The sequence below is a fragment of the Cornus florida genome, unplaced genomic scaffold (genome assembly GCF_030987335.1).
Source record: "Cornus florida cultivar Cherokee Brave unplaced genomic scaffold, ASM3098733v1 CherokeeBrave_3.0.0_Hap2_Chr01, whole genome shotgun sequence".
NCBI lineage: Eukaryota > Viridiplantae > Streptophyta > Magnoliopsida > Cornales > Cornaceae > Cornus > Cornus florida.
In genome coordinates this window covers 104,757,125-104,901,009 of record NW_026775571.1, presented here as the reverse complement: position 1 = coordinate 104,901,009, position 143,885 = coordinate 104,757,125, and the positions used below count along the sequence as shown (strand labels likewise).

At 34.6% G+C, this 143,885-nt stretch overlaps 11 protein-coding genes across 25 annotated transcripts; 5 read left to right on the top strand and 6 right to left on the bottom strand.

Annotated features, from left to right (window-relative positions):
• Positions 1-19,509: 19,509 nt before the first annotated feature.
• On the top strand, positions 19,510-21,789 carry LOC132311612 (F-box/kelch-repeat protein At1g30090-like). 2 transcript variants are annotated; one of them, XM_059809620.1, is made up of 2 exons: positions 19,510-19,687; positions 19,867-21,789. In XM_059809620.1, the coding sequence occupies exon 2, from the start codon at positions 20,409-20,411 to the stop codon at positions 21,624-21,626; it is 1,218 nt and encodes a 405-aa protein (XP_059665603.1). In that variant the 5' UTR covers positions 19,510-19,687; positions 19,867-20,408; the 3' UTR covers positions 21,627-21,789. The 2 variants fall into 2 exon arrangements, with proteins under 2 accessions (XP_059665603.1, XP_059665597.1); XM_059809614.1 differs by having other exon boundaries at positions 19,778-21,789.
• A 3,670-nt stretch (positions 21,790-25,459) lies between these two features.
• On the top strand, positions 25,460-26,054 carry LOC132311602 (outer envelope membrane protein 7). The gene has a single exon (XM_059809605.1). It carries the CDS (start codon positions 25,549-25,551, stop codon positions 25,789-25,791), a length of 243 nt encoding a protein of 80 aa, XP_059665588.1. The 5' UTR covers positions 25,460-25,548; the 3' UTR covers positions 25,792-26,054.
• Positions 26,055-30,930: 4,876 nt separating this feature from the next.
• On the bottom strand, positions 30,931-46,422 carry LOC132311596 (cullin-4). The gene is made up of 17 exons (XM_059809594.1): positions 45,988-46,422; positions 44,182-44,297; positions 43,755-44,101; positions 37,441-37,621; positions 37,135-37,257; positions 36,733-37,020; positions 35,785-35,910; positions 35,492-35,593; positions 35,342-35,395; positions 32,931-33,037; positions 32,755-32,815; positions 32,538-32,669; positions 32,273-32,410; positions 32,091-32,171; positions 31,773-31,853; positions 31,570-31,650; positions 30,931-31,275 (listed from the first exon to the last, which is right to left on the bottom strand). The coding sequence occupies exons 1-17, from the start codon at positions 46,331-46,333 to the stop codon at positions 31,162-31,164; spliced, it is 2,478 nt and encodes an 825-aa protein (XP_059665577.1). The 5' UTR covers positions 46,334-46,422; the 3' UTR covers positions 30,931-31,161.
• Positions 46,423-62,742: 16,320 nt separating this feature from the next.
• On the top strand, positions 62,743-63,275 carry LOC132312855 (VQ motif-containing protein 10-like). The gene has a single exon (XM_059811435.1). It carries the CDS (start codon positions 62,863-62,865, stop codon positions 63,178-63,180), a length of 318 nt encoding a protein of 105 aa, XP_059667418.1. The 5' UTR covers positions 62,743-62,862; the 3' UTR covers positions 63,181-63,275.
• A 13,344-nt stretch (positions 63,276-76,619) lies between these two features.
• Positions 76,620-78,731, top strand: LOC132312773 (glucan endo-1,3-beta-glucosidase 11-like). Its single transcript, XM_059811312.1, has 3 exons — positions 76,620-76,751; positions 76,862-77,907; positions 78,170-78,731. The coding sequence occupies exons 1-3, from the start codon at positions 76,685-76,687 to the stop codon at positions 78,257-78,259; spliced, it is 1,203 nt and encodes a 400-aa protein (XP_059667295.1). The 5' UTR covers positions 76,620-76,684; the 3' UTR covers positions 78,260-78,731.
• A 3,534-nt stretch (positions 78,732-82,265) lies between these two features.
• Positions 82,266-90,714, top strand: LOC132311585 (uncharacterized). 2 transcript variants are annotated; one of them, XR_009483068.1, is made up of 5 exons: positions 82,266-82,437; positions 82,540-82,727; positions 82,847-83,009; positions 87,567-87,665; positions 90,580-90,714. XR_009483068.1 is itself a non-coding variant. In XM_059809576.1 (4 exons), exons 1-4 carry the CDS (start codon positions 82,360-82,362, stop codon positions 84,174-84,176), a joined length of 699 nt encoding a protein of 232 aa, XP_059665559.1. In that variant the 5' UTR covers positions 82,266-82,359; the 3' UTR covers positions 84,177-84,375. The 2 variants fall into 2 exon arrangements, 1 of the variants encoding a protein (XP_059665559.1); XM_059809576.1 differs by lacking the exons at positions 87,567-87,665; positions 90,580-90,714 and adding an exon at positions 83,907-84,375.
• On the bottom strand, positions 85,343-92,833 carry LOC132311514 (dammarenediol II synthase-like). Of its 3 annotated transcripts, none has more exons than XM_059809451.1 (19): positions 92,763-92,833; positions 91,055-91,293; positions 90,604-90,789; positions 90,350-90,439; positions 90,065-90,262; positions 89,671-89,755; positions 88,281-88,447; positions 87,922-88,110; positions 87,708-87,821; positions 87,405-87,524; positions 87,205-87,327; positions 87,012-87,110; positions 86,839-86,898; positions 86,658-86,704; positions 86,422-86,565; positions 86,130-86,307; positions 85,945-86,025; positions 85,750-85,833; positions 85,343-85,620 (listed from the first exon to the last, which is right to left on the bottom strand). In XM_059809451.1, the coding sequence occupies exons 2-19, from the start codon at positions 91,259-91,261 to the stop codon at positions 85,498-85,500; spliced, it is 2,295 nt and encodes a 764-aa protein (XP_059665434.1). In that variant the 5' UTR covers positions 91,262-91,293; positions 92,763-92,833; the 3' UTR covers positions 85,343-85,497. The 3 variants fall into 3 exon arrangements, with proteins under 3 accessions (XP_059665434.1, XP_059665425.1, XP_059665419.1); XM_059809442.1 differs by lacking the exon at positions 92,763-92,833 and adding an exon at positions 91,946-92,078 and having other exon boundaries at positions 91,055-91,298; XM_059809436.1 differs by lacking the exon at positions 92,763-92,833 and adding an exon at positions 91,946-92,078.
• Positions 92,834-100,023: 7,190 nt separating this feature from the next.
• Positions 100,024-110,157, bottom strand: LOC132311534 (dammarenediol II synthase-like). Of its 3 annotated transcripts, none has more exons than XM_059809468.1 (18): positions 109,704-110,157; positions 109,280-109,465; positions 109,087-109,176; positions 108,800-108,997; positions 108,588-108,672; positions 108,308-108,474; positions 107,962-108,150; positions 107,756-107,869; positions 107,380-107,499; positions 107,164-107,286; positions 106,972-107,070; positions 106,797-106,856; positions 106,617-106,663; positions 106,373-106,516; positions 106,108-106,285; positions 105,912-105,992; positions 105,717-105,800; positions 100,024-100,293 (listed from the first exon to the last, which is right to left on the bottom strand). In XM_059809468.1, exons 1-18 carry the CDS (start codon positions 109,908-109,910, stop codon positions 100,171-100,173), a joined length of 2,295 nt encoding a protein of 764 aa, XP_059665451.1. In that variant the 5' UTR covers positions 109,911-110,157; the 3' UTR covers positions 100,024-100,170. The 3 variants fall into 3 exon arrangements, with proteins under 3 accessions (XP_059665451.1, XP_059665460.1, XP_059665443.1); XM_059809460.1 differs by lacking the exon at positions 100,024-100,293 and adding an exon at positions 105,208-105,613; XM_059809477.1 differs by lacking the exons at positions 100,024-100,293; positions 105,717-105,800 and adding an exon at positions 100,351-100,479.
• On the bottom strand, positions 100,518-101,273 carry LOC132274099 (dammarenediol II synthase-like; the record flags this gene model as incomplete). The annotated part of the gene is made up of 4 exons (XM_059775300.1): positions 100,518-100,526; positions 100,591-100,671; positions 100,855-101,032; positions 101,143-101,273. Coding segments are annotated over 4 exons (399 nt in total), but the record flags the coding sequence as incomplete, so codon positions are not given.
• A 1,975-nt stretch (positions 110,158-112,132) lies between the features above and the next one.
• On the bottom strand, positions 112,133-125,663 carry LOC132311549 (beta-amyrin synthase 2-like). 7 transcript variants are annotated; one of them, XR_009483061.1, is made up of 20 exons: positions 121,359-122,508; positions 121,014-121,255; positions 120,158-120,343; positions 118,366-118,455; positions 118,068-118,265; positions 117,035-117,110; positions 116,681-116,847; positions 116,360-116,548; positions 115,293-115,406; positions 115,079-115,198; positions 114,869-114,991; positions 114,689-114,787; positions 114,502-114,558; positions 114,316-114,362; positions 114,079-114,222; positions 113,772-113,949; positions 113,496-113,576; positions 113,110-113,193; positions 112,463-112,842; positions 112,133-112,366 (listed from the first exon to the last, which is right to left on the bottom strand). XR_009483061.1 is itself a non-coding variant. In XM_059809496.1 (20 exons), the coding sequence occupies exons 3-20, from the start codon at positions 121,209-121,211 to the stop codon at positions 112,729-112,731; spliced, it is 2,265 nt and encodes a 754-aa protein (XP_059665479.1). In that variant the 5' UTR covers positions 121,212-121,255; positions 121,359-121,424; positions 125,236-125,663; the 3' UTR covers positions 112,133-112,728. The 7 variants fall into 7 exon arrangements, 6 of the variants coding, with proteins under 6 accessions (XP_059665479.1, XP_059665489.1, XP_059665497.1 ...); XM_059809496.1 differs by adding an exon at positions 125,236-125,663 and having other exon boundaries at positions 112,133-112,842; positions 121,359-121,424; XM_059809506.1 differs by adding an exon at positions 124,540-124,708 and having other exon boundaries at positions 112,133-112,842; positions 121,359-121,424.
• A 1,207-nt stretch (positions 125,664-126,870) lies between these two features.
• LOC132311572 (beta-amyrin synthase 2-like) lies at positions 126,871-134,123 on the bottom strand. 3 transcript variants are annotated; one of them, XM_059809564.1, is made up of 18 exons: positions 133,922-134,123; positions 132,662-132,850; positions 131,748-131,837; positions 131,422-131,619; positions 131,022-131,097; positions 130,576-130,742; positions 130,255-130,443; positions 129,651-129,764; positions 129,433-129,552; positions 129,205-129,327; positions 129,023-129,121; positions 128,854-128,910; positions 128,662-128,708; positions 128,425-128,568; positions 128,116-128,293; positions 127,847-127,927; positions 127,481-127,564; positions 126,871-127,288 (listed from the first exon to the last, which is right to left on the bottom strand). In XM_059809564.1, the coding sequence occupies exons 1-18, from the start codon at positions 134,117-134,119 to the stop codon at positions 127,166-127,168; spliced, it is 2,277 nt and encodes a 758-aa protein (XP_059665547.1). In that variant the 5' UTR covers positions 134,120-134,123; the 3' UTR covers positions 126,871-127,165. The 3 variants fall into 3 exon arrangements, with proteins under 3 accessions (XP_059665547.1, XP_059665530.1, XP_059665538.1); XM_059809547.1 differs by lacking the exons at positions 132,662-132,850; positions 133,922-134,123 and adding an exon at positions 131,913-132,595; XM_059809555.1 differs by lacking the exons at positions 132,662-132,850; positions 133,922-134,123 and adding an exon at positions 132,413-132,595.
• Between the last annotated feature and the right edge of the window lie 9,762 nt (positions 134,124-143,885).

Sequence of the window (143,885 nt, the reverse complement as noted above, 5' to 3'; positions counted from 1 at the left end):
TTGAGGGACACCAGAAAAAGATAGATGAAAGTGATGACCAGTGAATATATAGTTCCCCACCTTTTTTTTCCAAGGAAAGATATCGGGATTGGGATACGGATCAAGTATGTTTGTTTTTAGTCTCTTCATGCGTAGATAAGATTATGCATACTTGATTATATTGTAGAGTCTAATACTACTTTTATATATATATATATGATTGAAGTTGTCAGAAGATACGAAAGAGGATATTAAAATAATAGGGGTTTTATCACAAAACATAATACATATGCATACTTTCTTAAGATATTGAATATGGATGATAAGTGACAAACGATATTTGTTCAAAATAAATATTATCTAAAATAAGATATATATAATTGTTAAAAATAATAATAATAATAATAATAATAATAATAAGGTGAGATATATCATATATGATATTCACATCTTTAACAGTTAGTTCCATTAACAAACCTACTTTTGGAAGATATTTTCCAAAAATATCTTACTCTGCTGGGGGAAAGTGATTGTTAGGCGTCCCAAAAAAAATGGCGTTTGTACATCTGTTCATATCGTCATTTTAAGAGATACATAGCAAATCTCTTTTATGGGGATTGTATCCTTTCTAAACAAAGTACATTCCCTCTCTAAACTAATAATAATTGTTGTTATTGGTTTTTTTTTTTTTAATTAATTTTTTTATATAACAAGAAACACAGATTAACCTTCACACATTTTTTGGTCCAGACTCAAACTCGGATGGGAGGTTATTGGCATGATCCAATTCCCCTCATGCACATTTTATAACTACTATGTTACGTGTAATTAATAAATTTAAATAGTTTATTTGTAACTGTTGAATCAATTATATATTTAAATTATATCATATTTTACAGCTTAACTTTTTAAAATATATAATTAATAACATGGTATTAGAGCAGACTAGTAAGTTTTGTGTTCAAACTTTACCGTCATCCTAATTTAAAATTGAACAAGGTTGACATTGATATATTGAAAAAGAAAAAAAATGATAACTTTAATTAGAAGAGAAAAAGAGAGGGCATTATTAAATATTTATCATGTTTGATTCATTAGTAAATGGGAAAATAAAAGAAAGAAAACTATTTAAATAAATTTACTAACATAAAAATGATAGTTTTTCTTTCCCTTTCCTCCCATTTTTGGGAGGATTACAAAATCAATACTTTATGCCTAATTTGTATTCTTCAAAACCCCTCAATTTCCTTTATTTTCCTTTAAAAAACTATTCCAAACCCAGTTTTTCATTTCTCTCCGTCACCTTTCTTTTCTTTTCTTTTCCTTCAACCACCAACCAAACTCTGCCTTAATCACATTCAACATTTCTGTTTAATTATTAAAAAAGTAATACTTCTTAGTTTAATCTCGCCAATAGCGTAAGCAATGGCGACTACTTCCCTGGTGCACATTTTCTTACTATTATTTAATTCATTAAAGCTTGGTAGTTTATATCTGTGTTGATCAATGAGAGACCAGAGTTCGTTGATTTTACAAACCTTTAATAAAGCATTTGAATAAAAATGTGCAGAAATCAACTCAAACACTATAATGGCTTTCTAAAAATTAAGGGCTTTTAAGCAAAACTAAATAAAAATTGAAAACAATGCACCTCTTTTAAGAGGAAGATAAGAAAATAGATTTGTAAATATCCCTTCCTCTGAAATTATTTTTTTTCTTTTTGAGAATCTAACTTTTTAAGAAAATGAGTTTTAGTTTTTTTTTAAATTGTATTGATAGTGAAAATTATCAAATCTATTCATAGTGAGTCCACTTGAATGTGATATTTTACTTTATATAAGTTGGGACAGGAAAAAAAAAATGAACATTAATTTTGGGACAGAAAGTAATAATAATCAATAGCCACCCAAAAATAAATTTTAAAAGTTCAAGGGGTAAATTACTCAACTTTTTCTCTTCCGGGTACAAATTATGGGTGGGGAGGGGATGGTTCGAAAGAAGGAAGACACAAAAGTAATATCTACAAGTAGACACGAAACCACAATAGGACCAGTGGGGGTGGATGCCCCTAGTGGATTTTTTTATTTTTGCATTTTATACTTTAATTTTTTAAAAATTTAAGAATATGCCCCACTAAAATTACAATTTGCCCCCACTAGAATTCTTTTGTTGCATTTTATACTTTAAATTTTTGAGAATTTATGAAGATGCCCCACTGTAATTCTTTTTCTTTTTTCTTTTTTCTTTTTTTTTTTTTTTTGCATTTTATACTTCAAAATTTTGAAAATATAAAAAAATGATCACATTGAAATTACAAAAATTAAAAATTCGGCCCTCTTACAAAATTTTCTGGGTCCGTCATTATCTACATCCACAAATGTGATACCTCAGTTCATAAGGTGGTACTTACCAACATGAAGTGATACCTATGATCACAAGAGTGGTACACATCCACAAAAGTGATAACTCTGCAAGAATATTACTTACATGTACAAAAGTGATATTAAAAAATAGCAAGAGTAGTATTTTGGACAAGGAAATAGGTTTTTTCCATCTCCACTTCAGACTTTCAATAGAGTCCATGACTCAGAAAATGGTTGATTTTGAATCCATAACTCTATAGGCCTGGGATGTTAAGAATTATAGGAATACTTATCACTTATACAAGTTTAAATAATTAACGCCAGATGTTGGAATTTGTAATTATATGTATACATAAATAAGCTGTCACCCGTCCTCAGTCAAATATACGCTAGGTTTTGCCAGTAAACATAATATTAACTTACATCTACAACTGAGGACAATATTTTCTAACGTTTTGGATTCTTTCTGATTACTTTCTTACGAAGCTATCAATTAAACAATTGTATTATGATTGCTTATCAAACAGTTTGTTTGTCGTTTTAAGATCAATTAAAGGCGTAAGGTGACCCATTTACCAATTTACTGAACAGTTACGTTTTTCGAACGATTAAAATACGTAAGGCAATCCAGTTATCAGTTTCGTTTGTGTTCCCGATGATACGGTTAGAGTTGAATATCATTTTTTCTTCTAAACTATCAATCAAACCTGTGTATTTATCATCCAATCATTTTCATAACCCATCTGATTGGTTTGAAAGTTAAAAATGTTTTATCAATTTATGATCGGTTCACTGCATTGTAGTCACTCTCATAAATATTTGATAGGTTTGAAAGGAAAAACATCTACAACCCAGATCACGTTTGTTTACGGTGAAAAAAGGTTAGGGAAATTTTTTCTTTCAAGTGAAATTTCTAACTTTACTATAAAAAAAATAGGGCAATTAACACAAAAAAATCAATATTTATAACCTAAGAGGTGGGATTATGTTTTTCTAGAAAAATATAGACCTTCTTTAGAAAAGACATTACTTTATTAGAAGGTATAAAAAGATATAGAGCTTCTAATATGGTAATATCTTTTCTAAAAGGACATAGGAGTATTTGTTAAGAAAAATTGTGAGGGTTTAAGATAACTTTGTGAAAGGCTGTATATATTATGAACATACTCCTTTCAAATCTAAACACTAACCACCCCATACGCATTGCAAAAGGAATTTAACCTATCAATAAATAATTTTTAAAAATATTTTATATATTTTCAACAAAATTAATGTACCACTTTACGAATTGAAAATTCAGCAATAATTTTATGCATTTGATCCTGGTGCACACAACATGATATACAAAGTTACAAACTAAAATTTTCTGATTTTTATGTTCTTTAAATTTTTTTTGGTTGAATACTACCCTGAGCCTACAGCATGTGCTTTAAATTTAAATAGGCAAGTGGATTATCCATTAATTACGTGAAAAGTTAGGATAACTAGTGTTTGTGATCCACGTGAGGCACCAACAATCACATGTTTCGCACCAAAAATTTCTTTAAAAGTACGTATCACATGGAATGCCAATCATGAACAGATGAATTAGTTTAAGTATTAATAATTTGTTTTTTTATAATGATCAACAAGAAGTTGGTTATTGCTGTTGTTGACAGTTGGCACATGGAATACACTGCGATCCAATGAAAATATCCGGCAAATGAAAAGATTTCCTAATACTAATTAAGGATTGTTAATTGTGCAGTCATATAGAAGGTTAGTGAAGTGTGAACTATATAAAATTCGAAAAAGAAAAGGAGAAAGTATCACTCAGCGAAAAGGAAAAAGTAGAATAGTTACAAACTTGTAGGGATTTGCAATTTGAATAAAAAAAAAAAAAAAAAAAAGGAAAATAAATATAGTGGAAATATGATCATCGTTAAAGACAGAGTACCACATGCTTAGCACTTGGATATAATCAGTTTCATCCCCACAGAACATGGGATTGCTTGTCTGCCCCTCAAAAGATATGGAATAGTTAATCATCAATTAAGGACTAAAACAAGATTAGTTGATTAATTCAATATGTGTGTGTGTGTGGAATCAAGAAGTTGGTTGTATTGTCAGATTTTGGCAGTTGCACATGGAAAGAGCAATGCTAAAAATTGGACAAACTCCATAATAGATTAGTTACTACTACTAACAATGCTTAGTGTAGGCCTGAACAAGATTCATTTTATTTGAAAACTTATCAATGAACTAGATGCCTAAAGAAGCAGATGTAACCCACAATTTTCAATTATTACTTTAAAAAATTAGCATAATATAAAAAAATTAGAATAAATTATCACAATATATTTGGAATAAGATTTGCTTCTTGAATGGAGATAGAAGACTCAGAAGTAATATAGTAAACAAACTAGAAAAAATGGTTGTGATACAACAACAACAAAAGAAATTAGAATTCCCCCTTCTAACATAATAGATAGATATATACATACATACATATATATATATGTATATGTTTTTTACAAAAGGTTGATTAGTCTCACTACTCTCATATTAACTACATCCATGTGTGCATGTGTACACATGTGCCCACCCACATGCGATGATCCGAAGGCAGTAGATCTTCTAAGATTTTCTTACCTTGTTATCGTCTTCGAACTCTAAATTATTGAACAACTTTGATGATAAATTGGTAATTCGTGTGGGGTTTATCAAATTATATATATTTCTTGCATTTGAGTGCAACATTTTACTATAAACTTATAAAGTGAAATGATCAAGTTGCACATTTTTTTCTTTTTTGTGTTTGGCTGGTAAGATTAAGCAAATCTTTATTTAGGTACTAGTGGAAATTTTTCTCAAAAGCAACCTACCCTTTTTTGGTGAATAACGTATGGAAACTAGGATGCAAATCATGTGGTTGTCTTCTCTTTCTTCATGTGTGTGTGTGTGAGAGAAAGAGAGAGAGAGAGAGAGAATCTGCCTAACTCTAGCACCCAGTTAATTAAAATTTTTAAAGGTATAGGAAAAGTCTTGTTTCAATGTAATTAAAAAGGGTAGTTCCTCTTTTTCTTTTTTTGTATTTTGTTTATTGGGTTGGTTTCTCAGATTTCTCTAGAAGCATGTACTTTCAAAGAAGAGCTCTCAATCCCTTCTAGATAATTAAATTTGTGAGTCAAAAATGCATGAATCAGGTTTATATATGTAAGTCTTTTTCAAACATATTTTAGGAGACCCGAGTTAATTAGACCTTAGTAAAAAGTTTTCAAGGCCAGTAAGGGTAGGTTCCTCGTTTGTATTCATAGAAACGACTATTATATGTGTAGATATCTTTTAGTTTTTTGAATGTGTTTTGAAAATTGTAAACAAGCGAAAATGTAAAATAGATAGTGTGGGATACATGTGTATATATATATATACACACACACATTGATGGCACATGAAAGGCAGTGATTATGGGGAGTATGTGAGGTGGTTGGACAGTGCATCTTTCACACTAAAGGTCAATGAAATTAAGTCTTTAGACCAAACTCTTGTGTGGTATGATTAAATGGTCTGTTTTTCTAAGTTTATGAGTTTAATACTAATAACCCTTCACACTATAAAGTTTTCATTATATTTTAACATGTGTTTAAGCACACACTCACTTTGTCGGCTGAGTTCAAGTGCTACCTAATTTGTTGTAAAACGTTTTTAAGACAAGTCAAGGAAGTAACTCATAACATATATTACTAAAATTGCTTTTCTTTTTCCTGACTAAACTTCCACCTCTCTTGACATTAATAAAAGTATTAATGTATTTTACTTGTCCTGGTACATGAACCAGACAAGGATTATGGTTGATTGAACTGGTCTTTAGACTAGTGAGGTTTGCTTTTGAAATTTGGCAGAATTATTTGGTGCCCAAAGACCAAGGTTGTTCATATACACTGAATAATTAAATTGATATTGATGTTGAACTGATTTGTGATCATTTTAGATCTTAAGAGATTCATTGTGGAAATATGTCTTATTGATGTAAATTCTAGACCATGACAACATAGAAAGAAATTAACTCAAACTTTTTATGCAATTTTGTCCGAATTTTATTTGTTTAAACAAACTTTTAAAATTACAAGTAATTAAATGACTAATTTTATCAATTTTTCCATTAGGCAAGTTTTTCTAATTTATTTCAATTCGATTTAAACATCTTGCTTTTGAATTCCGATCGAAAGTATAAATTTACAAAATCAATTTTCATAAATTTTATCATATGTGTGAAAGTATGAGGTGTGTCCCACAGACACTCAACTTGTCAAGAAAAAATGCAAGTCGTATTCTTAGCCATCCTTTTAGATGTAATATATGGAGGGCTTCACAGTTGTATGAGACACCCGACAAGTCGGAAAAAAATTCAAGCAGCATTCTTAGGTGCATATAGTACAACTAAACATGTCTCATGCCAGAGGTAGCTAGACATGCAAAGGCCAAATATTATTTGACGTAATTTGTCCATGTAACATTAAGTATCAAGCAAATTGGCACTCTGATTTATCGTTATCCTACAAAGACAAGAATGGCCAAGTTGTTTCATAGGACCCCAACTTTCTGGGCCAACCAAGTTGTGCTTGCAATTGACACATACAGGTACGAGAGAGAGAGTTTTAAGGTCTGCAGCATACTTTAGCTGGCAGAGAACGACACAAACCACAAAATGTCACTTATTTTCATGCCCCTGTCCTCCACCAAAAACAAGATAATCCTATCCACTTTGTACCTTTTAATCAGGTCCATATGATATGATAGTTGCAATTTATAATGTGTAAAATTTTTCACAAATTTCAAAAAATTTCTAACCCAAAAAATAAAAATAAAATAACAAAATTCAGTTATGCTTTAATCCTAACAGGTGATCATAATCATTTCTGGTCCACGAAAATTTCTAAAGTTCATATGAAAGAAATTAGAATTTTTTATTCATAGACAAGAAGTCAATAATGTGATCAGCTAGCTAGCTATTGAGAAAGAGAGGAGAGAGATGTAGAAGTTTTAGGTATGGTTCATATCAAGCAAATAGAGCCGGATCAAATTATGAGAAAGAAAAGAAAAAGATATGATGTTGTATTTGGGAGTACCAAATAAATACTTTGAATTTAAGATTGAATGAAAATTTGGTAACTAAGCCATCGTGTTGGTACTCCCAAATATAACCTACTACTTTTTTGACACACTATGAGAGCCGAAGACTTTGCATGTATAGAAGACTTTGCATTCCATGGATGTGAAGTGTTCATAGAAATCTTTTGCCTGAATATCATTTTTCATTGAGAAGAACCATTAACATATAATAAGCCTAATAATTATGAATAATTTGACTGCTCATGAGACTGTGCTCTAATTGTTTGGGCCAAAGCCCATTCAGTAATTAACATAAAATAAGCCCATATGAAGCCATCATGAATATTTCCTTTTGGGCCTTTTGAATATGTTATTGAATAAAACCATTGTAGTCAGTTCATCTCACTAACCTAGACCGAAACATCAAATCACACATATTCTCAGGAACCCGTTCTGTCAGAATTCAGAGGGCCCATAAACAATAATATTCTCAATTCTAGAATTATTTATTGAATTTTAATTTTCTAATATAATTATTTGAATTTTATGTTAATTATTTTAAATTGGTACTTTGGAGTGGGACCCATTTTAATGCCTGCTCCTGAGTCCCTACTCCTGAATGCTTCGGAATTGATTCGTCTTCAGCTTCTTTTTTATTATTATTATTATTATTATTTTAAGACAAATCATTTTTCTACGATGATTTTGGAGTTTAGGTCCAAGTTTGCGGGGATAGCCTACTTAAAATAGTATTGCTACTCTCAAATTGAGACAAATATGGGCCAGGATTAATCCAATCCAGAAAATGGAGTTATAGGAGCTAAATTCGTGTTTCCTGGTTGGGTTTGGAGCAGCCCAACCCAACATGCGTCTTACTTGTGTGTTTTCCCATTGACCATGTTTTAAAATTGGAATAATTACATTTATCTCATGTATAAATTGTCTAAATAACAGTGACTTCCTCTCTAGTTCCAAATATAATACTGACCTCCTCTATATTTTGGGTGTAAATAACATTGACCTCCCTTTTTGTAAGAAAATAGATATTTACATTTTAAAATAATAAAAGTATAATAAGTATAATAATCATTTAACACGTTGGGATCAAAGTCAACATTGATAGGGGATGTCAGTGTTATATTTGAAACCATAAAGGAGGTGCTTACTATTTAGGCAGATTTGCAGGGGAGGTAAATATAATTATAATCACCCATTAGACCTAGTTTGGTACGTAGGAATGAAATGGAATGGGCACTTCATTTCAACCATTCCCTTATTTGGTATGACATTTAGAAAGAGATTAATCTTTCTCTTGAAATGAAAATCCAATCCACATCTAAATGGATGGAATAAAAATTCATTCCAAGGAATGAAATTCTTGGCCGCCGCCACCATAAGAACCGCCTTCCGCCACTACCTTCCATTGCCACCACCGTCGCTGCCTTTCGCCATCGCCACCATTGCCTTTATACACCATTACATGATATTGGGATTATCTATTTATCCCAACATTATTTCATATTTGCATGTTCTTTCAGGCCCCTACTTCACAAAGGGAAGTTAGGGATTCGAGCCTTCTTAAAGACAAAGTTCATGAGTGAATTGGTTTAACTTAAATAAAAAAAAAAAAAAAAAAATACCGAACAAACATTGACCTCCCCTGTCATAAGAAAATAAATATTTATATTTAAAAATAATAAAATTATAATAATTATAATAGTTAATTAACACATTTGGATTAAAATTAACACTATAGGAGAGGTTAGTGTTATATTTAAAACTATAAAGGATGTCTGTATTGTTTAGAAAAATTTAGAGAGAAAGTAAATATAATTATCCCTTCAAAATTACTCTTAAGACCTATTCTCAAATGAAGAATAATCTGTAAGACCTTTTTTTTTTTCAATCTCTACTTTCTATTTTTGGGTAGGTAAATCGCCAGTTGTAACGGGTGGAAGCTTGCCTATTTATCTAAAAACTCAAACTATTGGGTAGTACTGCATACCCACCCATTTATACCCAATCACTTTTCCATCCGATTCCGATGTGGGACAAATGACCCTTGTTACACTAGTCCACTTGGACACTCAACTTTCAAAGCGCAATATTCAACGAGGACAAGGCATCCATCCATCCATCCAAATGGTCTCGATTGTTCAAATCAAACGGCTATATATGATTTCCAATAAACATATTTCTTAGAATGAAGGGTTTACAATTTAGCATAGTCTCAACTTCTATGAAACATCATCATCTACATGGAGGAAAATTAGGCCCTGCTTGGAATGTATCTCCCAAAACAGTTCTCTATTTTGGGGGTCACAAAAAACAGTTCTTTAATTTTTTAGTCTACTTGGCACCTGTTTTACGAAAACTGTTTTCATAAAACTAAGTTCAATAAGTATCAGTTTTATGAGAACAACAAAATGTTGTTTTGGGAGTTTCCAAAACAAAGTGAAAACACAGAGAAGCAATGCAGAGACACTGTGCACTTAAAAAAAATGGAAGCGGCCTATCTCGGACATAACACACCTTTTACACCTCTTCCAAAACGAGCTCTGCAACACCTCTCTCCTCTCTACAGCTCTCGGCTTCTCTCTCCTCTCTACCACTTCTCTCTGCAAGATCGCTACACTTCTCTCCTCTAGATCCAACTCTTGCTCAGATTTTGTTCAGGTAAACACAAATCACACTCTTTTTTCTGTAGCAAGTTTTTGTGGTTATGGATTTTGTTTTCTTTATGAATTTGGTTATAAATTTGGTTGGTTGGATGAGTTTGCTTGCAGATTTGATTATGTATTTTGTTGGTTGTATGAGTTTTGTTGTGGATTTGATATTCAGTTTAGGGATTTGGGGTTTTCAGTTTAAGGATTTGGTTTTCAGTTTAGGGATTTGGGGTTTTCAGTTTAGGGATTTGGTTTTCAATTTAGGAATTTGGTTTTCAATTTAGGAATTTCAAGTCACTGATTTCTTGGTATGCTGCTGAATAGGGTTTCAGAATGCCTTATGATATGTTAGCTAATGTATGAATTCTTTATGCTCTTTGTTATCCTGCTATGTTTTCTGCTGACTTTGTACTTTCCAATTACTATTTTCAGTTTGTTGCTTTGTTACTTTAGTTCGCTTATGCTTTATGTTTGTTTCTACTATTACTCTTGTTAGCCTTTTGTTTGGTTTGTTTTCTGTATGGCTAGCTCAGCCCTGTTCTTGTAATTTTCTCATTTTAATGGAGCTTATTTACCACAAAAAATATTTCTAAATTTAATAATTACCTTGTGCATTCCTCTAACATCATTTGGTATAATTACTTTGTGCATTCCTCTAACATATTTCTAAACTCATGTTTTGGACGGGCCCATATATATATATATATAGTTCTCTTCCATTATGTAATGGCCAAAACTATGAAATATTCTCCTAACAGATTAAAGGTGACCTTATTGCCAGAATATTCAAGGGCCAAAAACTATGAAAATATTCTCCTGACAGATTCCTAGTTGCTAAAAAAATAATGGTTGTCCCAAGATGCAAGTACTATCATATTTGTTTGCTAAAAAAATAATGGTTGTCCCAAGACCTGATAAAATGGATGAAAATTGTGTCTCTCTCACGTTCTCTCTCTGTCTGACAGTCTCTACAGTGTGTATTATCTTACCTTTTTTTTTTTCTTAGTTATGTATTAATTTATTTCTATAAATCTGCTGAAACGATTGAAGTATATGATAATTAGGATTAGGAAAACAGAGAGAGCATTAGATTATTGATTAAATTTAAAAACTATATATAAATCTCTTAGTATCTTAAAACTTTAATAGCTACTTATCACTATAAAGAAAACAGAATTGGATTCTAGAATGTTTCAAAGGAATTCACAGTACCAAACACATATCTCATCACCAGTTTGCTTACCCTCTTCTTTATACTATACCTTTTTTTTTTTTTTTGCTCAGAGACAAGGAGAAAAAATAGATTTGTGTAAATTCTGCATCCCTGTCTACAATTTAAAACTTATGGAAGTTAGCGAACTAGAAATCAATTATTTCCAAGAATGCGTTGTATGCTAGTTAAGATCCACGTGCTATACTAAATACTGGTGTTTAAATTATACAAGGAAACAGACCAAAAAATAAACTAGTGACAAAGCCTTTTTCTATAAAACTTGAAAATAAAAAGACCCCATTGTTGCCTTTGCTTGAGGAATTTCTTAAGATTTGGAAGATCAAGCCCACTCTCTTAAACCTGAAGCTTGAATAGAGAGCTAGTTGGTGCTCCATCTGTGAAGATTAAAGGCAACACTGATATACACTCAAATCATGATTGAGAGACTAGATGATATAATAAGTTGTTTGAAAAATTCTTCAACTTCAGCAAAAGATCTAAAAGAAGGAACACCAAACATCATCAAGAGAAGAACTTTTAGGCCAAAAGCCTTCTGCAATTGGTTCATTCTCAACACTGAAGCAGGATCTCATTTCAACATTCTTCAATTTCACAATTTCCTCACAAGCATCAGTCACTTGATTTCAAAAGCATGTACAATAGTCAAAACTCTATTCATTGTGTATGCATGTAAGCTAAATTATATTGTCCTCTTAAACATTTTATGTTGCTTGTTTGGGTGGTTGTGGTGTGAGAAAGATATTGTAAACAGGGGGTTATTCTTGGTGATTTATTATAAACAAGGGAAGTGATTAGTGAAGAGTGTGTGTCCATGCTTCTTTGCCGTTTTGAGTGGTCTGTTAAGCAATCCATGTTGATTTTTCATGGAGGGTATGCTCTCTTTAAATATGTACTAAATGCTTGATCTTTTGGTTCAATATAACATCTCCATTAATGGAAAAAAAAAAAAAAAAAAAATTTATTTGAATATCAGGATATTGGATTCAATTTCTTTTATAGAAAGTTTTTTTTTTTTTTTTTTTTTTTTTTTAATGGATGCAATTTATGAATGAATTGGTCTTTTGATACACACATCTTATTAAATGTCTCTATCCCCCAATCCATGCATGATACACACGTCTTAATACTAAATATTGGTATACTGAATGCACTTAATTTATCTGATGATGGTGTATCACAAATGGGAGCCCTTAAAACTCATCTGATGAATCAAATGTGGGCATCATTCAGAGACAATGCTAAATGAAGTTACTTTTATTAAGTTAAGAATACTAATTAAAATGAATTTACCACCAACAATTATATATATATATATATATATACATTAATTGTTAATATCATAAATTAAAGAAATAAAAGAGTGTACAATAATATTTTTATTTCTTTTCTTAGTTCAAAAAATTATTTTCAAAAATTCATACAACTAAGTAATTTTATGAGTTTTTGTTTTCTGAAAACTGTTTTGTAAATTTTATTAACCAAGTAGGTTTGAAATCTGAAAAAACTGAAAATTATTCTTGAGAACTGCTCTCTGAAATGCAATTCAAGTAATGCCTTATATTCTTCGTGTCACTACTCATAGGCTCACACCATCTTTATGGGTCCCACCATAATTGGTGGGCTCGGCCAAGCATACAGAAAAGTTATTACATAAATTATCTAAAATCGAATAAATATGTTTGTGTTCAAATTCCTTAATTTGTTAGCATAAATAAATAAAAATAATAATCAAAATCACGAGTACTGACTAAGTCCAACGCGGAGGTTTGAAGCTCCCAATAATTGAATGCCAACTCAACTCTATCTCTCTTTCTCTCCCACCACGTGGCCACAGTTCTTGGACAAATTGAAGTTTCAGCATGCCCAAGTCATTGCGCATACCTACATTTGCACCTAATAAAGTAAACCAAAACAACAAAAAGTTGGGGGACTTCATCTTTCTTACACATGGTTCACTCAGGCTACCTCTAATACTCTAATTGTGCATTAGTGAAAATTGGAACACAATCAATACGAGTGAATTTACTCCAGATGCGGTTTACACCCTCATCACCACTGTTATCCAACATTTTGTTGGCCCAGAATGCGCTAATAGTGAAAGGAGTCGTGAACTTCTACAGAATCTAAGATGTCCATCTTTAACTCATTTCCGGTAATATAAAGATGTATTCTTGGCAAAGGTTCTTCAACTCAATGATGCAAAAAAAGAAAAGGGAGAAATCATTTTTCTACTCCATTGACTGTGGGCTTGAGGTCCAAGTTTGCGGGGATAGACTACTCAAAATAGTGTTGTTTATCAATTTGAGATAATATGGGCCAGAATCAATCCAATCCACAAAATTAAGTTATTAGGGCTAAATTCGTGTTTCGTGGTTGTGTTTGGACTGACCCAACAACATGTGTCTTACTTGTATTTTTTTTTTTCCATTTACTGGTTTTAAAATTGGGATAATTACACTTATAACAGTGACCTCCCCTGTAATAAAATTTAACTATTTTGCCTGCTTACTTGTCAAAAAAAAATTACAATATTTATTTAAAACTCGATAATACCTTTAAAAAACTTCAAAATGCTATTTTGTCCATAAAGAAATAGACATTTACATTAAAAAATAATAAAAATATGATGAGTATAATACTCAAGCTATCTTCTTGACTCTAAGATATATTTAAAAAAAAAAAAAAAAAAAAAAAAAAAAAAAAAAAAAAAAAATCTACTTTCTATTTTTGGGCAGGTAAATTGCCAATCCACTCGGATAATAAACTTTCAAAGCCCAATATTCATTCAACTAGGACAAATCAAATGGTCCCGATCGTTGAAATCAAATGGCTATATATGATTTCCAACTAATACCGGTAAACTTGGGACCCAAACTTGAGGCTGAGCTTTGTTTGACTTCTATCACGCCATGGTTGTGTTTGGACTGACCCAACAACATGTGTCTTACTTGTATTTTTTTTCCATTGATTGGTTTTAAAATTGGGATAATTACACTTATAATAGTGACCTTCCCTGTAATAAAATTTAACTATTTTGCTTGCTTGCTTTGTCAAAAAAAAAAAATTACAATATTTATTTAAAACTCGATAATACCTTTAAAAAACTTCAAAATGCTATTTTGTCCATAAAGAAATAGACAGTTACATTAAAAATAATAATAATAATATAATGAGTATAATACTCAAGCTATCTTCTTGACTCTAAGATATATTTTAAAAAAAAAATCTACTTTCTATTTTTGGGCAAGTAAATTGCCAATCCACTCGGATAACAAACTTTCAAAGCCCAATATTCATTCAACTAGGACAAATCAAATGGCCCCGATCGTTGAAATCAAATGGCTATATATGATTTCCAACTACTACCGGTAAACTTGGGACCCAAACTTGAGGCTGAGCTTTGTTTGACTTCTATCACGCCATGATATATATATATATACACACACACAGACACAAAGGACCAACTTGCAGTGGTGGGCTTTGGTGTTCCTGGACCTACACTCATATCACCAGCTAGCCTAAATGTGTGGATCCTGTTGTAGTGGTCTAACACCCCCTTTTGTTTTCAAGTCCATATCATATTCTCTCACTGTTTGATACGTAATTCCAAAATATTTCTGATAATGAGGGGTTAGACTAGTCTCAACTTCTATGAACACATCATCTACGTTAAGAAATTTTATATTCTTCATGTGGACTTCACCGGGGCTACTCACATCATCTTTCTGGGCCCCACCATAATTGGTGGACCTAAAGTAAATGAATAGAAAAAACCCTAAAAGCTACTGTACTGCATGAATCATGTGGGCCACACTTGTTGTGCAAGTTGAAGTTTGAGCAAATGCCCAAGTCATTGCCACCTAATAAAGTGGACCAAACATGGTTCACTCAATGAATGACTCAGGCTTCTAGCATGATTGAGCTATTAACTTGCTTTTAATTATCGAAAAAATTATATTATTATTAATTTGTTTTAGATAATAACATGATAATTAATTTTTTGATCAATTATAAAGTTGAAGAATTGGTGCAAATTCATGGGCCAGTTTGGGCTTGGCCAGTTTCGAGTCATTAGGCCCATGAGGGCACACCAGCCGGCCTAGGGTTTTAGTCTTGTAGCCCTATGTTCGGTAGGTGACAAATCATATGGGCCTGTAATCTTTTGAAGTGGATTCCTTGTTGGCCTTGCATTCAGCTCGTTCAGATTAGCATTGAGTGTCAAGGTTTACAATAAAAAAAATGGATTATTATTTTGGTGATTTACATATATATATATATATATATATATATATATAAAAGTATTCATCAACTGTATACTGTTCTTTCATAATCATAAATATGCCTTTTAGAAACCTTACAAGTAGGCCCCGAAACACCTCAATCTCTGGCCCTCTCCTTGTCTAAAAAGAACACCACCAAGGAAAAGGAAAGTGGAGGAGAAGCCCCATTTTCTCTGTTTTTTTTTTTAAAATGAAGTCTACCAAATTAAATTGAAGGAAAAATCTTCTTGATGATGGGAAAACAGTTGAAAGAAAAAGACAGAGCTCCCGGCCCATTTAATTTTAAAGAGTATATTCTCGAAAGAATCGTGACACGCATGCTAAAACAAACAATCAAAAATAGTCAAAATTTAACATGGACTTGCTCTGAGCTGCTTGATACAATCATGTGGGTTCAAGTTCGGTCCCACACGAGGTATATTCGATTGTTTGATTCACTTTGTGAATTACTCCGTATTTTTGTACTCAAAGTGAAATATGTCTCAGACCTGTAATTTTAATATTTATATCCTCAAACACCAAAAAAAAAAAAAAAAAAATCTTTCTTGCATTTGTTACACTGTGCAATGGGTGTTTCCAACCATCCACTACTGCGCGCCTATAATACACAAGGTCCATCTTGTTTGGAACCCAAAACTCCTTGCACAAAAAGGACATTTACCTTCCTATCAACCATGGAATTTTGGCTCCAAACCAGATTAAAAAGTTATGGAAACAAATAAACAGAACCGAAAAGGGTGGTGTTGGTGGAGGTAGGTCTATCATGGGATGTTCTAGATTAGGTTAAACTTGTACACTTCTTTCTTAGGAGTCATAATCCATAACCCTCATCCTCCCCACCAGCCAATCTGGACTCCTTAAATGGATATTGACTAAAGTGTAAAGCCACACCCAATTTCCAAGTTCTTTCTCGTGCATTAAGTGGTTTGTTCCAATATGGTTTTCATAATTTAATGTCACCATAGAAATAAAAACTAATTAAAAGGAAAATTCACAACAACCCATCTAATACTTATATACTTCTTTTGAATAGATTTCTTATAAGTAAATGATTATTTATGTATTTAAGAGAGATTGCTTTATTGTATTACTTTATATTAATTCTTAGTTGTCTCATGAGTTTAAAATTAAACGATCACATATATATGTAGAAATTTTTTAGTTGTTGGAACCAATACACCGTCTAAACTGAAACTGTTTTAATCCTTACTATATATGCCAAAGAAAGTATGCAGTCTATTGTTTAATTTTACAGCCGAATGAGAGGATTGAAGAATGTTTTCACATAAATTTATTTTAAACTGAGTTTTCGTATCTGATTCATCCGAATTCCAATCAAATTTATGTATTTGGACCATGAGCTTAATTTGCGTTAAATTGTTTACTTCGAATAATGTGGAAGCATATCAAGAGAATACCAAAATATTTCATCTTTCATTTTAACCATAGTTTGTTTGTATTTTTTTTTTTTTTTTTTTTTTGGGTCCATATATTAACCATAGTTGACTTGTCTGTTTATTTGACAATTTTTTTTTTTCATTATTTTGTTCAAATGTCAACTTCAATTAAACTCACATCTTAAAACATTTTTCTTTCTTTTGAAAATGAATATGAGTAATTTCTAATGATTTCCCATCACTCAACTAAAAATATCTTAAATAACCTTCAGAATAAGCAAAGCCCAGATTCATGAGTGGTCATAGCTGTGTTTAAAGAACTTTAAAGGAACTCTTTCTGATTGATGATGATAACCTTTCTTAAAAAATGGTCCTAAAATACTTGTGGCAACAAATAACACTTAGTGTGGTTGAAACACCAATGTAACGCTTATTTAATGACTTAAAATTAAAATTATTAAATAATACTGCATATACACTCGTATATATACTCAATATTCTTATCATTCAGATCCAATGCGGGACAAGAATGCACCTCTAACAAAAAGCCTATAAGAAATTCATTTTCTTGCTTTCATGCAAAAATAGGAGAAGGACTCGTGAGTAATGCATAAATGAGTAACTCGAGACTCCGTTAAGACAAATTTGAAATTATTTTCTAGTTAAAATTCTATCTTGAAAACAATCATACCCTAACATTTTTTAATTAATTTTTTTATTGTTACTAGAAATGTATCCATATAATCTTAATAGTTAATATATATTATGTAATGATGTAATCACTCTCTTTTCTTCATCCTATCAAAACAGCCAACTGCTATTTATACAATTTAATGACATGCAACACAAACTTGCTTGAAAAAGATGGAAAAAGAAAAGGAAATCCAACCTAAAAACACATGTCCCAATTGATTTTTCCTACTTCTCCTTTTCATTTGTTCTAAAAATGCCCTTTTTGGAGTTGTAGTTATGGAGTACTAAAGTGCTTTCAATTTATTAGCTTTTGCAGGCAGTCTGTTTGCACAAATCAGTAATCTTTTGTTGCAGAGATTCCGGTGACTGGAATTTTTGTTAGAACTCATTTTAGTATTTTTCAAAATTGTTTATATACAATAAAGAATTCCGTTCATATAAAATAAAGATAAAAATAACGGCGATAATATATGCAGGAGTATAAATAATAAAATAATTCTCATAAAAATTATATTCAAGATCTCTCAGGTAAGATTTAAATTTTTAATTTTAAATTCAAAACACCCCTCCAATATTTCCAAACATAATAATTATATTTTTAATCCTATAATTGAAAACTTAACCACCCACCGTTAATGGGAACAGGGACATAGCTTTCGACGTGTTCCTTAATAGCTGAGAGTTGAGACCACAAAAAAAAAACTTTTTGACATTGTGGCATGAAAACAATAATAGTGACTGGTCTGTCACTATAGCTAAATTGATGACCTGTCATACAATGTATGGTGTATTATACGGTGTATGTATCAGTGTTTTTAATAGTAATAATTTAATAAATTATCCAAAAAAGAGTATTCTTATTATTTATCCATTTCCTGGTCAATTACCTCAGCCTCAAATTAGGTGTTTTACCGGGTATTCATCCATATTTCATGAAAATCTTACGAACATGAATACAAGAGAAAAAGCCAAAAAAAACTAGCTTTAGGCACATTACTGGCGCGTCTCTTACACGCTCCAATTCTCCAGGAACAATTCTTAATCTGTGTGCCTTTTATTTATTTATTTATTTATTTTATTATTTTTATTTTTTTTCACAAATTAAGTGAGCTGCTCCAAATTTTCTAATTTGGGATCAAACATGAAATACCTAAATCACTTTTAAAACACACAATTTAAATTTAAAGAGTATCCTATACTCATTCTCATTTATATTTAAAAATTATTGAACAAGCTAAACTTTAGAGTGTTCCAAAGTTCCATTAGAAGTTGAATGATTAAATCATTAATTCTTAATTAATTGTGATAGGACATGACTTGGTGTTTCAAAGTTGGATTAAAATTAAATGATTAAATCACTAATTCTTGATTAATTGTGATAGGACATGACTTAAAAACATATTTTTAAATTATGTAACAAATTAATAGGCATTATTAATTTAAATAATATAATCTCTTCTCTAAGAGAATATTGAATGTTCAAATTATTATATTAGAGACAAATATTGATATAATAGGCAATAAAATAAATTAAAGATTCTAACACTAAATCTTATTGAATTTTAGTTAATTATTTATCGAGGAAAAAACCTTCTCCAACAATTTATAATAATACTTTACTTAAATAGTTAATCTGATACAACAATGAAACTATATTATGGCCCTCTCCCCACATTATGAGGGAAATTATTCCATCATGTGAAGGAAGTGTCCCCAATATATATATATATATATATTCGAAAGAAGGTTGTCTAATGTAGGCACGCACGCACTCTATAGGCGCGTGAGAAGTGTTTCCCTTTGAAACATGAAACAATGTTTGCCACAGAGATTTGAGGCCGGACAGATAAAAAAAAAAAACTATTTCTTTTGAAGAAGAATAGTCCGTCTTCCGGGTCATCATCAATCTTATACCCAAGAAACCAGAGCTGTAATCGCATAAAGTTGCCATCTTTCACACAACTTCTCATCTATTTTTATATCTGTAAGTTCATGTATCAGCTCTCTCTCTGTTTCTTATTTGTGATAATGAGTTTGATTTCTAAATTATAGCGCCACTCATGTTATGCTACAGGGTTTTTGAGGTATTGATTCATAGAGGCCATTCAAAACCCATGTTATCTGATCTATGAATTGGTCTTTTTCTTTTGTGGGTTTTTTCAGTTTTTGAACAATACAGATGAAAAGCTAGGCTGTTCTTGAGGTATTGCTATCTGGGGTTTTTGAAAACTGTCATAAAAGTTAGACTTGTGGAACCCCAAATTTAGTGTTTGGAGGCTGAGATGGAGGTGATAATTTGTTGATATATGGTATAGAGAGAGAGAACAGAAGAAAAAAAGTTTGTGTGTTTAAATTATATGTTGGTGGGTGGGTTTTCTAAATGGGTTATGTGTCTCCTTTGTGTGTTGTGATTTTTAAAATTGTCTATTATGAGATTATGTAGAAATTTCTGGAGAAGGATCTGGTGCTGGAGTTTACTTTTAGATTTGGGGATTCTTGTGTTTGCACAAAAACTTTGAAAGTATTAATCATGCAGAAATTTTAGAATAGATACCTTGCTTTGCATTAGGATCTGTGTGTTTCTTTGTGTTGGGGTTTCTAAATTTAGGCCCTTCTGGTGACATATCATTTTAAGAAAACCACATATTGGAACAAGGGTTTCTCTGTGTTTTTGAGGTTCTGTATATTGCCATTAATAGAGAAAGATGCAACGGATACGAGTTTCGTCCCATCAGTTGCCAGTGCACAAGTTAGGGGATTCCCAAATGACATTATCCCCAAAGTTTAGGTTTTCTTCCATCAAAACATCTTTGTCAGATCCTTCTTTAGAGTTGGAATTGTCTCTGAGGGGGGAGCCCCTCATTCCTGGCCTACCCGATGATATTGCTCTCAATTGTCTTCTCCGAATTCCGGTTGAGAGCCATGCAGCATCTAGGGCTGTTTGCAGGCGTTGGTATCTATTGCTTGGCAATAAGGAGCGTTTTTTCACCCGGAGGAAGGAACTTGGGTTTCATGCCCCCTGGCTTCATGTCTTTGCCTTCCACAAATGCACCGGAAAAATTCAATGGCAGGTTCTTGACCTGATCCATTTCTCTTGGCACACTATACCTGCAATGCCTTGCAAAGAGAGGGCTTGCCCCCATGGATTTAGGTGTGTTTCCATCGCCCATGAGGGGACTCTCTTTGTTTGTGGTGGTGTAGTCTCCGATGTGGATTGTCCCCTCAACGTGGTATTGAAATATGAAATGTGGAGGAACCGTTGGACTGCGATGAAAAACATGATCACTGCACGGTCTTTTTTTGCAAGCGGGGTGATTGATGGGATGATTTATGTGGCTGGAGGAAACAGCACAGACCTCTTTGAGCTAAACTCAGCTGAAGTCCTGGATCCTGGTAAGGGGATTTGGCAGCCGGTTGCAAGCATGGGAACAAACATGGCCTCATATGATGCAGCCGTTCTCGATGGGAAACTTTTTGTTACTGAAGGCTGGTTTTGGCCCTTTTATGTCGTACCTAGAGGTCAGATTTATGACCCTAGAACTGATAATTGGGAGACCATGGCTGCTGGGCTGAGAGAAGGCTGGACTGGGTCAAGCGTTGTGGTTTATGGGCAATTATTTGTGGTTACAGAGCATGAAAGAACGAAACTTAAGGTTTATGACACACATAGTGATTCGTGGGACACTGTGGAAGGACCTCCTTTACCAGAGCAGATATGCAAGCCTTTCTCCGTCAATTGCTGTGACTGCAGGATCTATGTTGTAGGTCGAAACCTTCATGTTGCTGTGGGCCATATTGTGAGGCTGAATCCAGAAAATACTCCTGATAAAAAGTGGAAGTTTTCTGTTCAGTGGCAAGTGGTTGATGCACCAGAAGACTTCTCTGACTTGACGCCCTCAAGCGCACAGGTTTTGTTCGCTTGACTTCTCTTGTGATGTTGTGTTTAGCTTGTTGTTACTTATATTGTAATTATATGAGAGTGTGAAAGTTGTATATTGATGATATTTGCAAAAAGGCTCTTATAGTGATTCTATTAGATGTATCAATTTACAAGGTTCTTTAATGTTAGATCCTTTTTTCCTCTCACTTTGTTATGCATGATGTGTTTCGGTACCTTAATTAACACTGCTGGTATTGATACCTTGTCGGATGATATTTCTTGTTTGCAAAACAGTATGGTAGTATTAATTTGATTTTTAAACCAGAAGTAATCTAATATTGGATCAGAGTTCCTTAACAAACTCATTATTGGCAAAAGTTCAGATCATGTTTCCATGTGTGGCTAATAATAAAAAGGTTCAGGATCGATATACAATGACGGTCTAGCTGAACTGAAAAACAATGCTATTGGATTATGTGAATGTTCTTATTGGTTTTTGAAATTTATCTTGTGACGAATTGAATGCTGATCAATTTGGGGGAAGAGAAAATAAATAAAAAAAAGGTAAAAAAAAACAAATAATCTTCCTGATTTAGTTGAGGCTTTTGATAATAAATACATATGCAGTTGCAGAGCGCATTTAGTTGAGGCTTTTGATACGGTGTTCTTGCAACCTGTGTTCTTAAATCTTTGGAAACTCTATACACATTTTTCCCTACATTTTGGAAACTTCATTTCCAACCGTTGATAGCAAATTCCATTTATTTCGATCTTGAAATGTACTTATTCTTTATCATATTGTCCATCAGGTTCATGCATTCTCAGTGTTTGCAATACTGGCCGGTTTTGGTACCCTTCTACTCAATTTAACGAAGCACCTTACATATTTTCCTTTATATGTAGGAAACTTCATTTTCAACCTTTGATAGCATATATCGTTTAGTTTTATCTTGAAATAAATCCTTTATCATACTATCCATCAGGCTGCTGCATTCTTACCGTGTTTGCAATACTAGCCAGTTTTGGTATTCTTCTATCCAATTCAACGCAGCACTATACCTTTTCCCTCTATGTAGGAAACTTCATTTCCAACCTTTGATATGAAATTTCATTTAGCTCTATCTTGAAATACGCTCTTTATCATACTATCCATCAGGCTGCAGCAGTCTTACAGTGTGTGCAATGGTAGCCGGTTTGGTATATATGAAGTAATGATATAGAAGAATTCAATCTGCCCCTTGTAGATGTTTGATAATTTTGGTGTTCTTAGGACAAGTGAAGATCTGTGGAATGAACAGATCAAAGATAATTATAATGCAGATGAAAATAAGCCCTGTTGACAGCACGAGGGATGATTTGTACAAACTCATCTGCGCTCAAGTCGCCATCTTTATACAAATTCATCCAGCTCAACTGTCATTTGCTTCTTTCCGGGGAAACAAAAATTTGCTTTAGTGTTGCTTTTAGTTAATTTCTTGACAGGAAAGAAGAACCAGCTGCAGTTTTTTGTGCAAAGCTAAATAGGTCCTGGCTCTGATCTACGTCGCGAAGAACTGTAATTATTTATCATCTTGATTGTGGTATTAGGAAATATAATTCTTTATTTATTACCTTGATTGTTTTTCTTTAGTGCTTGGACTGACTGCAGAAGAAATGAAGGAAAAATAGAGGAATTGAGACTTTTTAAAGGTAGAATTCTCATTGTTATGAGGAAATGATGGAAAAATAAGAGAACTGAGAGTTTTGAATGGGATTTTTCATTATTGTGAGTAGGTGCCAGATCTATGTATAGAAATCTCAGGCTCTTGTACATTATAAAAGCAAAATAGACAGTTCAAATCTCAAAATGGTAAATAGGTTTGGTTTCTAATGCACTCAACTATGTGGTGGATTCTTAATTACCATTATGGTCAATAACCTTGTTATTCATTGAATAAGTAGATGTGCCTATTATGTCCAGGAGTCAAAAATAATAAATAATAATAAATAAAAAAACAACTCTTGGGCCTGATTAGCAGCTGTTTTTTTTTTTTTGTCTTTTCTTTTCTTTTTCTTTTTTTTTCTTTTCAAATTGGTGAAAAACATAAACAAGTGTCAGAAGTACATTTAGTAATATTTGTTATGTTTCAATTTTGCATGATACCACATCTGCTTTAGAACCAAAAAAAAAAAAAAAACCAATGTATTGTATATATCATAAATTTTTACAATCTTCCAATCAATTTTTTAACATTGTTCAAATATGTTTTCGTTTCCAAATAGATTACAATATAACATAAGTACTTCTTCTATTTTTTATGAAATAATAATAATAAGTAGAAGTGATTGGCAGACGGGTCCTTAATGTACAAATCTGTCATTCTATTTTTCAACTTAATTAAAACTAATTTTGCTAAGGTTAAATTAAGATTAGTTAGACTCTGAGAGTTGACTGAGATAAATTTAAAATTACCAATATTTTAGTAGTATAATTAGTATAAGTTCGACTTCTGCATACAAGTCCAACTCAAATTGAAGCTAAGAAATTTGAGGACCTTGCTAAGAAGGAAAATATCTAATTAAATTAGTTGTTTAAAGAATTTTTCAAAGCTGTAAAAGAGGAAGTGTGAGGAGCCCATGGAGTAAAAAGAAAAATTATGAGATGTGTTGTTCCTACTATACAAACTTAGTTCTTGAATTTTGTAGGTTGAATAGATTCAAAGACTGAGCCCCTTTGAATATGAATTCATAGGTTGAGACGGTGTCGAGACTGTACAAACTCGAATTTTGTAGATTCTACGTAGGCCATATAGATCTGGATGCAAATGTTGACATTGTGCAATAGCAAACATCAGAAAAAAATAAATAAAAATGAAAAAAAAAAAAAAATTCACATGACAAGACTGTTAAGAACGGATGCAAATTAAATCACATAATACTTTTCAATAGGTATTGTGTTTCTGTTCTTACATTTCGTCTCTCACTCTCATTCCTACTATATGCAATTTAAATTTTATCGTTTTCGAATTCCCAACTCTCGCTCCCCCTCAGTTGTGTGTAAGCTACGGTGCATGATTCAAATACGGACCCCGCAAACACAATAAACCACCCAACTAGGCCTGTCAACGGATCGGATCGATCAAATCCATATCCGATTTGTTAAGCAAAAGAATTATCGGATTCGGATCACTAATGGGGTTCTTGGCCTGAATGTCCCAATCTATATCTTATTTAGCTCCAATTCAGATCGAATCGGATTCGAATTCGAATTCGAATTAAAATCATATTTACTAACATGTATAATTATAAAGTTAGAAGAAGCGGAGAATTGCTAATATACATAATGCTACATAATATAAGTATGCAATCAAATGAATATAATGATAAATAATTAATATATATAAATTTAGTAATATATAACTAATATATATAAAATTGATATATAGTATATTGTAAATTAGTTATTCTTTATTAATGAATAAAGGATATGTTATTATTAATATGTATATTATGAGATTTATTAGCACGTGGACGAGAACACCACATTATTGTATATATAATATTATGATTTTTTTTTTTTCTAGATTTTTCGGTTACCTCTAATACAATTTTAATAAGAGTATTGATATATATATATATATATGTGTGTGTGTGTAAAATTAATTCATATCTGATTTGTTAAATTAACGAATTATCGAATTCGAATCATTATTGAATTATTAAATTTTTTATTCAATCTATATGCAACTAATCGAATGGAATTCAAATTGAATCCGAATCAAAATTCGCTACATTGACAAGTCTACACCCAACTACTTGGACAATCCCAACAATACGACACTTAACTTATTCCAATTGCCAAGGACTAATTTTGATATTTCCACGGCTTGACATTAGGTCTCTCCCTTTCTCCATTCCCCAAGACGAGTGTGTTGTAGAGACTAGAGAGAGTGTGTTTTAGAAAGAAAAAGAGAGAGAGAAAAAAAATGGGGGCAGTGACGACTGCGGTGATTGCAATCGCGGGACTGGTTCTGGGATGGGTAGCCATAGAGATCGCTTGCAAACCGTGTCTCGAGAAGGGACGCGAAGCTATTGATCGCAGCCTCAACCCCGACTACGATCCAGACGACGACCACGACTCCATTCGTGCACCTCTCGATCCAAACCCTCCTCCTCCTTCCAACGATGATGATTCTGATTCAACTTCCAGTGTCGTCAAAACCGGCTGATCTTCATCGATCTCCGTCAAAATCATCATCTCTGTAGTTTCGGTACTTGCCCTAATCACACCGCATTTTCACCGTCTATTTCTCTCAATTTCAGTGTTTGTGATTTTCTTGTCTTTCCCGGAAATTGCAGAAAGTAAAAGAAAGAAACATCCTCTTTTTTGGTTTTTTATTATCTGTAAGATTGTTGTGGTGTGGGTGATCTGATCAGGTTGTGAGAAAAATATTAATGTTTAAACAATATAATTTTGTTCATTTTTCTCAAACCTTTTGGTAATGTGTATGTACTCTAGTCTCTCTCTCTCTTGTTTTGAAGGGGTTGTGAATTGTGGTGGCAAATTGGCAATATATGGTGAGAGGGTTAAGAAATTTTGCGATGACATACAAAATTACAAATAAAATAACTTTAATTTGAGAGGATATTCGAAAGTTGGATTAACTTGATTAGCATATTTATTCATTCAAATTGAAATTTTGGAACTGAAATTCCGTAGTTAACCAACTTAATCTGAGAACAATTTACCATATACTTTGAAGATTTGCTTTTGAGATATTGAGTTATTGTGTCATTCAAGTGAACTTATTCTATGCAAAAATAAATATTTTATTTTAGTTGTATGCTTCTATGCAAAAATAAATATTTTATTTCAGTTTCAGTGGTATGGCAAAAATAAATATCTACCCCAAATTGAAATTTTGGAACTGAAATTCCGTAGTTAACCAACTTAATCTGATAACAATTTACCATATACTTTGAAGTATTTGCTTTTGAGATATTGAGTTATTGTGTCATTCAAGTGAACTTATTCTATGCAAAAATAAATATTTTATTTTAGTTGTATGCTTCTATGCAAAAATAAATATTTTATTTCAGTTTCAGTGGTATGGTATTTTTATCGATATAAAATGACGACATAATGTAAACAATTCATCTACCCCAAATTGAACCACATTAAGGAGTGTTAGACAACACAATGACCATTGACCAAACTTGCACATGGTGCATTTATGTACTCAAGAACAATATAGAGCAATATAGAGTTGCGTTTTAAGAATTGTGTGGAATCTTTTCAACTAGTATGAAATGTCCTTAAGAATTTTTCGGACTCTTACATGGTCTTTTTAAGCCTATAAATTCTTACATGGTCTTTTTAAGCCTATAAATAGGTAGAGATTGTTAATTGAAACCAATCTCAGAAGGTTTAGTTTGGCTAACATTACCAAGAAGTGAAATAAGAGTGCAAATATTCCTAAAGTTTGACTAACATTACCAAGAAGTGAAAGTAAGTTTATATTCTCCATCTAGAGTACATGGCGGGAACGCATTTTTTATATCAATTAAGAACAAAAAAAATTCGTATCATAACAACTCATGAACTGTTATAAAGACAACAGCGTATTTTACTTAAATAATAAGTGGGATGGGACAAGTTAATTATTCTTGACATGCGTTTTTTTTTGTCTTGCTGTGGTATTTATATCTGCTCCTATTCTCTCTTATAAGGACATTTTACTACGGAACAAAAATACATGGACTACAAAAATTTGACCAGAACTCTTATTCATCTTGATGGCTCAATACATAGAATGATTTTAATACGGAATAAAATTAGTTGTTACCCTTGTTATAATTTTATTTAAAGTGGCTAAACTCAAATTAGAACCATATTTCATAGAATGATTTTTTGCTTTGCACTAAATGGTGAAACCAAATATATGAATGCCCAGGGAAGAGTGGGGAATGGCATAGGATTCCTTTTTAAGAGGCAATGGAGCCTGTTGAGTTAGCTTTTGATTGATTCACATACATGGAAATTGTTCATATTTATTTTGGATCAACAAGTGAAGGAAATATCTCAACATTTTTTTGTTGACTTCCTTATTTCTGAGAAAAATAAAGTTTGCTTGTCCCATGGGACAATGCTTGAACAAGATGTTTCTGCTAGTTATTCTCTAAGCTACATGCAGATTATTACTGCATAGCAATGGGAAGCATGTAAAATTTTAAAACCATAGATGAAATCTAAAAGTATGTGGCAAATTCAGGAATTGTCAATGGGTTTTAACATTTCAGAAGCTTTGTGAACGCTCAAAATTGACAAAGTTAAATTGACAAAGTTAAAATTGCAGTCTTCTTTTTTCTTTTTCACAGATATAATTAGGGTTTAGAGAGATGAAAAAGAAGAGAGCCCAAGTAGATGAATCATATTACACACCATTGTTCATATTAGAAGCTGATAAATTAAAATTGCATAGAGCACCTTTGTTTCAGAAATTAAGGGACTGAAAAATCATGTGTGAAGTAACCAAAGATTCTTGGAACTAAAAGAATTAGACACTATGCTCAACATATATAACATAAGTAATTAACATCTAAGTTTACTAAATTTGAGTGCATCAATATAAATTATCAGTCCTCGTTACCACTAGAGCCAGCATCAACATCCTCATCTTCATCGGCATCAGAATCAACATCCAGACGAAGAACTCTAACAGTATCCTCCTCAAACTCAGATTCACAATCTAGAAGACAAGTTTTTGTCTCTAGAACTATATCAAAACATTTATCGTGGTAAAAATGTCTGCAGTTTAGCAGATGTGCCGTAATAATTGCCATCACTGATTCACCGCAGTAGAGGTATTCTGGGGCAGCCGTACCAAGTATGGCAAATTGGAGATCTGCAATCTCAATAGGCTTGCTCGGAATCACCTGAAATGGTGACACCCCACGACTGCTTACAAATGCAGCATAATCCTCGAACTGTGGCTTTCCAATACTCTATCTTAATCAATACAACATTAGAAATATGTGGTCGCATTCGTGACAAATTACTTTTTCATTAGTGTTATAATGCCCCAGACAAAACACACACATCTCATCTTCATTATCCACTTAATTTCGGAGCTGATATGTGGTCAAACCATTCCACAAGAGATTTGTCTAATTCAATACAATTGACTTTTAGATGAATAAATAAATAAATAAATAAATTTCACGTGTAACAAGTTAGAAAGGGAATGTAAAATGGTGGTGAGTACCTATCCGAAATTACTAACTAACATTATCCACTCTAATTAAGTTTGGCTAAAATTACCAAGAAGTGAAATAAGAGCATCCCAGGGCATGTTAAAATACCATTTTGTGCAAAATATAAACTGCCACCTGTGTAAAAAAATTTCAAAAAAAATTATCTCCAGCAGTCTTTTAAAATACATTGCCACATCACCAATGTGTAAAAAGATTGTGTATTTTACATAACCGTTTTATACTGCAAAATCAACATATTTCCTTTCTCATCCCTCTTTCTCATTCCATTAAAAAATCAACCATATATTAAGTAAGTTTGTAAAAATTACGTAGGGTTCTGGCATGACACATGGTTAGTTATTATTGGAAAATATATTTTTACACAAAAGGTATAAAACAACCGTTGGAGCTCAAATTAAATAATTCAAATTTCTTGTGTAAATTTCATGACACATCAAATTTACACAAAAAAAAAAATAGACACAACCGTTGAAGATACGGGTGACAATCTGAACGTATTACTTTGGGCCGGAACATGGGGACTAACTGTATGAACCAATTTTTGTTAATTTGCACTTTGTATGATGGTACACGTGAGGGTATTTTTTTTTTTTTTTTTTTTTTTTTTTTTGAAGGGTGCGAACTCTTTTCAACTAGTATTAAATGCTCTAGAGTTTGACTCACATTGATTTTTTAACAAATATTTTTAGATTTTCTTATATTTTGATTTTTTAACAAATATTTTTAGATTCTTATATTTCAATGTTAGTTTATGACCAAATCAAATCATTTGAGGCTAAGAAAAATCCATTATGATAAATCATAGGTAACTTGTGGTCATAGACTAAGACAATAAAAGTGTGAAGTCACAATTGTATTATGCTTTTGATTTCAAAATTTATTGAAAAACACATATTTATGATCCAGCACTTGACAAATTAAAATTTTAAGCCAAATTTCTGAAGCAATAACACTCTACGCAAAAAAACAAGTTTTATCAATCGTTGGACCTCTTCATGTACTGGGATGTAATCAATAAGCTGCACTTGTTTTAACTAAGGGTCAGTTTGGTAAAATGAAAATGGAAGGAAAATAAAAGAATGGTAATAGAAGGAAATAAAAAAATGTGTTTGGCAGGAAGTATTGAAAATGAAAGGAAAATGAACTTGAAGGAAAGCTTGAATAGTAACTTTTGTTGTCCTCCCAAAAATGGGAGGCAATTGAAGGAAAGAAAAGGAAAAGCTAATTTTTTTAGCCTCCATTTGTTTCGTAAAATATCCTTTTTGGAAAATATATTTTTTTAGGTAAAATATTCTTTTATTTTTACTTTGTCGGTGTTTGACAAAGGCCTATGTCGAGGTTGAAGTCGAGTCCATTGAGCAGAACATATAAAATAATTTGTCCAAAATTGATGGATAAGTTATCTTTGTTACATTTTAATATTTTTTTTATCATAAATATTTTACAACAACCAAACACCAGAAAACAAAAAAATATTTTCTAAAAAATATTTTATGTCCAAACAAATGGAGCTTTAATGAAAAATTTAATTCCAAATTTACCCTTATTTTAATAAAAGACAAACTCTATGAAAAAGGGTATGGTTGTAAATTCATTAAAATAGTTTTTTTTTTTTTTCAAACATGTTATTATCAAGTCATTAAAATAGTTTCTTTTTCTTTTTTTCCAAACATGATTATTATCAAATTTTTGAAAAAAAAAAAAAACATGATTATTATCAAAGACGAAGCCCGAATGTAAGATAAGGAAAGCAAAAATAAATTTTGGGTGGCAATAATGCATTTTTAAAGAATTTTAGGGGACAAAAGTAATATTTTATGAATATTACTGAAAATGAACAAATTATAGAGAAATATTACTAAAAAACAAAATTCAGGGAAGCAATTGGCCCCATAACTTGTATGTAGCTCCGTGATTATTATCCTTTCCTTTTTTTCCTTTATTAATCAACCAAATACGATAAGCAATTAACACTATCCTTCCATTTCCATTTCCATTTCCATTTCCATTTCCTTTCTTAACTAATATTATCCTTTATTTTCTTTTCCACTGTAGCAAAGGTAGTATAACCAACGGTAAATTAGCCAAGTAAATATAACAAAGTTAAATTTATTTCATGTACTCTTTGTCCATTGCAAACCCAAAAGGGAAAAAGCAAAAACAAATATATGCTTTACAGTTACAGTATTGACCACAACAAAAGACTAAAAGATGGAAGTTACTGTACATAAACTGACACGGGAGGAAATGAGCATCCAACTTCTTGAAGAGGACTGCATTTTCCAATGCCATTTACAAGGTGGGAATCTGGTGTGGAAGATGGTTCACGCCAGGTAATTGTATATTTGAGGATTGTTCTTGTCTCGCTCCAAGTACTCCCGGTCAATGAGGCTTTCAATCCTCTTCTTCAAGTCAGCTGGCTTTATCGGAAACTTGAGCTGTGACAGCGAAAATCAGACATTTTTACTCTTTATATTCAAAGTTTACCTAGAAAGTGAAAGGTAAAGGCCCTCCTCACTACATCGCTCACAGGTAAAAAGGCGTTTCCGCTTCCACTTCCACTTTCACCAAGATCAAAGGTTGTGTGTGAATCGGTGGATAATGAAAACACCTTTCTTTAACTAATGCAGTGAAATAATGAACAGAGGAACCTGGAGGCTTATAAATAGATCTGAACTCTGAACAAGGCCAGCCGATTTTTTGAAAAATATAAGGAGGAGGATTTCTGTTACCTGCTGGAAGAGTTCAGTTATCAAGAGTGTGTGACTTAGCACTTTCCTCGTCTTCATTATCCGAACAATAGCAGCATCAACCTGCAATATATTTAGCAATTGTGCAAAGTTTATAATTTGGCTTGCAGCTTCAAACAAATGGTCTATGATAATGTTAGTTTGGGTTTTAAAGAAATATGGAGGGACATAGGATGAACGTAAACCTGATATTGACGATCCTGGAATACTCTTTCAGTGGTGCTAGTGTTCTCCTCCACTGTTTCCTTCATTTGGATTGCATTCACCTGTACCCCTCAAACCAATGTTAGCTTCAAGGTGTATCTGATTATCGAACTCAAATGTGACTCAGTTCCACCATAAGCTCACTCTATGTGTGACATTGAGTTGCTCAGAACAGGGAAAGTGAAAAACAGCTGGAAAATATTTTATCATTCTATGAATTTACTTTTGACACTGGTCAGAGTTCATTTGAACTAAAGGTCATTTGACTCCCAGTGTTCTAAGTTTACAACCAGATGTACCTTAATACGGTAGAGAGGAGCAGTGAATTGATCATTGAACAGGAATGAATCATCATCGTCAACTTCTCTCCCTTTGGGCAGCTGAGAAAACGAAAAAATAAATAAAAAACAAAACTGCTTTTAGGGGAAAAGCCCTACATTTTTTAATCAGTAAAATGAAATATAATAATCTCACTGTGCACCTTTTGGAGGACACGAACTTTTCCGCATGCAAGGGACTGCAAAGTCCTCCTCAGTTCCTTATCCTCGATGCTAGTAGAATCTTTAATATCTTGAAAGCTGAGCTTTTGGGCATCATTAAACAGCATCAAAACAACAGTCTGGAGCACATCAACCCAACCAAGATATTAGGACTCGTGCACTTCTTCACGGGGCATAACAAAAAAAAAAAAAAAAAACAGTAAAACTAATGAACAGAGCATGCACATTTGCCCAAATAAAACCAACCTGAAAGAGAGAAACGGCTAACTCCTTTTTACCCTTAGGAAATTCTGCTTTCAGCACACAGTGACCTAATGAATTTTGCCACATTAATCGCCTTCCACTGTACTTACTCAAGTAAAATTCCTTGAAAATGTCCTGTAGCACCAAGCAAAATAATCCGCATTAGGTAATTGTATGGTTCCAAGCACACAATGCAGCCATTCTTCAGCTTGTGCCAAACCTGATACACATTAAGTTCGTGGGGAAGCCGAACATCCATGGGTGGATATGTTGGCCAGTACCTGCAACCCAACCAGCCTCATAAAAAGTTAAAACCCTTCCAAAAACTCAGTGATAAGACATATAATCACGTAATCTTGAAGAACAGAACAAAATTATAAAGGTTCTTAAACCTACCCTGTTGTTAAGACATGGACACTCATCTCAATTCCTGATGGGAGTTTTGTCCTTGCTTGGGATGATTGCTTAAAAGACTCATTGATTTCTTTTGATAATTCAATGTCCTGTACAAGTATTATAAAATATTAAGACAAAATAATGTAATGTCATTACATAAACTTACTTGAACTCCTACAAATAGTCATGAATCCATGATATAGTTAAAAAAAATTAAAAAATAAAAAATAAAAAAAGAAGAAGAAGAAGAAGTTAACTAAAATGCCTAATAAATACAGGAATTCAAGAGTGAACAGCCCTTCATTCAAGGCAGTACTTTGTCTCCCAATTAACAAGTTAACAGTAGACATCAAATGAGGACAGATACACCAAGTATGAGGGCCATTCTATTGCTCATAAGTACAGTGTAGCACCATTTTAGATGGATTTGTCCTTCATGACACACGGACAAAAAATGTCATTTCAAACATGAAACAGATAAAAACTTGCCTCCGTTTTATACTATGAAGCCAGTTTTGGTCAATTAAGATAATGAGTCTATATATCTATCCTTAATTTCTATAGTATATTTTAATAATACAATAACTACTCCCATTGTCTTAAAATGTTTGCATACTTTATAGAAAGTGCAAAATGTTAACAACCATAAACTCTAAAAGCTTAAGTTGATAGAGAGGGTGTCACATTAATATTTATATACTCTAACACGCCCCCTCACGTGCGGCCTTCTTTGGTTCAACACATGTTTTTCAATTTTTAATTAGGGTGACGGTGAGATTTGAACTTGAGACCTTTGGATCTGATACCATGTTAAAAACCATCTACTCTAAAAGCTTAAGCTAATAGAGAGGGTGTCACATTAATATTTATATCCTATAACACAAACTAACACAAAAATGTACCCATTATGGAACAACAAAGCTAAACTAGGACCAAAGGTTCGACACCTTATTCTAACACCAATATGTCTTCGAGTAACTACGTGGTTATCAAGCCTATTACTCCTGATACCATGAAGAAGATAAGGGCCAACCAAAAGTGCCAAGAGGGCAGCTTCATCAGTTATATATTACGTAGTCATATTATATATATTTATTGGATGGGCAGTGGGATAGAGGGGCTACAACCAGGTAGAAGCCTCCCATGCCTGGGACTATATTTGTGCTTATAGGAAAATAATAATAATAATAATAATAATAATAAAAATAACACTATAAGTACTCCGCTCGGGACTAAAAACAAGTGCCTGGGACTTTAGTTGTGTTTATTGTAAATACAACTACTACAAGGCCGGCTGGGACCATAGTTGTGTTTATACTAAAAACAACTATTACAAGTCAACCTGGGACTGAGGTGCTTGGGACTATAGTTGTGCAAGTGGAACACTTCAACAATTTATGGTAACAATATGCCTATTCAGCAAGGGTTACAAGTTGTAAATGTACTGAGATAAACAAGTGAAAGAGCACTAAAGCCAATGAAGACCATTCAATTTGTGCAAGGAACTTGTATGGGCATAGACAAAGAAGGGAGTAATTTATCCAAGTCAGTTCCAGAATGGACAGTGAGTAATTGTTGTGACATTCCATCTGACCCAAATCCAACCCAAATTCGAATACTGTATCTCACACATATTTCCAGACCAGATCTATTTTTACATTAGACAACCTGCAAAGTTACACAATACTATATGCAGTTAATAGATATCTTTATCCAATATATGATATGATTACATATTACCCTAAATTCAGTCCCACAAGCGTCAATTCAAACTATGTGGGGGTTGGCCTTATAGATCAGTTTTCTCCAATCAGCTCTTGTAAAGCCAGAAGCCTCAGCCAGGACAGGTTAGTCATGTCCTGGGATTAAGATGGCTAAACACCTTTGACTGCGCCAGAATAGGATACCCAGAAGCCTCAGCTAGGACAGGATAGTCACATCCTATCTTATATCCAACTGAAATTCTTGTTAATGTTCCAATTATCATCTGGCATCTTCAACTAATCAAATCATTGGCTCCATAGAGGAGCATTAATTGGTTTACTTTGCAGATGTCTAAACCATCTTGGGCAACTACTGTACATCTTATCCTCGGTGCAAATCTACATAGCCTGGTAGGGGGGGAAAATTGCCATCATTATGATTATTTATTTTTGACGAGTCAAATTACCACACTTATTAATTTCAAATTTTAATAAAGTCTCGTTGCTTTAAAGTAATGTGGAAAACATCAAATATGGGAGAAGAAGTTGTCATCTAAGTGAAACCAACCTTATGAGTTTTATAATGCATTAGCAGTTAGCAGCAACCCAGAACACCAAGATCCCACAATTTGTGATCAAAACTTGTAAGACATGGATATCAATCAGCATTCCAGAACAGAAGATGCATTTTATGAACAAAATACACACCTTGAACATTCCTTCAAGTTTGTTGGTAAATTGGCTTCCACACTCGGTCTTCAACTGTATAGCAATGGGAACTTCTAAGTATGATCAATAGATGAATTTTTTTTTTTTTTTTTTCTATAATAATACATGTAAAAATAAAACATCTATCACCTTAGAGATCATGGACTTCTCTGCATCAATGGAAGCACTCTTCCCCAACAGTAGCCTTTTTGCAAGATCCTTCTTATAGAATGCTTCAAATACATCCTTGCCCTAAATTAACAGGAGATAAAATGAGAAATGTCTCTCATTATATTACAATGACAAATAACAGCAGATAAATAACCGGCAAACCAAATTCAACAGGAGCAGAAATAATAATGCTGATATAGTACTAAAAGAATTAAATAAGAGTCAATTTCACAACTCCACTTTCATTGTTTTGTTAAAAACATCCACATTACCTGTATAAACCTGAATAAAACCAAGACTTTATCAAGTGTACCCTCCAATTCTTCTTCTGATGTACCCTTATTCCCAGCACGAAGTTTTTCATCCAGAAACTTTGCAATCAGTTCAGCAGGTCGATTCTATTACAAAGCACAATGATAATACTATTTAGTTTTGAGAACTGAAGGAATAATATTGAACGCTAGAAACAAATGGCACATTGATACGCCAATAAGTAATGCACTCAGAAAGTTTGCTGGCACCCATGCTGGATGTACACTCCAACAAAAAGACTGGTAGAAATTATTTCAAATATTATAAATTATCTATCAAATAAAACACCGCTAGTGATTGTGTAAACATAATATCAATGTACACTAATAAAAATTAAGCAGAATATAGGGCTATAGCTTTCATAGCACATCACCTTATAGTTTGTGAGCGTATAGATAATAGAAGCAAAAGTTGGTTTTGACATGCAAGGAACCCAGAAACTCGTATAGTGGAAGCATATGAATATACATGTGTGTATGACACAAATGCTCTAGATAAACAAAAAAACCAAATCTAATTCCCACTTGGGGTTATTGCTCCTGGTTTTTTTTTTTTTTTTTTTTTTCGTATTTTAGGTCCTTTTGTCTTCTTTACTGGTGCACTCCTTGCTTCCACCTTAAAATGACTTTTTCTACTACTCTGATGACAATCTTATTTCTTCTAAGAAAAAACTACATATATATAAAAGAAAATACATCACATAATACTTTGGTTGGAAAGCATGTCAAACTATTAGTAAACTTGGGGATGAGGGAGATAGAGATTATCAATCTCATGTCCCACAGTCCATATGCATTAAGAAAATCCATTTGGGTGGAGGAAGGACTTTACAACTTTATAGGCAGGTCATTTACTCTTTTTGTTAGCAATAAAGTTGCAATCAAGATATAAATTTTCAAGTGACATACCTGACGGATATTAATGAGATGCTCAAATGCATCCTTGATGGTGTTGGAAAAGGCTTCATTCTTAGAAAAGCTTTCATCCCATACTGTGTCAAGAGATGCCTTAAATTCCAAGAGGCAGAATACCATATCTTTATCTTTTTCTTCATCCATGACAATGCTCTGCCCAGTCCTCCGAATATACGAGTTAAGGGCCTGCCTTAATGATTCAAGAGCATTGACCCTTGAAAAAAGCAAATACATCCTTTGAAGGTCCTCAATGCGATTCCCATCCATCAGCATCATGAAACCCTGGAGAAATCCAGAAAACCACAATCTTCTAAAAAAATGCAAATTATAGCATGCATAGAGGAACCAGGAAGTAATAATTGAACGGTTAATCAGAAAGCGATATACAATTCACACCTTATCAAGAATTGCAGATATATGGCGTTCAAGGAGTTGCCTTTCTGCAGTTGCCACTAGTGGTTTCCTTGTAGTAGCATCCAGGTAGAGCAAGCATCTTTCATGTTCTTCATGCAACCTTATCTGCAAGGATAGATTACCCTCAAATATTCCAAAGATAAATCATGGAATATAGTTTCAAATGACAAGCTAGATAAAACCCTTCACACAATCCACAAACACAAAAGAGGAAAAGGACAAGAACTAGAGCAGAAACAACCACTGTTATGGTTGAAAAGAAAGAAAGAAAGCAGAAAAAGAACACACCTCTACATGCTTTAAGTAATCTGGAACATCTGATTGTTGCATGTATTTTACGCCTTCAGCAGCATAAAATTCTGACGTACGTTCAAGGAATGGTTTCTCGAAGCTTTCTGAGTAGATTCCCAAGGCAGTAAACATCTTCAAAAGATGGTTAAGGAGAGTCCTATCAACTGCTTCACCGGACCTGAAAGACCAAACACAGCATGTTGTAGATTAAAGATGAAGAATAAGAAGCTTGGAAATCATATAGATCAACGTTAATCATAGGTAAGAACCATAGAAATTTTGAAAATTTTTGCAATCAAAGCAACACAATGACACTAAACCATTCCATAGCCTGTGAATGGGTTTTCATCATTAATATATAACAAAATTTAATGAATTTGAGAGCCGTGCAGTAGAACCCAAATAGGAATCAATGATGCCAATAAACAGACCTAGAATGGGCAGGGTGAACAGTGTTTTATTTTTATTTTTATTTTTTATGCTAATCCAATCAAACACCCATGCACAAATCATAAATCAAAACAACATCACAAATGATGCAAAAAAATAAAGTAGAAATGCAAACCAGATTGTTTGCATGATAAAGTCAATACAGGAAAAATCAACAACTCCACAATCCACTGTGACGAAGAAAGAATAGAAAGTTCCACAAACACAATGTCCATTTCAAATCACCTGCATACTTAAGACGTACTATGTCCTGACCTTTACCTGAAATCACATCACACCACTACAATCTGTCTTTTCTTCACCCAATTGCCAATAAATCACCTTCACAAACTGTTTGTGAAGTACAATGGATGTAGCTGCCACTTAATTGTTCCTGAACATTATCGAAATTAAACCAAAGTACTACTTTAGAACAAACAAGCTAACGATCTCTCAATCCTCACAAAGCATGTCTATTAAAAAGCACAACAGTACACCAAAGACTCAAAATATTTAAGAGAATGCAACAGATTCTCTCAATAGAGACTTCGTGTGTGTGTGTGTTAAAACCTACTTAGGTCTAAAAACCACTTTTGACACGATTTTGGAATTAAAAAAAGCCAATTTTTGCAAATCCGTGTTAAGCATCGGTGCTGAAGCAACTGGGCAGTCAAGCATCAGTGCTTACCTTCTGAGAATTGGTGATTGGCGCACTAAAATATTAGGTGTTTCATTTTGCTTTTATTGTAATGAAAATCATATTTCAGTATTTTCATTTTTTTTTTGATAAGTCATATTTCAGTATTTTTATATACCTAAATTTATCAAAAACCACCATTTGATCTTTGTTGGTCTATTCTGAACCCTTGAATTAGTAAGCACATCACTCCTCCTTCCCCTCTTGATCTCCCCCTGTTCTCTATCTAGAACATTCAGCTGACTGATTGTGGTTCCAGTAAAGGTTCATGATTGTGAAGTTTTGTGGGGGTTGGAATAAGGTGTGTCGGGGCTGTGATACGCTTTGTGGACGAGAAAAGAACTCAATGAATGCTAAAATCACCGGCAACGAGAAGATAATCAACAAGGTGCAATATTTTCCGGCAACAGAAAATCATTAATGGCAGCAGTTGATGGTCACCTGCACCAGAGAGCATATTGAAGTGACACTTGGAGCTGTCTCCCTTTGTCTTTTTAGAATTTCTGATACTCATCACACCAATCAGTATATCTGGAAGTCCTTTTCTATGTTTTGGTGTACAATATGTTCCTTTTAAAACATTTTAACAATTCTATCAGCCAACCAAACACTGGAAAATGAAAAAGTACAAATATATATATATATATATGACCACGTGCAGTCCCAGACTATAGCCAGGTTGACATGACCTTATCCTATACTGTGTGTTCCAAGTTGACCAAGTCTGCATCTTCTGATAGTCAAACTGCAAACACTATCCAATCTTCACCGTTTTCAAATTTCACTCGAGTAAACCCAAAGATAATGCGACTCAACCTAGGACTCTAATAAAACAAACAGTTGACTCAAAATTACAACACTTGATTCAATAATTTGGTCAAGGCCTTGTCACGTTGAGCTACGTTGCACCATTAAATAATGTATGAAATATCGAGAAAATACATATATTAAGGTCTTGAAAAGATGGATATACTATCAGATATATATAGCAACTGACATCAAATCAATTTTTTTTAGCAAAAATGGCAAATACTAATAGCAATCATGGAATCTCATATGAAGCTTTTGGAAGTGTCAATAATAATAAAGATATTGATGCATGACTTAAGAGTTACATTGCAATAAAAAATATAGTGGCAGCCACAAAAAATCACCCAGGCTCACACCACTAAAACTTCCTCACAAGTTCTCCAGTGAATAGACCTCACAATAATGTCAATTTTTTCAATAAGAAGATAGTCAAACCACCACATGCTCCAGTCTAACAAGCTACTTGTTATAACCAAGGCATCTACATTTGTTGCCATGTACAATTCCATATGCAAGCGCTGGTAGTTAGCCAAAGAGGAGTCATACCACAACAAGATATTATCCTAAACTATACTGATCGGCCAGTTGCAATCACTACTTAAACCCGTTTTTGAGGAAGACACTGTGTTTTGCAATGGCTTTCCAAATATCACAACCACCATAGGTGACAATAAAATGGTGTATCCCGCCCATTTTAGTTGATCCCATATTTGGCAACAATAAATTCCCTCCAAAACCGCCCTATTGCATTGTCAACCCTCCAAAGACAATTGCCCTATCAATCCACATTTACATATTTGGTTGGCAGCAAATTTGATGCCAAGCAGGATGGGATATCCTGCCCGACAAGGATTCTTGAACTTGAGGTCAAATAAAACCATGTAAATTTGATTGATATCCAGCCAAAATATCTATTGGAGAAAAGTTAAGAAGAGATGCATGGTGCATGTTCATTATGATAAACTGTTACACATTACACATTCAACGGGTAAGGCTTTTTAGAGAAACAAAAGCACCAAGTGAGGCTATGAGGCATGCTAATGGAGTAATAGGCAACGAGAATGAGAGAACAAGGGAGCAGAAAACACACAGCACCAAGGACCCTAAGATAATGTATAATTGACACGACGTACAACTCCTAATTCCTGACCTTCATCTAACTTGAAATCCTTTCAAAAGAATAGTCCAAAAACCTTAATCAACATAATTATAGGCTTTTTAATGGTTGTAGGGGTTCATTTTCGTAACGAAATAAAATAAATATAAATGGTGATATCATACACAAATCTGAGTGATCCAGACAACATAATAGAATCCGAGGTGGACTGAGAAAGGTGGAAGCACAAGCAAACTCGAGAGAGAGGGTGAAGATGGCAGTGTATATTAGTATATCAGTGACTCCCTTGATGAACATGTATGGAGAAAGCATGAGAGGTTATTTCCTCATCCCTTTGTTTTGCTCTACCTCTGCTTGGTCTTAGAGCACATCCTCATATAGGCCAAGTGAGAGGTTGGGTGATGTCATATGACATCATATGTGGGGCCCATTAACATTATAAAATAATGTTAATTAAGATGGGTCTAAAATGTATGGGAGTCAAAACGGTATCTCTCTCTACGAGTCAAGTCGAGTGTCGACTCGACGAGTCCTGAATTTCATCCACCAAACCAAGAACCTCCTCGGATCCCAAGTAATCCCTAGTCCTGCTCCCAACTCAGGTCTTCAAGTCTTCGATCCTCTGCTCGAAGTATACTGACATGGTAAGTGTCACGTAACTTAGACCGTTTGACTTGTGGGCCATCATTTCTGATGTGGCGTCGCTTGTTGACCATTTGACCAAGCTTTGTGGGCCATTGTTGATGATGTGGCATAGTCCGTTGACCGTTTGACCAAGAAATGTAGGCCATCTGAAATGAGATATATTCAACACCTACAATGGTTCCATCTAGACCACCAGCCCATACACATGATTGGAGCTGTAGTCCCCAACATATTTATAGGCAACAACAGCGGTGTCAGTATCTGCTTACAGCTCAAAGAAAAAAGAAAAACCCTGCAAATGAGAAACACATCAGCCAAAAAAAGTACCTAAGAAATATAATTTTAAGAGGTTGCTAATAAATCAGGCCAGAAACTATCAACACTTAAAAATCCCCAAAAATAATATGTTAAATGTCCTAAAGGGTCAATTAGAAAGCATTAAAACAAAAGTTTTGCATCACTAATCATATAAAACCTGCCTAGTATCAAAAGCATTGCAATGCCATTCACGATTACTAGGCGCATTACTCTGAAATGGGGTTCCACTGCTCACCACAAATCTAGATGATTCATCATCACTATTGACAATTTGTTATTTTTGTCATTGAAACCATTGACCTTGCATCAATAATGGGAACCTAGTGCTGAACAGAATAAGTCAAAGTTCCATCACAAAGAGATAAATTTAAGAACTAATACTTAATATTGGAAATTCATGCAAGATTCAACAAGTTATCTATATCTTGAATATGATCAAAGTACTTGAGTAAAATAATCATCACATAGATATGCATTATATACCATTTTTTTCCCCGAAAAACCTTGAATGACATGCAACGCCTTCACCACACCCAAAAAGGGACAAATGGCATCTAAGAAAAACTGCCTTAAGCTTTCCACCCCCAAACTATTAAGGGTGCCATTATACAAGTTTTTTTTTTTATAACACGTGGTCATTTATAATTTAACCTGATAAGATTAATATTTTATTAGAATGAAAAAGGAGAATATATAGAGAGGGATGGCATATACTACCAAAAACAAAATATAATAAATATAGGACAGAAGAATATAAGAATACCATAAACTAGTTCAGCACCATCACTACTCAAGGAAGGTAAAGATAACTTCTGAATGATTAAAGAATGTTTGCCCTGCTCTTGTCCAAACTTTCTGTCTTGCATTAGTGGAGGTATGAATTTATGTAATAGCCACCTAAAGGGAAGTAAACGAATCCAAAATCTCCCCTGACAATTGGAAGAATCAAGGGTTCACATTTCACCCACCTATGATACTATTATATTAGAAATACCTTCAATTAATCAATCATGAAACGCAACAATAATTGCCTCCTTGAGGCCTTCCAAGAGAGCCTAGAACTATGCTTTAACTTTATTTTTTCTTTTTTTGCAAGTAAAAATCTATGCTTTAATGGCATAATATGGTTCTTCCCCAAGAGGGATACTTCCATGTATAAGCAAGTTTATGAGAAGTCACTGCAACCAATCTGACATTACAGTAGTCAATGACCACTTATTAAATTCTTCTGTAAAGGAGACCAAGGAGAAAACAATAATGACTCTACTGCAAAGATCACCTTCAGACCATTAGCCAAAATTGGGTGCTAGGTAAGTTGAATTGGGCACAAACACAGCCCTTTTGATATTATTTGCACAAAGAGACTGCCCTTGAACTCCAACACGTGTTTCTCAAGTTTGACAACCTCAGCTTCTCACACTACACCAAACAATGGTCCCTATCAACCCAAATAACCCATATCAAACATCCTAGAATTCCCCCATATCCAGATAACCCCATATCACAGACACACAAAAGCAACAGCAAAGAACTTTAACATCATTTTCCCTACCAAAATCTCCATAGTTAATTTCCAATAAAGAGTAAATCTCCCATAGGGCAACCAGACTAAAACCCACTAAGGCAAAAAGTGTCTGCCCAGAACAGATAAGGTATGGACCAATGCATGAAGAGAAGCCTAGGGGTTTCAATAACTTTGCAAAGGCAAATATGTCTAGGCTAAGGGCTTTCAACAAAAGTATTTTATTGCATCAACCTAGCACTACCTTGTGACATTTCTGTTTTTCTTTTTCCCCGATAAGTACCAATTATGATATTTCCAGAATGAAAATCCTGAAAAGAAATGTAGAACTGCACCAAAAGTACCCATCTAGCCAACATGAATGTGCAGAAACCTTGTTACTAGAGATAGATTTTTTATTATTTTATTTTTACTAGTTACTGACTGCAACTACAAGGCACTCCATTCAAACGTAAGTTTATGCAACCATGAGTGTTATTTGAAGCCTTCAAGATTGCCATGTTAAGATCTGCCTAAAATGAACACCTTCAGCATATGATGAGATAGAGCAGGGCATATTTGTGAAATATAGATCAGCTTTTCTGTCTATAGGTACTCAGGAGAGTAGCCTATTTTTGGATAGTATAAATTCCAGGTTAAAATTAGAAATACTAAAAAACAAAGGGAAAGACCAAAAAAAATTGTTTAGTTGTGCAATCAATTCCTACATAAATCTAATCAATCAGAAATTTGTAATGAATTGAAAATTGAAACTTTTATAGCTTCAAATTTACCGTTCACTCTCGATCATTTTAAGAAGGCCAAATACAGTTTTATGCTCAACTTCTGAAGCTAGGGAAAGATGTTTGCGGAAAAGCTGCAAGCCCATCTCCCACAGTGAACGCACATTCGGGCTTTGTTTCACATATGTTCTATCAAGATACAAGGCTATACCACGGATCATCAACATCTGGTCACAAAAATCCTGCCAGCACTTCTCAACTAGTGATAAGAAAACCACTAGATCTTCGCTTTGGCCAACCAAAGATTGCAGTGCAGCGGATATGTGTGCTTCACACTCCTTTTCAATCCGCTGATAGAGACTTCCCCCCATCTTGTGCAGGCAAAGGTCATTGACAGCCTAAAGACAATATAGTTGGCTAAGTCACCTGAAAAAGACCTATTGTATCCCAAAAGGAAAAATAATTCAGTAGAACCAACCTGATAGAGCTTCTCCAAGTCACACGGATCTGGCTGCTTCAAGAATATGGCAGTAATAGCTGACTTCAGTGTTGCCCATGTATTTTCTTCAAAATTTATGGGCAATGTCGGTTTGGCTACAAAAAGACAAAAAGAAAAGAGGGAACATATTAGGCACCTTTCTCAATAAATTCTCTAAGGAAATTAAAAAAAAAAACATTTAACCTCCATCAGACATAAAATATTTATACAGAAGGTTACTCCGCAATTTATGAATAAACATCAGGCATAAAAAGTTGTGCTTCCCAAGTGCTATGGAAAAGACATGACAAGCTCTCCAAAACTCCAACTTCACTTGGGCGATATATGAGAGGAATAGAGAAAAACTCGTGATTGGTCCCCGCGATTGATTGGGAGAAATGAGGAGGTAGAAGGGATGAAAAGCTTATCCATGGGAGCAACATCTTGGAATTTTGTGTACTACTTTCTATGTTACATGGACTCAATGACGTGAGTTTAGAACGTGTGTATTTCTCGGGGTCGAATTTATCCATCCTCCATTCTAAGGAATGAGGACAAAGCCTGTCGTCACAGCAGCCCATCGCTCTTCTATGCACCCTGGGGCACAATGATGTGTTTATGAGCATAGCTTCGTAGAGATTGATGTCCCCGTTTGATGTATCACATTTATAAATTAAGAGAGAAAATCAGCAGTACTTAAGGGTATCAAAACAGTAGGAGATCCTTTCAATCAAAATATATATATATAGGAGTCGAGAAAACTTAACCTTTAGTTATCAGAATTAGGAAGTTTATTTTCCAACCATTGAGACTTTAGAGCGAGTGAAATAATTTTCTATCTCAACAATGTTCTTCAGAGTGGAGAACACAATGCACGCTACTGGATAAATAATAGGAAGCTAGAATTCGGCATTGATTGAAGTTGGGTGATGAACCAAATTCCAAGGTCGAGTTATTTAAAAGTGGACTTCAGGATTTTGTAAGAGTGCAACACTCAAAAATCAAACGTGAGAGGCCTTTAAGTTAACATAGAGACAAATATAAAAGAATATAAAGTACTTGCTAAATCTTTTTCCTTTGGCAACAGTGTATAAGAAATTACAAATTTGCTTTCACTAGGGCTTCTAAAAATACAGCAATAGGACCAACCAACATGCTTAATTTGCGTGATTTGGGTGTGTGAATAAATCAAAGGCCATCTTCACTTTCTAAGTGCCTTATATATATGGCAAAGTTCTTGTCAAACTCAAAGACCAGCTCTACATTTGAACCCAATAAGGGGAAAACAATATAATCAAATCCAAACAAGTTTGTTATGAATGAGTCATGCAATTCATGCACCATACTATACAAAATTCTACCTTGAATGTCACTCATGACTAATGAGTCAATAGTGTCCAAAAAAGTGTAATAGTCATCAGACAGCCTCCCACAAACTCTGCGATCCCAAATAAACCAATAGGACAGTGTGACTAAAAGCCCTAGAAATTGAATTCACCTATATCAAAAATCAAATCAATTCTAAGCTCTACCCTAAAATTAATTAAAGGCGTGTTTATTCAGTCATCACTTGTTCAATTAACCACTCAATTTCAGCTAAAACCCACAAATGGAACACCTAACACCGTCAAAGGTTCATCACCCCATATTGTCCAGATCATACAAACTCCATCTCTAATCCAAGAACACTAACACGAACAATCGTCAATGAGACATTCGTTTAAACAACCAATGATTATCAAAATCGAACCTAAAATCGTCGACAGAGAACTGAGAAAAATCGACAAAATGGTGAGATCGACGAACCTTTGACAAGCTTGATGACGAGCTTCTTCGCCGGTTGCGGCGGCGTGGCCTTCTTACGGGACAAATTGGCGGTGACGCCGCCGGCTGGAGCTCGGGCGAGGGCGGAAGCATCAACGGCGTCGTTGGGGTTAGGATCTTCGATCATGGAGGAAGGGTCCTCGAGGTCCATATCGGTGTCATAGTGGATGTGTTGGGGTTGGTGTCTGATGCCGTTCTTGTCGAGAGAACAGACGGCCTGAGACTTGGCCTTTTTCATTGCCGGAAAATGAGCTCCGCTGCCGGAAGTGCTGGTGCTGGTGCTGGTGGTGTTTGAATAGGCCGAGCGCTTGTTGTTGGGCTGAGACATAGAAAGCAATCAACAGCTCATTGTAAGAGACCGCACATAAAAATGAAGAACAAAAGCTCTAGATGATGAGAGAGAGAGTTTGCTATTTCGTTTTATTTTTCATATATATATTTGTATTTCTGTATGTTTATTTAATAATAATTAATTCTACACTTGGGCTTGTAGGTGTTTGGATTTGGATCCGATCCAGTGAACTTCTCTGGATATAGGTGGGCCCAACTTTTTGGAGGTTTAACGCTGACGTGTCAAGATCCAGCTTGCTCTTGGGCGAGAAGGTTCAGATCATGATTTGGGTTTTTAATTTTTTTTTAATTCCTAAAGTGTATAAAGAGGGTTCGAGTATTTAAAAGCCTAAAATAAGTGTATAAATTTCTTGTTAGTAACAAAAACAAAAAAATAAAATAAAATTTTGAGATAGCCGGTAATTTGATTAGGGTTTGGGCTTCGGCCGAAGGACCTAAGATTCAGTGTGTGAGTGCTTGGTTCTAAGAAATAGGATGTCAACTAAGTGGGTTAGGAGGTGACACTTGTTCCGTCTTGTTTAACAAATTTTTTATTTTTAAAAATCCAATAGAAATGATATGAATTTGTAAAAGGATAAGGTGTGGTTGTGTTACTGAAGTGGTAAAAGGGCCAGGTCAAAAGTGTTCTTCACTTTGCTCATTCCCAATTAACTACTAACCATTGTAAGAATTAAAAAATAAAAATAAATAAATTTGATAAAAAGGAAGATTTTACGGTTTGGTGTTTTAGTTTATAAAAATTATTATAGTATAAAAAAAATATTTTGATAAAAGGGTAAGGTATTAGAGCCTGGTGTTTTAATTTATGAAAAATATTATAGTTTTAGTATTATACGGGTATTAAAGTGATTATGCAGGAAGCCTAATCTCGTGGCGAATTTTTTTCTCTTCACTCTGTCCCGTTCCGTGACGTGAAAGCTAATATAGGCTAGGTTCCCTCTTAAATTGGTATATTTGTATATGTTAAAATTACAAATTCTGGATTCACAATTATTCAATTAGGCAGAGATAACAATCAACTACTCGGGTGGATGTGAGATGGGATACCCATATTTTTCATTTTTTTTCTTTTTTATTAGTGAAAACCATAATCATAACCAAATATTGAAAAGTTATATGCCTAAATTTCTTAATTATGTAGCTGGAAATATAAAAGATCATGAAATTGGGCAAATAAAAATAAATAAATTAGGACTGATATAATATGATTCATATCTATTATCAACTGATGGGCACTGTTTTGGAACAGGAAGTGTTCAAACCCTCTCAATTAGTATAAGGGTTAAATGTATAAAACTCATGTAGTATAAGTTTTATGTACAATGCACTCCTATGTTTCAACTCGAGCACCGTCAGTACCTAATTTTAAAAAAAGTGTATTTCAGTCCCTGTTTTTTTTAAAAATGTTCAAATAACTCCCTTTTGGCAAAAAGTAAATATAAAAACCCGATTTTACCATTTTCCTTCCTATTTGGCCTCTCTCACATAATGTGCATGACTCCTATAGTAATTGGATAAAATGATCATTTTACATGACCTATGTTTTTCTTTAGGGTTAAGTACAAAAAACTTCCTTGTTATATAAAAAATGCAATAAAAAAACACTCTCACTAAAAAATAAGTGCATATAAATCCTTATATTATCAACATTTTGAACAAATTACTCCTTAATCATCAATTTTGACCATTTTTTTTTTTAATAAAAAAAACCTCAAAATGCCCATGCTGATGTTGGGGGGAAAAAAATATCTCTTTACTTAATCTAAACCGTTTCTCTCAACTCTCTTTATCAAGTTTAAATCAATCAAGTTTAGAGCCATCAAGCATTCCGGCCTTCAGCCCATAGCTTCCTGGTGTGTTTTTATTTCAGTGTATTTCCTTTTGTAAAATATTGTGTGAGAGTGTATCCATGTATATATTTCTTATAAAATAAATCATCCAGTTTACTCTTATTCATAAATTTTTTTTCCTTATTTAGTATTTTCAGTGCTTTCGGGCAAAAGACTTCGATCGACAAAAAGATCATATATATAGATTTTATTTAGCTAGACAGTGTAGATCCTAAAATTTTCTTAAATCCAACTAGTATAAGCAGTCTTAGTTTTAATTTAGCAATTTCTTCTGTGAATTAACTCGAACTGTTGGCTTGTTAGCCTGTTCTTGTCGGTGTTCAGGCATTTTTACATGGCGTTATTAGGTTCGACAGTCATTTCTGTGATTTAATTGTTAATTTTATCTCTATGTTATTGCATGCTTTTATCCGGTTCGATTGAATTTAATTTTGGTATTAGAGCCTATATTGTTTCGTTAAATTTAATTTTTATATCTAAAATCTTTTGTCTAAAGAAGTCTATAAGTCCATATTAATATATTGTGAAATTTTAATTTATTGTGAAAAATTAAAAAGTTAGAAAATATTAAATAGTTTGTTCAAGGATCTTTCCGTATATTTATTTAATGTTTTAAGATTTTTATGTTATAATAACATATTGTTTAGGGTCATTATAATAATATAGATTGTTGTGTGGTCCAAAATAGAAAATAAGTTCATTTTATAAAAATAAGTTGTGTGGTTCTTCCATGTTTGTATAATAGTTTGTTTGGTCCCCCCATTTTATTATTGTTTCAAGACTTTAACCTCATTATATTGTAGTATTTAGACCTTAAGTCCATGTATTGGTAAAAATCTCTTATTTTTTTTTCTCTATCTTACATTGTTTCTCTCTCTCTCTCTCTCTCTCTCTCCCTCTCCCTCTCCCTCTCCCTCTTTTTCCCTCTCATCTCGGTTTCTCTCTCTATTGGACCGGTTTTTTTATTATTATTTTTTTTGTTTCTACCTATGGATTGGGCTTACTTTTATTGACATATGCTTAAATATTAAAAAAAAAAAAAAAAAACTGAATATTTATCTGTCTAATTATTAAATATAAGAAAATGGATATTTACCAACTAATTAAAACTCCTACGTCAAAGCTTCTTTTATATATGTATATGAGGAGGCCCAGGACGACATGGGCCGGATCCGACTTGCAAGCACTACATTCGGTCCGTACAGTTGGGTCGGCCCATATAAAGACACTGCCATATGGGCCGAACGCGAGTAAGCCCATCAAAGGTGACCAGGACTTATGGAGGAATAGGCCCAGATCCAGCAATCAGTCAATATTTGTAAATATCTTGTAAATATCTATAAATAAGGGAGGAATGAAAGAGATAGGGAGATCTTTTTGGTTGAAGTGTAAGAATTCTAGAGAGAGAAAGAGGGAACGAATTTCTTACATCTTCAATTGGCGCCGTCTGTGGGAATCGCATGGAAGTTTGGTTGATCAATGAGGAATATCGAGTGGATTCAAACCAATTCGGTTGATCGAGACTCGATCTTTGGGATTTGGATCCAGTCTGAGCGATTGTGACCTACTCTGGAGGAATTACAATTCTTGAAGCTTTGGCAGGAGTGGCTTCAGATCTACGCAACAACGAGTTGTTCGATTGTGGCAGGATCTGACGGATTTAGAGTTCAGGCAATTCAGATCTCGTAAACAGTGAGCATAATTCGAAGAATTCGAAGCCAGATCTAAAAAATTCCCACTCACGAAGCTCGGATCTACTCGCGAACTTGAGATTAATGCCTTTACTCCGTTCAGGAATAATGATAGGTGAAAGCTCCAATCCGATGGAGGCTGTCCAGCAAACAAAGCTTGAGGAGTTGATGAACTTGATTGAAGCTTTCAAAAAAGAGAATGCAGAATTGAAAGCTGGAATGCAACATCGGCAAATACCTGCGGTTTCGCATCCACTTCCGGTCGGTGAAGGAGGTGTTCAATCTAATATCGCGCGTCAAGGCGAACAGGACGAGAACAATCAGTCAGCTCACCACCGTGATGAAAGGATGATGGACAATTTGCCGCCAAATGTTCGTCGAGTTGAAGATCACGAAGGATCGACTCACGTTGATCCGCATCAGGAAAGGTTCGACCGAGAGGAAGTGATAGAGGTTGATCGCCGTCGAGTAGCGTCGCCTTGGCAAAGAGAGTTCATAGAGGAACGGTCGTTCGATCCGTCTTACCGGCCCTCCATGGTTACTATCACTCATCGCGGTTCGGAGGGCAGAACCGTAACTCACAGAGCTACCGCTGGACTCCAGAGAGAGAATGAAGCTCTCCGATCCGCAGCTCGGACGGTGGATTCACCATTCACCGACGAGATCTTGAATGCCCCGCATCCAAGGAAGTTTGCTATGCCAGTCTTTATTCTGTTCGACGAAACGACCGATCCGATCGATCATGTGTATCATATCCAGTTGAAAATGGCCCTGAATACGGAAAACGACTCTTTAATGTGCAAATGTTTCCCTACAAGCCTAGCCGGACCGGCGCTCAGCTGGTTCAAAAACTTGCCTAGGAGCTCCATTGGTAGCTTCAGAAACCTGTGCGATCGATTCATAAGCCAGTACTATGGGAACAAGCGCCCGCCGAAAGACATCTCGAGCCTATTCACGATGAGGCAGCACAAGGATGAACGTCTCCAGGCTTTTCTTACCAGGTTTAATCTCACTAAGAGTATGGTGATCGAATGCCACCCTTCTATAGCAGTTCAAGCCTTCAAGTTAGCCATGACACGTGGAACTCCGTTTCACACCAGTCTGGTAGTGAACACGCCAACTACTATGGATGAACTCAATGAAAGAGCCGATGGCTTTGTGCGCCTAGAAGAAGAGGAGGCAGCTAATGCTCGGACAGCGTCGCTCGTGTCGACCGAGGAAAAGTCCAAGGCAAAGATTAGGCAGAAGCAGGCTCAGCTGCAACGTCAGACCTCTTGGAAGGCAGAAAAAAAGTCCAGGGAGGAAGAGCTGATTACTCCGCTGAAGGTCACTCTGGCGAGGCTGTATCAGGAGAACAAAGATAAGTTTCATTCACCACTGCCAATTAGGCAACCCCTCGAACAGAGGGATCAAACTAAACATTGTGCTTTCCATTCTGACTTCGGTCATCAGACTAACGAATGCAGGAACCTGAGGAGGCAAGTGGAGATGTTGATAGCTAGAGGGGAGTTCGCGAGTTATGTTCAAGGTTCGGCGATAGAGCAGAATCGACCGGTGGAACAAATAAAAAGGAGTCATAAACAAAGCTCCCACAATTCACAACCAGTTCGTATAATCAATGCTATCCATGGTCGACCCGAGCCTAGTGAAGAGTCGGATGAGCTACTCCGGGCGCGCCTGCGGCAAGCGCAGATGAAGAAAAGGGTCAGCAGTGTGAATACTCTACACCAGCAGAGCCCGTCGATGCAGATAAAATTCGACTGGACAGACCTGCAGCGTGTTCAACTGCCCCATGAAGACCCGTTGGTAGTCAGTTTGACAGTGGCAGACTGCTTGGTGCGCAGAGTTCTGATCGATCCTGGGAGCAGTGCGAATATCATGCCGAGGGACACATTTGATAGGCTCGAGATTCAACCAGAGAGGCTCAAGCCCACCGGAAATCCCTTGTTAGGGTTCGATGGGAAGAGGGTGGAGCCCGTCGGGATGGTGGAAGTGGAAGTTCAAGCTGCAGAACGAGCTCTTATGGAAACTTTTGTGGTTGTAGAAATTCACCCCTCGTATAATCTCCTGATGGGAAGAGGATGGATTCACAGGGTCCAAGGTGTACGCTCAACTCTGCATCAGGTCATGAGGTGCCTCGGACCCGATGGAGATAAAGTGATAGACATTCGGGGGGATCAGGTTGCAGCCAAAGAGTGTTATTCCGTCACACTAAAGCATGCTGGGAAAGGGAAGGCGCCCGTCCGTTCGGCAAGCCCCAGATAGCAATTACAGGAACCTCCGCCCGAGCAGAACAGGGTGGAGGAGTCAGTCGACTTGACCGAGGAGCCCCTTCTAGATGTGCAGATCGATCAGTCCAGGCCAGAACGAACTACCAGAGTAGGTATAAGACTGACCAGAGAAGAGCAGCAAGAGCTAGTGGATTTCTTGTCCCACAATGCCGACGTATTTGCATGGAGTCACCTAGACATGCCTGGAATTAGTCCCTCCGTATCCTGTCATTCCCTGAATGTCAATCCCAATTTCAAACCGGTGAAACAGAAGCAGCGAAGATTTGCTCCAGAACGTAATCAAATCATAGCGGAAGAGGTCGATAGGCTGCTTGATGCGGGATTTATCAGAGAAGTGCACTACCCTGATTGGTTGTCCAACGTCGTTGTCGTGCAGAAGAAGAATGGGAAATGGCGAGTATGCATTGATTTCACCAATTTGAACAAAGCCTGTCCGAAGGACAGCTTCCCGCTGCCTAAGATTGATCAAATGGTGGATGCCACCACCGGGTATGAGCGTTTAACCTTTCTGGACGCTTATTCAGGTTATAATCATATCCCTATGGACCCCGCAGATGAAGAAAAAACTTCTTTTGTCACCGAGCGAGGAACATACTGCTATAAAGTTATGCCTTTCGGACTAAAGAATGCGGGAGCAACTTATCAAAGACTTGTTAGCAAAGTTTTTAAGAATCAAATGGGTAAGATTGTGGAAGCCTATATTGATGATATGGTGGTAAAGAGTAGGAAGAAGGATGATCATCTGAAGCATCTGCAAGATGTATTTGATGTACTGAAGCGATATGGGATGAGGCTCAATCCAACCAAGTGCTCGTTCGGTGTGAGTTCCGGACAGTTTCTGGGACACGTGGTCAACCGCAGAGGCATCGAAGTTAGCCCCGCTCAAGCAGAGGCTTTGATTAAGAATGCCGAGCCAAAGACGATCAGAGAGGTGCAAGCCCTCACAGGACGAATAGCTGCATTAAGTCGATTTATTTCAAAATTGTCAGATCACTGCAAACCGTTCTTTGACAAGATTCGGAGCCATGGAAGGCAGGTCTGGGGGGATGAGCAACGACAAGCATTGACTCATTTGAAGGAATATATGCAGAATCCACCAGTCCTGTCAGCCCCAGATCCGGAAGAAAAGTTATTTCTATATCTTGGAGTATCTGGTGTCGCGACGAGTGCCGTTCTGATTCGTTGCAAGGAAGGGGTGCAATACCCGGTATTTTATGTAAGCAAAACACTGACGGAGGCAGAAAAAAGATACTCAAAGGCCGAACGGGTGGTACTTGCACTTGTAAATGCAAAAAGAAAGTTGAGGCATTATTTCGAATCCCACCCCATAGCTGTTCTAACAACTTTCCCAATCAGAACGCTTATGCACAAGCCAGAGCTCTCGGGCAGAATGACAAAGTGGGCCATAGAGTTGAGTTCATTTGACATAACGTATGAGCCGAGAACAGCTGTTAAAGGGCAAGCGGTGGCCGATTTCCTGCTAGAATGTGATGCCGAAGATACGGAAGAAGACCTTAGATGCGGCTCTTGGAAACTTTTTGTGGATGGCTCCTCTAACCAGATGGGGGCTGGAATTGGGATCAAACTGCAAACCCCAGAGGGTACTTCCTTGAGCCAAGCACTCAGACTTGAGTTCCGAGCCACCAATAATGAAGCGGAATACGAGGCGTTGCTAAATGGATTAAAGTTGGCCAGAGAGCTACAGATCAAAAGTTTGACTGTGTATAGTGACTCGCAGCTGATTGTTCGGCAGGTAAATGGTGAGTACGCGACCAAGGATGACACGATGGGGGCATATCGTTCTACCGTTCTGCATAAAGCCAAGGACTTTGCAAAGATTGAATTCATACAGCTGCCGAGGGAACAGAATGCAGATGCAGACCGGTTAGCATGTAGTGCTTCGAGTTGTGGTGAAACATTGGCGAGGGTGATTCCAGTAGGAATATTGACCCAGCCATCTATTTTCGAAGAACCGTTGGACTCTGACCCTTGGCAAGTCAACGTCATACCGTATGAACCGAGTTGGATTGACCCCATCATTACCTATATTCGAGATGGCGTTTTGCCTATGCAAAGGGATGAAGCTAGGAGACTCAAAAAGAATGCAGCAAAGTACGCCATCGTGCGTAACCAGCTGTACAGAAGGTCATACTCTGGCCCATACTTGAAATGTGTCACCCCCGCGGAGTCGCAGCAGGTATTGCGAGCTATTCATGAGGGTGTGTGTGGCAATCATTCTGGGGGGCGATCGTTAGCGCATAAAGCAATGACACAAGGGTATTTCTGGCCAAACATGTCAAGAGATGCGGAGGAGTTCTCTCGAAGGTGCGATAAATGCCAACGATATGGACCATTGATCCACCAACCACCTGAGGAATTGCACGTAATGGCCTCGCCATGGCCTTTCGCGCAATGGGGGATGGATGTGGTCGGTCCTCTGCCAACTGCAAGAGCTCAGAACAAGTATGTGTTACTGGCCACGGATTACTTCACTAAATGGGTGGAAGCAGAACCATATCCTAGCGTGACTCAGACTCATGTGAGACGATTTATTTGGAACAATATTATCTGCCGTTTCGGTGTTCCCAGATCAATAGTTATGGACAATGGCACAAACCTTGACAGCAGGCAAGTAAGAAAGCTGCTGGAGGAGTATGGAATCAACCAGAAGTTGGCTGCAGTAAGTCATCCTCAGGCCAACGGACAAGCAGAAATCACAAACAGAACCATTTTCGCCTGCATTAAGAAGAAGCTGGAAGATCATAAAGGGAAGTGGTTGGATGAACTCCCGAACGTTCTATGGGCTTACAGAACCACCCCAAGGCGGCCGACTGGGGAGAGCCCGTTCGCAATGGCGTATGGTACCGAGGCAGTTATACCGGTTGAGCATTTGGTCCCCACTATCAGAAGCTTAGCATGGAGTCGAGATCAGAATGACAAGATGTTAAGATTGAACCTCGATATGATAGACGAAAGGAGGGACGCAGCGGCTATAAGGTTAGCATCGTATCAGCAAGTATTGGCGAATAGTCACAACAAGAGAGTAAAACACAGGGATTTTGCCCCTGGCGATCTGATTCTGAAAAGAAAGGTGGGGATGGTCAAAAAAATGATGCCACCCTGGGAAGGCCCATACAGAATTGCAGAAGTCATAGGCAAGGGGGCATATACATTGGAAACCATGGCGGGAAGGTTGGTCAGCAAGCCCTGGAACGCCACGTCTCTGAAGAGGTACTACCAATAAAAGCTAAGTTTCGGCTTTAATTGGATGTTGTTTGTTGTCAATCAAATACGTATGAATGAGCAAGTTACTGAAATTTACAAAAAAATAACTTTCTTTTCCAACGGCCTACTATAAAAATTTAAAGCCAAGTGGCAAGTGACATTCTAGCCGAGCGCCAGGCACTTAAGCAAGATAAGTGGCAGCTGGCACTATAAGCCGAACGCCAGACACTTGCTAAAAATTTAAAGCCAAGTGGCAAGTGGCATTCTAGCCGAGCGCCAGGCACTTAAGCAAGATAAGTGGCAGCTGGCACTATAAGCCAAACGCCAGACACTTGCTAAAAATTTAAAGCCAAGTGGCAAGTGGCATTCTAGCCGAGTGCCAGGCACTTAAGCAAGATAAGTGGCAGCTGGCACTATAAGCCGAACGCCAGACACTTGCTAAAAATTTAAAGCCAAGTGGCAAGTGGCATTCTAGCCGAGCGCCAGGCACTTAAGCAAGATAAGTGGCAGCTGGCACTATAAACCGAACGCCAGACACTTGCTAAAAATTTAAAGCCAAGTGGCAAGTGGCATTCTAGCCGAGCGACAGGCACTTAAGCAAGATAAGTGGCAGCTGGCACTATAAGCCGAACGCCAGACACTTGCTAAAAATTTAAAGCCAAGTGGCAAGTGGCATTCTAGCCGAGCGCCAGGCACTTAAGCAAGATAAGTGGCAGCTGGCACTATAAGCCGAACGCCAGACACTTGCTAAAAATTTAAAGCCAAGTGGCAAGTGGCATTCTAGCCGAGCGCCAGGCACTTGAGCAAGATAAGTGGCAGCTGGCACCATAAGCCGAACGCCAGACACTTGCTAAAAATTTAAAGCCAAGTGGCAAGTGGCATTCTAGCCGAGCGCCAGGCACTTGCCATAAACAAACACACGGCAAAGCTAATATAAAAGAAAAGAGAGAAAAGATATATATGTATTGAAAATAAGTTGAACAGAGCACAATACAAAGGGAAAAAGAGTTCTGTAATTTCATTGATATTAAGCATTGAGTTTACAAAAGTGAGATGTCCATCATTACAAAAAGATATGGAATGGAAGAGTCCAAAGGAGCCCTAGCTAGACGCCTCAGTACCAGCAGCATCCTGGTCGTGCCGACCCGCCTCCTCGGCCCCATCAGCCGTCTCACCTTCACGAGGTGGGGAATCAAGATGAATGACTGAATCGTTCGGCTGGGGCTCAGCGTCAGCAGTGGCTATGGAAGGTACCACGGTTGACGATTGAGGAGCGGTCAGAGGCAGAGCGGTAGGAGGAGCTGTGATGATCCTTGAGGAAGCAATGTCCTGGCACTCATCGAATATGCGCTCCACTTCGGTGGGTTCTGGGTCGACATAGACCCCCAGAGGTTCGATCCCTAGATCCTTGTCGACCTCATCTGGAGTGGAACTGGTCTGTCCCTCATCCGGAACTCGGTCGGTGAAACCTTCCCGGAATCCTTGAGCATACCTAAGAGCACCGACCCTTGAAAACCGAGCGTGAAGAGCCAGCATCCCACCGCTCACTCTGCTGATCGCATCGATCAGAGCGGTACGCTCGTCCAGAGCTCTTTTCTCAAAAGCCATCCGAGCAGACTGTTCATCAGCCAGAAGGCGCTGGAGTTCTGCCTTTTCTTCTCTAATTGATTCACGCTCAGTCTGCCAGACGCTCTTTTCAAGCTGGAGGGCGTCCTTCTCATCCTGAAGGGAGTCATTCTCCTTCTTTAGGACATCTCTCTCTTGTTCAATTTTGTCAAGCCGAGCCAGTACCTCGGTATTCTTCATGGCGAGGAGGTCGTTTTCTTTATTAGCCACCTCCAGGCTATCAGAAAACTTACGAGCCCTGGCGTTCCCCATCTCCACCTGCTTCTGCATGGCCATCATTCCGAACAATGTCTGCATAGGTGCACATTAAAAACGGTTAAGCCAATAGTCAGGTCGGCCAAAGGCAAGACCAAATAATATGAGAGAATTCATGAGTTGGAAAATAAAAGTCACCTCCATAGCAGATTGGGGAAAGCGGCTGAACACATCCTTCTGGGATAGGCCCTTTGCCGCCTCAAGGTCCTTCGGAGTCCACATGCTCATATAGTAGGCCATGGCGGTCTGGCCATCCTTCAGCATGGTCTCGTTCGGTTTCACGAACGTCCTATCCGTTCGGGTGTACCGAGGGGCCCATGGCGGTAAGGTGGGGATAGAAGGGGGGCCTGAAGCAGAAGCGGAGCCACCAGCTGCAGTAGGCCCAGAGGGAGCAGGAGCTCTGATCGCACGGTGCAAGAGAACACCCGGCCCGGAGACCCGGGTCCTTCTTATGAGAGGCTCCTCCTCAGGATCGACTTCACTGTCAGGATGAGGCCTTTTGCCTCGTTCTTTGTCCCGAACGCCCCCCGCAGCAGCAGGAGCTGTGGTAGTTTGGGGAGACGCGCTCTGGTTGGCAGCAGGGGTGCTGGCAACAGAGTTAATAGCCACTGTGCTCGGGACAGTGTCAGAGATGGTGGCTGAGGAAGAGGCTGACGCTGGAGAGGAGGTCGCCCCAGCAGCAGGAGTGGCTGGGGGAGTATTTTTCTTCCTGCCAAAAGAAGGAATCTGAAGCCTGCTCATGTTGTAGCAGAGTGATGAGAGCGCTAAGAGGTTGTCTGAAGTGAGGAGATCTGAGCAGGAAGGAATATCGTTCAGAACGTATTTCTTCAAGTAGTTACTCCTATCCCTGCAAACACTGTAGCTCAAGTCATCACAAGGTATTCCTAAGGAACGGCATAAGAAAGTACAAAAACGGGGAACGCATGTTTCGCAGGGGCAATCATGTTTATGAGATTTGAATTTCTTATAGGAGGAGACAGAACAGACACCAAAGGCGCTCGGGATTGGGTAACCCTCTGCAGCCGGCGAAGACCAAGCCCCACTAATGCCCACGATGCTATCCCTCCAACCCTTTTCAGATTTTATTGTGTCCGTACATATGGACATCTTCTCGAACGGGTAGAGGTGGTAGAAGGGTTCGTTAGTACGGATCTTACTGACCTTATAGCACAGAAGAAGGTCTATAAGGTCAAGGTCCAGATTTCTGTCACGCATCAACAAGAGCATAACGGATATGATTCTAAAGAAGTTGGGGTTGACCTGCAGGGGGGATATCCCCAATCTATTGAAGACATAACTAAAGAAAGGGTGCAGAGGGAACCTAACAACATTCAATTGAAGGTTCGTGAATAAGACTTCGCCGGGCAGGAGGCCGGCGCCGGTCATAATGTTAACGTCCTGAGGGCAAACCCTAACTTCGATGTTGTCAGGAAGTCTAAGTCTCATACGAAGAACATCCAGATCTACAACCATGGTGGAAGTGCTTAAAGGATCTAAAAGGGGGTAAATGGAAGCCTGCCGAAAGTAAAAAGGAACAAAACTAACCTCAGAGGACTGCAAGATCGCTGGAAGAATGACTCTTGAAGGATTTCACCAGGAAAAGCTTAGCACTGTTCTAGAAAGAGAGAGATTTGACTGATGATGGAGACGGTAAAAGGACGTGAAGTGGTATTCTAGAGCATTATAAAGGCGAGGGGGCCCGAGGGCCGAAGCGTCGGGAAGGCGAGGAATTCCTCGAGCCCAGGAACATTGATTCTGGATCTGACCGTCCGTTCCCCCACGTGGTTCTCTCGAGCCGTCAACATCATGATGAGACGCCATCAACAATTACCCCTTATTAAATAAGGGGCAATTATGGGGGCAGTTGAGGAGGCCCAGGACGACATGGGCCGGATCCGACTTGCAAGCACTACATTCGGTCCGTACAGCTGGGTCGGCCCATATAAAGACACTGCCATATGGGCCGAACGCGAGTAAGCCCATCAAAGGTGACCAGGACTTATGGAGGAATAGGCCCAGATCCAGCAATCAGTCAATATTTGTAAATATCTTGTAAATATCTATAAATAAGGGAGGAATGAAAGAGATAGGGAGATCTTTTTGGTTGAAGTGTAAGAATTCTAGAGAGAGAAAGAGGGAACGAATTTCTTGCATCTTCAGTATATATATATAATTAATATTATTGGCAGAGGTAACTGTACACCCAAAAAAAAAAAAAAAAAAAAAATTTGTAATGAGTGAGACCAAAAAGTGAATGAAAAATTGCTACACGAAACAATTCTTTTTTTTTTTTGGTATTTGACAGCAAAAATAATTTGAATATTTGTATTTAAAAATATTCGGGTAATCAAATTGGGTGTGAATTAACTAGCCTAGTTAATACCCAACTCATTTATTACACATCATGAATTGGTTGATAATGAGTTATTGACCCATTACTGACTCGCCCATTCATAATCAGTTTAAAATCCGTCCAAACCCACCCAATTGCCAGTTATAAAAATGTGCATTTTACCCGTCCTACTAAATTTTAAATTGATAGTCATCTTGAAATAAATAAAAAAAATTGCAAGTCACTCCTTATATCAAAGTCATTTTTTTTTTTTATTAATCCCCAAAATTATCCTTTTGAAGTAATTGCACAAAGTCCCCCTAATTGAAAAAAGTCTTGCATCGTACCCTTGTACTAAGGGGTTCTTTAGAGGAGTTTATACAATTAATCTTAAAAGAAATTAAGAAATATTTCAAGACATATTTAACATTTTCATAATTAAAGAAAATTAGGTTTTTGGCCTTTTTTGCAAACTTATAATAATTCAAAGGGTTGCTTTTATTTTAGAGGTGAATAGTGTGTAGTTTTTTTTTTACATTTCAAGGAGGTTTATGCAATTAACTTGTAATATATAAACATATCAATTGGTAAGGTAGATTTTTTTTCTTTTTATTATTCATAAAATCTTAAAAATACAAAGAATAATTATTCTTCTGACAGGAGATTACATAAATCTAACTACATACTAAAAAAAAAAAAAAAAAAACTGAAAAAAAACTCAATTATCAAAAATAACTATTGGGTACTAAAAATTGTGGCCCATTAGATATTTTCTTGAAAATTATATATCTGAAACAACAAGTATAAAATTAAGCTTATCCTTAAAAAAAAAAAAAATAATAATAATAAATAGAGAGAGTATAAAATTAAAATGAATTTAGAATTAAAAAAGAGAAATGAGTGAATATAATTGCACAAATTTGAATTTATCTCTTAGAAAAAATTTTGTTGAGTGATTTTAGAAAATTTATTTTATATGCCTTGAAAAATTAAGGTTACTCACGTTTCCTGATAAAAATTAAATTGTTGTTGCGTGTTATTAGACTATTTAAATTTAGAGACACCTATCACATAACATTGTTTATATAACATTTGTCACGAACCACGGTACTTTATATAATACTCCACAACATGTCCATCAATGTCACTCTTACTAACGCTACTAGTGGTTTGTGCCACCTCTTACTCAGTTCAGTGGAGTAATTTTTCCGACTTTTTACGTGGTGCCGCTTGTTATTAGTGGCAGTTAGTCAGTTACTTTGTGTTAGATGTCACATTTCATGCAATTTGTTATCGAATGCCACTCGTCACTCGGGTCAGTGACGCAGTACGTTGGTAGTAGGAGCCACCTCTCATGCGCCTTAGGCCCGCAATGCCACTTGTTACTCGAGACAGTGTCACAATGCAGGCGTTCCTGTTAGAAGCCACCTCTAATGCAGCTTGCATACCCCATTTGGACACACTTCACTTGTAACTTCTATTTGGACCCTCGGTTTTAGAACTTGTTAGTTACAAATAGAATGACTACATTCTCCTCGCAAAACAGATGGTTAATATATAGGAGTATTGCAATTAATGATTATGATAACATTTTCTTAAAGTATCTACAACTCTGCATAAGTCTCTTTTTATTTATAATGTTCTTTGTTCTACAAATCTACAAAGCTATATTAAGTCTTTATTTATTTAGAATATTCTCTATCCTACATGTATATTACTACATTTCTTAGAATCATTCTACACTTCACTTGTAACTTCTATTTGGACACACTTCACTTGTAACTTCTATTTGGACTCTCGCTTTTAGAACTTGTTAGTTACAAATAGAATGACTACATTCTCCTCGCAAAACAGATGGTTAATATATAGGAGTATTGCAATTAATGATTACGATAACATTTTCTTAAAGTATCTACAACTCTGCATAAGTCTCTTTTTAAATCTACAAAGCTATATTAAGTCTTTATTTATTTAGAATATTCTCTATCCTACATGTATATTACTACATTTCTTAGAATCATTCTACACTTCACAATACTTACACGAGTGTAGAAGACGCTAAAACCCACTATCCACTTATGCAAACAGACGTCACAATACTTACACAAGTGTTGAAGACGCTAAAACCAACTATCCACTTATGCAAACAGACGTCAGGTACAATCCTCCATAACATTTGCATTGTCTGGGTACAACTGGTGGGGTTGGGCCCGACACCACACTTGGTGGGCTGGATTAGGCTCCTAACTAATTGATGGTTTGGTTTGGGTTACTGCTGGCATTATATATATCTATATGTATTGATTTGAGAAAAACCCAACCCACTCTCTTTCAGCCCCTGTTGTGACTCAAATGCATGAATAGCCTGCCTCATCTGATCAATTCATTTGTATATATTCGTGAAGCAAACATGTCTCTAATGGTCTGTTTGATAGAAAGGAATGAAGAGGGAGTGGATGGAGGATTGGAAGGAAGGGACAAAACAAGGAGGAAATAAAACAAAGACTGACATAAAAATTTTAAATTACAATATTACTATTCATAATTATTAAATAAATTCAACATTAGCAATCTAATGAGAACTGAATATTATAAAATTTACAAAAATTTATTTGGTTACAATTTCTAAAAATTATTTTTTAAAACTCAGTTAAAAAAAAAAAATATTTTCCAAGAATTTTCTTTTAATATATATATATATTTTTAAAAATGGTTTCCTGAGTGATAAATCAAGTAAGTCTTAAGGTAAGCAAAACAAGAGAGGAAGGGAAAATATATATATATATATGTATATATGTATGTGTGTGTTTTCATTTATGTATACATAAACGTACACATCATTTGCTAATGGATGCTTCCTCAGTATTCAACGGATGTTGACATCGCATGTGTGTGTTTAGTGGATTCATGCATAAGACAAGTTAATGATCATCTTGTACACTCTTCAGTCATGTCCATCCAAATAGGGCGATCGAAATTTTCGTAGATCACATGGTTTGACCCGGACCTCGATCGGTCGTCCAAGACTGACCTTGGAAGCGTCAACTGGTATCTGCTACCACTAATTAACGGTCAGAACGTACCCCACATTTGTCTCCCTTTCTTTCCACCACCTGTCTCTCCTTCAGCCCTTCAACCTAGCCCCAATATAAAAACAAGCTCTCTCTCTTCAAACCAATCCATAAATATACTTTGCAAAAACCACTGCTAAATATCATCCATTGAAGAAAGCCAAAATGGCGGGTAATGCTAGTTGTGAGCCCGTGAAAGTGGTTTTTATCAACACCCAATACGTAGAAACCGATGCAATGAGCTTCAAGTCAGTCGTGCAAAGTCTTACTGGTAAGAATTCTAGAGCTGCATATTGGATGGAGAAGAGCTCTTTTGTGGGTCAGAAGAGAAAAACTTGCGGCGGCAATAGTGGCTGTCATGGTGGCGGTGGCGGTGGTGGTGGTGGTGTTCCGCGGGAGGACTTGTCATCTGTGGATTTTGAGAGGTGGTTGTCAGAGCTGCCTCCTATATTGGAGGAGCTGAACTGGTTTTTGCCTCAGTGAAATTTATAATATTGTTAATTGTACTATAGTACTACTCCACATATGTATACAGCCATCCTGATAACTATATATTAATTAACTTGTTTGTTTCTCTACCTTTTTTTTTCTTTATTGGTGGAAGTTATTTAATATTATTTTTAATACTACGAAAGTATATATATATATATATATATATATATAAATTAATTAATCAGATATGTGGAAATTGTTTAATGCAGGTTTGGGTGTTTGTGTGTCACATATATTATATCCATTTATACAAGCTAACTTTCATTCATTTGAAAACGTGCTCTCAAGGCATAAGAGTACTACTTGTCAATATGGCAACCTATACCCTTCAAGTTAAACTGTCTCCCCCCTGTTTTTTAAACGTGTACTCAAGGTATCGTGAACTAGATATATAGTTTGCAAATGAAAATAAAATAAAATAAAATAAAAACCTAAATTTTAATTTGCTATTATTTTTATACAAGCGTGATTATTCCCAAACTTAAACTTCTGTACGCATTATATCAAATAATAACACTCAAACAGATGAAATAATAGTAAATTTTTTTCGATTTTTTGTTTCTAATAGGTTCATGAGAAGCAGCAAGAAAATAAGAATAACAGAGGATTGATTCATAGAAGAAAACAGGGGATCAAATGATATGGGCCAAGGCTGGCAAAGAGGGCCTAATATGCAACAATCACAGGCTAAGACCAGGGAAACAAAACAGGCCCAACAATAACAAGTTACAGGCCCAAAAGGCATATTTCAAAAATAGCTGTCGTACTCGTGTTGTAAAAGATATGTCTTTTGCTTTTAGCATGACTGTTGGTTTGGAAATGACTATTTAGTAACCAAAGTGCTCGGTGGTCCAGCCTATTACTCTTAAAAGGGAAGGCGTAGAGTTCAATCCTCAACCAAGACGCTTGGGTGTGTGTAAATAGGTGCTCGTATCCTGTGGGTCGTAACCATAAAAAGGAACTCCAAATAAGAACGAGACTGTAATATAATCATATTAACCTTTGCAGTTGAGTGATAAAATAGGATTAATTATATTCATCTAGGAATATGAGTAGGATTTCCAAACATAGGACAAAGTTTCATCAAAAAAAGGGAATCATTTTTGTGATCTCTTTTAAAGTGCTCATGTAGCAGTAGTAACAGCTTCATGCCATTCTACCAATAGAATGCTCTTTTTGTTTCTTCAATTGACTCATCTCATCATGACCACTTTTGTAGCAAATGTTGTAAAATTGGGCAATCCATGCCTCATTTCTGACAAATATCTAACTCTAAATTTATACCGGTTTCAAAATCAAGTAACCTTTGAAATGGGTAATAATTAATCCTTATAAGCGTAATACTATTCAAGTCGAAGAGTTTGAAAGAGACGGAGAGTTAAAAAACTCTCTATTCATTAAATATATTTTATTTAACTGAGTCTCGCATCACTAACTCTCAAATGAATATATGAAACCGATAAAGAGTTTTCGACTCTTCATTTCATTCAAATTCTTCCACTTTAAAATCATTATCATTCTTGAAATTAAAAACCAACCCAAAGCTAAGAATATAGGAAAGAAGCAAAAAAAACTAAACAAACTTTAATTCATATACCTCCCTACTTTCCACCCTTTTTCTTCCATGATGCTTCTTTTACACCAACATCCCTTTCACAAAAGCTAGGATGTTCTTCTCTATTCTCTTCTTTATGATATATATATATATATATATATGTATGTATGTATGTATGTATGTCCCTTGTTCACATCGATCCCATCATCTTCCTTTAAATGCCAAAAGGAAAAGATAGCATTGAGAAACTAGCAAGAACATGGTGGTCTTCCAATTTTTGTGATTTATCAAGAGAATAAACAAGCCCCTTTTAACAATATAGGGAGAGAGAGAATCAAATACTACTGTATTTGATGGATTATTGTAAGGTTGATGATAGTGACTGCTTTTCTTTCAAAGGCCCTTTTGTGATGCAAGGGCTTTCTTTTTATCTCCTCTTTTAGTCAATCCACATGCATTGCCACTTATTCTAAAATAGTTATTTGATCCAACTTGTCTCTCTCACATATCAAATTCAGTTCTATGGTTCTACCACACAGTTGCAAAGAAATTATGTTATGTTTTGCTAACCATAGAATATATATTGAGAAAGACTTTTTTGCACAAATGATATCATATCATGGTGTCATCAATTAATTATCTCGTCACATAAGTGAAAGTACATTTAGTTCAATACTCTATATCTTATTACTACGTGTCAGCATTTAATCAGTTAATAATTTCATATCATTAATATACTAGGAATAATAAAGTCTTTCTTGATTTACGGAACAAAATGAAGTATTTCTACTTTAATAGGGAAATAATTGTGATAATCGAGTAATTTCAAAATTTAAAATTAGGAATATAATTTACAAGATAATTGGAAATGTTAAAGAGGAAAGAATTTTTTATTTTTTAGAGTTGCCTAGATCAAAAGTAGTATCTTGATCTAGTGATAAGTTGGAACTTCTATAGAGCAAACACCACAGTTAGACCTCGTGGCATATTTCAAAAGAAATGTAAAAGCAATGCATTATGAATCTCTTTTTACCTCATTGGCAATAGAGCAAGATAGTGGGATATACATAAACAACTTTATATGAGCTCCACTTGTTCTTATCTGGGAAAATGCAGAAAAGGAAAGTTGGATTTCATACCATCTTTTCCAAAAAGAAAAGTTGCTAAATCAAGCCAATCTTAGTGTGGTTGTGATCTTGAAACATGAATGTGGAAGAATCAATCTAACAAAATTTGGTAAGTGTCGTGTTGTCCGAGTGGTTAGGATGCTCTTTGTGCCTGTGAGTTCGTTCATGTTCGAGCCTTGTACCCTCTCCTTTAACAACAAACCACTAACATTCTTCCCAAAAAAAAAAAAAAAAAAAAAACCTAAACAAAATTCCAACACCAACTATTTTTTTTAATTGTCTAGAACACCAATGAAATAAAATTTTACTATTGCATTAATTAGTGTGGAGTCTCATTGTACTGTACACCTTAGCCCACCTTTTTAAATATTTTGGGAAGTATTATTGTATTTTCACACTTGTTATGTAATCCTGATTCTATAGGACTATAGCGAGGATCGACGATAGCTATTCATTCTCAACTATTGAAATTCCATTTCTCTCTTCATATATAACATGGTGAAATCTTGTGCTGTGACTCTATAAACCTAGTTCGAAGTTTTGTGTAAACCAAGTAAATCCGTTTGCAACAAAATATTATTGACTATATATTCTCCAAATCATACAAATTCAGAAATGGTTATTCAGAGTATCATAGGTGGATGTGTAAAAGTGAATCCAAATGTGTAGACCCTAGGCATGTAATTTCTTTTCTTGATGTAAAATGTAACACCATTTTTCCACGGACTCCATACTTTAAAGGTACATGCCAATGGGTCCTGAAAGAAACTTTGTCTGCACAATTCTAAGCTAGTTTACAATATGAGTGACATCTTGCATCGCCAAGAAAAGCAAATCCAACAAAAGGAGAATTCGAGACAACAACACTTTGCGCTTCTTCTTCGTTCCCGCGTATTCTGTTCCTTTTCTTACTTGCCAAACACCTTTCTTCGTCTCGTCTTCTTCTCCGGAATTCAAAGGTTACAACGTATTCATGCAGACACATGCCATGTTTGTCCCTTTATTAAAAGGTAATTAAGCTAGCTTACAACTTTATTCTAAATGACCAAATTAACCACTCTAATTCTTCTTTTAACTACAATCCCATAATTGACTCATCATCATTCAAATTGTGTTACTTAATCAAGATAGTTTTCACTATCATAATTATGTATTAATCCTGATTCATTGTTATTTATATCATTAATGTTTCTTTTGTTGGTGCATTCTTATTCAATATTGTATCATTGTTATTATTTCCAAATGAACTAGATCCTTCATATATGCATTCCATTTATGGAAGTAGATCCCCTCCTGTTAGGAGGGATTCTATGTACCAAACGATATTGTTTTGGTACGCAATCAAAGAGCCCAAAACAGGGGCCGTGTTAAGGCTCTGCACAGCCTATTTTGAATTTTGTATTGTACACCAAATCGCTTATAATCGTATCCCTCCAAACATAAGTGATACTGGTCCTGCATTTAGACTGTTAAACTGTGGTGGTTAGGAGTGAAAATGATAGCAAAATAAAAATCAGTGAAAATGCATGATAGCAAAATAAAAACCTGGTGAAATTTTGTGTGTCCAAAATAAAAACCTGGGCCAGAAAAGATTTGTATGCACATGGGTTAGACTCTGTTCTCAATGTAGCATTGCCGTGGAGAAATCCAATACAATCATCCATTTTAACAATTATTATTATTATTATTAGGGATAATTTCAGTGACACTTCCACTAATTTGGCTAAATATTAGTTTAAAATATCTTTCGAAAAGCACTAGTTTCGTGTGCGGGGAGAAACCCAAAACAAGAAAGCAGCCATCATCAAGCATTGATAGAAAATTCCCGGACAGCTCATCCTGTCATTTTTCCTCACACTTCCTCCTTTTTTTTTTCAAAAAAAAGAGACGAGGTATCCTGAAATAAATAATTGTAACCCTCGATTCAAACATTGAAATTCTTGGAAAGCTGCGATAAATCTGGATCATCCCATTTCCCCATTATGACCTTTTTCCAGCGAAAGGCCCTAATAGGCTTAAGGTTCCCCACACCTCCTCAATGGCTATGATCGTGACCTTTAAGCCACTTTCAAGACATCTTTCGGGCTTGAACTTGCTTTCGAGCCCGTGGAGCTAAACCAGTGAGCTATTACCCCTTTATTTGGCCTTACGCTCTCACATGATCTGTATTCATTTTCTTCTCTTTTTGTGCTAAAGAAGCCTGTCTTCACTTCACCAGGAAGAGAAGAAACCTATTTCAAAGAACAACGGCCTTTTCTTGCTTGCCTCCCACGCTTGACGTACGTGTATCCTCCTCTGTTTTGGTCATGGAATAGATGAAATAAATCAAAAAATGGATTTACTCTTGTTCATTGGAGCGCCGGAGTGCGGAGGTTGTTCCCATCATTGAAGTCAGGGGTGGGACTGAGCCTTCCGAATGAGAAAGACAAAAAAGCGGGCGTCTCATCCCTCAGACTTGCTTGCTCTGGCTTTTTCGAGATCTCACGAATAAGAACTTTCTTTGAGCCTTTGTGAATGATTCTTTCCTCCCCCCATCCCGTAACTGCTTTCTGCTTCGACTTGAACTATCATTCACGTTACAAATGTTTGCTCCATTTTTCACTCACACCCCAAAGTTAGTTTGCAGGTATGTCAGAACACTTTTACATATAAAAAGACATTTTTACGCTTTGACTTTGGTTTGACCCTTGACTTTGGTCTACCCTCATTTTTTTAATTTATTTTTTTACAAAATATTAGTATTAAAAGACAATATGGCCCCTTAAAAATTTGTAAATTTACAAATTATGTTATATACGCCGTTATCGGAATATGCCATTGTCCGGCTTCGCCCGATCTCGATTCCCTCGTCGAGCAATTCTCCACTGCGTGTATAGGTTACGCTTCCTCTCTTGTTCAGCGTTGCTTCGCGTTTTCTCCTGGTGATTCTTAGGTTCGATTCATTGGAAAGATGATCACTTAGTTGAATGAATACACTGACTCCCCAATTTGGGTATATCTTAATTTATTGCTTTGTGTCATGCAGTTAGAGGATGGTAACAAGAAGGCAGAAAACTTAATTTTGTTTCCTCCTGCTGATCGGTACATACAGAGACATATATATATATATATACTCCTATATACACACACACACACACACACACACACACACACACACACATATATATACACTCCTATATTTACACAGAGACATACACACACACACACACACACACACACACACACACACACACACACACACACACACACACACAAGCACAACACCACCACCAATCGCCGTAAAGAGAACCTCCAACACGCCTCGACTGCTTTCCTCAAGAAGATGTCGATCGGCGCGTGTGGCAGCGACGGGGTGCTGAGCTTGTATTTGCCATGGTTTGATGGTGTCGGCTGTGAAGAAGGCGGCGGTTAGCTTGCGGCGGTGCTCGGAACATTGACGACAGTGTGCTTGGCCGGTGGAGATGGCTGGTTCGGGACGGCATTGAATCAGCGACTAAAGAAGTCGCGATTCCGGTGATGGGCGATGATTGGGTTTGTATTATATCCCTAATTTTAAAAGGATAGTCTCGGTATTTATTTATTTATTTTAATTATATTGTTAATTATTTAATTAATTATTTGACTAATTACTTATGTGTTTAATTGAATTAGGTATTACTTGATTATTTGATTATGTATCTATGTATTATTTGTATTTGTCTATGTGTTAATTGTTTAATTAGATTATGTGCTTAAATGGTGTTTTGATTAATTGTAAATTAAATATTTTCTTTTCTTTTATTATTTTCTTTTATGGTTATGGTTAGTAGTAATGGGCCAACCAATTGGGTCCCATTGATTACTTGGATAGGAGGTTGGATGTGTATGGATTAGTTGTGTATGTATATATATAGATATATATTATATACAAATATAAAAAAGGAAAGTAATTTATTAATTACTTATGGTAACTTGGGTAGTAATATTTAATCTGATGTATATGTTATATATTTAAATAATAAAAATATACATAGATTTGATACGTGTTATGTTTTAAGTTACTTTATAATATTATGGTAACTTAAATATTATTAGATAATCCATTAATAAATAATGAAATGTGTATAATTTATTTATTTAATAAACATATACATAAATTATATACGTAACATATTTTACTTACCTTTTTAATATATATAAAAGGGAAAGTAATTTATTAATTACTTTTATGGTAACTTGGGTAGTAATATTTAATCTGATGTATATGTTTTATATTTAAATAATAAAAATATGCATAGATTTGATACGTGTTATGTTTTAAGTTACTTTATAATATTATAGTAACTCAAGTATTATTGGATAATCCATTAATAAATAATGGGATGTGCATAATTTATTTATTTAATAAAGATATACATAAATTATATATGTAACATATTTTACTTACCTTTTTAATATTTTAATATATATATTTTTTAAGTTGACTTGGATTGGGAAAAGGGTTACAGTTATTTTATTTAGCCTATAAATATATAGCTATAGGTTGTAAGAGGGGGTTAGAAATATTCACGTGATATATTCTAGAGAGAGATAGAGTTAGAGAGGGAAGGAGGAAAATGAAGGAAGGAGGAAAAAAACCCTGTAGAGAGAAGATCAAGGAAGAAGAAGTTTAACTTTTGATCCGAAAGTTTAAGGCAAGTTCTTCTTCTATCTTTTTTCCTTTGATTCGTGTTTCTGTACATGCCTAGGAAATTCCAGGATTTATTAAACACATAAAATTAAATAATTATGCATGTTTAATTGGATTAGAACATAGGTTTTATGAAATTGGTTCATATCTGTTCTTGTGTTATGAATTGATAAATGCATGATTTTGATTTGATTTCCGGTGTGAATTTTTATATGTTTAAGTTATGTATTTTTCATATCTGTGGAATGATGGAACGTAGAAACATGCCTAGGATTCCTGAACATTAAATAGGAACTAGATTTGGGTTTAAATAAATTTAAATAGACTCAATCATAATGATGCTTGCTATTTGAATGTTGTAAACAAACGAATGAATTTAATCTTTTAATATGTTTTAGCAATTGAGATTAAATGTGTAGGATGAATTGGATATGGAGAATGCTTATTTGACGGTATAATAAAATATCATCATATGTATAAGACTCAGTTTATATAAGACATATGATATATGAAGGTTAAATAAATAATAAGTCATTCCTATTTTGTGATAACTTGATATCATATTATCATAGTTATTTTTGGATTGTTTGATGTATTTCTTTAATCGTTACATTAATTGTTGGATTGTGTGATTTAATGCACCGGTATGGGACGGTGGCATTCTAGGGACGGATTAACTTATCAGTTAAGTCCTACCTATTTTATATAAGGGAATGGATTAAAAAAAATGTTAAGTCCTACTTATATTCAAGTCAGGTCAGCTGAACAAGTTGAATGACTTATGGATGATTAATTTATTATATAAGAGAATGAATTAACTAAAATGTTAAGTCCTACTTATATTCAAGTCAGGTCAGCTGAACAAGTTGAATGACTTATGAAGGATTAATTTATACTGACTATGGTGGTTATTAGATTATATATATATAAGTATGGTGTCATGATATGAGCTTGAGTCTCATGATCAGTGGTTAGGGTGTGTATATCGCCAGGGATGTGTAGCTAGATATAGTGTAGTTGTGTACCCTGGTAGGTCTAGGTACTCATGCCCACTATATGCGCGTTTTGCATGTTGCCTACTATTCAGGTTGAAACAACCCTATAGTCTAGTGAGGTTCCTTTAGTGTGTGTGTATATATATACGGACTATTAGTTACTGTTGGGTTGACTAGGATGTATACGTGTATCGGATCTCTGCTTGGACTGTAATAGAGTAGAACTTGTTTGTGGGCCTGACCCACCATTATTTTTCAGGTGTTCGTCAGGAATAAAGGTTGTTCGTGCTGAGCGGGGATCAGTCTACTTCATTCTTCCGATGCTACATAGGAGTTCCTTTATGATTCAGTTTCCTGATTTAGACAGTTATTGCTGTCATTTGTTTAGTTTGGATTTTCTAGGGGTCCACACAATATGGATTCCCGAGTTGTATTTTGGAGGATCAGTTGTATCAGAAGAGTTTATTAATTAATGAAAATATATTCTGAGGTTTATTATTAGATTATCATTTTAGTTTTTTGTCAGCATTTTATTTATTCTTCTTTATTCTTTTGTACTCTGTGTTCATTTATTATTCATTTGTTTTGATATCCTCGGGTATTCGGGCGTGGGCCTGACCAACCCGCATTCAAAAATCCGGGGGTATCACAGTTTGATGGCTACCGGTGGGATTAACGGCTGCCAGCTTAGCTTTGGATGATGGTGGCCGGCGGTGGAGAGGATGGCTGTGGATCGGCTGGTCTTCACCGAATAGTTTACTCATCGTCGCCGTTGTCCGGTTCGCTTCTCTTCGCCGTCGCTGGAATTGGAAGTAGAAGGTCACATATCGCCGCCGTGGTTTTGTGTGGCTTGTTTGATTTGTGATCAATTTTGTGGTTTTATTAGTGGATCTGCGTGTTTGGTGCAAAACCTCTAATTCATCTTCATCTCTTTCTCTCTCTATCACACACACCAATATGAAAACAGAATAATCAATTACAGTGTTTGGGGACTGGATTGGAGGCACTTCTAATCAAAATTTTGTTTTGGTTATTCCAAATTTGGAAAATATATTATTTTCTCTAACACAACAAAAATGGGTTTGGGTTATGCAACCACAGTCGCCGGCGGCACCACAACCACCACCCCCCATCATCGCCGACCACCAACCACCAACCACCAATCTTTCTTTACACTTTCTTTTTCTCTTCTGCAACACTCAACTTTTGGAACCACCACCCACCACCACCACGACGGCCAACAGCACCATCTACCCAATGCTCATTCATTGTCAGGGGTATAATTGTCTTTTAACTAATCTGATATTTTGAAATATATGTTATTAAAAAAATAGGGGCAAAGTTGTCTTTTTACATGTTTTTAACGGAGACTGTGACAGAAAAGCGAAAATGGACTTAAGTGATAGTTATTTTCGAAAGATGATTTAGACTAATATTTGGCCAAACTTCAGGGGGTGTCAGTGAAATTATCCCTTATTATTATTATTTTTGGGGGGTTAAAATTGGTAAAAAAAAGTACCACGGATTGTAATCCCAAAGGTATTTAACTCTAAATTGTCAGACCTTTCAAGCCCAAAATTTGATGAAGTTCACCAGCTTTTTTTTAATTAGGTATGTAATCAGAAATGCGCTCTTTCTCTCAAACACCTTCCAAGTTTTAATTTGGTCCAATCAAGTCCCTCTGACACATTTAAAACCAAACTTAATTAAAGTACCCTTAGTCAACAATTTTATAAAATATATAAAAATACAAAATTTTGTAAAAAGACCAAAAAGGACTCATTTTGCATACCCATTCTGTAATTCAGTCTGGGTTATGGCAGACGAAAGAGTGGTGACCATGAGTATGAAATTGGTGGTGTTAAGCGGCAGTATAGAAGGCGGAGGGCGGTGGCACTGCTTCGTGGGGGTATCAGGCGAGCTTGAGATTATCTTCTTGGACCCCCTCGGCGCAGGCCATCAAGCTGTGGATAAGTCGAAATCCAGTCTCCTGTAAATCCAAGAGCACCACCAGCTGCCATGGCTCCATTGCGGCAGCTCCAAATTCTGGAATATGTGATACAGGCGGCAGAATTCTCAACGATCATAAGCAAGCCAAAACGCAAAATTCTCAACAAATATGTATTGATTTGCAAAATTCTCAAAAATCTCAACAGACCCGGATCACAAGTAACCCAATCACAAGAATTGATTTGCAAAATCCAATCGAAAGCGAACCCAATTGCAAAACCCCGTGAATATGTTTTCACTATCACCAATAGAATACCAAAACATGAAACTGGGATTTAGCATAATTTAACGACAAAATCAAGATTAAAGAGATTAGAGAAAGTGTCCAAGGATTTTTTGCTACCCGCCGTTTCCACCTCCGACCGTCCCAATCGCCAGCTTCGGCGAGAGCCAGAAACCCCATTATCGGAAACAACAGTGAACAAAGATGGTGCAGGGAACTTGGAACGGCGGTGCAACGACGGTGACAGAATGGACTGGTTGTGACCTTGTGTGGCGGCACCAGCGAACAAGGAGAAGCTCGGTTGTGAGTGACGGCAAGCTCAGCACTGATGATGGAGGCGGCGACGAGCTCAACTTTGATAGAGCGACGTCAGGGAGAACGGACGGTGGTGAGAATGGTGAGAAGATGGGCTCGGCTGTGGAGAGCTCGGCCGTGGATGACTCGGCCTGTGGAATAGGCGGCTGGCGAGCCAGGGAGGGCTCGGCGATGACATAGGGTAGAGAGAGGGATGGATATTTTGGGAAGACTAAAAGGGCAAATTGGGTATTAGAGTAATAATGCGATGGATATTTTGGGAAGACCAAAAGGGCAAATTGAGTATTAGAGTAATAATTTATGTCAGATTTCTGCATAGGGTTAATTTTGTACAATTTCAAAAGATTAGGGGTATTTATTGCATACATATTCAAATAGGATGTAAAAATACTACTCAAAGTATACTTGAGGGGTGTTTCCTGCACTTACTAATGGTGGGCAAAAAATCCGCCAATCCGCGAACCCGATCCGATCCGATCCGTATGGATCGGATCAGGTTACAAAAGTCACGGATCGGTGGCGGATTCTAAAAATTTGAATCCGTAGTCCACGGATCGGATCACGGATTAGGCTGTCAAAAATCCGATCCGATCAGTGACAATCCGTGGGTAATCCGTAACATATATATATATATATATATATATATATATATATATATATATAATATATATAATATTAATATATAGCAACTCTATCCGTGGCAATCCATGTGCCACATACCCGACGTTTTTTATTTTTTATTTTTTTTGGTAAGTATTTACTGATAGTCTACAGTTTGAGGAGATTCATGGAAATTGTTCTGCTACCCTTTTTTTTCACTGCACTGCTAATCAGCTACTTTTTTTTTTTCACTTCACTGCTACTTTTGGACCTTTGGTTGTGTAATATTTGGCATATGGATCTGCTATCCCTTTTTTTATTTTACTTCACTGCTACTGTTATGTAATATTGGCATAGTCCTACTGTTTTTTCGGATAATTTGAATAACTACTATCCTCTTGGTTATGTAATATTTTACAGTTTGATTATTCTTGTTATTATGCATTTAAATTGGGTTAATCTATGTTCTATTTTACACTTCTATAATTGAATATGAAATTGGTAAAAAATTAAAAATAGACTAATATAGAAAATTTAGTCCGCGCGGATTGGATCCGATCCGATCCGTCATTTCACGGATCTGATCCGATCCGAGCCGTGGACTAACGAATTGGTAGCGGATTCAACATTCTCCAATCCGTTGTGAGCGGACCGGATTAGGAATGATGCCTAATCCGATCCGATCCAATCCATGGCCACCCCTATCACTTACCCATATATATATATTACCTATTGTCTCAATTCAAGTTCAATTTTGGCTTTCCCTGGTCACTTGGTGTTACTTTAACCAAATTTTGTCACTCTCCACTCATCAATTTTTTCAAAGGTTTCTATCTTTATTTTGATAATTACTTTTTATTGTTAATAGGTGATAATGATAAAATTAAATATAAAAACTAAAAAAAGGGTGAGAGTAGTTTTGTGTTAAAAAGAAATATCGTAGGTGGGTTTGAAAAATGACAATCTAACAGTTTATATAAAAAATAAATTAATTTTCTTATCCCATGAGATCAAGAGATCAGGACTCTAAATATATATATATATATATATATATATATTGGGATAAAAGAAACCGTTTTATGATATGAATTTAAAAATCTGTTTAATTCCATTAGCTTTTGAAAGTATCTAAAAGACGAGCTTTGTAATAATATTGGAGAGAAAAAGGCAATTAGTGGCACAATAATCTCTTATTATTTTTTAATACCCCAAACTTATATTTTCATGTCTACTCAACCTATATTCTAAGAAAATCATTGAATTTAGATTGGAAATAGGCAAACAACTCCTTGCGCGTCTCCTTACCCTCTTAACTTTTTAGAGAAGCCAAACAAAAAAATCAAGTATGTTATCTTGACAACTTCTATAATCACCATCACCACCTTTCAAAAACAACTTTCTATTTATTTATTTATTTTTACATCACTCTTCTTGTCTGACTCCATTTAAATGGGACCAAGTAAAGAAACGTCTTTAGGACAGCACTATCACTATCACATTTTTTTAATTAATGACCATTTAAGTGGACAATAAATTCTCTTTCGTTTTTGCGAAGAAAGCGTTGGTGGGCACATTGGTCATACGAATGAAGAGTGACCAAGGAAGTCCAAAAGAATCTATTATCTATAGAAAGTTTCTCAGAAGAAGAAAATATATAACCGAGTACTTTAAAACCAATTAATGGGTAAGAACCAAAGCCAAACAAGAATTAATTTGATTTATTTGTCAAGGTAAATAATTTAGAACAAGTTAAACAATCGGCCAACAAATCATTTTTCAAAACGAAAATCTAAACAAGAAAAGAAAGGAATTCACAACACACATGCATAGAAAGTTACTCACTACTTCCACCGTGTTTTGGCCGGGGTGTGGAACTAACCCTACCCTTATATATATATATAAACATAAACATATATGTATAGAGTATAGACACACACATATATCATCTTGTACCTCTCTTGGGAATCTATAAAGACTCTTTCTTTCTCGCTCCCTAGCTCCATGCCATTTCTTTTTAGCAGAATTGACATGTTACATATTCTTCTTGTATTTTCTCTTTCTTTCTCAGGTACCCTCTTTTCCTATGATGTCCATAATTATTTTCCTTATAATCTTTTGTTCATTTTCATTTTGAGTTTTTTCTTTCGACAAATTAATTTGTTATCTTTTTCTTGACAGGTTTTAGTTTTCTCCAAGAAGCCGAATCACTCGGCATCAACTACGGCCAAGTTGGCAACAATTTACTAGCACCACAAAAAGTTCTTGATCTCTTACAATCCCTCAAGCTCACAAAAGCAAGAATCTATGACACAAATCCTCAAGTCTTGACGGCATTTGCCAACTCCGGCGTTGAACTGATCGTGACAGTAGAAAACGAAATGCTACAGGTTTTAATTGATCCACAACAAGCCCTTCAATGGGTAACTACCCACATAAAGCCATTTGTTCCGGCCACGAGGATCACCGGAATTGCAGTAGGCAACGAGGTCTTCACCGGCGACGACACCACATTAATGTCTTATCTTGTGCAATCCATGGTCAGCATTCACGGGGCCCTAGTTCAACTAGGACTAGATCAACAAATTCAAGTTTCAACCCCTAGTTCACTGGCGGTGCTGGCGGTTTCTTACCCGCCATCCGCCGGAATTTTCAGGAGTGATCTCGCCGGAATCATTCCGGAGTTTCTACAGTTCTTGTCAACTACTAAAGCACCCTTCTGGATCAATGCATACCCTTATTTTGCATACAAGGATGACCCCAATAAGGTCTCTTTAGAGTATGTCCTTTTTAACCCCAATTCAGGAATGGTTGATCCAAACACAAAACTACACTATGACAACATGTTATATGCTCAAGTTGATGCAGTTATATTTGCTGCTGCTAGAATGGGGTTCGGAGGGTTAGAAGTTAGGGTTTCAGAGACCGGGTGGCCGTCGAGAGGCGACTCCGATGAAGTTGGGGCAACGGTGGAGAATGCAGCAACATATAACCGGAATTTGTTGAGGAGGCAATTGGGAAATGAAGGGACACCTTTGAGGCCTAACATGAGATTAGAAGTTTATTTGTTTGCTTTGTTCAATGAGGACTTGAAGCCTGGACCGACTTCGGAGAGGAACTATGGTCTCTATCAACCTGATGGAACCATGGCTTACAATGTGGGACTTTTGGCCTTGTCCAGTTCTTCTACCGAGGCTTCGATTTCTCTTACTTCCTCTGCAACTCCGGTAATTAACACCATAGACTTTTCTCTTCTACATAATTTTTTCCCCCAACACTTAGCATAGATTATGTTACATGAAAATATTGGGTACTGTATATATCTTATAGTATGTTGTTACGACGGTAATAATTTTATATATTGGGTTATAAGAGAGTCTATAATTCAGGTCATTTTTTTTAGATGTCACGTTTTACATGACAAAATTCAGACCACAACTTCACTTTTCTTGTTGGTTTTCTATTTGTTTGGGCTTTCTGAAAACGCAGGTTGCAAAGCTGGGATACCAAAACTTGGTGTATTGGATGTTTGTATATTTGATGGCGATACAAGTTTTTAAGAGAAGACATTGTTATTAAGCAATTGGGATTCATGTGAATATGAAGAATGACCTTTTTTTTGGCAAGTGAGAGGCCTTTCTACTCCTCAAGAACACGCAAATTAGTGACACCCAAACAAGAATATTTCAGGTAACTAAAGGTTTAGCCAATGTTGATGGGTGTACGTGTTTCCAGATTTGGATTCACAATCTAATGGATACAATTTCATCCGAGGGTCCAATGATTGAATCACAACCATCAATTAGTAGGGTCTGATAAGCTTCATTTTTCTTTTTCTTTTTTTGTTAGAGATGGGACAAAGTCCGTCATTGTTCAAAAGAATGAGTAGATCGACGAATTGTTTTCCAATTTACTTTTGACTTTTAAGAATATATATGTATTTATGTATATGTACGTTCTTTGTGGCAATAAATATACTATTATTAGAGAAGAGTGAGAAAGACCTTTTAAGGCTCTTTTGTAGTGGTTGCAAGGAAAGGTGGCCACTTCCAGACGTGGATTCCATAACTGTTCTTATATTTAAATGCTTCACTTATTCTTTGCTATCCTTCTCTCTCTATATAGATAAAGATTTGAATCAGTGTATATATTGATAAGAAAAATAATATCCGCAACGAATCTATTTACCGAAAGTAGTCAACAAAAGGTCTTACATACAGATTTTAGATTTCATGAAAGGTAGGATCCATGCGAGTCTCACTTTGATCCATTTTATGTAAAATCGAGAAATTATTGATAGTCCTATATATTGATTCTTTGATTGGATAAATTAGATTGTATGATAATATATTAACTATAAAGAAATTTTAATGCTAATTTTGATTTGATTAGACAATTGCAGAATCATTTAATAATTTATCCTATAATTAAATTAAGTCTTAGGTTTTATTATCACCTTTTTTATTTTTATTTTTTATAATTTAGTGTATACAAGTTAAAAGGTTGGGCTTTCTTTGGGATACTTTTAGGACATTGGGCGATCCAGCTTTATTCCCGGGCATAACCGTTAGCATCTCCCACTGTCATCCTTTTCTGAAAAGACCTTTGCATTTTCTATGTGCATATGAGGTGTATACAAAACACACACAGATATATATATGTATGTAATGTATGTAATATGTATGTATATCTTGGTGATCGAGGATGGCCTTTTATCTCACATCAGCAAAAACATATTGCACATGCTGCCAAACAAGTTGGGCTTTAATTTGTTTGAACCCTGTTAACTAAAACAATACACGTCGATCTAGTGACTGGATTGCTATTGTAGCCTGGCTTTTTGGTTGCTTTCTGTGCCTCCAAATGACATGTTCTAGTGGGCCAAATGCTCCATTTCACACTTGTCCAAGCATGTGTACATGTCGGTGGCATGTATATGTATACATATGTACATAGAAAAGAGACTCCCATCATTAAAAACAATTGTTGCAAATTTAAAAATTATAAACACTAAAATTTTAGCGGGCTTTGATTTTAACAAATTAACCCATTAAATATGGATTAATATTTAATTAAGTTATTTAATTAGTCCAAGTTGGTCCACTTAAATTATTTGATTAGTCCAGCCCAGATGATTAAATAAAAAGATAATTATTCCTAATAAAATTATTTGGAATAATTATTTTAAAGGATAATTATCATAATGTAACCGGTCCAGCCCAGTTATAATTTTTTCCTTATGAAGAGAGAACGTGTCATCATCCTATGAATCCAAGAAGCCTATAAATAGAGACATGAATGAACAAGAAAAGGGTACACAAATTTAGAAAATCCGGGTTCAAAAATTAAGAGTCAGTTTGGTAGAGTGGAAATGGGAGGAAAGGGAAGGGTTTGGAGGGTTAACTTGTGCCTTCAACAGTAAATTTCTTAACCTCCTAAAAATGGGAGGAAATGAAGGGAAAGGGAAGGAGAGGCTTGTGTGTGATTTCAGTTGCCAATTTTGCCCTTGAGAGTTAAGAACGGCGAACCCGAATTGGAACAGCGTGGGCGATGGAACTAATATGGGTTTTGATTTTTTGAACAATCTAAAATTGGGTTTTGATTTTTTGAACAATCTGAAATGATGCCGATATGGGTTTTGAAGTTTTGATTCTTGCAAACAGAGATAAACTGAAAATATGTGGGTTTTGAATTTGAACAATCTGATAGTGCAGAGAGAGAGAGAGAGAGAGAGAGAGAGAGAGTTCAATGTTGAGAATGAGAATAGAGATGGAGCGAGATTGGGGAGGCTGAAATGATTTGCCCTATTTTTTTTTTTTTTCTTTTATTGTGGTCTCAAGTTAAGACTATATATATATATATATATATATATATATATATATATATATATATATAATAGAGATGGAGGCGAGATTGGGGAGGCTGAAATGATTTGTCCTATTTTTTTCTTTTCTTGTGGCCAGTACATAAGACTATATATATATTTTATATTTTAAAATATAAAAAGGTATAATAGTCAATTTATTAAAATAATTCACTTCCCTTTCTTTTCTCAAACATAATTATTATCCTTCCCTTTCTTTTCCTTCATTAATCAACCAAAAACGATAAGAGGTTAAAATTATCCTCCCTTTCCCTTTCCTTCATAACTAATATTATCTTTCCCCTTCAAACCCACCCTACCAAACATAGCCTAAGAGATTAGAAATTCAGAATTTCAGAGAAAAATATAGAAAAATCCAAAGCGACCACCAAGCACATCAAATCCAAAGACGTGAAATCGTGCCGTCTTCATCCAATCAGAGGACCTTATTCTTTGTAAAGAATATTACAAGGGTTGTACTCCAAATTTTCTAAATTAATAAAATATTATTTTTGCTTCATATTTTGTTTTTATTTTCAGATAATAAAATTTGTTTGTACAAAGATCTCCAACTCACAATTTAGCAATTGTGTTCTATGGAAAGAGATATCAGAGGAGTGGGGTGAGAAGGAAAACGCATGGTTGTGATGCAAATTAATATGAAACTAAGATTAATTAGTATTCCCACCCTATCTTTTGCAAAGAAAATGTCCAAACTGGTGGTGGAGATGCATGCATTTTCTTCAGTGCAACAATTTATAATAAGAGTATACATTGATTAGTCTCCCACCTTGTTTAGGGATAATGATTAGACTCTTAACTTTAGGGATGAAAGCCTTTCTTTAATTAGCATAATTCGTGGAAGATGCTTCCATAAAGCCATCTCCTTTTTCTCTCGGTAGTTTTCGACAGTTGTATTCCAAAGTATCGATTAATTACAAAATTAGATAAGTAGTAAATAAGAAAAATGAGTGACTTTCATTTCTTTCTTTTTTTGAAAAAAAAAAACTGAATATAGATGCTTTCTTTCACAAGCGAACTGGTTATAGTGGGGAGTGATTTGGTGCTTCGTAATCACTATGGAGAAGCTATTAAGGTGGTTACAGTGTTGAGGCTTTAGTGCTCAAGATGGTTTGAAACTTCTTGGTTAATGTGGATATTTAAATGTGGATGTTGAGTGTGATTGCCAATAAGCGATTTAACTTATCCCTATAGACCTTATATGTTCAGTTATTATTCAAGATATCCCGTGCTTTGATAATACTCTTATAAGATTGGACCACTCGTATAAGATTGGACCACACCAATGATAACCGGTGAATAGGTAATCATTATCTATAAATATATATATATTTTTTGTGTGGGTAATTTAATAAAAACAAATTCTTAGACTTCGGAATATTATTTTGAAGAAGTTTGAACAGATATGGCGACACTGTATTTGGGCCAAACTAGAAATTTGGGCTCCCACTTTCTCATGGCACAACGTTGAAAGTGAAGCCTGGTCTGACCCAGAAACGTTATCATTGATTATAGGATTATATAATTTATCTAATCAATAATAGTAGGACACGTGGACCTTGCAAAATTATCACCTTCTAAATTCATTTAAGTATTAGTAAGATATATGAGGTCATTAAATTTATTGATAATTTATTTTTGATAAAACAGTAAATTTAAAAATATAAATACTATATAATGGGCCATCACCTCACTGAGTCAGTAAATTCTTGTTGAGTTCCTCGCGCTAATAAAATTCTCTCTAAAATTTTTAGACTTCGAACTTCATCGTCAAAACTCTCTCTCTCCCTCTGCAATGGCGCTTCCATCAGGATTTCGTGAGAGGCTGGAGCAGATGGAGCAGACCAGAAACCAACGCCTCTCTCTCCTCCAGGTCCTCAATCACCATTCAACTCTCTCTCTCTCTATCTATATGTATGTGTATGTATTGTATATATTACAAAATTGCTCTAATTTTATGCAATAAAAATGGCAGGCCGAAAAAGAGCTACAAATCAACAAGTCTCAAATCTTAGCATCCAAACTTTCCAACATCAGATCCATGGAACAAAGGTGCTTGAAGCTCGATTACAAGATCGCATCGCAACACTTCATCATCTCATCTCTCAATTCCCAAATTGACTCCCTCGATTCCAACAACCTCCACAATCTGCAACAATTTAGGTATTTTTCACCAATTCCATCTCTCTCTCTCTCTCTCTATGTATATATATACACACACATATATGCATAGAAATAGATGCAAATGAATTGAATTGGTGGATAGTTTGGTTGGTATTTAGGGTTTTGAAGAGTGAGGTGGAGGAGCTGGAGGAGTTGGAGAAGGAAAAAGAGAGGTTTTATGGTTTAAAGATTCGTGAAATGGAGGAATTTAGGGCACAAGTGGAGAACTTTGTTGTCGAGTGTGGAATGCAAGTGCAGGAACTGAGGAATATCGTGAATGAGGTAAGAGGATTTTCCATTCTCTTGCTGTTTTCAATTCGTATTAATGAGTTACGAAATGTTGGTTTACATCACTTTTATTTATTTATTTTTGCTAATATAGTCTGGCATTTGAAATTCTGATGATTCTTGAGCATCACCATGTCCTTACAGTATTAGTTTACGTCTATGTGTATGGATATGATCTATTGCACTTGAACAATCTTAAAAGCTATGCAAGTACTATTTATTGTGCGCATATTTAAAAAGTTCTTCATACTATTTTTCATGTATACACCCTTAATCTTGAAGAGGAAGCTGTAAAATATCCCAGGAGTTAGAAAACTTAAATAAAAAGGTAGAAGAATCATAAACTTAGTTGAGTGATTGCCTCGTTGTGTCGAAAGAAAAAGCAACAATAATGTTTGACTGATTATTAGGTGTTCACTGAATAACTTACTGGGCTAATTTGACTTGTTTTGGTTGTGTTGACCCAACTGAATTTTATGATTTCAATATCTGTCAACTGAATTTCAGAAGAATAGAAAAACTGTTTTTGAATGGTGAAAATATTAATTTTGATAAACATGATGTCATGGCTCAAAATTGTTGATTTCTTGGTACTATTTGATGAAACTGAGAACTGCAATTGGAATGGCTTATGGGAACCAGAATGAAATTTAGATTCCTATTGGATTGGCTTAAGAGAATTACAGCATTCTTGTTAGTGTCATTTGAAATCTACAAACAAGTGGGATGGTCAGAGAAAATTAAATCTTCCTTTGATTGTTCTTGGTGTAGTCCCATATCGACCTTTTGGCCTTAACCTTTGTAACGAGGAAGGATTTCCTCCAATATCTACTGATCGTCATAAGCTTATTTGTTATCAGATCTTTCTTAGTAGTTTGATCATTTTTTCAGCTCAAGTCAAGTTTCATGGAACTTCAAGGCAACAATGGATATTGGAATAATTCTGAGATAGCTGCTGCTGAGATGAGAAAATCTGAACTTTTAGCAGAGAAAGAGAAGTTGGATAGGAATTTAGCTTCCAATTGCCAGATACGAGAACAGTTTCAAAAGCAGCTTCACAGTATATTGAATACCCAAAATCATGGGAAAAGGAAACTATGCCAACTTCCTCAAAACAAACTTCTTGAACAGAAAACTCCCTGCCCTCCAAACCGGACATGAAGGTCTCCCCTCATCCAGCTCTCTGCTTAGTATTAGAAGAGAAATCAGTCAACAAACATTTGTATAGAGATTAGTGGCTAAATCTCTTATTGAATTGTTTGCTTTACAAAATGGTTGTAAATGGAATATTTTGCTACAATTCTATGCTTTCAATATAACAAAGAGAAAATTAAGACTTCTTTCAGTTTTTTCCTTTACATGTTTTAAATTCAATGAGGACACGTGTCCTATTATTGTGTTGCACCAGTGGTTTGGAGGAGGTTTTTTCTTATAGGTGGGGGGTTGAGTATTGTTGATTTGTTCCTAAGAAAATATCTAGATGAAGGAATTTTTTGTGAAATTGGGTTCAGGTCACTTGCACAAGAGTCAGATGGAAAAGACTAAACTTTTAATCCCTGAAAACTAAGTCAAAATGGACAAATTTGGGTAAAAGCAGTGAAAACTTTGTTTCTTTACATACTCCAAAATGGAAGTTTGATATGTCGAAGTATGTGGGACTGGACTGGATATTGAAATGTCCAGGGAAAAAAATCCAGGCTGTCTAAATACCACCATAAATTTGAGTAGTTCAACATATGGATCCCATCTTTTAAATTTGTTGTGTGTGGTGAAAACTGAGTGTAAATGGTCCAGATTGGAGGGAGAGCTTATGATGATGAATCAGATATGTTTATTTGATAGCTTACTTGATGTGTTAATAAAATTATTTTTTCGGACATCAATTAAACTAGAAACATGGTCATTGTCTTAGGGTTATATGTCATCCCCAAGAATCGATCATTTCAATTCTGTAAAGGGGATATTCCTCCTTTAGGCATATTTCCTAGGAACAAAGTGATTGGAACCTTCACTTAATGGTTAAAATGGATCGAGTTATGATAATAGGAGCCAAAATGATAAAAGCAGATTTATGGTGAAATTTAATTTATTTTTTTAATTTGAATCTATGTTTTACCCCTTTTATTCGACAGTTATTGAAATTAAGAATGAAGACACCATCAAAAGATGCATTGCCTTACCATATATTGCCTCTGGGGGGGAAAAAAAAAAGAAAGTTTTTTGCCCTGTTTCTGTTCTGTCACCACCAACATTGTTGTTTTCTGAGTCTTGTGACACATTTTTTTTTTTAATGAAGCACCTTTACTGTTGACTTGACTATTAGAATATAAAAAATACAGTGGAGTTTTCACTCTTGTAATATTATTGGACTTTCTCACTGCAAGACATCTTTAGATCTCCTTTGGTAAATTGATGCATACATGCAGACAGGTATTGTGGTTAGACTGTGCTTTTATTAATATATTACATGTGAAATTGGATTTTAGAGCTTCTGGGAAGGGAACTGAACATGTTTGCGATATTCTCCAAGTGCCCACATCGGGAAAATGTTCCTATATTGTGCATAATGCAGCATACAATTCTTCATGTAGACTCCAGTAATTTCCTGTGATGACAATTTTATGGTTAGCAGAAAGAACTAAATAAAATATGAAACTCAAGAAGATAACTAGAGAGAAAGCAACAGTAGAGAAACCATTTTGGCAAATGCTAAAAGTTATTGTATCTAAATTACCTGTTGCGGAAAATCACCATCATCTAACTGTGCATTAATTAATAACTTTGCTGCTTTATGTAAAGGTGTTGGATCTCTCTCAGCCTTATTAATAAGAGAAAAACCCAATAAAAAGAAGTTAATCATTTATTTTGGGGACGATAGAGATGTTCAACTTGCAATGTGAATATGACACCCGAAAAAGTTGGAACTAACCTGTCCACCTAAAATAAGACCCATCATAGCCCAAGATGTTTGTACTATGTTTGTCCTGTTTCCTTCCAGCGGTGTGAATTTCTGCGTCGCACGAACATTAACATTAATGTGGATAGATAAATTTTTGGCGAGTAATTTTATTGCTTCATGACATTGTTAGGCTTTACATCGGGTAGGGCACTTACCATACTTGGGCATGACTCCAGATCCTCTCCCCATCCTCCCTCTTCATTTTGTACTGAAAGCAAAAACTGAACTGCTTTGCGAACTGCTGGGCTGTTGTTATATGTGTTCCCGGCAGAAGCAAACCCTCTCAGCACGAAAAATGTGCCATAGATGAAGCAAATTCCCCAATAGCCATACCTGTCAATATCATAATATGCATGAAATTAAATTGCCATAATTCTTCCCTTATTTTCCGTTTAAATTTGATAAATGCCTTTCGATTTACCATATTTGAGAAGAAAGTGAACTCACCAAGAACCGTCTTGCCATTGTCTCTCTTCAAGAAAATGTAATGCCCTTTCCACAGCAATGTTTATTTCTTTCTCCCGATGCCCCGGATGTAAACGTTTGAACAATATTAGAGCTTGTATTACAGACGCAGTGCATTCAACATGCCTAAACCACATGACCAAATATTAATTGACTACTCATGGTATGCTTTTGTTTTCTAATGAGAATGAAATAAGAAAACTTCTATGACATCTTACTCTTGCTCAACAACTATATCTGCAAAAAGTTCCGAAGGATTCAGCATCTGAGGAAAATAAAAAATATATACGTATCATAGGTTAGCGAAGCAGCAATTTTTGTAACCCAAGAGGGCTTGTTTGGCAGAACTTTCAGAATTGAAGCATATGTAGATTGATATGAATATGGGAGAATGTTCACCTGTAAATATGGTTGTGGGATCGCTGGCTCCCAAATAGCAAAACCACCACTTTGAGGACTCTAAACAAAGAGAATGGAAAAGAATAATGGTTAGACATTTTACCTTGCAAATATATGTAGATCTATCCATCTTCAATGTCAATTATAACGGATATACAGTATGATTTATGTACTTGTAAGTAGAGAAGAATGTTCACGGCTTCATGCAATCGCTTGACATCAATTTTTTCTCCAGCAATTTCTGGTGGCATTTGTGAAAGTAATAATAGACACTGCAGAAAGAAAAAGGGTATTTCGTTACGATAACTAATTACCAAATTCTAGTAATTTTCGTTGTATAATTATACCAAAATAGAGCTACATTACCTTCATTGCCTCCCCTGTGCAGTCTGAGACAACCCAACCCTGATCTTGATCGGAGAAAGTCCATCCTCCTTTAGAAATGTGACGATACATACTTTTGAAATCCCCAGCTGGATCTTCTTTCATCTTCAAATCATGATACAATACTAGTAAGCGAAAATGAAACTTTCTGTAGATACTAATTCCTATGAATGGGAAAATACCTGTGATTCTTTGATGTAAAAGTGTGCTTTTTTAAGAGTGTCTCCATATTCATCAACAAGATTACTGGCAAGAATTGCTTGAGTAGCAAGGGTACTGTCCCATATCTGACTGCCAAAAGTCTACAGATTTTAATTAACAAGTTAGTAAATTTTCTTGTTCAGGTCCAGCCAAAGTTATGAAGATGGTTCGACAAGTTGAAAAAACAGTCTCATCGAGTGAAGAACAGAGTATAGTTGCTGTTGGGATTTGACAAAGACAAGGTAAGACTCTAGACCCGTGACAAAATGCAATCTCATACTAACCTGCATTTTCATTCCATCTTCTGCTAACCACAAAAAATCAGGAACTCTGGCAAGATGATATTTAAATTCATCACAATTTGGGTCATGTGCATACCATGCCATCATTTGTAAACACTGCACAAACAAAAATAAAAAAATTATAATTGAAAAAGAGATTAGATTCATTCAGTACTTAATCCATAAACCTGCATTGCATTTTGTCTATGTTACTCACCTTCTCTATACATCCTATAGTGATGTATCGACTCCCCTCAGCTGCATAACGCATATACTTGATTGCTTTTCCTAGAGCTCTTTCTCTAATCTTGGAGAAGGGCCATTTCTTTATAATCGGCTCGGTGAAGTAATGCAGAGTATTCCAAGTCAGATCTTGTATGAAGGTATGAGGGTAATAGAGATCCTCCTGCATTGAGCGTATACATATGTAATACATATATGAATGGCTTCTTAGAGGAAATGAAAATGTTTTTCAATACCAAAAAAATAAGTCCAAAAAGAAAATGAATAAACATTTATGAGTAAGTTTTTTCCTTGAATGTATACAAAAACTAAATTAGGTTAATTAAAATTTACCTTGCAACAGTTATGGCGTGTTTTGTTCCAGTCTATTTGATCATATGGATGGGAGTAAAGTTCGTGTCTCAATGATTTGACAAGATCGGTGATCGGTCCCACATATTTTCTCCCGTATAAATACGACATTGGCATGTAAGTGGTGCGACAATAACACCACATTTTTGCTGCAATGGATGATGATGAGTAGATTTAGACGAAAACCTCATTAATCCAACTTCAAAACTTAAAAATGATATAGAAATATAGCAAAATAAGGAAGAACATGTTGGAAATTTTGCAATAAGTTTTAACAATGTGTACAAACCTGGACAGACATTGGATAAATGGCAACAAAAGTAGTATTGACAAAGACATTATTGTTGGATATTTTACTATTACTAGTCTAACATTTATATTGTTGGAAATGTGAACATTGTTAGCAAACTTAGCATCATGGTACATGGATTGAAATATGTTGTATTATTGACTTAAAAGTTAAAACTGTCAAATTCATGCATAGTCATCAAGGCCTCACTATTTGTGTCTTGAGTAGGCCAGGCTGATAGGGCTTAGTGTCTTATTAAAAAGCCCGTCTTTTGTTTATGTTGATGAAAAACATGCATAATTTTATTTATTATTGTTATTTATTTATGTTTTATTTTTTATTTTTTTTAAATCTCCAAGTTTCAAGAGAGAAATCTTTTATGTTTATCAATGGTTGGATCTAAATATGACTTTTACTATATCACAACCCACCCCACCACATGGTATGATATTGTTCACTTTGGGTCTGACGCTTTGGGCCTGAGCCCGCACGATTTTGCTCTTGGGCTTCACCCCAAAAGGTCTCATACCAATTGGAGATGACACACTTACATATAAGCACTTCACTTTTCCCTCTCCCAGACGATGTGAGACTTGTGCACCCGTAACTCGCCAGTGTGGTAGCCTGATAGTGTCTCTCGCACCCGCCCACAGGGTCATCACAATTCATCCTCCTTGGAGGCCCGATGTCCCCGTCGGCACACTTCCGGCTGGGTCAGGCTCTGATACCATTTGTAACGACCCACTCCACCACATGGTATGATATTGTCCGCTTTGGGCCTGAGCCCATACGGTTTTGCTTTTGGGCTTCACCCCAAAAGGCTTCATACCAATTGGAGATGACACACTTACATATAAGCGTTTCACCTTTCCCTCTCCCAGGTGATGTGGGACTTGTGCACCCGTAACTTGTCAGTGTGGTAGCCTGACAATGTCTCTCGCATTCGTCCACGGCACACCCTCCCACAGGGTCATCACATGCTACTTTATTGATTGAATAAATAATTTATACTACGGGTTTAGATAAATAAAATAAAAAACACAAAACATTCATGCAAGAAGCTAATCCGAAATTTGTCAATACCAGGATGAAAAGGCAAAATTGATGGGCAAAGCCAGAATTCTGGGGGCACTGGATTGCAGCCTGACCATTCATACACGCCAAGCACCTATACAAAACGAGATTTCATGCATTATGAGGAAGTCAGCTAGAGAGTTTGCAAGTAATTTCATGGACAATAACATTTTACATTAAATCTTAACAATTTAATTTGCGTAAAAGCTCTGTTTGGCTGCAGGCAAGATAGAGGAAAGGAAAATATAGTTTGGAGTCCTGCAACTACTGTTACTTCTGCCCACTTTTTCTTGAAAACCAAACAGAATCCATCTGAAAATGTTCTTAGACTCTATATGCAATGAATTATAATTAATCCATCTCTACTTGAAGTACTTTTCTTATTTGAATGTGTTAGTTTTACCGAAAGATAGAGTTTTCCCCAATTGGGTATCTCAGTAACACCACCATGATCAAGAATCCATTTCTGGCCTCTTGCAACAGCTCTATTTTCTCCGTCATCAGGTCCTTCTCCTAGTAAACGCAATGCAACATAGCTAAGTGTGGAGCCAAACATGGTGCTGTGGCCCTCGATATAGAATCCCCATCCGCCATCATCGTTCTACGAAAACCCATAAACTCCATTAGTTTATATAATGGATGAACATGCATTTCTAATGTATATAATTAATGGAATTTGAATTAGTACTTGGTGATTGTAAATGTAGCGAATCAGCTCCTTCTTGTGTTCCACTGTTAGGACAGTATTCATTGTTCCACTTATATATAGGATAATGATCTGCAGAGTGTAACATTTTTAATAAGTTAGCCCAAAATATAGCTTATTAACAATTTGACAGCTTTGTTGGTTACTGCGAAAACAGAGGAAAATGTGATAAACTTAGCCGGCATGCTTAGCATTATTCTTTTTTGTTTCAGGATTACTTAAAGATCAACACTTACCAAGGGGGGAGCAAAAAAAATTGGGCCTGCATTTTCAGCTGGCCAGTGCCCATCACTTGCTTGGATTGCACGATTTAATCGAACAGCTTTCCTCAATGCAGTTGTCACAGCTTCATAGGTTATTTCTTCATTTTCTCCAATTCTCACAGGCGGTATGCTTAGATCAATTCCATTTTCCCTCTTAAGCTGTGATTGAAGATCATAAAAATTAAAAAAATAAAATAAAAATTCTGGTTAGTCAGAACTTCATCTTGACTTTTCTAGTACTTGACTTAATTAGTACCAAACTAACATATTTGATGCTATCAGCCAAAATTATCATGGTATGGTAGTAACACAATTTTGGAAGGTGAACAATCTATGTTACGTGTGATGGACGTACTATAACATATTCTAATAAAATTAGTATGGTACTAGTTGTGGAGGTTTGCATAGGAAGGTTTGTGTTTACCTGCATTCGCATTAGAACATCACCACAGGGTTTAGCTCGGGATCGGTTTATCCGGTTTCTCCGGTAGTCATCTCGAGCTTTCTCAACTTGTGCTCTCTCCTCCGGTGTCCCGGCTTCAGGGTCGAACTCCCAAATTTGTCTACCGACGAAATTGTTAGTGCTATATAACCATGGTCCATGCCCTTCAGCAACCTTGAGCTTCCACATACTCTTGATTTTAGCTTAGCAACTCAAATTATCTGTGCTAGGTATCAGCAGTTACAAAAATAAATTAAATTAGATGTCAGCTATATATAATATTGTCAATTGGTCAAAATAAATGTTGTTGGTAAACTATTTAATTTGTTGTTCAGTTTCAGTTCTATTAGAAGTAGATTATTGCCTTGCAGGCTCATTTTATTCTTTGTATCAAATTAAACCATGTTTTTAAAAAAAAAAAATCAGAAATGTGTAAATATAACACATATCTCGACTTTAGCATTAAATAATATATTTATTATATATATTATAACTTTCTGTGTTCTTTTACTGGAATTTTTTGGTCTTCTCTTATTTGTTATGTGCTTCTGTTCTAGTAATTAAACCATGATATCTATATATATTATAACTTTGTGTTCTTTTACTGGAATTTTTTTGGTCTTCTCTTATTTGTTATGTGCTTGTGTTCTAGTAATTAAACCATGATATTTATATATATAATAACTTTCTGTGTTCTTTAACTGGGCTTTTTTTGGTCTTATCTTATATGTTATGTGCTTTTGTTGTCCCCTCAAATCTGGTGTTCTTAATGCAAATGTTTAATTGTATTGGGAAATGGTTGAGATATGCTTTGTCTGGAGCATGCAATTTTAAACCAAATATCTAAATTAATTACCAAGTTTCAAGATTTACCTGACTCAGAAAGACTAATCAGCACTGTGTTTGGTCTTTGCTATAGGAGGGAAGTGAGCTTCAAAAGAATGTTGAAGAGCAAGTACTTCAAATTAATGTGTGTGAATGTAAGTACTTGAAAGAGAAACATATCATTATATATATATATATATTATTGGAATTTAAAATCGATATTTATACTTGTTATATGTAGTATATTAAATCTGAGATTTTTATCATATTACCTAGGCCAAAGCCCCTCTATCATATATATTGAACCGTGGACACAATGACCACGTGGATATATAATACTCCTTTTACGTGATGCATTTCACCACGCACAAATATGTGTATGATTGTCCTTAACAAAACATCCACCACGTAAAAATCGAAATTTTATAAAAGAGCAAAAGAGAGAGACCGGATTGAGAATTAGGGAAGGTGGTGGAATCCACGTGCATGGTGATTGTTCAAGGTTCCAATGAGGTAGGCCCCACTGTGCGTGGATCCCATGCATATTTCCAACCTTGGCAACATCACATGCTAGAAGTGTGACATTATGAACTTATTTCTAAAAATCATACTCCATAACAAAAAAATAATTAAAAAATCATACAATATGATGAGAGAGAGAGAGCGAGGGGGCGGGGGGTTTTGGTCAGGCGGGATCTTTGGAGCATTCCAAAGATCTTTCGGAGAATATATCGTTTTTCTTACACAATAGCATATATGTATTTAGTTGACGGTTCAGCTCACTCTCAACAAAACTGATACACACACTTGCATGTATGGACGTACAATATATGTAGAGAGAGATTAGAGAGAGAGAGAGGGCTACCTGATTCAGAGAGATGTAATAAAGCTAAGCACCAGCAGTGGTGTTGAGCGTTGGCTATAAGAGGGATTTGAGGGGAGCAGCATTTATATATACATAGGGTACTTGAGTTAGATGTAGGACCAAAATAGTTGGGAAATATAACGAGTCACAGTTTTTAAAATATCCAATTATTTGTGAAAAAAAAATACCCAACTATTTTAAAACGGAGAAAATATATGAGTCACAGTTTTCAAAATATTCAATTATTTTAAAACGGAGGAAATAATTAACAAAAACAAAAACAGAATCCAATCTCTAATATTATATACTCTAACAAACTAATATATTCGCACACCAACAAAATCAGAATCCAATCTCTAATATCATATACCCTGACAAACTAATATATGCACACACCTAATCTTCATAACCAAAGAAAGAAATTCTTGTAGCGTGACTACTCCATTTATCTTGAAAATTCTCACTTTCTATTATTAATAAAAATAAAAAGTCACAGTCAACCCAAGAGGATTTTATTGCCAAGAACACAAATTTTGTGTCTGGTCCCCTCTGACTCCTACCTAACATCACGACTAACATTTTAACCATGCCTACTGAAAGACGTCACTACCAGAACTACATTCTCCAACACATGACATTCTTCAATTTTACTATAAAATAGAAAAAAAAATGACCAACCTAACGAATCTAAACAAATATAACAATTATATACATAAAAAGTACAACATAAAATATATAAAAACAAAATAAAAATTAATACAAAAATAAATCATACAACTTTGTGGAGAACCGATTGTCTTCTTAATATTACTTGTTTGTTTTCTCCTTCCTTCGTTGCTTATAATTACCAGTATACCAAGTTACTAACTCCACCAATATAATAAGTTACTAACTCCATCATATAGCACTCAATATGACTTAATGGACACAATAACACATTCGTATATTACTTCACAAACTTAATTTCAAGTTCTACCGACAGTTTAAATCATGTACTTCACAAACTTAATTTCAACTTCTACCCACACAGTTTAAATCATGTACCTCCATTGAATTTTAGCATCAAATTTTTAATTTTTGTACCAGGCTACCGGCTTTTGTTAAAGTAGTCTTCTTTGCTTTTTGAAAAACTGTACATTAAAGACTTCTTACTTCAGGCTTTAAAGCTTTTTTTTTTTCTTTTTTGTCCTATGCATTAATTTTTTTTTTTTTGTCCTATGCTAAACTTTGTTACCGACACTTATTTTTTATTTTTATTTTTATTTTTTTCTCTGTTTCTATAAAGACTTTTTCAGCTCTATATAAAATAAGTTGCAATCATGCTCCAGACCCAGGTTCATGGGAAGAAGTCATTGGTTAAATAAAAGTTGCTATCATGCTTCAGAGTCTGAGCTTGTGGGCCAGTGGGTTAAATTCATGGCTTCTGACATTGGTAGGGCTTAGGTTGAGTCGTATTAGTTTCATTTTCCTTTTCATTAAATAAAACCTTAACACCTTAACGTTAACGTTAAACTGCTGTTTAACTCAAATTCGTTGCAAATCGGTTCGTTCGACAAATCATGCTATATACATATTTTTATAGTATAATTCGATAAGTTTTTAAAAATTTTATTAAATCTTTTAAGAATTAAATAAGGCAAATAATGATTCATTACTAATTTTTAAGTATACTAACTGAGTTCAGTTTTCGGCCATTTGATACTTAATTAAAACTCGAGTCAAACTCAAGCTCATGAAAGAATTTCTGTTCATTGAAGCATTCATTAATTACGGTTCTTTTATTATTGGTGACTTTAAGTATTAGTATTATTTTTAGTAATAATAGATCAATAATGTATTTTTTTTTTCCCGGTAAAAGACCAAAAATTTTATACCACTTATAAAGCACATGGTCAAGAAGAAGAAAAAAATGCACCACTAATCAAGTTTTTGAATTGTAGTGGTTAAAGAATACATGCCTTAAAAGTAAGATGTAACATGGGAACACACCAACCATGACTTTAACATGCGTCTATTTAGGGACGATAAAATATCCCGTCTTGTTTAGGTACTCGCCCCATTTCATTCTGTTTAAAACAATTGTGAAGGTAGTCGAATGGTTTTGGGACAAAAATGGGGGTTATGATTAAAACCCCGCATTTATAGTTATAAATTAAAATTTTATACTTATATTTTGTTTTATATCCAATAATATTGGATATATACTAAGCAAATCATAACTTATTGTATTTCAATCACTAAATATCTTTTGATATTATTCCTATTTAAGAAATTTTATATTGTTTTGATGTTCCTATAATAATATTAAGTCTAAAGTTTCAATTGAGAAGTTGAATCTTATATTTATGAAATTAAAAAAAAAATAATTATTATTATAGTTGAAAATTTATTTTATCTTTTATTTTCATTAAATTCGTAATACAATTACAAAAATAATTTACAAAGTCCGTCCAATCTCGCCTCACTCCACCCCTGTCCCGTCTTGTTTAATAAACAGTTTTGGAATGCGGGAATGGAGTAGCTATTATTGGAGACTATGCACAAATATTATAAGAGATTAAAAAGACAACATCAAACTTTATTTATCCACAACGATTCATTATAAGAATCAATGTGAATCAGTGACAAAGTAACCTCACACTTTCAATCAAGGAGCATTTGCTGCCAAAGCTATTTATTTCTTCTTTTTGCCATTTCAATTAGAAAAAACAGACATTTGGGCACATTTTTTATTTTTTTTTTGAAGTTTCTGTATTGTCATATATGTTTTGGCACTGGAATATTAGTTGACCATTTCACTTTTAAATGCAAAACAATACATTTTTTAACATTAAAATTGTGTACTTCTTGAATGGTTACCTTAATCTCATCCCAAGCTGAGTAGATGTTACTTTTAAAATTATAAGCAATAACATTTATGTTATACTTTACTGCGTCGAATCGGCGTCATCAATTTGAAATTGAAGTAAATTTAACACAAAATTTAAATTAAATTTACTCCAATCTCAAATTCAAGACACCGATTTAGTGTTCCCAAATATAACATCATATCTGTTAAAAAGTGTTTAGAATTTAATTATAACAAAAAAGAATGAAATTTGATGAGAAATCACATTTCTCTCGTAACACTCGCAAAATATCGAATGTGATCTACTAAGTTAACATACCATTCCCATTTGCATTAATATTGTTGGGATACTTATTTTAAGTATTGTCTTTACTTAATTCTCCTAAAGCTAAAAATTTCTTTCAAATGTTTCACAAATTTTCAAACTTCTTTTTTGGTACAGAATTGTAGAGTGAGCCAAAAATAATTTACAGAATTGATAAATTAAAATTTTAGGAATAACAAGCATCCAGACATGTTTTAAATAAATATAAAATAAAATAAAATAAAATAAAAATTACACCCCTTCTATAATTTTTTTATTTTGAAAATAAAAATTTTATTAGCAAGCTCGAGAATACAAAGACTCTAAATTATATTGTAACCAACATATGTTCTTTTTGGAGTATTCTGAAACACAATTCTAGAATTGTCGAACCAATAAAAATTGTACACAACTAGTTCCTATAAATATGAGGAAGCGGAACAGTAAATCTATCCATTTAGAAATACAATTTTACAAATTAGAAATAATTTCCTATATAATTATTTTTAAGTAGGATACACAAACCATAATATGTATCGTCCAAAATTCTTTACACAATTTTATATACTTGTGCACAAAAAACTGATTAATACGAGGGGCAAAATAAATCTCTATTTTGTCCCAACCTCCTTTTGTTGTGTCTTTAAATCCTAGAATTCCAAACTCCAAGAGTTCCTTTTGTTGTGTCTTTTAAATCCTAGAATTCCAAAGTCCATTGAAGTATTTCTGTTCGAAAATATGTGTTTGGTAAATTTCCAGATTTTTTTGATTTTTTCTTTTTCTTTTGAATGGAATATGAATGAAAAACTATCTATTAATCCATATATATATATGTAAAAGTTTTTCAAATAATTTTTAGGAAGTTTTTTTTTATTAAGAGTTGATATATATCTGCACTCTACTTTTCAACATTTGCACTATAATTTTAAATGAAATGACAATTCTAACATTATCTTTACAAGTAAATAATTATTACTTTTTAAAATGACACAACTGTCCTTTCATATATTCTCTCCTTATCTTTAATCTTTAATATTTTAAGTATCTTTTGACAACACAAATAAAATAAAATACAAGTTAAATAAATTTTTTTTAAGGGACCAAAAAAAAAATTTCTATTATGTTGAATAAATTGCCTCTTTTGGCCAGATAAAAAAAATAAAAGTAACCATTTAAAAAATTATCTCTTTTTACATGGAAAAAAAAAACCAAAAAAATATATTTATTGAATAAATTATTTCTGTTGTCAAGATTCCAAAAAATAATAATAATAATAAAAAGTACAAAAGGAAGATGATTAAAAAAAAAAATTATCTCTATTGATTAAATTATCTCTTTTGATAAGAGTTTAAGACCCCCCCTCCCTCCCAAAAAAAAGTTGTTTTTATTGAATAAATTATTTCTTTGAACATGACCCATAAAAAATTATGAAGTTATCTCTTTTGACAAAATTTTAAAAAAAGTCAATTTTGTTGAATAAATATCTCTTTGGATTGTACAAAAAAAAATTAAAAATAAAAAAAATAAAAAAATAGAAAATAAGTCACTATGGAATAAATTATCCCTTTTTACTATAAAAAAAAAAATTATTATTATTATTAGCATAGAATAAATTATTTTCTTTGAGAGAACCTCCAGAAAAAACAAAAAGAAAGGAAAAAAAAATAGTAAAGAAAATATGATATTATAAATTAAGGAAATATGATTTAAGTGTATTTTTGCAAATATTATATTTTAATTCTCTTTTTTTTTTTTTTTTTTTTTTGTGGTGTTTTTAAAAATGTTCTCCAAATTGTACCTTGAGATCCCACAGTCCCTCTATCACTTGTTAGACTCTGCAAATGGTTTATCTTATTGAAGGGGCAGAAAGTGGACCGGGCCATATTTGGGTCGGTCCACTGAGCCCAGAACATTATTGGGCTGGTGAAGCACTTTTTTGAACAACCCACCAGGCCCAAAGATCGATTTAACCACATCTAGGCCCAATCTCTTCATCATTGCGGGACGGACTTCCATTCACTACGACTAAAAGATGAGGTCCACTGAATATTGGCCCAAGATTGAGAGTTTTGGGAGAGGAATTAGGGCCCCTGTACTCTTCTATAAATAGAGTGAGAGTGATCGAAAGAGGGAGATTGTGTGACGTGTATCAGATTATTTTTCTAAATGCAAAGAGCAATTTCTTACACCTTCACTTACGAATTCCATTCCACACGAGTTTTATATGAATCATAAAAGACCAATATACAACAACGGTGTTGACGAAAAATTACTATCAAACAAACTCGGGTTCTATAAATGCTTAAGTCAAATAATTGCGTGTTTAATCCAAATATATATATAATCACTAATTAGTACGTTATAGTCAAACTCGTCTTCAAGAAATGTTTATATTTTCTCCTACCAAAAAACATATATTATAATCTAATCAGAACATTTTAATTGGTTTTCACATTTTATCACCAATTAGTGTTACCTTAATTAATTATCTGATGAAAGTGTAAATTTAACCTGTACTACGTAAATTTTATGAAAAATACTTATTTCTTAAAAATGTATTATACATTATGAACAATACTTGATTTATATAGTTTTTATTTTATAAAAAATTATATTTTCTTTAGTCGGTCATTTAATTGAAATAATAATGCTATTTCTCTGAACTTGGAACAAAAGTTCTTAATCTGTATTATCATATCTCAATTTTGAATTAATTCGATAGTCTTTATTTTAAATACCTCCGCATTAAAATAATTTAAACTATTCTTCTAATTTGAATTTGAAGATGCGGATTCAATATTTTCAAACATAATTTAAAAGTATTTACAAGAAAGTGGATTTCAGAAAATGATGCAATAAAAAAGTATACACATATAAATAGATTTATATATTAATTGTATTGACTTAGATCTGTTTGGATGAAATGATTTGAAAGAATTTGGAAAGAAAATAAAAGAAATGATAAAGAAGTAAATTTGGATGGCTTTTTAGCGTAGAGAAAAAAAACATAGGGAGGGATTAGGAATACCTTCAGATCCCTCAAATGTATACTCTAATGATCAGTTTGGTAAAATAGAAATGCAAGTAAAAGAAAAGAATGATAATAGAAGGAGATAATATAATGTGTCTGGTAAGAAACGTTGGATGGAAATACAAGGAAAATGAAAGATTTAGAGTGATATGAGGCATGAATAGTAATTTTTGTCACCCTTCAAAAATTGAGAGGAAATGGAAGAAAAAACTAATATTTTTAATTAAAATTTATTAATACCAAATTTACTATTATTTTTATAAAAGAAAGACTCTACAAAAAAAAGGTATGGTTGTAATAATTATTATTATTATTATTTTTTTATTTTTGGGTAAAGTGCAATAAACCTGAACTTTACTCTCTCTTTCTAAAATCCCCCTTAACTTTTTATTTATTTCCAAACAAAAATTTATTCATAACATTTCCTGCATCTCCTTCAAAACGCCATTGTAGTCCTTCCCAATTAGAAACCCCTATTTTATGAAGCATACCATCAACTGAAGGCACAAGCGGAGGGAGAACTGTGGAACATCGAGATTTGCGGGTGAGGTAAGAATATATTCCATTCTCTCCTTGTTTTCAATTTGGTTTCCAACTGCTAAAATAATTAGATATTTGAAATTCTGATGATTCTTGATTGTTTTTTTACCCATCATGTCTATTCATATCTGTTCCACCTATAAAAGCTATGCATTTGGTACTGTTTGCGCCAAATTAAACACTTCTCCATACTATTTGTTCGATTCAATTGACTTGTCATTTTGATGCATAGAGTTTGTGATTCTGCATGTGTTTGTGTCTTAATTTGCATACATACTATTTTATATATGTGTGTGTGTGTGTAAATATATGTATATGTATCAGAATTAAACCACTTGATACCCCCTTGGCTCCTTTCACGGTAATATTACATAATTGTATGGGGGATAGACGGAGTTCAAAATGCATAACTAGGCCGATTAGTTCAACAAGTGCATTAAGTGCAAATTAAGCAAATGTCTCAAGAGTCTTGTGAGGCAATTTTACCTTCATTACAAAAATTAATAAGCATTGATCTTTACTATTGAGTTGATGATACAAAAGGAATTTAGAATAACAAAAATACACTGGAATTTCCACTCTTATAATACTGTTGGACTTTCTCATTGCGATACATTTTTAAAATGACTTTTGTAATTGATGCATACATTCACATTGTGTTGGACTATACATCTGTGGATATAATTTAGAGCTTTCGGGAAGGTAGCTGGACACGTTTCCGATATTCTCCAAGTGCCCACAGCGGAAAAATGTTTCTATATTGTGGATAATGCGGCATACAATTCTTCATGTAGACTCCCGTAATTTCCTGTGATGACAATATTAATGTTAAGAATAAAACTAAAAGAGAAAGCAACACCGGAAAATCATATTAGTACTGGAAAAGTGTCCATTGTCAACTCAAAATTACCTGTTGTGGAAAATCCCCATCATCTAACTGTGCGTTAATCAATAATTTTGCGGCTTTATGCAAAGGTGTTGGATCTCTGTGAGCCTAGTTAATAAGAGAAAAACCGAGTGAAAGAAAATTAATCATTTATTCTATGGAAGTGAAAAAAGTAATACTAATAATGTGAATTTAACACTTGAAAAAATTGAAACTAACCTGTCCACCATAGATAAGACCTAGCATACCCCATGCTGTTTGTACTAAGTTCGTCCTGTTTCCTTCCAAAGGCGTGTATTTCTGTTATATAGAAACATTAAAATTTGAATTAAATAAATTAGAAAGAGAGGATTAATTAGAAGTAGTTTAACCTCCTATATGGATTATGAATAGTACTGTGTGTGTGTGTAAATTCTGTTCTGTTTAGTAGCTTTATAGCTTCATGATCTTGCTATAAAGCCAACATTGTAGGTAGCCACTTACCATACTTGGGCATGACTCCAAATCCTCTCCCCAACCACCCTCTTCATTTTGTACCGAAAGCAAAAATTGAACAGCTTTGCGGACTGCTGGGCTGTTGTTATATGTCTTGCCAGCAGAAGCCAAACCTCCTAGCACGAAAAATGTGCCATAGACAAAGCAAATTCCCCAATAGCCATACCTGCCAATATCAAATATACATTAAATCAAATTGTCACAACCCTTCATATATTGTTCTTCTCCAATTATGCATTTCTAATTACCATACAACTTCAGAGGAAATGACCTCACCAAGAACCTTCTGGCCGTTGTCTCTCTTCAAGAAAACGTAATGCTTTCGCCACGGAAATCTCTATTTCTTTCTCCCTATGCCCCGGATGTAAACGTTTGAACAGTACCAGGGCTTGTACCATAGATGCAGTGCATTCAACATGCCTGAGCCATCAAATGACCAATGTTAATTAAATATTGAAAATTTTATTATTATTAATTTTTAAAATATTGAAATAACAAAGTTGTGCAGTATCTTACTCTTGCTCAACAACTATATCAGCAAAAAGTTCTGAAGGATTCAACACCTGAGGAAAAGGGAAAAGGATTTGTTATAGGTTGTTCAAGAAGCACTTCTTGTAACCCCGAAAAAGGACTTGTTTGGGAGAACTTTTCAAATGGAAACACATGTAGAATGATATAAATATGCAAAAAAATTACCTGCATGTATGGTTGTGGAATTGCTGGCTCCCAAATAGCGAAACCTCCACTTTCGGGAGACTGGATAGCAGAAAGAGAAAAATATAATTATAGTTAGTCATTTTTTCTTTACAATAATATGTCTATGTATTTATCTTTATTGACAATTATAAGGATATATAATGTGTATTATGTACTTGTAAGTAGAGAAGAACGTTCACGGCTTCATATGATCGCTGAACATCAGCTTTTTCTCCAGCAATTTCTGGTGGCATTTGTGAAAGTAATAATAGACACTGCAGAAAGAGAATCCTTTGGTCATGATCAAACTTAATTAGCTAATTCTAATAATTTTCATGCTTGGTAATATGAGAATAGAGTTAAATTACCTTTAGTGATTCGGCTGTGCAGTCTGAGACAACCCAACCTTGATCTTGATCAGAGAAAGTCCATGCTCCTTTAGTAAAGTGACGATACATACTTTTGAAATCTCCGGTTGGATTTTCTTTGATCTTCAAATTCAGTGACACAAATACCATTAAGCAAAATGGAATTATAGAATACAATTTCTGAGGAATACATGATTTCTGCGATTGGGAAAATACCTGTGATTCTTTTACATAAAAGTGTGCTTTTTTAAGAGAATCTCCATATTCATCAGCAAGATTGCTGGCAATAATAGCTTGTGTCGCAAGAGTACTGTCCCATATCTGACTACCAAAACTCTGCAAATTTAAGCAGCAAGTTAGCAGATTCTCACACCCCCATAAAAGTTCAGGCCACTCAACCTTCTCAAGTGGGCACAGATAAAGCCAGAAAATCATTCTAAACTACCGTAATAATCTTATCAAGATACATCTTATCAAAAGCACAAATCAGATTGTTGTTCAAGGCAAGAGAGAATCCAATAGATACAGTATTCCCTCCTCTTTGGTATAAAATGACAAGAATACAGGACGTTGGATCCGCAAATAAGTTTTATGAAGGGTCTCGATTGTAGGCTTTGTAGCATCCATGTTAAAGTTTGACTAGTTGATTTTATTATTCTTCCTTGCCTTTATTTTATAATTAATTAATTACTATTAATTCCTTTTTTTTATTAATAGTTAGCACTATTTTCTCTCTTTTTTTTTTTTTTTAATAAAATATACTAATTTCTCTTGAAATTTGGACAAATTATACACAAGTAGAGCGTTTGACATTTATTACTCTAACCTTCCCTGAGAGAGGAATGCTAAGGACAGTTGATCATCTCATTGGCTACTTTAAATTTCATTAATATTCTCAAGGAACGTGAAATATTTAACCTACTTTAAAACAAAAATTACCTTTAAAAGACAAAACTACCTTTTAAATCCTTTTTCATTACCTTTCTTGTATCTCTTCCCTCAATCCATATATATATATATATATATATATTTTACTGCCATTATTTCTTTTCTTTTTATTTCAATTGTTGCCACTAGTTATTTATTTATTTATTTTTTTTCTCTCTTTTTTTTTTTTTTTTTTTTTCTAATATATATATATATAAACCAGAACAAATAAGAACGGGGAAATGTTCACCAAATTTAGAAAAAAATTTATTAAACCAAATTGTTATTAAATTTTAACCCAAAACAAATAAGAACAGGGGAATGTTCACCAAATTTAGATAAAATTTTAAGAACAGGGAATGTCCACCAAATTTGTTATTAAACCGAAACAATTTAGAAAAAAATAAGAAAAAAAAAAATGAATTGAGTGTATACTAAAAAATATGATGGACTTATAAAAAAGAATATATTCGTTATAAAAAATTTATTTCAATTGTCGCCCTGTTCTTAAATTTTTTTCTAAATTTGGTGAACATTCCTCTGTTCTTATTTGTTCTGGTTTTAAAAATAAAAAATATAAAAATATAAAAATAAAAATAAAAATAAAAATAAAAATTGAAAGGAAGGACAGAAAAAAGGCTAATGGCAACAATTTTAATAAAAAAAAAAAATGGGAAATAAAGAAAAAAAGAAGGAAATAATTAACTAATGGCAACAATTGAAATAAAAAGAAAAGAAATAAAGGCAGTAAAAAATATATATACACCACGTATATGGATTGAGGGAGGAGATCGTACAAGAAAGGTAATGAAAAATGATTTAAAGTGTAGTTTTGTCTTTTAAAGGTGAGTTTTGTTTTAAGGTAGGTTAAATATTTCATGAGATGAGCGATTGTGAAAGGACAGTCGCTTCCTTAGCATTCCTCTCCCTGAGATTTGACGTGTGTGTTCAACATCACTTCTTACCGTTATAAAATTTCAATAAATGATTAAATTATCATTTCCTTGTGTTAAAAATCATCAATAATCTTATATTTTGACAAAAATACCATGAAATACAGTTTAAATATAAAGTATAAATATTTTACAGAAATGTAAGTATATATTTTTGTTAATGACATTTGATTGGGTTTCTTTTTATGTTTTGATTATGTTTATTATTATTATTATTATTTAAAAAAAGAGGTAGAGTAATATAGTGTTTATAAGAAGAGGAAAAAAAAAAAAAAAAAAAGAGGATAATACAGTCTTTTTGTTTAATATTTTTTATATTAAATTATTATTAAATAAATAAAGGTATGAAGGACATATCACACTTTTAATGAATGTTAAAATAATGAGGGTAAAATATTATACATCCTCCTTTTCAAATTAAATGTCGCTTTTAATATTTGTACCCGAATTAGATATCCCTTTTGGTATTTGAATAAATAACAAAGGTCACATCTAATTCGGAACAGGACTATCCAAGTGTAACTTGTCCAAACGGACCAAACCTCAGAAAAAAGGTGAGATTTACCCTTTATTTTTCAGTAACTCGTGTTATGGTTTCTTTTCTTTTCTTTTCCATTGTACCAATCATAACCTACAGACAATATCACAAAGGGTCAAGTGGGGGAGAACTTTGCCGTTGAATGCAAATGAAGGAACTGTGTAACATCGCTAGTGTGGTAAGAAGATATTCTCCTTCTCTCCTTGTTTTCAATTGCTAATATAATTAGGTATTCGGAACTCTTATGATTCTTGTTCAATTTTCGCACATCATGTCTTTCTAAGTTTATGTCCATGTCTATTGATATCTGTTCCACTTGAACAAACATAAAAGCTATGCCATTTGATACTAATTTCTCGAAATTAAACAAGGTTTCTAGGTCATCCTTTAAGAATTCTTAATAGAAATGCGCGCGAAGGAATTGCCTTCATTTAATGCTTCAAAATTAATAGATTGAGTTTGAAAAGTCCAACACAATGAAATCAGAATCGTCATCGATGAAATCAGTTTTGTTATTGCTTTTAGTCTATGCTTCTACCCATTTTTTTAGGGGTAATTAATGAAATTTAGTTATGATGATACTATCAAAAGAAGCACTTCTTCACTCCAGAATATTTCTGAGAACAGAAACACTAGGTCTACTATAAAGTTTTGGACCCCTGTTTCTGTTCAAACAGAGCAAATTATAGCAACTCATGCTTTCAACAATAGTATTTTTTATTTTATATATATATATATATATATATATATATATATATGTATGAATGTATATGTATGTATAACAATTGCACACTTGATACCCCCTTGGCTCCTTTCATGGTAATATTACATAATTGTATGGGGAGAGAAAATGCAGTAGTTGGGAGTGGCTTTTTAGAGTCCCATGGTTCTATAAGTGCATTAAGTGCAAATTAAGCAAATGTCTGAGAGTCTTGTGAGGTAATTTTACCTTCATTAGAAAAATAAATAACCATTAATCTTTACTATTGACTTGATAATACAAAAGGAATTTAGAATTACAAAAATACAGTGGAATTTCCACTCTTATAATAGTGTTGGACCTTCTCATTTCAATACATTTTTAAAATGACTTTTGTAATTGATGCATACATTCACATTGTGTTGGACTATACATCTGTGTTTTAGAGCTTTTGGGAAGGTAGCTGGACACGTTTGCGATATTCTCCAAGTGCCCACAGCGGAAAAATGTTTCTGTATTGTGGATAATGCAGCATACAATTCTTCATGTAGACTCCAGTAATTTCCTGCGATGACAAAATTACTGTTAAGAATAAAACTAAAAGAGAAAGCAACACCGGAAAATCATTTTAGTATGGGAAAAGTGTCTATTGTCAAACTCAAAATTACCTGTTGTGGAAAATCCCCATCATCTAACTGTGCATTAATCAATAATTTTGCTGCTTTATGCAAAGGTGTTGGATCTCTTTGAGCCTAGTCAGTAAGAGAAAAACCGAGTTAAAGAAAATAAATCATTTATTCAATGGACAAGAAAAATGTAATACTAGAAATGTGAATTGAACACTTGAAAAAGTTGAAACTAACCTGTCCACCATAGATAAGACCTAGCATACCCCATGCTGTTTGTACTAAGTTCGTCCTGTTTCCTTCCAAAGGCGTGTATTTCTGTTATATACAAACATTAAAATGTGAATTAAATAAATTATGTATTCTGTTCTGTTTAGTAGCTTTATTGCTTCATGATCTTGCTATAAAGCCAACATTGTAGGTAGCCACTTACCATACTTGGGCATGACTCCAAATCCTCTCCCCAACCACCCTCTTCATTTTGTACCGAAAGCAAAAATTGAACAGCTTTGCGGACTGCTGGGCTGTTGTTATATGTCTTGCCAGCAGAAGCCAACCCTCCTAGCACGAAAAATGTGCCATAGACGAAGCAAATTCCCCAATAGCCATACCTGCCAATATCATTATATACATTAAATCAAATTGTCACAACTCTTCATATATTGTTCTTCTCCAATTATCAGAGGAAATTAACTCACCAAGAACCTTCTGGCCGTTGTCTCTCTTCAAGAAAACGTAATGCTTTTGCCACGGAAATCTCTATTTCTTTCTCCCTATGCCCCGGATGTAAACGTTTGAACAGTACTAGGGCTTGTACTATAGATGCAGTGCATTCAACATGCCTGAGCCATCAAATGACCAAAAGTTAATTAACTATGCATAATTTTATTATTATTATTAGTTTTTAATATACTGAAATGATAAAGTTGTGTAGTATCTTACTCTTGCTCAACAACTATATCGGCAAAAAGTTCTGAAGGATTCAACACCTGAGGAAAAGGGAAAAGGATTTGTTATAGGTTGTTCAAGAAGCACTTCTTGTAACCCCGAAAAAGGACTCGTTTGGGAGAACTTTTCAAATGGAAACACATGTAGAATGATACAAATATGCAAAAAAATTACCTGCATGTATGGTTGTGGAATTGCTGGCTCCCAAATAGCGAAACCTCCACTTTCGGGAGACTGGATAGAAGAAAGAGAAAAATATAATTATAGTTAGTCATTTTTCTTTACAATAATATGTCTATGTATTTATCTTTATTGACAATTATAAGGATATATAATGTGTATTATGTACTTGTAAGTAGAGAAGAACGTTCACAGCTTCATATAATCGCTGAACATCAGCTTTTTCTCCAGCAATTTCTGGTGGCATTTGTGAAAGTAATAGTAGACACTGCAGAAAGAGAATCATTTGGTCATGATCAAACCTAATTAGCTAATTCTAGTAATTTTCATGCTTAGTAATACAAGAATAGAGTTAAATTACCTTCAGTGATTCGGCTGTGCAGTCTGAGACAACCCAACCTTGATCTTGATCAGAGAAAGTCCATGCTCCTTTAGTAAAGTGACGATACATACTTTTGAAATCTCCGGTTGGATTTTCTTTGATCTTCAAATTCAGTGACACAAATACCATTAAGCAAAATGGAATTATAGAATACAATTTCTGACGAATACATAAGTTCTGTGATTGGGAAAATACCTGTGATTCTTTTACATAAAAGTGTGCTTTTTTAAGAGAATCTCCATATTCATCAGCAAGATTGCTGGCAATAATAGCTTGTGTCGCAAGAGTACTGTCCCATATCTGACTACCAAAACTCTGCAAATTTAAGCAGCAAGTTAGCATATTCTCACACCCCCATAAAAGTCTAGGCCACACCACCTTGTCAAGTGGGTAACAATATTTAGGTGCTGCACAGATTTGACCAGAGCAAAAGCGTGAAACTCTTGGCTCGTAAAAATGCAGTATCTATCAAGCTTTGAGCTTGATAGATAAAGCTTGATAGATATACTTGATTGTAAATCTATACATGACTTGTGATGCAACCAACACTATAACTTGTCGTAACGCAAACCTGCATTTTCATTCCATCTTCTGCTAGCCATAGGTAATCAGGAACTCTGGCTAGGTGATACTTGAACTCGTCACAATTGGGGTCATGTGCATACCATGCCATCATTTGTAAACTCTGCATATAAAAAAGAACTAAACTTAGATTCATTCTACAATTAGTAGTACCTAATCCATATTCTTCCATTTCATTTTGTTCATTTTACTCACCTTCTCAACACATCCTATTGTGATGTATCTACTCTCCTCAGCTCCATAACGCATGTACTTGATTGCTTTGTCAAGTGCTCTCTCTCTTATCTTGTTGAAGGGCCAGTGCTTTATAACCGGCTCACTGACGTAATGTAGAGTATCCCAAAGCAAATCTTGTACAAAGGTATGAGGGTAGTAGACATCCTCCTGCATTCCGTATATATAAAACGTGTCATTAAACTTGTGCAAAAGCTACATTAGGTTAATATAACCAGAAGACTTGTAAAGCTAAACATTTTGATGGCCATTACTACTCTTCTTCATTGAATATCTGCGAAAGCTACATTAGGTTAATATAACCAACCTCGCAACATTCGTGGCGTGCTTTATTCCAATCTATCTCATCATATGGCTTGGGGTGAAGTTCTTGTCTCAACGATTTTACAAGATCGGTGATTGGTCCGACAAATTTTCTCCCATATAAGTATGACATGGGCATGTAAGTGGTCCGACAGTAACACCACATTTTTGCTGCAATGCACAAAAATAGGTAGAGTGAGACCAAATCCATATTAATCCATACTAGTATAGAAATGAAGGAAATATAAGAACATAAAAAGATGAACGATAATTTCTATCTTTACCTGGATGATAAGGCAAAACTGAAGGGAAAAGCCAAAATTCTGGCGGTAATGGGTTGCAGCCTGCCCACTCATACACACCAAGAACCTGCGCAAAATACATTCTTTGCATTCAACATTTTTGTAAATCATAAATTGCCTCTGTTTGTTTGTTTGTTTTTTTTTTTTTTTCTTTTTCATCCTTTGAATTCATTGTTTGAGTTTGTTGATTTTACCGAAAGATATGTCTTTCCCCAAGAGGGTATCCCTGTTGCACCGCCATGATCAAGAATCCACTTCTGGGCTTTTGAAACTGCCCCGTTTTCTCCATCATCAGGCCCTTCACCTAGCAAACGCAATGCAATATAGCTAAGTGCCGAGCCAATCATGGTGCTGTGGCCCTCTATGTAGAATCCCCATCCGCCATCATCGTTCTAGATAACACATCAATTCAACTAGTTTAGAATTTTGATAATGAACAAACATTTCTAATGTAGAACATTAAATGGATTTCGATTAGTACTTGATGGTTGTAAATGTAACGAATCATCTCCTTCTTGTGCTCTGCTGTTAAGACACGGTTTATTGCTCCACTGATGTATAGGATAATGATCTGCAGATTAAAATATCCAATAAGACTTTTGCTTGGTTGCTTGGAAAACATGGGAAAATTGTGTTATTCTTTTCTTTCAGGAGTATTTAATATCCAGACTTACCAGAGGAGGAGTGAAAAACATTGGGCCTGCATTTTCAGCTGCCCAGTGCCCATCACTTGCTTGGATTGCACGATTCAATCGAACTGCTTTCCTCAAAGCAGTTGTGGCAGCTTCATAGGTTATTTCTTCATCGTCTCCTATTCTCACTGGTGGTATGCTTAGATCAATTCCGCTTTCTTTCTTGAGCTGGTGATTGAAAATTATCAAAAACATGCCAATTAGTGATAACAAAGCTTTTTTTCTTATCCTTGAATTAGTACTGCTTAAATACATGTATATCTAGGTTTGCCAAAGTGTTATAGCATGGTAATAAAGTTATGGTAGTGTAGAGGCCTAGGATGTGGACTAACTTGAACATGACAGATTCTTATGAAGTGAGTATGCTACTAATATTCCAAATTTACATAAGAATATTTATGCTAACCTGCATTCGCATTATGACATCACCGCAGGGTTCAGCTCCAGATTGATTTCCCCGATTTTTTATGTAATCCTCTCGAGCTTTCTCAACTTCTGCTCGCTCCTCTGGAGTCCCGGCTTCAGGGTCGAACTCCCAAATTTGCCTACCGACAAAATTGTTGGTGCTATACAACCATGGTCCATGGCCTTCAGCAACCTTGAGCTTCCACATTGTGTAATTTAGCTAATTGAGAGGAAATTATCGGGTAGGTAGAGAGATGTAAATAAAGCTAAGCAACAGTGGTGATCAAGACTCGCTCTGAGCTAGGTACAGAAAAAATGTGAGGTTCAAAAAATGGAATGTCGAAGAGGCACTGCAATTTGTGAATGTGATGTTTGAGGAAGTAGAAGCAGTATATATATAGGCAAATGGTTGTGAATATCAGAGTCAAGTGTTACCAGTATTAATAAAGTAAGAACAAAAGTCCAATGACATAAAGTTGTAAACTTTTGTTGACCATGTGTCATAGCTCCATTTTGGAGGCTTTAATATATATATATATGTATATATAATGAACTATATATATATATATATATATACACATACAAACATGTTAAGTGTACATGAATGTGTTTACACCAAACTTTATGACCCGGTCACCCTTGCCAGCTTTAAATATTTCTCATAGGACACCCCACGCAGCTTCGCCAAGACAGTGACTTATTTATTTATTTTGTAACTAACTAATGATTAGAAATTTAGAAACATTCTATTACAATATAATATAGTATTGAAAAATTATATTTATGTCTCATAAACTTGAGGGTTGGTTGTCCTCAACCTCCTCTAGTTGCCCTTTTAGGGTTTGTCTAAATCTCGCATTACTTGTATTTTTTTTTTTTTCCTTCTTTTTCCTTTTTTGTAATTTACTAAGAGCACATTTAAGCTCCCTACTCCGTAAAAAAACAAAAGCCAAGAGGCTAAGTTCGGCTGCATAAAATTGGAATCGGTGAAATCGGAGAAAAGTAATTCACAAACTTAAATTATTTTTATTATTTTTTTAATGTTACCAATATTAATTTCAAGACTCCAAATTTAAGTAGTTGAGCGTCTGAACGCAGTTATAAAATAAAATAAAATAAATAAAAAATAATCAAGTTTATATAATTTTATTTTTCTTTTTTTCAGTATTTGCAAATAAACAATTGATCATGGAACACTTGGCTCAAAGGCACTGTGAAGATGCTCTTGCACGTTGATGCGTCGTAAGCATCTTAAACGTTGGAATTGGGCTCTTATATTACTAATTAAAGTAAACATAAAGACTATTAAAAAATAAAATATTCAGCGAGTCAGTCGCTTTTGACCCGTTTCTTTTAGTAAGTCCAGTGTGAGGTCGCTGGTCGCATATGTATTTAATATATCTATATATGTATACTATATAGTACTGCTATATATCATGTGTAAAATGAAGCCGTATTTGACCGCATGATCCGTCCGTGTAGTTAGAGATAGAGAGAGGGAGGGATGGAGGGAGGAGGTTGTGCTACCATACCGACCTGGAAAAAGAGAATGGTGTGTATTCCATTACAAATATGGATATTTTTTGTAAGAGTAAATAGTGAAAAACAACAGTAAAGCGAAACTAATAATAATTGTTTTTAATTCATTTGATTTGCATAAATTTTTATAAAAGAAATAATGAGAAAGTCTCATTTCATAGTTTGTTTGGATAGTCTGAAAGTTAATAGAAAATATTATGATTCATCTAATTATTTATATTTTTATTAAATATGACAATATGTCTAAATAAATTTATATTTACTTAAAAGAAATAATGGGAAAGTCTGATTTCAATTATTTTTTGATAAAAAAAAAAAAAAAGAAAAAAAAAAAACTTTTGAGTACTTTAATTCCACAGTTGGAAAAGAGAGATTTTTTTTTTTTTTTTTTTTTTTTCACTCTACCAATTTTCTTTATCAGCCCCGTTTGGCATACATTTTGTTTTTGTTTTTGGACTGCTACAGCGTCGATTTTAGTAACAAAAACATGTTTGGTGCGGCCTTGTTTTATTTTACATAGTGCTAAAACACTTCGTGAACAGTGGCCCAAAACTAAAAAGTTATTTTTTTTTTGTTTTGACAACTATTCATAACCTAAAACCAAAACAGTAGCACAATACGAACCAAAAACAAAACGCCTAAAACATCATTCCCAAACGTGCTTCCAATTTTTTTTCAAAACACTCATATAGCAAAAACATTGTTTCTATTTTAACTAAAAACAAAACGCCTAAAACAAAACAGGACATTCTTTATCTTTTTTTGTCATGCAACACTAAAATTTTTCCTCTACTACCAATTTGCTTCAATGGAGCACATTGGCATATATTTATAGATGTTTTTTTTCCTATTTTCCTGTAAAAAGCATCCAACAAAAACATTTGACAGGTAGTGGTGTGCACGTATCCAACATTTCATTCGCATTTACATACACCTGTAACATCTCATACCCGATTTCAAAATATAATCACTCTTTTCTGAAAATATTTCCCAGATTGCAAATTCTTAAAGGCCGAGAGACGATCGAAAGCCTCATGGTTTTAGAGCTTTTGGGAATGTAGCCGGACATGTTTCCTGATTTACTACGGCTAGCATACAATTCTTCATGTACACTCCAGTAATTTCCTGTGCTGATAAATTATTTTGGGTAAATTTCAAAGCTTTGATTGAAAATGAGGTTAAACAACAATGAGACAAAGGCAGACTAGTTGAACCATTCACCTGTGAGTAGGCCAATATTACCCTTTAATAAACCTGTAAAATACATGAACTAAGCTATACTACCATTAGTACACTGGACTTCTTTTTTATTTTATTTCATTTTGTTATTTGAAAATTCAAGCAAACACACTCGATACATATTTTGGCCCCACTGGAACTAGAACACTCAACCAGACCATTTTGAAATTTCTCTGTGACAAATAATTTATGAGAGATGTACAAGTGAATAATATAGTCCATTTAAAAGTTGGATATTGCTAGAGGTTTTAGGGTGACAAGAACACATGCTTGCGATATTCCGCAAGCGCCCAGAGAGGAAAGACGCTCCTATGCGTGGCGTAATGTAGAATACAATTTTTCATGGAGGCCCCAGTGATGTCCTGTGAGTGATCAAACATTTCAGGAATTAGAGGGCTTTTCTTGTATTATATTCACAAAATAAGAAAGAACACGGAACTTATATACAGGTTGCCCCCGCAATGACGGGAGCCTCCTGGGCTAGCCTTATATATATGTGTGTGTATACAAGTGATCCAGCAGAGAGCTAGATTTCAAATGTGACCTCCTGTATTACTTTGGAGATTGTTAAACACAGGGTGGGGATGTGTGCGCGCGCGCGCGCGAAGCTCTAACACGAAGCAGCATACCTGTTGAGGAAAATCACCACTTTCCATTTGCGAGTTTATTAATAGCTTTGCTGCTTTATGTAAAGGTGTTGGATCTCTCTCAGCCTAGAAAACATGAAAAAAAGATTTGAGAATTAGCCCACTTGACTTATTTCATTGAAGGTGTTGGGAGGGACGGACTAACAGCCTTTAACCTTTTATCTGATCATCGTACAATAATTTTGTGTATCATGGTTTTAATTGCTTATGCATCTCTGGGCAACAAAATTGACTATAAAATTAATCTTTGATCAAAGTTAAGAATTGAATCCTAAATGCCTACTCGAATTGAATCCTAAATGCCTACTCAAAACATATTTCTCATGGTTTTTCTTCGACACTGCAGTGACACTGAAACCAGAACAAACCTGTCCAGCATGAGTAAGAGCCATCATAGCCCATGATGTTTGTACTAAATTGGAACGGTTTCCTTCCAATGGCGTATATTCCTGTTTCACCAAATACAATAAAAAATAAGTAACCAAACCATATATGTATAAAAATCAATGTCACACACACACACACATATATATAGCAGATGAGCCTACAATTTTCTGTGTTTGTATTCTTTATAATAAGAATATATATGGACATTAACAAGCCCTTAGAATGATGAAATAGAAAATTAAGGTATGCCGAGTTACCATATTTGGGCATGAAAGATAACTCTCTCCCCAACCACCTGTGTCCTGTTGTGTTGAAAGCAAAAACTGACAGGCTTTTCGGACTGTTTGGCTATTGGAATATGTCTTCCCACCAGCAACTAGTCCTCGTAATGCATACCATGTCCCATAGGTGAAACAAATTGCCCAATTCCCATACCTATCAATGAATATATATTTTATTTTGTCAAATAACCATTAAATAAAATGATGTTGTTTATTGTTCTTGTTCGGGTTCATGGCCACTTCTATATTCACAAAAAACAATTTCAAAAGTGTAAGGAATCACCAAGAACCATCTGGGTTTTGCATATCTCCAATAAAACGTACTGCTTTTGCAACAGAGATTTCTATTTCTTTGGCCCGGTGTGTTGGGTATAAATGTTTGAACAATACTAGAGCTTGGACTATAGATGCTGTGCATTCAACATGCCTAAACCACCAATTAGTCAATGTTAAAAGAGTATCCATACTATGAAATTCTTCAACAGGAAAAAATAAAAATGAAGCGATAATGAAATCTTACTCATGCTCAACGAAAGCATTTGCAAAAATATCTGAAGAATTTAACCACTGAGAAAAACAAAAATAAAAGAACATAAACACGTCAAATTGTTGCATTATTCAAACTATTGAAACCCAAGAAAGTTCATTACACTGGGTGAGACCATGTGTTATGTTTGGTACTGTTTATTGGATGTAAAGAATTTACCTCCCACCATGGTTTTGCTGTTGCCGGTTCCCAAAGTGCAAAACCTCCACTTTTGCCCTAGAAGAAGACGAAAAAAAAAAAAAAAGCAAGCAAAAACAATAACTAGAGAGTCGAATAGTTGCTAAAAAGGCCTTGTGGATCCCACTACTAATCTTTAATGTCAATCATGGAAAATATTTATTTGAACCTGTAGACGAAGAAGAAAATTCACAGCATCATATAATCGTTCAGGTTCAATTTTTTCTCCCACGATCTCTGGAGACATTTGTGAAAGTAGAAGAGCAGCCTGTAAAGGAAAATAAAAGATGTGACAACATACATAATTTCCTTTTTGTTGTTCTAATATTGCAAGCAAGAGTTTAATTACCTTTAATGCTTCGGCTGTACAATCTGAGACTTGCCAACCTTGATCTCTTTCAGAGAAAGTCCAAGCCCCTTTAGAAATGTGCCGATACATACTCCTAAAGTCACCAGATGGGTTTTCTTGAACCTTCAAATTTTGGTTTAACAATGAGCAGATAGTGTATATAATTATAAAGTAAATGTTATAGTTTATGGATACCAAGAAGAAGAAAACCTGTGATTGTTTAATGAAATTGTGAGCCTTTTTCAGGGTAGCTCCAAACTCATCAACAAGATCACTTGCAATAATTGCTTGAGTAGCAAAGGCAGAGTCCCATAACTGGCAGCCAAGACTCTGCATTAAAGCAAAGACTTGGCAGATAAAATGCAGTCGTAGCAAAGACATATCTAATGTGCCATTTTTCAGGATAATTGATTGATTAACAAACCTGCACTTTCATTCCATCTTCAGCAACCCACAAGTAATCGGGAACCCTAGCTAGGTGAAACTTGAATGTGTCAGAATTTGGCTCTTCTGCCCAACAAGCCATCACGTGGAAGAACTTTATACATGAAGTGGACATGAAAGAATTAATCATCATAAGCAAATGCAAACCAAATCAAACAATTTGGAGGAGACAAACTAGTGCCAACTGTCACTTAATTACTTGAAATCTTGTCTCTGATAAAATGGATTATCCCAGTTGACAATATACACATGATTAACTAGGCACTCTCTTTTATTTAAAAAATAAAAATAAAAAATTCTTTTAATTTCATAAATGAATCATGTAATTTAATTAAAGCATGACAACTAATGATTTATGATGATCCAATTTTACCTAAAATTACCCATTCAAACTATCATCTTCATTAATGAACATGCACAAGCATGGCTGTATTGTGGCCTCAACAACCCGGTTCCATATATTTTATTAACTAATATTCAATTATTTTTTTGCACACAACCTCAAGTCACTCTAGTTTTATGCTTATTTTCCTCATTTCTGGCTTTAGCTACTTTTGCAAACCATAGACTTTCAAACCTTTGTAATCCAAAAATTTTTAATTAGCTTATAAATTAATCAATCTTTAAGGTAGTGGACTTTACAAATTTCACGTTAAGATGTAATAAATGATAAAAGTAAAGTTTCCTAAACAAGATTCAATACAATAGAATTAGTACTCCAAAGTTAACTAGTAAATGCTGGATGTCATAAAATTGTTTTCACATAGATCATGAAAATATACAGTGGGTTCACTTAACTGTACACGACATGGATTTTTTAAAATGCCAAGTCAATTTAACCTTATCACACCACAAAAAAATTAATATCTTTAAATTTATAATTAAGGTTAAACTCCTTTAAAATTGTCTATATATCTTGAGTTTTTATATATTTTTTTTATCTACAATCTCAGCTTCGTAGCGAAGGTGCTTTATTGTTTTCTGTAGAGCTCTATCTCAGCTTGGAAAAAGGCCAATGTTGTTGTTGTTGGCAATTTACATAATTACCTTTGATATACATCCCAAATTGAGATATCTACTATTCTCAGCTTCGTAGCGAAGGTGCTTTATTGTTTTCTGTAGAGCTTTCTCTCTCAACTTAGAAAAAGGCCAATGTGTTAAAAGTGTCTCACCAATGTAATAAAGTCCATCCCAAAGCATATCCTGAATCAAGGGATGAGGGGTGTAGAGATCTTCCTGCATTGAATATAAAAAGAAAAAACTAATCACAATATGTAAACTTTTTAATCAGTTATATAGTTCATCAATACTACTTCAAATTTAAAACAAAAGCCTAAAACGCAGAATTAGATCAGTTAATTAACCAACCTTCAAGCACAAGTGGCATGCTCTTTTCCAATTTATCGTGTCATAAGGCTCATTATAAAGTTCTTTTCTCAATGATAGAATGAGATCGGTGATCGGTCCGACATATTTCTTGCCATATAAATAAGCTGTGGGCATGTATGCATCACGGCAATAGCACCACATTTTTGCTGCATCAATTGCATATTTTCAGTACGCTGAATATCATTGCTATACAAACTGGTCTTTCTAACTACATCTCTTATTATAATTGTGTCTATGTCTATAGATCACCAATGAAATGGAGTCAGTCCTCAAGCACCCGGGAACACCCAAAACTTTAGGCGATTGCATTAAGATTTAGAACACTTCACTTACAAGGTATATATGATGGCAAAAGCAATAATTCTGGTGGCACTGGGTTGCAACCTGACCATTCATACACTCCAAGCACCTATACAATAAGAGATATATGCTGAGAAATCCAGCAAAAGAGTGGTTGACAATTATTCAAAAAGGTTATACACAATACATTTATATGTGACAATTACCACATTATGCTCAAATCTTAATAACTTGATGTTCCAACAGGAAAGGAAATATAAATTAAGTGGTAAAATAAATTACATTGGTCTCATACTATCCAGTCTTGTAAGGAATGGCAACGGAGCGGGTTTAGGGCATGGTTCCTTCTCGATCTCCATCCCCATTTGACAGAGTGGCACCCTTTTCCGCTCAAAACCATTATAAAATAGAACCTCCATATCTCATCCCCACCCCAGTTTAAGTTCCCCCACCCTACCTCCACCCGCTCCACCTCGTTTAAATTGCCAAAATATTACCAAAACAGTAGGTTTATACAAAATTCAAATCTTAGTAATTTACACTTGATCAATCTATAACTGAACCAAATTTTACAATCAGAACAAAAATATTTGCATCAATGGCCCATTTTCTCAATATAATTCGTTATAAAAAATATTTGCATCACAATCAACTAATATCACAAACCAATGATGCAGTGAAAAGAGAGAGAGAGACAGGATGGCAGATGATATTCATTATCAAAAAAATATTAGACTTTTACCCTGTCAAGGACTTCTTGAAAATGGCCCCTACACCTACTAAAAAGAGAGAGCTCAGTGCACAAGATTTTGGGAAGATCGGATATATGCAGTCTCACTTTTACATGGGGAGATATTTTTTATATTTTGAAATTTTGACCTTTGTTCATAATAAAGCAACCTTACATTTGCGCTAAGGACTGCCCACTACACCTACTATATACTTAATGTATATTATATTTAATTTGTTTCTACCTAAACTTCAATTTCATTTTTCTCATGTTGCAACGAAAAAAGTTAATTTATTCAAGAATTTTCTCGGAAAGAATTTGAATATATTAATTTACCGAAAGACATATCTTTCCTGCAGTGGGTATCACTGTAAGGCCACCATGATCAAGTATCCATTTTCGGGCTTTTGCAACAGCACCATCTTCACAGCCTCTTGTTTCTTCTCCAAGTATACGCAATGCAATGTAGCTATATGCTGTGCTAGTCATCGTGCTATGACCCTCTATATGCAATCCCCATCCACCATCTTTGTTCTACACTACACATTTTCACTTGTTCAAATGCATAAAGATTAAGATTTTCAACATTCATAGAAGATACACATGTATAAAAAGAAATTTTATTCAGTAGTACTTGATGATTATAGATGTAGCGAAGAATTTCCTTTCTGTGTTCCAGTGATAGAGTAACATTGATTGTGCCGCTGAGATATAGAACCATGACCTGCATATTGTAATATATATATCAACCACTTCACATAGTACAAACAATAACTATTCTCAAAACCTTACCAAAACTAGTAAAATATAAAAATTTCTTATCCCGCGCCATGCAGTCAGGACATATCTCTGGGATTCAAATTTGTGTGGCAGAGACTTTTGGAGCTCACCTTCTTTTCACTGATATAGCTTCTTCATTTTTTTTTTTTTTTTTTTGCAATGAAGAATCAACTCACCTACTAACCACACATGATTTAAACTGCTTGTTTTTGCGCCTTGTGAAAATCAAACTTAGCATGTTCGAGAGGTTTCACCCCAAAAAATCCATTATCCACTAAATTAACCATGCGATTTAGCTTGAAAAATATACCCCTTCATCCCAAAATAATAAATATAATGCTTTCTTTTTTGGTATGTTGTGTCCACTTTCCTATGTTTCAAATTTTAACTCTTCAAATTGTCCTCTCATTTTGAAAACCTGAAATGATTTGCAGACCTTCACCGAATAGAAAAGGAACTGGCAGGCTCCATAGCACAATTCTGCATGGTCCAGTAGCCCCTCTCACCTTTTGTTTCGAGCATTCAGTTCGCTTATCAGTTATCTCTAGTCTTTAAAAAACTTTTTTTCAAATAAAAAGATACATAATTAATTTTTGTAATTTTTAAAGGCAACTGATATTCGCGCTCCACCAACATACACAAGCGCTTCACTCTCCTATTCTCTTGAAATAAATTTACAAAAAAGTCCCTATATCACACAATGTTAGATTGTTAAAATTTTCAATCCCATAATTGCCCTTTTTATTTACATAATCTCTCGCGCGTTCTCCTTCAACGACTAATACGAAGATATATATAGAACACAGAAAACGAAAGTGCGGAGATAATATAATCTCAAACAACACCTCTGAAGTCTGAACCAAACTCTAAACGAGCAAACAGACCCAAAACCAACTCCAAACAATCCCACTTCCAACAGAAGACCCAACAAAATTTTTGGAATCTAAGAGTGACAGAGAGATATGACGTTTGTGATCTGGGGAAGCTTGAAGTGGAAGAAAAACAGGGAATATTCAGAGAGAAGCTTTGAGGATGCAAGAATGTGATAGATCGGGATCTAGGGACGTGGTGTTGTCCGGTAAAAATGGAGAGAGAGAGCGTGATGGAGAAGAGGAATCCTGGGCTAACAGAGAAGGGGAAATACGCATTAGAAATTACTTTGTGCGGTCTAGAGACATTTCTGTAATTTCATTTTAGGAGAATTGGAGGGTGAAGGGTTTGAGGATATTGGTCAAGCGAATATCACTGGCCTTGTTAAGAGACAAATGTTTCTTAAAAATTTGAAATCCCAAAATGGGACTTATTAAAAGGTGAAAGGAGAATGTATTTGACTTTTTGCCCTTTTTCGTTTAGTTAACTAAAATTAATTTCAAATTTCAAAAATCTCAAAGCAGTATTCAAAGAATTAAAAGGAGCAGTTTTTTATTCACAGGAAAAAGAAAACAAAGTTCTCTCAATACGTTGTTTTTTTTCAGTCCTATTTTTTCTACTGATAGTTCTAGAACACTACGAACTGAACGCTTGTCTCTTCTCTGAAAAATAATAGAATCTGTTACTAACCTCCAGTTCTCTAGTAAGTTACTAGAGAGCTGGAGGTTTATTTATTTATTTTCACATTTGAGCAAATACAAGATAGGAACAATTACCAAGTGAGGTGTATAAAATAGGGGGCCTGAATTTTCAGCAGGCCAGTGCCCATCATGTGCTTGAATGGCTGAAGTCGATCGAATAGATTTCCTCAAAGCGGTCGTAACTATTTCATTGGTTACTTCTCCAATGTCATTCAATCTCACTTGGGGTATCTTTAGATCAACTTTGTTTTCCCTCATAAGCTGTACATAAAAGAAAAAATACAATTAAAAAAAAAAAAAAACTGAAATCAATTTAGTTAACACTTCAGAGTGGCCTTTGCCATATATCACTCTTTGCAAGATTGCATAACATTAAGTTTGGTAATTGGAGAAACATTTTTCATTCTCAATTAATAAAGCTCCTAAAACTTAGTGTTGATTTCTGCAAGAGAGTGATACAAATACGGTAACTTTGAAGCCTGTAGAATTGACAACATTTTCCTTGAGGCTTTAATTATCTTGTAAAGAGTTCGTTATAATGAATTCTCACTTCAACAAAATCTTTGAAAGAGTGAAGAGTGTTCTTGAACAAAAAAAATTCAACCAAGATAGATTGAAAGTGAGATTAAAAGAAAGTATTAAATTTAGAGCAACTACTCCTATTTATAGAGTAAGAAGGAATTCAGCTTTAAACACAAAAACCATCATTTGACTAGATGTAACTATTAGTTAAAGTAATAGCTAATTCTAAGCATAAACTTATAAAGTAAGAGCAAGTACCACGAACAATTTTATTAGTAACAGTTAGTTTTGTAACATAAATTAAGGAAAAACTGCAAAAAGAACAAAATAAATAATAAATAAAAAAGGAGAAGCATCGAGTTGAGATCTTATGTTATAATAACCTTTTTTTTGTCATTCTAATTGGTACCTGTAATCGCATTAGAAGATCGCTGCTTGGTTTAACTCGGAATCGATTTTTCCGGTATTCCTCCCTAACTTTTTCAACTAGTTCTCGCTCTTCTAGCGTTCCCGCATCAGGTTCGAACTCCCATATCTGTCTCCCCACAAAATTGTTGGTGCTAGTTAGCCATGGCCCATTTCCTTCCGCTATCTTAAGCTTCCACATTTTCACCTTTGGCAAAATTAAATTCAAACTAATCACCTCAAACCCTGCACTTGAAATATAGTAAATAATATTACTGAATCTCCCAAATATATATATATAAATTTATATATATAGCCAATAATAAACAAAAAGACCACCATAACTGACCTCTCTTCTCTTCTCTTCTCTTCTCTCTCACATACACACATCCTCAGATCCAAGTCCAAACAATTTCTGCAAAGCACGAAGCTCTCAGTGGCCTCATACATACATATACACACACTTAATTTCCAAATTAGTGCCCTCGTATGCGTAGACCATCCAGCAAATAAATTAGTATAGTAGTAATACAAACAAATTAGTGGTCTCATGTGCGACTATCTAATCAATATTTATCATATAACCCCTAAACTATCAGAAACATCATTTTAGACCATTGTAGGAAACTGTCATTTACCATGTGATGTTGAGTGTTAATTTAAAATTGACCCTAACAACATGACCTGAGAGAATCCGGGCACAAGCAACTTTAGAGTGACTGTGTTGGCGGAGAGAGAGAGGGGTCGGTACGCAGAAGCAAGTAGAGTGCCTTTTTATGGGCCCTACAATTACTCTCTATTGAATTATTTGCAGATAGAGTGGGCTTTGGACAATCCGCTAAAAAAAAAAAAAAAATTTATTTGTATAATTGACTGTGTGGCTTCTGTCTTGTATCAATCAATTGATACAAAGTAAAACACAGACAAACGACTCTTGCAACAGTAATTTTAAATCGCTATATTATTTACACTATAAGTACTAAATTTCATCATCTTTAATAATTATCATCTTCAATAATTCTCTCTCAATATTTTTTTAAACATTCATCTCTATAGATCTTCAACCTCCATTCTATCGCCCCAATTTCAACCAATCTTATAATTCCGAATTATCACCGCAATCTAATTATAATTTGGATTCTTCAAAAAAAATTTCAATCCGAAAATCCATCTCAACCCCAGTACTCTTATTTCCCATTGCAACCTTCTCAATACCAACCCGTACCACATCCTCAATTCCAACCTCATTACCAATTACAACCATCTCAATACCAACCATTTCAATCCCAATTATCTCAGTTCCAACCATCTCAATCGCAACCTTCACAGTTCCAACCATCTCAATCCCAACCATCTGAAACCCAATGTAATTCTAGGCGTTCAAAAACAAATTGGTCCATTGAAGAAGATGAAGCATTATGCAAAACATGGGTTGACATTGGGGAAGATTCAATAACGAGTTCGGATCAGAAGCAAATCACGTATTGGGGACGAGTCCGTGAAAATTTTATTCGGCAACCAGGGGGAAAGACGTCCCGAAATGTACCAAGTTTACAAAATCATTTCTCACACATTAAAAATTTTATGGGAAAATTTTCTGGATATTACAAACAGATCCAATATCATACTCCTAGTGGCTTCAACGTTGAAGATCCAGTAAGTTTTTTACTTTGTAAATTTTTTAATTTAATTTATTTTATTTTAATTGGCAATCTAACTAATTTCATTTATTATTTTTTATTTTTTATAGCTCAATCAAGCAAGAAATTTATTTAGTAGGTCAGAAAATGAGCCATTTAAGTTGGATCACTGTTGGTGTATTTTAAAGAATTCGTCAAAATGGAATTCCAATTCCAACAGCAATGACAAAGGGAAAAACAAAAGAGCAGTGGAGATCGATATGAACGAGCCTGGGGATTGGCCAGAAACTGTTCAACGTACTTCGTCAACAGTCCAAACCAATCCATCTACTCCGTCAACACCTGGAGTATTAAACCTTGGCGACGACGATTCGCCTACAATTAGTGTTGAAAGTTTGCATGGCATTGTATGACCTCCTGGACGAAAAGTATCTAAGAAGGTTTGCAAAAAAAAGCAAAGAGGAGGTACAACATAACTTATTTTTAGAACAATTTAAAGATTTTACCCATCAAAGTGAGTTAATGAATGCCTTGGCAATCGAATCTCAAAAAATGAAATTGAAAGCTACATTCGATTTAGGCTTGGAACAAAAAGAATGGACATTGAGGCGCAAAAAGAATTGAAAAGGTTGGAGTTTGAGGCGCAAAAAAAAAATGAAAAAGTTGGAATTTGAGCAGAAGCAACTTGATTTCGAAAGAGAAATGATGCTTAAAAATCCAAATGATGCTCCAATAGCAGCAGCAAAAGCATGGATCATTGATCAACAAAATGAAATTTATGCACGTTTCAGTAAAAGGGGTAGTTTGTGAAACCATTTAATGTAATTTTCTTTTTCTATCTATGGGAAGCTTGTAATGTAATTTTTTTTTTTCTATATGTGGGAAGTTAATGTAATGTAATTTTCTTTTTCTATCTGTGAGAAGCTAAAGTAATTTTTATTTATAAATCTTCCCCATCTGAATGTGACGATATAGCTTGGGAAGAAGACAAAAAATTATTAAATTCAAATTCAAATTTTTTATTTTATTTTATTTTTAAATTAAATTAATAAAATAATAAATAGAGAATAAGATAATTGGATTCCACACTGTTGATGCGAAAATCCTCACGACTCGGAACGATGCCGTTTACCTGCAAAACAAAGGGACGTCACCTCGAATGGCACCGGTAGGGTGCCGGCCGACAGTGGCGTAGCCAGAAATTTTCTTCAGTGGGGGCAATTTTTAACAGCAATAATATATATATATAATTTGAACCAAAATATATATATATATTATTTGAATATATTATTTGAACCAAAATAATATATGTAAAAATTAAACAGTACTAAATTTTTCAGAATATTTTTCATACTCTGAAAATACGCAGTCGAGTTTTAAAAATGTTCATGGCATAACAATAGTAGATTTAAATGATAAAAAATTATATATTAGATTACCTATCTCCGCACTGCAGTATTTGTTTAGATTTTGAAAATTAACAACGCATTTGTTTATGCTAAAGTCATAAGTTAGAGAGAATATCTTGTATTTTTGAAGAAAGTGTGAAAGAATATAATATTTTAAGAAAGTGAAAAAAAATATCATATTTTTTTGTAAGATTATATTCCTTTAATATCATATTTTTTGGAAAGATTATATTCCTCTTTTGGAAAGATTATGTGCATTGTCAACTTTTAGTGGGGACAATTATAGAAATATAAAAATCTTTCTATATAAAATTAAAAAAAAAAATTTAAAAAATTAAAAATTTAGTGGGGGCAACTGCCCCCACTTGTCCCTATGTGGCTACGCCACGGCCGGCCGAGGACCTTCCGATGATCAAGTTAGTACTTGTAATCGTATCACATAATAATTATGTATATTCTGTTTAGGGATTTTTTCTCGTACCTTCTTTAAGGGCTTGGTGCCCTATTTATGACTGTTGATTGGAATCCAATTGGTTCCACCGATGTCGATAGTTGATCTTATCTTCCGCTTGTGCTAGATCATAGGAGATTTGTTGCCAGATTTGTCAGGATATGAATAATCCTTTTGACCTCCTCCAATTATGATAGGATTATTCTTACCGTATTGAACCACGTCAGATTTCATTATCCTTTATAATGAAATCTAATCAATCTTATCGAGGATAGGGTAGGTTTATATTTTTCCCTATCACACACTATGAAACATATGGATTAAAAAAAAAATAATAAAGTACCACATCATCACTTTTTAACTTACGTGACACTTTACATATTAAAAAGTAGATAAATAACCTTATGTGCCTTATGTGCCCACGCCACTTGCTCTAATACACACCGCATCTATGAGTGTGCATTTATACAGTAGTAATAATCTCTTGTTCAGTGTGTGTGTGTATGTGTGTGTGTATATGTATATATATATATGTATATATGTCTTACTCATCACGTGATTGATGTGTAAGAAAAATAAAAAATAAAAGTAACAATTACTAAAAAATATATATATATAACAATCACGTCCTATCATCACCATGCTTTTGGCGTGGAGATCATTTCTGTGTATATATGTGTATATATAACGTATACGTAGTATATAGAAAGAGCAAAATGTACGGACCTTGAGAATCGTGGTCGAAAACCAACCAAGCATTTGGAGGTTACTCCCCCAATGAAAACGACCTTCAAGCACTCACTCCATTATGGTGTAAAAATCAAAGCAATGAATATAAGGAGAGTGTTACGACAATCACAGTAGAGAGAGAGATTTGAAGAAATTGAGTTTACGGTTTTTTCGGCGCTGGTTGGGGACGAGATCAGGGTTAAGGGCTTGAAGAAGGCAGCGACGTGCTTTATCAGCATCTTATCGATCGTCCTCATCTTTGTATGCTTGTCTTTGATTGAAGTAATTGATTGGGATCTTCGTCGTTGTTTCATCCGCCCGCCGGCGAGACTTCCCGATTACCAGAGGACGGACGAATATCCTGGACCTGGTTTAAGCTCCTTCCTTTGATTCGAACGGATGTTACCTCTCAGTTTGTTTTAGCGATTCATTTCCTCTTCCTCGCCTGGTTAGGTGTTGCCTTAGTTGGGCTCAGGCTTTTTGTCAGGTCTCTTTTGTAGCTTGTGTTCCAGCCCAATGGGCTGTTTGGCTTTGGGCCAAGCTCTACTACCGTACTACTACAACCATAAATTTTGTGGGTAAAGATGTCAATTTAGACATTAGAAGGGTAGGCTAGAACACAAAGCTACTTACACCCCATCTGTATTTGTCAATGAGGTTAAAGATGTCAATTTAGACATTAGAAGGGTAAAATTGACCTTCTAACAAATTTCTCATGCTGACATCAGCACACACCGCTAATTGCTTAACGGTAGGAGGTAACTTGCTACATATGATCAAAGGTCAGGGGGTGTGCGTGGAATATTGAAACCTAGAGGGGTGTCAATGGGATACGGTCAAAGGTCAAGGGGTGTAAGTGGAATTAACCCTTTCATAAAACTCTCGCTGCTTTCAAATTTTGATCATAAACCCCCAACCTGTTTCAGAAAATCTCTTACATTTTAAAAAGTGATCAAAATACCATGAGATTCGTGTCTGACCCATTAACCCGTTTGTGAACTGACAAATTTTACCTTATTATTTAATGTTAAATTTAAAACTAAAATGAATTTTTTTAAATTACGGAAATAATTTAGAGAAAGGGTGAGTTTGTAATTAGGGTTACGAATATTGAGGGAATTTGATCATTTTTTAAAGTGTAGGGAATTTTCTGAAATAAGTTGAAGATTTATAATCAAAATTTAAAAGTAATAACAGTTTTATGAAATTAGCCCTAGAAATAACTTATTATTATTGACTCATAATTTTATATCATCAAAGTTTCAAATTCGCGACTGAGAATTTACAGCCTTAAGGTAATAATCGCTTTGGCTATAAATGAGCCTAGTGTTCGAAAAACGAGCTCGGCTCAATAATAGCTCGGGCTTGACAATTACCATTTGGAATTTGAGTGATTAAAACTTTAAAAACTTGATAATATTTCTTCCTATTAAAATTTGAACAAAAACTTAAAACCTTATATTCTTTATTTATTTATTTATTTATTTTTATTTAACTAAATGAAATATATATATATATATCTATATATATATATATGAAGTTCTTGCTTGCTTGATAATTGTCGCTGTGTAAAATTATAATATATATATATATATATATATATATAGACTATAGATAGATATAGAGAGAAAATAATGAATTAGGACTTTCTGACTCATCAACCATAGATTATAACTTCTACCGCGAAGAACTATAAATTGGTGTGTCAGTACAATCAGATGTACCGCAGAAAGACCAGCAGTTGAAATACATGAACAAGGCTACTAAGCTAAAACTCCATTAATACATTTGCTCATTTTGACAAACATCATTGAGAGAGAGAGAGAGAGAGAGAGAGAGATATTAATAAAAACAAGAAGAGCAAAAAGTGAAAAAAAATAAATAATAATAAGTGAGTATAGTCCATTTAAAAGTCCCATTTTGCCAGCTAGAGGCTTTTGGTTGGCAACAACACATGCTTGCGATATTCTGCAAGCGCCCAAAGAGGAAAGATGCTCCTATGCGTGGCGTAATGTAGAATACAAGTTTTCAAGGAGGCCCCAGTGATGTCCTGTGAGCGATCAAACATTTCAGAGTTTAGAGAGGCTTTTCTTGTATTGTATTCATAAAATAAGAAATACTGTAATATGGAACTTATATACAATTGGTCCATCATAGAGCCAGATTTCCAATGTGACCTCCTCTTTGTTTACATGTTGTGTATTTGTGGTTGTGTGTAAAACTCTAACATGAAGCAGATTACCTGTTGAGGAAATTCACCACTTTCCATTTGCGAGTTTATTAATAGCTTTGCGGCTTTATGTAACGGTGTTGCATCTCTCTCAGCCTAGATAACAAGAAAAATAGATTGAGAATTAGCTCAATTGACTTGTTTCATTGATTGAGTTACGAAAGAAGGACTAGCAGACTTGAAAATTTTATATGATCGTTGCACGATACTTTTGTGTATCATGATTTTCTATAATGTAAGCATTTTGGGGGCAACAAAATTGACTTCAATAGTACTCTTTAATCAAAGCTCAGAATTGAATCCCAAATCTAAGCCTACTCATACATATTTCTCATGTTTTTTCTTTGACACTGCAGTAACATTGAATTCAGAACAAACCTGTCCAGCATGAATAAGAGCCATCATAGCCCATGATGTTTGTACTAAATGCGAACGGTTTCCTTCCAACGGTGTATATTCCTGTTTCACCAAATTCTAGTAAAAATGAGTAAACAAACCATATATGTATAAAAATCATGTCTAATATAGCAGGGGAACCGACAATTTTCTGTGTTTGTATTCGTAAAAATTAGACAATGTACATGAACATTGACAAGGCCATAGTTATAGGGCATGACCAAATAGAAAATTAAGGTATGCCAACTTACCTTATTTGGGCATGAAAGATAACTCTCTCCCCAACCACCTGTGTCCTGTTGTGTTGAAAGCAAAAACTGACAGGCTTTCCGGACTGTTTGGCTACTGGAATATGTCTTGCCACCAGCAACTAGTCCTCCCAAAGCATACCATGTCCCATAGGTGAAGCAAATTGCCCAATTCCCATACCTGTCAATGAATTTCCGTTATGTTTTGTCAAATTACCATAAAATAAAATGTTGTTGTTTATTGTTCTTGTTTGGGAAACTCATGGCCACTTCTAAATTCACAGACAACTTCAGAAGTATAGAGAGAATCACCAAGAACCGTCCAGGTTTTGCATATCTTCGATATAACGTATTGCTTTTGCAACAGAAATTTCTATTTCTTTCGCTTGGTGTGTTGGATATAAAATTTTGAACAATACTAGAGCTTGGACTACAGATGCTGTACATTCAACATACCTAAACCAACAACTAGTCAATGTTAAAAGAGCATCCATGGTATAAAATTCTTTGACAGGAAAAATTTAAATTGAAACGACACTAAAATCTTACTCATGCTCAATGAAAGCATTTGCAAATATTTCAGAAGGATTTAACCACTGAGTAAAAGAAAAAGAAAAATAAAAGAGAATAAGCACCTCAAATTGTTGCATTAATTAAAAAATTGAAACCCAAAAGGTTAATTACACTGGATGAGATCATGTGTTATCCTGATACTATTTATTGTGGATGTAAAGAAATTACCTCCCACCATGGTTGTAATGTTGGTGGTTCCCAAATTGCAAACCCTCCAGTTTTGGCCTAGAAGAAGAAGAAAAATCAAGGAATCAAAAACAAGAGAGTCGAATAGTTGCCAAAAAAGGCCTTGTGAATATCCATTAGATGATATATCAAGGGAAAAAATTATTTGTACCTGTAGAGGAAGAAGAAAATTCACAGCATCATATAATCGCTCAGCTTCAATTTTTTCTCCCACCACCTCTGGCGACATTTGTGAAAGTAGAAGAAGAGCCTGTAGAAGAAGATACAAATGTGACAACATACATAATTAACTTTGTATTGTTATAATATACTAAACAAGTGGACTTAAATTACCTTTAATGCTTCAGCTGTACAATCTGAGACTTGCCAACCTTGATCTCTTTCAGAGAGAGTCCAAGCTCCTTTAGAAATGTGACGATACATACTCCTAAAGTCACCGGATGGGTTTTCTCGAACCTTCAAATGGTTTAACAATGAGCACACAGTATATATACAAGGTCAATGTTATAGTTTATCCTAGATATTATTGGTCAAATACAAATAAGGAGAAGAAGAAAAAACCTGTGATTGTTTAATGAAATCATGAGCCTTTTTCAGGGTAGTTCCAAACTCATCAACAAGACCACTCGCAATAATTGCTTGAGTAACAAACGCACAGTCCCATAACTGGCAGCCAAGATTCTGCATTAAAGCAAAGAATTAGAAGATAATATGCAGTCATAGCAAAGATATACAAAATGTGCTATTTTTCAGGATTAATAATTGATTGACTAACAAACCTGCACTTTCATTCCATCTTCAGCAATCCACAAGTAATCCGGAACTCTAGCTAGGTGAAACTTGAATGTGTTTGAATTTGGTTCTTCTGCCCAACAAGCCATCATGTGGAAGAACTGTAGACATGAAACATTTAATCATCATAAGCAATTAAGTGCAACCCAAATCAAACAATTTGGAGGTGGCATATTAGTGAAAAAAAAAAATCAATTTGGAGCATCCCAGTTGACAATTTTACACAAGATGGACTCATGCTTTCTTTTTTTATGTTTTGATTTCAGATACCAAGTCATGTAAGTTAATTAAAGCTTGAGTAACCATGATGGACAAGCACAGACATGGCTGCATTGTGGCCTTAACAACCTGGTTCCACATATTTATCAGCTCATATTCAATCATGTCTTTGCACACAACCATGAGCAACTATAGTTGTATGCATCTTTAATTTCCTTATTTCTGGCTTTAGCTATTTCTGTGCACTCCTTAAAAATTGTCTATATAATATATATATATATATATATATATATGTATGTATATAAATGTAGTCATGTGGGATTAAGGCAGGGATGACGATTAGTCCATTTTTTTCGCAATATACTTAGTTACCTTTAAAACACACGCCAAATTTAAATATCTACTATTCTCAGCTTCGTAGTGAAGGTGCTTTATTGTTTTCTGTAGAGCTCTCTCTCTCAGCTTGGAAAAGGGCCAATGTGATAAAAGTGTCTCGCCAATGTAATAAAAGCCATTCCAAAGCAAATCTTGAATGAATGGACGAGGGTAGTAGAGATCATCCTGCATTGAATATAAAACAAAATCACTAACCAAAACATATACACTTTTTTTATCACGTATAGAGTTCATTAATACTTCCTCAAATTTTAAACAAAGGCCTAAAACCCAGCCTTAGATCAAATATTAACCAACCTTCAAGCACAAGTGGCGTGCTCTTTTCCAAATTATTGTGTCATAAGGCTCATTATAAAGTTCCTTTCTCAATGATAGAATGAGATCGGTGATCGGCCCAACATATTTCTTCCCGTATAAATAAGACATGGCCATGTATATATCACGGCAATAGCACCACATTCTTGCTGCATCAATTGCATATTTTCAGTAATGTGAAGACCAATGCAATTAGTACAAACCTATTTAAATACAAACAGTTTTTCTAATCACATCTTTTACTGTATAGAAGATACAAATGTCCTGCTTGTGTCTATAAATAAGAAAAGAGGATGAGAAAAGGTAGATTTTTTAGTATTATCTTCAATGCAATGCACTTCACCAGTAAAATGAAGTCTGTCCTAAAGTACGAGGGTACACACAAAACTTTAGGCCATTGCATTGAGAAATTAAAACCCCTAACTTACAAGGTAGATACGAAGGCAAAAGCCAGAATTCCGGTGGCAATGGGTTGCAACCTGACCATTCATACACTCCAAGCACCTATAAAATAAGAAATAAATGCTGATTAATCCAACAAAAAAGAGGTTGACACTAATTTCAAGAAGGTTATACATAATTGATAATACTACACTTATATGTAGCACTACCCACATTACTCTCAAATTTTAATTTACTTAATGCTCCAACAGGGCAGGAAAAAACTCCTAGGTTTCATGCTATCCAATCTTGCACGTACTATATACTAACTTAATACTAGACTTATTTGTTCTTACCCAAAACTCAAATTCATTTTACTTGTGCAGCAATGAAAAAGTTAAGCTATTCATGAATTTTCTTGGAGAGAATTTGAATATGTTAATTTACCGAAAGACATATCTTTCCCCAAAAGGGTATCATTGTTAGGCCGCCATGATCAAGTATCCATGTCCGGGCTTTTGCAACAGCGCCATCTTCACCGTCTCCGGTTTCTTCTCCAAGCATACGCAAGGCAATGTAGTTATATGCTGTGGTAATCATCATGCTATGACCCTCTATATGCAATCCCCATCCACCATCTTTGTTCTACATCACACATTTAATATCACTAGTTCCATCAAATGCATAAAATTAACATTTTCAATATCCATACAAGATATATATATATATATATATATATATATATATATATATAAAGAGATTTTATACACTACCTGATGATTATAGATGCATCGAACAATCTCCTTTCTGTGTTCCAGTGATAGACAAACATTGATTGTTCCGGTGAGATATAGAACCATGACCTGCATATTGTAATACATATATCAAACAATTTCCATAGTACAAACAATAAGGAAATTAGATTTTAGTGACCAAACCTCAATAAAATTGCAACCTCAAGAAAAGATGAATAGTCATCAAATTAAACACTTAAATTTTTGTCAGACAACTTAAATATCTCCCCCAATTCTCTCGTTACACCACCAAACATGTTGCTCATCAACAACCAGCTTTTGATCAACCTAGTTGAAACTTGAAAGGGCAAAAGCCATTGGCAGCTAAATTTCACTACACAGACTTTGAATTCTTTTATGCTATTTTTGGGATGTACTGGATTGGAGTAGGAGAAAATTTAGTTTGCACAGATTCTGTGCTTCCAAACACAACATTAGGGTTTCTTAACTTCTTATTTGGAGATTAACAAGTAAAGGGAAGGTAATGAATATTTGGAGACTTTGAGAATTTGTAGGAGAGGCCAAAAGGCCATAATCCGACAGGCATGGAGAAGGATCGATCAATTCCACTTAGAAGAACAACATGAGCAATATATTCTACGAGCTAGTTCTGTGTCAATCTTAATCTTATCGCCTTCTGATACCTCCTCCGTGCCCGGCGGCGCAACCTCCGCCGACGCCCACAGCAACCACCATCACTGCCCTAGGACAGGGCCTCGACGGCTCCGTCCTCCCTCTCACATTCATTTTGGAGCATTCAATCCCCTTATCACTATTCTTTAAAAAACTTTTTTTTCAAATAAATAAAATGAATTTCTATATCTTTTATTCATTTATTTATTTATCCCATTTGAGCAGATAAAGTAGCACTAGAATATGATAGGAATAATTACCAAGTGAGGTGTATAAAATAGGGGGCCTGAATTTTCAGCAGGCCAGTGCCCATCATGTGCTTGAATGGCTGAAACTGATCGAACAGCTTTCCTCACAGCGGTCGTAACTATTTCATTCGTTACTTCGCCGTTGTCTCTCAATTTCACTTCTTCTATTATGTTTAGATCAACTTTGTTTTCTCTCGTAAGCTGTGCATAAAAGAAAAAGAAAAAGAAAAAAAAATTAATAATAATAATTTAAGTTAATTGGGTTAAGAGTATAAGTAATTTTCTTTTTATTATTTTTTTTAAATTTCAAGCCAACAAACGTCCACTCGTCATGCCTCTACCAATACCCGAACACTTAACTTTCTCATTCGAGAGAAGAGTTTATACTAAATGGATTACTAATCATTGGTACGAAGAGAATATAACGACGCCAACTTTAAACTAAAAATATTAGAGCTAATAAAAAATTTACTGTGCAATAAATGGGGAAGCCGAAAGTTTCGAAATAAATGAGAATCTTTGATGAGAAGGGTACTAGTGTACCACTCGTCCAAATACTCCCAAATATTATAAAAAAAATTTGTGAATGTAACTTTTAGTTCCAAAAATCACCGTGGACAATTTTTATTGGTTAGTGTCAATTTTGTAACATAAATTGAACAAAATCCAATCTTATATACCTTGCGTATTATAAGGGAAAATTGAAAAAACTCTCCCTAAACTATCTTATATTTACAAATAACCCCCTAAATTGTTAATATGCCAATAACTTCCTAACTTAATTTCAGTTTGCTGTTAAAAAATGAATGATTTATTTATTTATACTTTTAAGAAAAATGTAATCATTATGTAAAGAAAAATTAAGAATCCTGTGGTTCAGTGGTATCTCTTATATCTCTCAAAGTGAATGGTGAGAGTTCGAGTCTCCAAATGAATAAAGTAAAATGTGTGAGTGGGTGTGTATTTTTTGTCAATAAAAAAATATATATATTTATAAAGAAAAACCATACGGCCACAGTGAAAGTCACTAGTGTATTTATATATATATAAGTAAAGCAATTCTACAAAGAATTAATATATCAGAAACCAAATAATTCAAATAATCTAAGAATGGTAATTTAGTGGTAGTTCTTCACCTTTCGAAGTTAAATTATAAAGAGTTTATAAACAAAACGAGTACATGAATTTCTTGTCAAAGTTAAATAAAAATAAAATAAAAAAAAAAAACAAAACAAAACTAGGAAAAACAAAAAAGAAAAACAAAATTCTTACCTGTAATCGCATTAAAAGATCGCTGCTTGGCTTAACTTGAAATCGATTTTTATAGTATTCTTCCCGGGCTTTTTCGACTTGTTCTCGCTCTTCCAGTGTCCCAATATCAGGTTCGAACTCCCATATTTGTCTCCCAACAAAATTGTTGGTGCTAAACAACCATGGCCCATTCCCTTCTGCTATCTTAAGCTTCCACATATATATATATATATATTACAATATTAAGCTCAAATTATCACCTCAAACCCTGCACTTGAAAATACAATGCTAAAAGATAGTTTAATATCCAAAACAATATAATTTTCTTATCATAATATATATAGCTAATAATAAATAAATAAAAATAAATAGAGAGAACCTGTATCCAAGTCCAAACAATTTCTGCATAGCATGAAGCTCTCAGTGGCCTCATATATATGGACTTTACAACATGCAAATCAATGGCCTCGATCGTGTGTGTAATAGAAGTAATACAAACACCAACTTTATTGATTTGAAAAAAATACCATCCTACAAAAAGAAGTTAATAACAACTTTATAGTAAATAATCCTACCATTAGTGTATGTGGCACAAATACCTATTCCAACGCATTTACAATTTTCCGCAAAGCAATGAATGCACTATGTATATAACGAATATGTATATATATATATATATATAGGAATGAGTAATGCTGCCGTGTGGCCGATAGCGATCATACTGTTGGGAAACGTGCAAGTTTTAAAAACTTTTCGAGGGATTTAAATTCATAGATCTTGATTCATTACATAGAGACAAGTTTTATGCAAAAAAAAATAAAATATGATGTATTATTCAACTAAAAGATTGAATACTTACATCAAGGTTTGAGTAAACCTCAGATCTCTCCTCTAAAGTGAATGTTCTCACTTATTGTAGATCCCTTTTGCTAGACATTTTTTCCATGGATCTCCATCTTCTTGGTAATGGTCTTGCCTTTAGGAATCACTCATAAGCCTCCATGAATGACCTTGGAAAACTAGGCTTGTGGGAGCCTCCATTAGATGAGAACATAAACCCTAATTTTCTAGAGAGAGAAAATTTATTCCTTTTTCCTTCTCATAAAAATCACCCCCTAAAATATACATAGACCATGTATATTTATAGACAACATAAAAATAAAGAAAAGGAAAAAACAAATCCTTCTCCATCTCTAATTCATATGTCTCAAATCTAATATGATTCCAATATCAAGTTGGGCTATGAGTGAGAATCCATTGGGCCTATTATTTTATTGGCTACAATGAATTAATAATTGGCCCGGTCCATGGACCCAATTCAATTAATTCATAAATTAATTTCTACTCCACTAAAAGAAATTAATTGAACTCCAATTAAATAATAAATAACCTCTAAGTCAATATTGCACTTTGACCCTTCTATACATAATTAGTTATCGGATAAATATAGCCATCAATCCGACTACTTAATTAATATATTTATTTTGGTACCTTTGATTATTTATGGCTCGATCACAATAAAACATTTGTTTGACAAAAATAATAATTTAAATAAATAAATATATAATAAATCATTTTGTCTAAAAACACACGAAGGCCTTCGAATTTACTTTGTGATCAACCATAATCAATACAAAATAAATACAAGTAGCAATGATGCAAATATTGAAAATATAACCCTCTAACTATTAATTACATAACTACCCAAAGTGTCGGTCTAAGGATCCCGAAGAATCCGCCGAACAAATCAAAGTAATTATTAATTAATAAAAGAGTCTATACTTTTCTCATGCTTAAGAGTCAAATGCCATGACGGTGATAGGGAGTAATTGCATACGACGGCTCTCGCAATATATCTCAACCTAACGCGGATCCAGTTCAAGTCTTAATTAATTATGAGTCCATCCATAATTACCGACTATGAACAATTTATAATTACTATTTATATATCATGCATTGATTGTCATCACATACATATATATAAATATTTCTTGTAATTACATGGACACTCTCAATTTCATAGTGAATCGAAACATAATACATTGAATTCACCAATTATATAAATCATAAATATTTCAGATATGTCAGGAACATATGTCACTATAATCCAGATAGGAATTTGCTATGCCAGGGCATATAAATCCGAACAGCTCCCACTTGCCCTCATAGCCAATTCAAATTGCACCTAACTCCAATGTTATCCAGATGATGATCAAAATTATTGATCAATGACACCTTTGATAATGGATCAACAAAGTTGTGTTCCAATGCAATGTTCTAACTACAAGTGCATTTTCTTGCCGGACAATATCATGTAGAACATGATACTTCCTCTCAGTGTATCTTGTTCCTCTATGGAACCTTGGATCATTGGTTTGGACTACTTCTGCACTATTGTCACAACATAGCTCAATAGGCAGGCTAGTATACTCCACAACCTCTAAATCAGTGAGATCAAACTAATAGGCTTCCTTTGCCGCCTTTAAGGCTGCAATATATTCCACCTACAGGTTTGAGTCAGCAGTTGAAATCTGCTTAACAATCTACCAACTGATCTCCCTTCCATTAAGTGAACATACACTAAGTCATGAACCTCATAGTATCTACTTCTGATTGAAAATCAGAACTAGCATACCTGACTAGGACCATATCATTTACATCCATAAATGAGTATGATATCATTGATTCTCCTTAGGTACTTAATGATATTTTTCACAACAGACCAGTTGTCAAGTCCAGTATTGGACTGATCTCTACTGACTATCCCTACTATGTAGCGGATGTCCTGTTTGGTATAGACCATGGCATATATGAGACTCTTATATGCCGAAACATATTGTTCCAGTCCCATTTGCTCAATCTCCTTTGATAGTCTTGAAAAACTACTTATTAGAGAGAGCCATCCATATCAATAAAGCAAGAACTCATTCTTTGAGTTATGCATACCAAACCTGGTCAAAACTTTATCAATGTAGGATTATTAAGATAAGCCTATTTTCCTTTTAACCTGATCTTGCAAAAGCTTGATCCTAGGAATATAGCTTACATCTTGAAATTCCTTCATTTAAAAGTAATTGAACAACTACCTTTTAATTGATGACAAAACTTCCACGTCATTATGAATGAGTAGGATGTCATCAATATATAGAATTAAGAAAAATAATGACATTCCCTTGTACACTCATGATTTATTCACTAAGAAATCTTCTGGTATCTTTTTGTAGATTAACTTGCCTTCCATAGGAATCACCCTACTAGAAAGTTCTACAAGATCCCAGAATTTATTAGAATACATAGATTCCAACTCTGATTTCATAGTAACTCACCAAAACGATCTGTATCCACATCGGTTCACGCTTCCGTGTAGCTTACTGGGTCCAACTCATGTTTAACAGGGATGTCCATAATGGTCTCACCTAAAAACATGATTCTGTCGAATTGGATGATAATCCTCCCACTACATCAATGTACCGATGCAAGAATCTGTGTAGTAGATGATGCTAACGCATCAATAGGGAATTCATATATTATTCTCAATCTCTATAATAAGTGTGTTCACATGTGGTACATCTGGTACTCATACCAAATTCTCTAACATTATGCTACTAGGAATGTGATTCATAATATGATTCTCCTATAGATAAACAGTGAGTGAAAACAATTAACTTTTATCTTTGAGATCATAAAATAATCTATCCTAGTGACATTTAGAGTAGCTATCAAATCTAGCATGCCTATGATCTGCTTCCAACTTACTTGTTCATATCAAGCGCACATGTGCAAGACTACCCCATACGTGCATATGATTCAAACTAATATTTAGTAAAAAAACATAGCTCAACGGTATCCTTGAGACAGACTAAGATGGAATGCAGTTCATAATGTGCATCGATGTCATTAACGCTAAACTCTTAAATGAAAGAGATAATGTAGCATAGCTGATCATAGATCTACCCATGTTAAGTGGAATTCTGTTATTCCTATTTGACACCTAAATACATTTAGCGTCAATTGCGGAAAACTGGTACATAATACCCTCATTGACCATATAGTCTTTGCACTATCCCAAGAAATACTCATATCCTCGATCAGATCGAAGTGTCTTGATAAGTTTACCTAATATGTGTTCCACATCAGTCTTAACCTTCTCAGAAAATACCAAGAGTTTAAGACTTGTGTTGCATCAGATAAACTTATCCAAAACGTGAGTAATCTTGCTTGGATGTTCATAAGACCACACGTGTCAGTGTGTACCGACTCCAATTGTCCTTTATGTCTATTTCATCTGGCTGATTAAGCCCTAAGAGTTATCTATCCTTCAAAACAGGGTTCACAAGTTTGGTTTAGGCTCCCCTGCCTTACTAGGTAATAAACCTTCTTTGACCAATCTTTGAATCTTATTTTGATTGATAACAACCCAAAAATAGACACTAAAAATACAATGAGTCAGGAATAACAATTTGTTTTCTTAACATTCAATCTAGAAGATGCAACATTAGTTTCTACATCCTGCAAATCTTAAGAGTTTGTGATTATAGTATATTAACCATCTTTCAATGCACCAGAAACAATCGCATATCTCTTCAATTTTATAAAACCAGTTTTACAAAATAACAACACAGTTTTTATAAACCAAAAGTGAAATAAGAATGAGATTGTGTTTCACTTCTGTGCATAAAGATAGTTCTCTAATACTAATATCCTCATACTCTCTAATTTCAGATGTAATACTCCCACTGACTTAACTACAACCTTGGCATCAGGTCAAAAGATAAATATATTTCCATATCATCAAGGCTTCTGGATTCTTGAAATCCTTACAATAAATTGCAAACATGTTTAGTGGCTCCAGAATCTATCCATCAGGAATCAATAGATACAACCACATAACATGGCTCAATGATTAAATATATATTTTCCTATGCCACGTCATTGCTTAGACAGTTTGTCCTTCAGTGTCTTAGTTAACGGCAAAAGAAACAGTTTCATTCGCCCTCAACATACACTGCCTTATTCCCTTTAACCTTTTAGATACCTATGTTTTGTGCTAGCCTAGTCCTATTATCATCCTTCTTCTTTGCTTTGCCCATCCACTTGGGCCTAGAAGAAGATGGTATAGACTAGGTTAAATTGATAGGAACACCCATACTCTTGATTATCCCTTCATCTGTTACCAATTCTATAAGAATATCAGCGAGTGTGAACTCAAACTGATTCTTTATTTAATTCACTCTAACAGAGTCGAATGAGTTTGGTAACAAGGCAATAATCATGTCAACTTGAAACTTACCACCCAAGTCAGCCCTATTGATCTCCAGCTAATTTTAAATAATAAACAATCATTTTCCAAAATTCGATTTCATACTGGAGTTCCTTAGGCTATCTTGATGCTATTCAAGTCTGATATAGTACTTCAGCATACTCTCTATCTAATCTCACCAAAACATCTTATTGATATTTAACATGATGCTTAAAGAAAATAAAATAATGTAAATGTTAGCTTTGGAGCGTATTCGAGGTAAACTCTAGAATATTGCACCAAGTCATCTCATTTGCGTTATTTCACTTATTCAAAGCATTAATGTTCTCTTGGGTATCTTAAAGTAAAAGGATTAGGTTTAGGAGTAGTAAATACATTTGTACCCTTACGTTGTGAATAAAATATCTAAGCTCATTTTCCAGTCATTATAAATAAGGTCCAATATCATAGAATATGTAAGCAAGCAGATAAACTGGAGTAGACATAATTAATCTGAATATAAATGCATTCATATAATATGCAAGGTGAATTTTTAATTATGTCATGCATATTTAAAATTAAAATGAGTTTGTTAACCACATAATATAATAAATCTCAATCGAACAAGAGATCATTATCATTATTGGTGAACAATCCCTTTTAATTAATGCGGGTCCCTCAACTCTGTAGCATAATAAATTAACCAATCAATATGTCAATAACTTATCCTGTTGGAGGAGTTCATTATTACTATTGTTGAGATTCATTTACTATTAGGTGAGCACTTCCATTAAAATAGTATGTGGGTCCCTTAACCACTGCATGAAAAATCGGATAACCAATACACCAATAACTTATTCGGTTGGCGAAGTTCATTATTGCTATTGGCGGGCAAATCCCATCATCTCCATATCTCTTAAGACAATGCCTTGTCTATCTATATGAAATGACTCCCGATTATGTTTAGCCTTTCTAAAATCACCTAGTGTAGACCACTCCGTTGGGGAGCTAACACTATTGATTTTAGATTGAGTGTATAACATTATTAATGCTCTAATGAAAAATAAAACATTAAATATGTTGTCATTATAATCTAGACTCTTTAAATCATGCGTAGAGCCTTATTTTTAAAGATCTAATTACAATGAACATTTAATATTTGTATTTTCATGAGACAACCATTCTTGTAATATTTAGACTCTTCAAATCATGCGTGGGGCCTTATTTTTGAAGATCTAATTACAATGGTTTTAATAACGAAGGCCATGGGGTAATGTATCAAAAATCCCCGCTCCCACTCAATTTTTAGTCATTAATAATTAGGGTTTTCAATTTACATGATATAATGCATGCAAAACGTCTTGATTTTAATCCCATTAAATTTAGAAAATATTTGGACTTTAAACGATTCACTAATATTTAATTTGAAGCACACTTTAAAAATAATTTACAAAAATAATTTTTCGTTTCCCAATAAGTGCCCTCAAATTAATTAGTAATCTAATCCAATTAATTTTCATAATTTAATTAATATAAATCAAGCCATTTAAATAAATATCATGGATCCAATGCATGAACAATAATAATTAGCAATTAATTATTTCATGCATCACATACAACAATAAATGACAGATAAAGCAAATTAAATGGCCAATGGATTCAGCTTTTAACATTTAAAAACTATTCTTGCTGTACGGGCATCCTTCAACTGTCTGTAAACACCCATAGGAAGCTTGTACGCGTCAGGAGAAGCAAAACGCCGCTTGAAACGAGCCCGGAGGACCTCACACGCGCTGGCACGCGCCTAGGGCAAGCTGCACGTGCTCCCACGCGCCGGCACGCGCCTGGGGCGCGTGGAATGCACACTCACGCGCTCCCACGCGCCTGGGGCGCGTGGGACGCGCCTCCACGCGCCTTCACGCACGTGGAGTTCAAGCTCCCTTGGCTGGCGCGTGCAATGCACGCGCCAGCATGTGCACTCTCCTGGCGCGTGTGGAACACGCGCCAGGCTCACCATCTTGACGCCACACCTGATCCGGGCCACCTCCGACGCCCCTTCTCGCCGCCGGCGAAGCTCCGGCCACCGGAAAAACGCCGAAAAAATTCCAAAAAATCCGAAAAAATGCCAGAAAATTAAATTAAGCCTCAAAAAATTCCAGAAAAATTCCAAAAAATTCGAAAAAATTCCAGAAAATTACTGAAGCATAATTTAATCCTTTTGGACCTTCTTGAAGCTTCATAGCATCCTTTGACGAAGATTACATGGCTTTAAAAATATTTACAATTTGAAATACAATGGAAAAAATTAAATTACATCATTGAACTTTCAAACGGCTAAATCAAAGCCTTAATTACATTCATCCAAAGATAAAATTACATTAATTTAACCTATAAGCTTCATCCATGGCCCAACCATACATCATCATTCATTCACAATTATTCATACATCATTATGTATCAATATATATCAACATATTAAATCATACATCAACATACATCAATAAAAATATATATGAATATAATTTTGGATCCATGAATGATGATTTTCATAAAATCATGATCTCTAGTAATGAATCAAACCATGCTCTGATACCACTGTTGGGAAACGTGCAAGTTTTAAAAACTTTTCGAGGGATTTAAATTCATAGATCTTGATTCATTACATAGAGACAAGTTTTATGCAAAAAAAAATAAAATATGATGTATTATTCAACTAAAAGATTGAATACTTACATCAAGGTTTGAGTAAACCTCAGATCTCTCCTCTAAAGTGAATGTTCTCACTTATTGTAGATCCCTTTTGCTAGACATTTTTTCCATGGATCTCCATCTTCTTGGTAATGGTCTTGCCTTTAGGAATCACTCATAAGCCTCCATGAATGACCTTGGAAAACTAGGCTTGTGGGAGCCTCCATTAGATGAGAACATAAACCCTAATTTTCTAGAGAGAGAAAATTTATTCCTTTTTCCTTCTCATAAAAATCACCCCCTAAAATATACATAGACCATGTATATTTATAGACAACATAAAAATAAAGAAAAGGAAAAAACAAATCCTTCTCCATCTCTAATTCATATGTCTCAAATCTAATATGATTCCAATATCAAGTTGGGCTATGAGTGAGAATCCATTGGGCCTATTATTTTATTGGCTACAATGAATTAATAATTGGCCCGGTCCATGGACCCAATTCAATTAATTCATAAATTAATTTCTACTCCACTAAAAGAAATTAATTGAACTCCAATTAAATAATAAATAACCTCTAAGTCAATATTGCACTTTGACCCTTCTATACATAATTAGTTATCGGATAAATATAGCCATCAATCCGACTACTTAATTAATATATTTATTTTGGTACCTTTGATTATTTATGGCTCGATCACAATAAAACATTTGTTTGACAAAAATAATAATTTAAATAAATAAATATATAATAAATCATTTTGTCTAAAAACACACGAAGGCCTTCGAATTTACTTTGTGATCAACCATAATCAATACAAAATAAATACAAGTAGCAATGATGCAAATATTGAAAATATAACCCTCTAACTATTAATTACATAACTACCCAAAGTGTCGGTCTAAGGATCCCGAAGAATCCGCCGAACAAATCAAAGTAATTATTAATTAATAAAAGAGTCTATACTTTTCTCATGCTTAAGAGTCAAATGCCATGACGGTGATAGGGAGTAATTGCATACGACGGCTCTCGCAATATATCTCAACCTAACGCGGATCCAGTTCAAGTCTTAATTAATTATGAGTCCATCCATAATTACCGACTATGAACAATTTATAATTACTATTTATATATCATGCATTGATTGTCATCACATACATATATATAAATATTTCTTGTAATTACATGGACACTCTCAATTTCATAGTGAATCGAAACATAATACATTGAATTCACCAATTATATAAATCATAAATATTTCAGATATGTCAGGAACATATGTCACTATAATCCAGATAGGAATTTGCTATGCCAGGGCATATAAATCCGAACACATACATCATGATATCTCTATCTTTTTGTGAAACTCATGAACAAATATTGCAGCATGCATCTAAATCGTTTGAAATGTATAAAGATTGTACTATTAAAATTTTGTACCGAAGTTCATTTGAGTAGTACTCCCAAGAAAGGTTCCACTTGACAAGAACTATAAAATCTCTGCATTTAATTAATGGATTGAATGATATATTAAATGATTCATACTTTTTCAAATCTCAACAAAATTGTATGGATGCAATAGTTAAATATGAAAAGTTTATAATTCTTGTCACAAGGGAGTTCTCTTAAGAGCATTACTTAATTCATGAGTAATGTTACTATAAGGTCGATCTCATGATAGTTGTAATGAGCTCAATCTACTATAAAATTAGCACATTAAAGGGTACAAATTACATTGTTGTGTAGATAATATAAAATAGACTAACAAGTACAAAAAATCAACTCAAAATATTATTATGTAAGACACGGAAAAAAAAAAAAAATAGTTTAATTTGATCAAACGAAATCAATGTAGATTGAAAAGCTATGCCCAAACAACATGTCTTAGCGAGCCCCTAATCGCTTCCTATTCGTTTGTGGGTCGGGACTCGAGGATCTCAATAAATTCGCCACCACGTGCATCAATGCGTCAGGCCATTTCGCTTCCATGCATGCACCTCCAGTGAATTTCACATCCCCGAAATACCCTTTCATACTCCTCAAATGGTCTTTACCC

What these genes read in the sequence shown, in the direction of transcription:
- LOC132311612 (XM_059809620.1), top strand. Translation starts at nt 20,409, where the DNA reads ATGCAACGGATACGAGTTTCGTCCCATCAGTTGCCAGTGCACAAGTTA.
- LOC132311602 (XM_059809605.1), top strand. Translation starts at nt 25,549, where the DNA reads ATGGGGGCAGTGACGACTGCGGTGATTGCAATCGCGGGACTGGTTCTG.
- LOC132311596 (XM_059809594.1), bottom strand. Translation starts at nt 46,333, where the DNA reads ATGTCTCAGCCCAACAACAAGCGCTCGGCCTATTCAAACACCACCAGC. An exon ending in TAGCCGTTTCTCTCTTTCAG is followed by an intron (nt 32,411 to 32,537) that starts GTTGGTTTTATT and finishes GATGTGCTCCAG; the next exon opens with ACTGTTGTTTTGATGCTGTT. An exon ending in TAACTGAACTCTTCCAGCAG is followed by an intron (nt 31,276 to 31,569) that starts GTAACAGAAATC and finishes TCGCTGTCACAG; the next exon opens with CTCAAGTTTCCGATAAAGCC.
- LOC132312855 (XM_059811435.1), top strand. Translation starts at nt 62,863, where the DNA reads ATGGCGGGTAATGCTAGTTGTGAGCCCGTGAAAGTGGTTTTTATCAAC.
- LOC132312773 (XM_059811312.1), top strand. Translation starts at nt 76,685, where the DNA reads ATGCCATTTCTTTTTAGCAGAATTGACATGTTACATATTCTTCTTGTA. An exon ending in ATTTTCTCTTTCTTTCTCAG is followed by an intron (nt 76,752 to 76,861) that starts GTACCCTCTTTT and finishes TTTTCTTGACAG; the next exon opens with GTTTTAGTTTTCTCCAAGAA. An exon ending in TTACTTCCTCTGCAACTCCG is followed by an intron (nt 77,908 to 78,169) that starts GTAATTAACACC and finishes CTGAAAACGCAG; the next exon opens with GTTGCAAAGCTGGGATACCA.
- LOC132311585 (XM_059809576.1), top strand. Translation starts at nt 82,360, where the DNA reads ATGGCGCTTCCATCAGGATTTCGTGAGAGGCTGGAGCAGATGGAGCAG. An exon ending in CACAATCTGCAACAATTTAG is followed by an intron (nt 82,728 to 82,846) that starts GTATTTTTCACC and finishes GTTGGTATTTAG; the next exon opens with GGTTTTGAAGAGTGAGGTGG. An exon ending in TGAGGAATATCGTGAATGAG is followed by an intron (nt 83,010 to 83,906) that starts GTAAGAGGATTT and finishes TCATTTTTTCAG; the next exon opens with CTCAAGTCAAGTTTCATGGA.
- LOC132311514 (XM_059809451.1), bottom strand. Translation starts at nt 91,261, where the DNA reads ATGTGGAAGCTCAAGGTTGCTGAAGGGCATGGACCATGGTTATATAGC. An exon ending in GGGGAAAACTCTATCTTTCG is followed by an intron (nt 89,756 to 90,064) that starts GTAAAACTAACA and finishes CGTTTTGTATAG; the next exon opens with GTGCTTGGCGTGTATGAATG. An exon ending in TGGAGTCATGCCCAAGTATG is followed by an intron (nt 86,026 to 86,129) that starts GTAAGTGCCCTA and finishes CGTGCGACGCAG; the next exon opens with AAATTCACACCGCTGGAAGG.
- LOC132311534 (XM_059809468.1), bottom strand. Translation starts at nt 109,910, where the DNA reads ATGTGGAAGCTCAAGGTTGCTGAAGGCCATGGACCATGGTTGTATAGC. An exon ending in GATATAGTTGTTGAGCAAGA is followed by an intron (nt 106,517 to 106,616) that starts GTAAGATACTAC and finishes TTGATGGCTCAG; the next exon opens with GCATGTTGAATGCACTGCAT. An exon ending in ATGGGGATTTTCCACAACAG is followed by an intron (nt 100,294 to 105,716) that starts GTAATTTTGAGT and finishes TTGTCATCACAG; the next exon opens with GAAATTACGGGAGTCTACAT.
- LOC132311549 (XM_059809496.1), bottom strand. Translation starts at nt 121,211, where the DNA reads ATGTGGAAGCTTAAGATAGCGGAAGGAAATGGGCCATGGCTAACTAGC. An exon ending in GCTACATCTATAATCATCAA is followed by an intron (nt 118,266 to 118,365) that starts GTACTACTGAAT and finishes TGTGTAGTGTAG; the next exon opens with AACAAAGATGGTGGATGGGG. An exon ending in ATTTTCTTCTTCGTCTACAG is followed by an intron (nt 114,559 to 114,688) that starts GTTCAAATAAAT and finishes GTCTTCTTCTAG; the next exon opens with GGCAAAAGTGGAGGTTTTGC.
- LOC132311572 (XM_059809564.1), bottom strand. Translation starts at nt 134,119, where the DNA reads ATGTGGAAGCTTAAGATAGCAGAAGGGAATGGGCCATGGTTGTTTAGC. An exon ending in ATCTTTCATGCCCAAATAAG is followed by an intron (nt 127,928 to 128,115) that starts GTAAGTTGGCAT and finishes TTGGTGAAACAG; the next exon opens with GAATATACACCGTTGGAAGG. An exon ending in CTCTTATTCATGCTGGACAG is followed by an intron (nt 127,565 to 127,846) that starts GTTTGTTCTGAA and finishes CTTGTTATCTAG; the next exon opens with GCTGAGAGAGATGCAACACC.